Genomic DNA, 144,179 nt, shown 5'->3' on the forward strand with positions numbered 1-144,179 from the left:
GCAGAATTAAGATTACTAACTCAGGACAGAATTATAATTCAAAATTGTAAATTCTTGATTACAGTATTCATAAAAGTTTTTACCCACATCAGTCATATCTGAATTAATGAAGGTTATATATATTCCCATGGCAATTTTATTATGTAATATGTCAGAGCATGTGATGTAGTAGGTTGAGAATAGGTCTTAGAATCCAACAGGCCTGAGACTGAATTTAATACCTACTGCTTATCAGCTCTTTACATTTTAGCTACTTTATCTAAAAGCGAGATTTTTATGAAGATTAGAGGAAAAACTTGGAAAATTCAGACACTCTAAATCTGTTAGGAAAGATAAATTATATGGAGGGTACAACAACATATTCTGAGGTACATTCACTTCAGATTTTTCCCTTCTTAGACCCAGGCCCTCTACTTTCTTAGGAAGTGACTCCTCTTCCAAGAAAATCTCTTACCAATCATGTTCAAGCTTAGGGACTACCTCCTTTATGGGTCAGGAGATCCTCTGGCCTAAATCTCAGAATATTTTGCCTCATTTTTCTCACCTAACAGCACTCCAGGCCTGAGAGTTGTGTTTCTCCCAACATCTCTGCACCCAGATTAGCTTTATGAAAAGGTGTTTTGCTCTCAAAGGACTTTTTGGAAAATTATGCACTGCAGTAGAATAAGTATTACATATTGAATCAAGGGAACTGGAGTCACAAGTGATGTGACATTAGGCAAATCAGTTAGTTTCCCAGGAACTTGGCTCCTTTTCTGTAAAATGTCACATAGAGTTAGATAGAGTTTAAAAATCAGTCTATTAACATCCACTGAAGTCTTGTTAATATCACAGCATTATCAGCAGGGAATGCAGCTATAAAACCTAAACAATGATACCCATCCTCTATAGAATGATGTGTTGCAAAGAACATGGGCTCTTGAGATGTGTTCAACCAACCTTGTTACTAGATACTGGTAAAGAAATCTGAACTGTGGCCAAAGGGTAGGCGTTAAAGTTGTTTGTAAACATAGAGTTGAGGTGCAGTGGTACACACCTGAATTCCCAGAGACTGGGGAGGCTGAGGCAGGAGTATCACAATTTTGAGAACAACCTCAGCAATTTAGGGAGGCCTATGCAACTTAGTGAGACCCTATCTCAAAATAAAAAATAAGAAAAGGGCTGAGAATATATCTCAGTGGTAAAGTGTCGTTGGGTTCAATCCCCAGTACCAAACAAACAAACCAAAAAACCATAGAGTAGATAATACTCCCTCACTGGGTTGTCATGTGTATGGAATCAGATAGTATTTGTGTATTTCAGGGACATATCTGTTTTTATTGAGAAGGCTTTTAAACCTAGCACTAGTGCTCAATCATTACCTTATTTAACACTCAGTAGCATATGATGCAGTTGATCACACTGTCCACTTGAAACACATTCTTGTACTCTCGGAATGATCTTTCTCCTTTTCTTCTACCTCCTGGACTCTCCTTCTTTTTCGGCCAAATCCTCCTCATTTCCTCACCTCAAGCCCTGAATGTATCATCCTACCAACCCTCACTACCAGATCATCTCATTCAGTTCTACAGTTTCCAGTGGCATCATTGAGCTGATTATTCTTCCAGTGAATACATTTTTTTTTTTTTACCAGAGATTGAACCCAGGGGCACTTAACCACTGAGTCACATCCCTAGTCCCTTTTATTTTTTATTTCAAGACAGGATCTAAGTTGCTGAGAGCCTAAGTTGCTAAGTCTGGCTTTGAACTTTCAATCCTCCAGTCTCAACCTCCCAAACCACTGGGATTATAGGCATGAGCCACTGTGTTGGCACAGAAGCACCTTTCTTTCACAATCCAGATTCATTTGGATTTTTCCACTTGACAGCTATATTTGGCTGAATGATAGGCATGTAAAGCCTAACCATATCTCAAACTGCTTTTCATTTTTCTATTATCTATTATCTCTTTCATGGTAAATAACAAGTCTATCATTCAGTTTCTCAGGTCAAAAACTTTGGAGTCATTCATCTAAATCCCCCTTACATTGATCTACTAACAAATCCTTATATATAGACAGTTGTGATTATGATGATTTGATCATGATTTTTGATTTTACAATGTTATAAAAGTAATATTCAATGGAAAACATACTTTGAATTTTTATCTTTTCCTAGGCTAGCAATATGAAGTATGATACTGTCTCATGATGGAGGGCAGAGGTAGTGAGTAAGCTGCGAGCTTCCAGTCAGCCACATCATCACAAGAGTAAACAACCAGTGCTCTACAAGGTGCTGTGTTGCATTAAATGTGTTCAGTAGGTAAGGTGCATGAAATATATTTCCAACTTATATTTCAATTTATGATTAGCTTATTGGGATGTAACTCCATCCTAAGTCCAGTATCTGTGTCTAGAATATACCTACTTCCTGCCTTCTTCTCTGCTGCCATTCTAGCCTAAGTGTCTGTCATCTTCTATCTGGATCATGGCAGTAGCCTCTTAACAAATCTCCCTGCTTCTGTCTTGCCTGCTCTCCTTACAGCAGACAGAAGAAACCCTTTACAGAAAAAGCAGTATCAAATCAGTTGTCATAGATTAAATTTCTTTAGAAGCAAACTGAGGTAGTATTTAGCATGCAGGACTTTTTAAAAGAGTGCCCTTGTGATCAACACTTGTGGAAGAAAACAAGGAAGCAGGATTGGGCAGACAGAGAAGTCAAGTGGTTATGCAGATATGACAGTCTCTTAACACATGTTGGCTCTCAGAGTCACAGTGGTCCTTTAGAGTTGTCCGAAGTTGGGCCAAAGATGGCCACGCCTTCATGCTCCCTATGGATTAGTCATGGGGATGCAGTCTATTTTGTAAAGAACATATCCTCAGAAAACAGCCTTCTGTAGCTGAGGCAGTCCCTAAAGGGACTCTCACCAGTCAGTCAGTAGTTCTCCTGGCTGGGGAGACAAGAGGCATTCTCTCAAGGGGGATTTTGTTAGTGTATCACATCACTGCTCTTCCTAGTTCCCTCCAGGGGCTTCCTGTGTCACTCAGAAAACAATCCAAAGTTATTACCATTTCTCTCTGGACCTCATCTCCTCCAAACTCATTCTAAAGCCACATTAGCTAGCTGGCTGTTTCTTGAACCATCATCTCCTACCCCCACACCTCCCACTAGGGTACTCCTGTCTTAGCACTTGACAAACCACATGAGATAGACACCAGATGTATTAGATTTAAACACTTCCTATTAAATTCTCCTCCAGATATCTACAAGGTTGGCTTTTGTACTTTATTCAGTCTCTGTTCAAAATTCACTTTATCAAAGCACTGTGGCACATGTCTGTAATCCTAGCTACTCAGGAGCTGAGGCAGGAGGATTGGTCAGCCTGTGCAACAGTAAGATCCCATCTAAAAAAAAACAAAAATGAAAACAAAAACAAATCAATATTTTATCAAAGGGGATTTCTAGCAAACAGCACACTACCCTTTCCCTCTGTTCCCTTATTTGAATTGATTTTTCTTTTCAGCATTTAAATGATGACACAACATGGTTTTATACATACACACTTTTGTTTCTTATCTGTTCATTCACTCCCTACATATGAATATAACCTCCATAACAAAGGAAAGACTTTAATTCACTGCTAAACCCCTGTGACTATAACAGTTTAGGACATAGTTGGTGTTAAATAAATATTTGTTAAGTACAATTATTTGGAGGGCAGGGCAGTATTCCATAATAAATAAGAACTAAGGCACAGGACTGAAACAAGCCTAGGTTTTATTTGTGATCCTGAACGTATTAGTTATAAAAGGTAGCATTTGTGATATATGCTTTCTGCATCTGAGTTTTCTCAGTTGTAAAATATAGATGATTGTAAAAGTACATATATAACAGGCGTGTGGTGAAGTCAAATGGGATAATATGTCTAAAGCATTGTTTAGGTGCCTATGCATAACATTAAAAATCTAAAAATTACTTGTAAGCATGGTGCCTCGCATGGAGTAAGTGCTCAATGGTTGATGGTTATTTTTTGATCATTGTTGTGACAAATATATGGGTTGATTTCTGGGTAGAGTTGTATTTGATGAGCCCAAGATTGTTTAAATGATGCAAATGATTTATTCATTTTGGAGTGCCCTATAGATAACCTGGGCTGATAACGTATTCTTTTCAAGAGGAACAATTCGGGTTTATATATCAGTCTGCTCAGACTGTCATAACAAAATACCATAACCTGCGTGGTTTAAGCAACAGAAATTTATTACTCATGATTTGGAAGCTAGAAACACAACATCAAGTTGCTGGCTTATTCAAGGTTTTTGGTAAGGACTCTCTTCCTGGCTTGCAGACAGTGAACTTCTCCCTTCGTCCTTACATGGCCTTTCCCTACCACTCTAGAGGGAGAGGGAGGAGATCTCTTCCAGTTCTCATCAAGTCACTAACCTCATCATGAAGGCCCTACCCTCATGACATAATCTGACTCAAAATACCTCCCAAAGGTCCCATCTCCAAATATCCTCACATCTGGAGTTACAGTTTCATGGTGTGCACTTTGAAGGGACACAAATATTCAGAACATATAAGTGTTGTCAGAAAGTTTAAATAACAAAAAAATTAATGTGTGATGTTTGAGCACAAATCATCAGTGCAATGTCTTCACTTTATACACGTTTGTATATTGTGCCCACATTCATCTAAATTCGAATTTTTTTTGGTACCAGGAATTGAAAACAGGGGTGCTTAACCACGCAGGCTCATCCCTAGCTTCCTTTTTATATTTTATTTAGAGACAGGGTCTCCCTAAGTTGCTCAGGGCCTTGCTAAATTGTTGACGCTGGCTTTGAACCCCATTCTCTTGCCTCAGCTCCCAAACTGCTAGGATTACAGGTGTGTGCCCCACCCCCACCCCCTCGAACTTTATTTTAATAAGGGTCAAGAAAATTCTTACTAAAGAAATCTTGCAGTTTCTTTAGTAAGACAATCATCCTTTTGTAATCAAATCCATCATTCTATCATTTATCCGTCTTATAAATTTGGATGTTTGCACACTTCTCTCAACTATATATAGATGGACTTGCTTTTTATAAATAAAACACATATTTACCACATTAAGCCTTCTGTAGTTCTTCAGCAGGTGAAAACGCAGGCAGAAAGTCAGAAAAATCATAAGTTTTAAGTTTTGCTAATTTACATATAGGAACATAATTTTAAAACTTCAATAACCTTCTTCTTTTATTCTTATTTTTTCTCATTTCGTTTAAGTTGATGCCTCACAAATACACGCAGCAGTTTTGTTTAGTAAACGTTCCTGCATAAAGAAAGGGTGAGAAGGACACAGGAAAAGAGAAATAACCTTTTAACTTTTGCTGTAGCCCACCCCTGCGAGACCTAAAATCAGGAGGGCAGGAAGGCCGGGCGAAGTAGGAGAATTTGCAGCGAGACTTCCAGGGCCTCACTAAAGAGCAGAGACCCGCGGGTCACCTGGAGTCGTTCAGTGGCTAACGTGAATGAAACCAACCGAACATATCCAGAAAGTCACTGCCTTTAAAGAATCAGAAGATAGCATCCCTTTCTCCAATTAGTCTTACATTTTACCATTCTACGTGTGTAGTGAAGCTAGATTTTAGCATTAACAATAAGAAGACTCCCCAGTGGCTTTCCTAATCCTTGCACGGAAAGCGCAGGTTTTCCGCAAACAGGAAGAAGAAGCAGCATCCAATCGGCGCCCGCTTCTCAGTGGCCAATCAAATATCGCCTTACATCGTGGCGCTGGGAAAGACAGTCGGACTTTTCAGTCTCACGAGTGTGGTTCCTACCGTCTCCTCGCCGGTGGGGGCGGGCGCCCTGAGGGTGTATTTATTACCTGAAGCGATAAGGGACGAGCAGTCAGTTTGGCCCTTCTCTGTGCTGGCCGGATTTGCTTGCATTTGTCCCCAGCCACTGCTCATGTAATGCACTCCCTTAGCCAGGAAATTAAAGCATTCTCCCGGAATAATCTCAGGAAGCAATGCACCAGGGTGACAACGCTAACTGGAAAGAAAATTATAGAAACATGGAAAGATGCCAGAATCCATGTTGTGGAAGAAGTAGAGCCGAGCGAGGGGGTTGGTTGTGGTTATGTGCAGGACCTTAGCTCGGACCTGCAAGTTGGCGTTATTAAGCCATGGTTGCTTCTGGGTGAGTACATCGACTTGCCACCGAGTCATTGAGTCCTTTTAACTAGATACTGTTCTCACAAGCCCTCACCCCCTGTTATGTCTGTACTATCAGCTATGCTGTCACAACATTGAAACGTTTCCTTTTTTGGATGTGGAACTTCCATTAACCACAAAGAGAAGTTTCTGTCCCCACATTATGCCCATAAGAAGCATGAATTCTAGTAGCGCTTGGCCCTTGAATTTTAGAAAAACCTTTTTTTTCCCTATTTTTTCTAACTTTTCTGGAGGATAACAGACGGATGTTGTGCTTTCTAGGATTACAAAAGGCTATGACCTTTTAAAAAATCAAATTTAAAACTGTTTTATTAGACAAAAATGAGTAACAAGGGCTAAAGGTATGGAAAAGTTGTTTCAAACCTTAGGGAATGCATGCCTCCTGTGGCCACATCTCTTCATGGTGCCTTGTTGGAGCTTTTAGGAGGAGGGCTTTTACTTTATAGCTGTGAATCTGATGGTTTTATGATTTCTTGTAATATGGAAATGCTGAAACATTATGCACACGTACTCCAAAATACATCTAGGCGCAGTTTTCAATTATTTGTCTTCCATTGTAGCAATAATGGTTTAAAATAAATGTGGTTACTTTTTACTATTTACCAATTCAGAGTCTTCATGAACTTTGCTTATTTTTTAATGTAACTTTATCCAAATATAGTTGATTAAGATGCTGTTCTTGTTTTAGAGTTGGAATCCTCCCCAGGATCCTATGAGAGTTCTGGGAGGTATTTTTGATACTAGTCTCCTCCCTGGACTAGGAAATGGGACACTTACATTCTTTCATTCTGAAAGATAGAGGGACCTTTTTTCTGCCTAATAATAAATGCCTTATTCCTGAGGGACCCATGGATATGTACATCTAAAGTTCTTCCACATGAATGATGCAGGGGTTGTTTCTGGCAGGACTTGGTTTCTATCTGGGAGACTGGGATTGTTTCCAGGTTAGTTTTAAAAGCTTCCTTCACCTCACCAAAGACCCAGAGTTTCTTCTTAGCAAGGCATACCAAACAACTTTTATTTTTGGTGCTATATACAGAAAATGGAGAACTGTAAAAATGTAATCTTATTCTGTTAGTTTGTAGACAGACTCTAATGAATTTTTGCATTTAAAAAAATCTTGGACAGGCCCTTGAACCATCCAACAGATGGATAAAAGATCTTAGTGTTTTTGTCCTAGGTTTTGCAAATTATGTTTTTACAGCAAAAATCATTGGGACTTTTGATAAATCTAATGATTTGAAAAAGTAGAAATTTCCATTTCTTCTGGGTAGTTTAAAGGCACACTAATTATTTCCTATCCATTCTGTTAAGATGTCTAAACTGGTGACATTTAGAGATTTTCTTTTCAATTCCCTGTAAAAAGCATGGGATACTTTATGAGGCTTATATATTTGAGATATAGGAAACTCAGTATTCTTGGGAGGCAGATAATATTTTAAATGTGTATAAATTTGTATAGCTCTTTATTAGGTAAAATCACAAATATTATGTTACCTAATCTTCATAGTAATTTAAGTTGCTATTTTAATCCATTAATGAATGTTTAAGACCACAAATTTTTTCAAATGAAACATTTCTTCAGAATATCATTTATTTTCTCCTGTGGTAATGTAATAACTTTTTTGGCTTCTTTTTTGTGATTATGAAAATAGTGATTTGTAAATTTGATATGTTACATCAGAATATACAGATTTTTTGATATTTTCATTAAAACGATTTCTTCGAAAAATAGAAACAGGACTCTAGAGATCTTGCATAGCCTGTATTTTATGATTCATATACTTTGATTGCCAAACATTTAGCTTATTAGAAACCCCAGTTCCAATATTTCTATAATATATACTTTTTCTAAATTAGTGTGCCATCTGTAACATTTAAATAGTATTCCTTATCTTTGTTAACAAATATTGGAGTGATAGTAAGTGTCAGTGTAAAATATAACTAGCTTTTTACGATTAAGCCTCCTTGTGTAGTTGTATTCCCATTAACTTTTTAAAAAGTCATACAGTAAAATTGGTTTGGTATAGTTCTACGAATTTTTTTTTGAGGTGGTGCTACACACATATGCAGGCAAGCACTCTACCACTGAGCCACATCCTAGCCCAGTTTATAAATCATAACACAAGTATACATATATGTAACCACTGTTAAAATTCTTAAATTCTTAAAATTAGTATTTTTTTATTTCACTTAAAATAATTTGCAAAAGGTGACATTCTGCTTTTCCAAAACAACATTTTAAAAAAATAACTCATTTTCATAATATATGATTTTCAGTATTTATTTTTTTCATTGAAATTTTAACACAAAGCTGGGTGCGGTGGTGCATGACTGTAATCCTAGTGACTCAGGAGGCTGATACAGGAGAATTGCAAGTTCACCACCAGCCTCAGCAACTTAGTGAGGCCCTGTCTCAAAAAAAAAAAAAAAAAAAAAAAAAAAAAATTAATAAAATAAAATAAAAATGGCTAGGGATGTGACTCAGTGGTTATGCACCCCTGGGTTCAGCTACCCTCCCTGTAAAAAAAAAAAAAAAGTTTAACACAAGACTGCAACACAAAGCATCCTTTTAAAGTAGGAGAAAAGCTGATCTAGAATTTAGAGAGAATTAGCTTGCACTGAATATTATCAACTATCAGATGAAAAACACAAACTGATTGCCTGAAGTCATTTCTGCTGACTTAAATGGTTTCCTCATGCTACTAACAGTCATTTAATTTTCTTATTGTTTGAAAAGGCAAAACATACCAAGTTACTTTTTTTTTTTGCCTCAGGAATATTAATTTATATCAGTAGAACCAGCTCTGAAATATAATCCACCTGCTCTGTGTTTGGTTTGTGTGCATGTTTAATTGAAATTATTAAAGCATTCATTATCAAAATCATTTATAATAATGACAGTATAGAGTAAAAAAGGAGAGAATTTCATCTGTCATGTTTAAGTTTGTGCTGTTTTAAGAAATGAAGAATTATTATTTAAAAGATGACATGCATATTAAACTGCCAAATTTAAATTAAACTTAATTGAATTAACTCCCCCTACCCCCAAGGTAATTAGAAAACTAAGAATATTTTTAAATTATGAAATATTTCAAATTTATAGAAAATTACAGAAAATAATATAACAATTAGGTATCTACTATCTAGTTTTAATAAACATTTATATTTTGATAGGCCAACTTTTAAGTAGAATAAAGCTGAATGTTAGCTCAGTAAAGAGCCCATGCGTTTGATTATCAAGAGAATATTGGCTAAATAGTATGCTTGCTGGGCTCTTGGCTACCTAAGATCATTTAATAAAAGCTGACTGATTTCCCAAGCAAGTAAGGTGAGAAAGACACTGTTTATGGAAATAGAACCTAATTCAGGAAAGTAAAATGCTTGATGTTCTTAAATATAATGCCGTATTCTTTGAATATAAAACTTGCTTTATTTATTCTGTATGATTTGCTAATTAACTAGAGCCAGTTTCCAAGTGTGGGAGATCTGGAAGGCCCACTTGGATAGAAAGATTCTATAAAAAGAGCACAGCCCTGGTGGTAGGTGGAGAGTGGGTGGAATCCTATAGATGTCTAAGCTACTGGGTGTTCCCAAACCAGCTGGCACTAAGTCATTTTGTGGTTGTGATTTTCATAACACCTTTTATAAATTATAAAAGAAAGAGCTATCTTGTGAAAAATACAAATGAGCATACGAATGAAAAATATCACCTATAACCACCACTGTTAATATTTTGTTCAATATACTTCCTATTTTCAAAGCATAATTTTTTGGTTTTTATAAAAATGTGTGATGGTATTTCATAGGTTGCTTTCTATTACTTTAAATATTGAGAACTTGCTATGCATGGTGGCATACACCTATAATCCGAGAAGTTTGCGAGGCTGAGGCAGTAGGATCTCAAGTTTGAGGTCAGCCTAGGCAACTTAGCAAGACTTTGCCTCAAAATAAAATAAAGAAATAGATGTAAAGGACTGGGGCTGGGGTGCTGGGGCTGTGGTTCAATGGTAGAGCACTTGCCTTGTATGCGTAAGGCACTGGGTTTGATTCTCAGCACCACATAAAAATAAATAAAGATATTGTGTCCATTGATAAAGATATTATGTCCATCTACAACTAAAAAAAATAATAAAATTAAAAAAGAAAAAAAGTATTGGGGATGTAGCTCTGTGGTAGGGCACCCAGGGTTTAATCTCCAGTACCAAAAAATAATAGTAAAATAAAATAAATATTGAGAACTTGGTTCCATGCTGTAGATGCTCTTCATTTCTTATTTATGTATATTTTACTACATAATTATACATTTTTATTTAACTCAGCCTCTATATTGGACTTTTAGTTATTTTTGTTTTGGTTTGTTTTTTGCATTAAAAACAATACTATGATGAACATCCTTATAGGTAATTATTGTAATGTATTTAACTTTTAGGACAAATTCTTAGAATTGGGGAAGTCTAAAGGTATAAATAAGGTTAATATTTTGTGATGAGTATTAACAAATTGCTATTCAGAAAACTGAAGTCCTCCCAAGTTGTTGTTGTTGAAGAGTTAACTAACAGATTTGTTGTATAAGTTTATGTAAAAGTCAGGATGGTTATGTTCAAGGTGGTATGATTTATTTCTTATAGGGTCACAAGATGCTGCTCATGATCTGGATGTACTGAAAAAGCACAAGGTAAAAAAATGCTTCAATTCTGGAACCACATAATAGGAAGTGTTTTAATTATATTTATTTAGGAAAAATAGTATTGGCCCATTTTTGGTATATTTCAGTTTAATTGTTAACATTTTGGCTGTCATTTTAATAAAGTTGCAAACATAATTGCACCTAATTAAAATATGTGGATCTGTAATCTCTTTGCAGTTTTATATTCTGTCTCCCTCACATATCCTCATGAACTTGACCTTGCCTCTGCTTAAGCAATTCCTCTGTGTGGGATAGACTTGCCTTCATCTCTGCTTGTCAAAGACCTACCCTATTCTTTGAGTCCAACTCACATGCCACCTTTTCCGCCCTCTTTCACACATGTGATGTGATTTATTACTTATTTTTAGTATTTACTTAAAATATTTTAGCCATCTACCACTGTGTCAAGCACTGTCTCAGATCATGGGATTTCTATGGTTTGAGGAGTGCAGGAGATTCCTGCCCAAATGAAGCTTACGCTCTGAGGGACAGAGAGGGGAAAGACGCAAACTGCTGTACCATGTGTTGTGTGCTTTGATGGGGGAAGTGCAGGGTGTCATAGGAGTCCTTAAGAGATGATGCCGTCAACCGATGCTTGTTTTGTTTGGGGATAGGAGAGTCAAGGAGGAAGTAAATTGAAGTTTTGCTTTGCATGGAGGACAGGGACAGGCAGAATGGTATCTTGATAGAAGAATTGGTATGAATGAAGCCCCAGAAGCAGGAGAAAGGCTAATGCTTTCAGGGACAGAAAAGAAGTTCAGTAACAGTGAAATGAAGAGTGTGAGAAAGAAACACACAAGACAGGTAAGCATGAACCAGGTCACAAAAGGTCACGTAAGCCAGAGTAAGTTATTTGGACTTTATTCAAAACATAGTAGAAAGCCAGTGAAGTACCAGCACCCAGGAAAGAAACAGGATCAAATTTGCATCTTAAAAATATTATTTATTGCTGGGCTTGGTGTGTACACCTATAATCCCAGCAACTCCAGAGGCTAAGACTCCTGTGATGTGAGTTCAAAGCCAATCTCAGCAATGGTGAGGCGCTAAGCAACTCAGTGAGATGCTGTCTCTAAATAAAAAAATAGGGCTGGGGATGTGGCTCAGTGGTTGAGTGCCAGAGTTCAATCCCTGGTATCCAGCACATCCCCAAATATTACTTATTAGAAGTCATGTGGAAAATAGATTGGAGGGTTACTTAAGCTGGAGATTAGGAGATCTGTTTTGAGACTATTGTAGTAATCTAAAAAAGATGGTAGAATGACGGATTAGGAGGCAGAGGTATAGAGAGAAGTGGATGGATGTGAGGGTCTTTTTAGAAGGTAAAATTATTACAATTTAGTAATTGATTACTGTTGGGGAAGGAGAGAGTGAGTGTTGAGGGAGAAGGAAGTCAGGTCTGATATCTAGCTTTCTTTTTAACTAAGTAGGGTTATTGCCATTTCATGAGTTAGGGAACAAAGTAAGAGGAAAAACAAATTTTGGAGGAAAAACAATGAGCTCACTTTTAACCATTTCTAATTTCAGGTGTCAAGGATCATCTAGGTACACAGTGGATATATGGAGTATGCAGTGTAGGAGAGAGGTAAAATATAGATTTAGGAATATTCAGCTTATAAATGGTGATGGAATTCATTGGAGTAGGTGAAATCAACTTATGAAAGGTTTAAGGTGAGCAGAGAAGAGGGCCTATCATGGAATCCTATCAGAACTCATTTATAGAAATGATCATAGGAAGAAGAATCAGGAGGGGTAAAGGAAACTCTGAGAGAGGTAATGAGAAGGTCAAGAATGTGATGTCATGGATGCCAAAGGAGAGAGAGGATCAGCTGTATCAGATGCAGCAAAAATTTAAGTACAAACCAGGTGCAATATTGCCAACCTATAATACCAGGGACTCAGGAGTCTGAGTCAGGAGGATTGCAAGTTGAAGGCCAGCCTCAGCAACTTAGCAGGACCTTATCTTAAAATAAAAAATAAATGAACTGGGGATGTAGTTCATTGGTAAAGTGCCCCTGGGTTTAAAAATAAATAAATAAATAAATAAATAAATAAATAAAAGTTTAAGTGCAAATCCGACTAAATTATATCTATTGAACTTGGTGACAGAGATATTTAGTGCCTTAGATGGAAGCAGTTTCATTTGACTTGGAGGCCAAAACCAGATTCCAGAAGATTGAGAACAATGAGGAAATGAGGGAAGCAAAAAAAATAAAAGGAGAGGAACTATAGGCTATGAAAGAGTTTTGAGCATATTTTAAAGCTAATGGTAGAGGAAGGAACATATAAGAAAATAAGAATTATGGCTGGAGGAACGTACCAAGAAGGTAGGAGATGGTGTGACCCCAAACACAGGCACTGGCGTGAGCATTTTAAAGAATGCAAGAGCACATAATTCATTGTAATGAGAATGTGGAAGGAAAGTGTGGGTGCAGGTATAGGTTAAGGTTGTTAGATTTGGTGGGAAGATGTGCAGGTTCCAAGTGGTGTATTCTCTTTTTACTATGAAGTAGTGAGGGGGTAATACTTTGTGGGAATAAGGAAGAGATGATAGAGTTGAACATTTCTTTAGCAGAGTGGGGAAAGTTTGAATGAGGTAATATGGAGAATGAGGGAGAGAGCCTCCTAGGAAACTATTGTCATTAATCATTGCTGAGGTTCAGGAGAAGTTTGCTGTCATGAGTTTATGGTAGACATGAAATGCAATATTGTGTGTGTGTGTGTGTGTGTGTGTGTGTGTGTGTTTCCCATCAATGCTTTGTAGTCTGCATGTAGAATAAACTTTGCCAGATGGGTGGGTGCAGAGGAGGTGAACCATGAAGTATAAACTGAATAGAAAAGGAAATGGTGAATTATGAGGAACAATAAGCTAAATAAGCAAGCAAGTGAAGACAAGATGGGGTGGTAGGTAAGAAGAAAGTAGAAAGATAAGAAATTGATGCTTTTTGTGAGGTTTAGTGGGAGTAACTGAGTGAAAGATCTGGAAAGGTGAAAGTAGAATGCTTAACTTAGTGGTGTAAGAGTTAGCATAGCTCTGAATTGGCCTTGAAGGAGCAAGATTGAAGTGAAGTGATGACGAAGGTCATTGGCAGTAAGGTAGACGGAAGACCATTAAACTCAAATGGACAGTTATGTCACCCAGGATCACAGTAGAAGTTGGGATAGGATTCAGCAAATTGAGAAGTGCCCAGGAGTGGGTAGAAGATGAAATGACCAGTTTGCATGAATCCCAGTGAGCAAGGAGTTTTACTGCAGGGTGGAAAAGAAGTAATTTGGAAGGAGCAGGGAGTTTTCAGAAAGATTGCAACTCTGAGGTAAATGGGGTATGTGAAAATGAGGAGTCTCCACTTGAAGTAATGTGGTAGTATGACATTTTCTATTTCACTTATTTATCTGTTCAGAAAATATCAAGAACCTTCTTTGTGCTAGTTCCCTTTCTAGCTGCAGGAAATATGGAAATGAATAAGCAGTAGGGTGTCTGCTATTAAAATATGATATTTTTAGATATGAACGAGTTCTTTAAAATAACCAAAACAAGGTAATGGGAAGAGTGGCAGCGGGTATATTGGGTTCACCTAGATCTTTCTGTGGGTGAGACATTTCATCTAGGATTTTATGATAGTCAACCATAGCTTCAGTGGGAAATAGCACTTCAGACTGAGAGAAGAGCAAATGTGAAAGATCTTGGGAGCAAGTTCAGTAATCTCTTCTTCCCTTTCACTCTGCAATACTTGATTCTTCTAGCTCATAACACTTTCTGCCTTATTTTATTATCAACAATGAACATGTTTCCTCCTCCTCTATTATTAAGCAAACTTGTCAAGAATAAAGACCTTATTCTGTCTATCTTTTTCACCCACAGCTTGGTGAAAGAAAATTGAATTGAGGATTAAAAAAATATATGTGATGAACACTTGCAATTATTTCTCCAAGGAAAATGATTACTAATCAATTCATTAACTAATCTGATGTTTTCACTTGTCAGCTTACTGACTTGTGTTTAAGCCAGGTTCTCCTTGGTTTGTTATACTTACTACCACCTAACAAAGAGCAATAATGACCTTAAATTATATAAGAATATGAGAATCACTGCATTTCCTAACAGGAACCCTTGTGTAACAATATATTAACAAAGGTAGAACAAGTTTCAAAGTCAGACTTCCACTGACAGATTGTTGAAATGACAAATGGAATATGACAATTTTTGTGTTGGCAAGTGTTTTTGGTCTTTCCCCTCTTATGATATAGTTCAAATTCAGCTTCATCCTGGAGATGTGAAACAAGACTATTTAAAAGATACTGCTATGTCTGTACACTTCAAAAATTTCTATAGGAATTTAATGTTTAGAAATGGTAATATGGTTGCATTATTTTAAAAAAATTATATATATTTTTATATATTTATATATTATTTATATATACATTTTTAGTTTTTGATGGACCTTTATTCATTTATTTATATGCAGTGCTGAGAATTAAACCCAGTGCCTCACACATGCAAGGCAAGTGCTGTACCACTGAGCCACAACGCCAGCCCATGGTTGCTTTATTAATGTGCTCTGTTTGCCCGATGTGTGCCTAATAAAGTACTTTGGAAGATAAAAAGCTAAGTGTAACATATAAAATGTTCTGAATTAAAATTGCAGTATTGATCATAATAGCAAATCATTGAAAAACAACCCTACAGTCCATCAATAGGTAACTGGTTAAATAAACAATAGTACTTTCATGATATAGAATATTATATATCTATAAAAGAGAAGGAAAAAATAATTCTGCAAATTCTGAAATGAACAGATCTCCAGGACACATCTAAGTGGTGGTGTTTGCGGGGTGGGGAAAGGAGGGTCCAAGGATGATACTTTTGTGTAAAAAATAGTCAATAATAAAATATTTGCATAAAGGAACACCAAAAGAATATCCAAGAAACCAGCAATGATTGCTATTGGGATAGGAGAGAATGGAATAGAGATAGAAAGCAAGACCTCTTAATGTGATTTTTGAACCACTTAGAAATAAAATTTTATTAAAAATGGAAATAAGCTGGATACAGTGGTGCATGCCTGCAATTTTGGGAGGCTGAGGCAGGAGGATTGCAATTTCAAAGCCAGTCTCAGCAACTTAAGTGAGGCCCTAAGCAATTTAGTGAGACCCTGTCTCAAAATAAAAAAAATAATAAGGGCTAAGAATGTGACTCAGTGATTAAGCACCCTGGGGTTCCATCCTCAGTATCAAAAAGAAAGAAAGAAAAACCAACCCAGAAATAATGATGTTTAAATGTGAAGATTAACTGAGAGAACCTGTATGCCTGGCACATACAAAGTACTTAACTATCCCTGTTGTGAAAGGCATCCCACCCCAAGGGCAAGCACTGTTAGGAAATCTGTAAGTTTAGAACTATGCTTTCTTACCAGAAGGGTTTTAGGCTGAGTGCCCCATCACCACCATCACTTGTGACTCAGTGCAATTCTTATTAGTACAATGTTAATTGCATTTCTTAACAGCTAAACAACCAGGCTTTGGGTAGTTTAAAAGCCTGTAATATTTGTAATACACTTTTACCTTTCAACATGTTTCCCCAATATTCTCATTTGATCTTCTTTACAATGTTGTGATGTAGAGGGAAGATGTATAGGACAATAATAAATTCTGTAAGTAGTATAACTTCATATCTGGTCTTTTGGGAATGTAGAATATTGTTCTGAAGACAGAGCAGACACACCAATATTATAAAATATTGGAAGTAATTATGTAAGTTAGGGTAGAATCCTATAATCCTGGCTAGGAGTACATTGGGGATAAGAGACTGACTTGTCAGAGAAGACTTCACTGTGGAAAGCAGAAGGCTGGTTCAGACTTAATCTTATAAAACTGCTCTTCCTTCTTTCTAGTTTCTCTTATCTCTTCTCTTTTTAAGTCTCTCCTAAGTAGAGATTTTATCATTGTTGTTGTCTTTCTTTCATGAGGCAGTTTAGGCTAATAAATAACCAATGGCTCTCTTTGCATGTCTCTGTGAATTTTTAGTCCATAATCTTTATGATGAGCCACAAAAACCAATTTGAGTCACTTAAGCAAGGAAAGAATATTTGTAAAACACAGGGGGACCTGTGGGCACAAGGGCAAGGAAAAGTCATGTCTTGCCAGAGACTAAAGCCAGGGAATGGAAGACCATCCAGGATAGCTGCTTTCTCCACGGCCCTCTCTACCTCTACCTCATTCATCTCATTGTACAGCAGAAATTGCTCATTTTCTCTGAACGTATCATAGAAAATCGCTATCCTAAAGCTCTCAAGTTTGTGGATCACACTAGCTGTCTTTTAAACCTATTTCAAAATTTCTACAGATAATCAGATCAGCCTAGCTTAAGTTAGCTGTTCACTGAATCTAGTCTGAGGACAGGAGTAGTACACTGCCACTCCACCATTCCTGTGAAGGGCAAGAGAGGCATGCTGACAGATACTCTGAAATGTACAGGAAATACATGAAAATCCTGAGCTTAGACAACACCTAAGACCCATGCTAAGAAAAGGGAATAAATATGGTGAGAGGCATTGTCATGACCAGAAAGAGTGATTCATTTTTCTGGTCCACCTAGCCTTTGGATTCTCTTAATAGACTTTTTTTCTTCATCTTCCTTTTTTTTTTTTTTTTTTTTTTTTGGTACTGGGGATTTAATCCAGGGGCACTTACTGAGTTATATCCCCAGTCCTTTATTTTTTTTGAGATAGAGTCTTCCTAAGTTTTTGAGAGTCTCACTATGTTGCTGAGACTGGCCTTGAACTTGGGATCATCCTGACTCAGCCTCCAGAATTGCTGGGATTATGGATTTGCTCCATTACAACCTACTTCTTAATGGATTTTCCACATGGCTTCTTGCTCATGCTTAGTGGACTCTAGGAAACTGACTCCATTGATGTAGTAGGAGGAGTATACCATGGGAAAGATACCATGGGAAAGAAAATCTTTCATGACCCTTCCCTCCTCACTTTTTAGCCAGACAAATTCATTAGAATCTGTTGAGTCTGAGACCTTGTGATATTGATATTTGTTAAAAGCTCATCGAATTCTTCTAATGTGCAGGCACATATGAGAACCATTTTACTAGTAAAGAATATGAAAATAATATGGAACTTATTATTGAAAGGGGAGTTGTGTACCACCAACATTCTTCTCTTATGTTTTGTACATGATATTCACTGATTTATGCAATGTATATTTTAAGCACTTTCTGCTAAGCTCATGGTTAACTCAGTGCTTACTTACAGTAAGTTCAACCTGCTGCCTACCCTCATGGAGTTTTCTAGTGAAGAGAGACAAACAATCTCTAAGTGGTAGAAATAAGTAGCAGGATTTAGGAGAATATACACATTTCTGGGGAGGAGTCAGATAGAGAAAACTTCCTGGAGGAAGTATCATTCAAATGAGACTTGTTAAATTTTTTACTATTCTTGTTACTGATATGGACATCCTAATCTCTTTTTAGATAACCTAATTCGTGGACCTTTAAAAAGATCATCTTTTTCTTTCTTTTTAAGGTGACTCATATTCTCAATGTTGCATATGGAGTTGAGAATGCTTTCCTCAGTGAGTTTACATATAAAAGCATTTCTATATTGGATCTGCCTGAAACCAATATCCTGTCTTATTTTCCAGAATGTTTTGAATTCATTGAACAAGCAAAAATGCAGGTAAGTTCTGTTTTGATCCATAGTTATTCAAAAGCAGAAATTTCCAAGTATGGGTCCATTATCCAATCTTTATTCCTTTTTCAATTAATTTGTGAAGAACTCTTGTGAAATTTTCACTCTAACAATATTCACTAATTCCTACAGTTATTCAGTTCTCTAATTGCTCTTCCCTCAATAAGATTTTTACTTTTCACATTGAGTTTCTTATCTTCTTATATGCCTTATTGAGAAAATAGGAATTAGGTAATAAAATTCTCTACTTACTGAATTTTCCTGCAAATATAGATTTAATTCTAAGTATGAAGTTAGATTTCTTTTGATTATTTATTAACCATCTGACTTCTAAGTAATTTACAAAATAACAATTGCTATTGGATAGAGATTAGTCTCGGTGTATTTATAATGATTAATCTGCATTTATTTAAATGACTGAGGTACTGCTTATGTATTGGTATATTTTAACAATGGAATTTTAAGGCAATCTAAGAGGAGTAAATGTGCATTGTTTTACTGAGATGGTATGAAAATGGCAATCAGATGTTCTCTATTTATTTTGTGACTTCAGATCAATAGACAATATAACATATTAATCTTGGTATTGAATCCAGATCAATATTCTGACAGGCTGGACTTCTAGGTTAGCTATTACCCATAATTATACCTTGAGGTGATATCATTTTTAGTCAGTAAATACTTCTTACAAAATTTGTGTAGAAGAAGTGGATGGGAAAGTAGGCACACTTAGAGAAAGAAGCAGCACTTCTGGAGCATCTGGGGTTAGAATCCAGTTTACTTGAATCTGATCTAATGGTTTTCCCACTATCTCCTCTCCTCCCCTTTCCTCTCCCTTTCTCCTTTCCTCTCTTTCATCTAGTGATATTTATTGAGTTCTTTATGTGCCTAGCACTGTTCTAGGTGCCCTACAACTAGACTAGCCAGAAAATGTAAAACTAATCTACTATTCATCAACCTTATTTAACACCAGATATTTAGATGGAAGCAAACAAATAGACTTTCCAATTCAGAGCCTAATATTGTCATTTTGTTCTCTTGTAAAAAAATATTTGTAGATTCTAGATTGTAATATTTCAGTGTACCAGTTAATAGTGTTAAAAATAAAAATGATCCCAGTGACTCAGGAGGTTGAGGCAGGAGAATCTCAAGTTCAAGGCCAGCCTCTGTAACTTAACAAGACTGTCTTAAAGTAAAAAATAGAAAGGGTTGGAGATGTAGCTAAGTGGTACAGTATCCCTGGATTCAGTCCCCAGTACTTCAAAAAAAGAATTAAAAAAATAAAATAAAATAAAAACAGATGAGTTCTCTGTTAGCTGCATCTCAAAGCAGATATAGACTATGTCTTAGATGGACAAGTATATATATCATTAAAATTGCAAGAAATTTACAGGTTGTAAGTAAAAATTGGAGAAGGTAATATTATCTTTAAAAAGCAAGAAATTGAGTCTTCTAAGTTTTGGAATTAAAAAAATTAAATAAAAATGTTTGCTTTAATTTTGGCTAGTAGTTTATTAGAATGGTTTTTAGCTTGAATTTCTTAAAAATAGAGCTTGAGGCAAGTATGATGAGCTGATGCTTAAATTGAGTGGTACCATCCCCTAGGCAGTGAGAGTGAGAGGAAAGGAAAGTGATTCAAGGTAGGATGAGAAGTGATGCAAGATGATGGGTTTACCCTACTGAGCACAATTTCATAATAAGCTGACAGGGAAATGGTTATTCCATAGGTATGGCTTCTCTACCACTCAAGATATCTTCGTATAAGCAATATAAAGAAATGGTACCTTACTAGAGACTTTGGAAAGGAGGAGAGAGCATTTATCCCCCTTGCTTTGTCAGTTCATTTCCCATTGGTCAGAGTTTACCAACTGGAAAGTAACTCTTCAATCCCAGGTTACAGCGTTCCACTCTTTTAGCAGCCACCTCAAAGCCAGATACAGTGCTCTCTGGTGTGACTTTTTATCATAGGCCAGAGGTGGCAAGAGAATCCAGAAATTGGGGTATGCCTATTTATGCCATGGATACCAGTGGGGAACAGCATGGCCTTCCTTCTTAGACAAGCTAAACTGATTGGCACTAAGGGGAGGAGTCAGCCATGGAAGTGGCAACCCAAGGCAGACAGTCCATGAGATGACAGTGCCAAAGGAGTCTTAAGAAGTTGATGTTTCTGATATAAAAATGCTAGAATTCTATAATATGTTCTAATTTCTCAAGCCTTATGTTTTATACTGGGATCCTAACTTTAGTCATTATTTCCTTGCCTTGAATACTCTGTATTTTTTAGTCTAATACATATTTAGTTTTATCAATAGAAATCTCATGGCTTTTTCTCTTATATATTCAAGTATTGTTGAATCTACTTAGTTACTTGTATATTTCAAAACTAACTTTATAGGACCTAGTTTGTTGTTTTCATCTTTTTACATGCAAACCAAATGTCTTCCATTTTCCCATGTCTTTCCTTATTTTCCTCTGTACTGTTTGGTTTCGTTTCCACTATCTCTACCTCATACACAATTTGTCAAGTGTATACCTAAAGGGACAGGAATTCATGTGACAGAGAAGCAGGTATAGTAACCTGTGAAGCCTCAAGAGTTCTGTTAGGAATTAAATATAGTTGGCCCCTCTTTTTATGTGCAAAAGGTTTGACTTGTTAGTATTAAAATGTGTATTTGATATTCCATGTTTACCTAATTATTTATTTTATAGGATTATTTTTAAAACATTGCATAAGTAATCTATGTTGATTACAGAAAAATGGAAAATACAAATAAAATTTAAGATTACCCTACTTCCTTACTTAGACTTAATCACTGATAACATTTTGATATATTTCTTTTACTGTTCATTCATTCATTCATTCCTTTATATCATGTACAACTGTATTTTTAGCAAAACTATTGTATAATTCATACTTTGTATAGCTTACTATTTATACTTAAAATTATCAAATAATTTTTAATTTCTGCATACTATTTTAGTAATTGGTGATTCTATAATTTTCTTACCTAATTTTCTTCTTTGAGATATATGAGCTGTTTCCAATTATTTGTTCAATATAAGTAAAGGCTTATGAGAAAAACATTACAAGTCTAAATAAATACCTAAATTCACTGACGTTTGACATGCATTTTCCAGTTTGCTGCTCATCACCATTTTCTGTTTACTGAGCATGTCAATCCATTTTCTATTACTGTAACAAAATGTTTGAGTTTGAGTCATTTGTAAAGAAGACAGATCTTCTTTACAGTTTTGAAGGTGGGAAGTCCAAACAGCCCTGTTACTGGGCCTGGCAAGAACATTATGGTGGATGGCATCATAGTGGTAGGAACGTGTTAAGAGGGAGAGATCACATCAGCAGACACGTGCACAGGGCGGGTCCCCTGTATAACAATTTGCTCTGACAAGAATGCATCAGTCCTAGGAGAACTACATTAATCCTCTTCAAGGGCACATCCCCAGTGACCTAAACACCTCCCACAAGGCCTTTCCTATTTTTTTTTTTTTTTGTAGTGCTAGGGATTGAACCAAAAGTTGACTTTACCACTGAGCTACATCCCCAGATCTTTTTATTTTATTTTTTTTATTTTGAGACAGGGTTTCCCCAAGTTGCTGAGGCTAGGCCTTGAACTGGTGCTCTTCCTGTCTCAGCCTCCCAAGTCTCTGGTCATCATGCCCAGTTAAGGCCCTACCTCTGAAATGTCCAGTGCCCCATAACATTGCTGCACTGGGGGCCAAGCTTCCAACCCAAAAACCTTGTGGGATACACTCAAACCATATATAAACCAAAGCACTATGTTTTTATTGCCCAGTGCTAGTGTGTATAGCCCTGAGTGCTTTCAAAGTGACTTGACCTGTGGTATTAAATGTATGGTACAGTTTATTACTCAACCTCAGTGAGATAAGAGGGTTGCATCTAAGCTTTGCTTCATTCTTTGACAGATTCTATCAAAATAAAAGAAGGAGGGAGGGATGGGCTGAACTACACACTATACTTAGAAACAGTTGATTTTCATTCTACCACAAAATTCTTAGCTCATCATGGCCTGTTATGAAGCACTTAAGGACCACATTATACCCAAGTTTTATTGGAAATTATATGTAAGGAAAAACTGGTTCAGTTAATCTGTCAACAAATATCAATTATTTATTCTAGGAAGTTATGAGGGATCCAGCAGTGGTTCTCAGGGAGCTTAAAAAGCTATTTGTAGGGACTGGGGAGATAGCTCAGCTGGTAGAATGCTTGCCTCCAAAGCACAAGGCCCTGAGTTTGATCCCCAGTACTGCAAAAAAACAAAAAACAAAAAACAAAAAACTATTTGTAGCCAGGCATGGTGGTGCATGCCTGTAATCCCAGCAACTTGGGGGGCTGAGGCCCAAAGATCGTGAGTTTGAAGCCAGCTTCAGGAAAAGTGAGGCGCTAAACAACTCAGTGAGACCCTGTCTCTGAATAAAATATAAAATAGGACTTGGGATGTGGCTCAGTGCCCAAGTGCACAAGTTCAATCCCCTGTACCAAAAAAGAAAAAGCTATTTGTAGGGCTAGGGTTGTAGCTCAGTGGTAGAGCACTTGCCTAGCATGTGTGAGGCACTGGGTTTGATCCCCAGGACCACATAGAAATAAATAAATAAAATAAAGGTATTGTGTTCATCTACAACTGAAAAGTATTTTTTAAAATAAGCTATTTGTAGAATTATGACAACAAAGAATACTGGAAATGGAAAAAATGGAAATGCTATCACATAATTACTGTTTATCGTAAACTGATAGCTTGAATTTTGAGAGAACCAGATTTTCTCACAGAAATGCAGAATGAATCAATGTATTCACTTAGCATATATTTATGGAATACCTACTATGCACCAAGAACTGCACATAGAACTGGGCATACAAGGATAGAAAGAATATTCCTCATGCCCTCATCTCACTTGGAGAAAGGCAATCTTTTTGGTACAGAAATCAGAGGCAATGGTATCAGGAAGAATAGCGGTCTTTTAGGTAAAGGACAACAGCAATTGCAAAAAAAAAAAAAAAAAAGATTTATAAATTAGTTGTCTTTTTTTTGAGTTCTGGAAAAAGAACATAAAGTCAATAATTTTTCTAGAAATACTTTCCAACACAATATGATACCTAAAGAATAATAAAAAGGTAGAAAATAGGTAAATAAAAACTGCAGAAAAGCAGCTGTTATATAAAGAAAGTGGTAAGAGGGAAGACAACTATACCAACATTTAAAAACAGTAACTAAAATTGGATACACAGAATATAAAACTTCAAATAAATGGTTTCATTTTCAAGACTTGTGAACTCATAAAATAGAGATGACTAAGGAAATACTAAAAATAACATTGAAGGGTATCTTCCTTATTGAGCTTATGATTATAAGCTTCTTTGTACTAATTAATTTGTTTTGAGCCAAGTGATCATTAATAATTTTTAAGTTACTGTAATATAATTTTTAAACCTCAAGTCAAGAAGATGATCTATTGCTACACAGCTAGCTAACTTCAAGATGTATATAATGAATATTTTTGTTTTGTTTTCCATGTGCAGTTACAGTTAAAGTTTGAAAATGAATCATAGTTACTTATAAAACAATTGAAATTGCATTTTTTTATTTTAGAATTTTAAAAATATTATCTAATTTTGTTGCTAATCATTCTTAAAAGAAGGTGCACTTGCAAATGTTTGCAACAGATTATGTAAATAATTTTCGCTGGATATGTGAATGTGAGAAAACAGCCATACAAAAGTAAAATATCCAATGATCCATAATAACAATATTTTTAATGTATGCTTTGAGTAGAGGATTTTCAGTAATATGTTTTTTCCCTCCCACCTTCCTTGTTGTACTAAATGAAGAATTAGGAAATGAAATAACTGAAATGTTGAATTCTTGAGGGTGTACTCACAGTTCACTACATTTCATTTGGATCATTAACTTTTTAAAAGTCTGAGATAGGCCAAGCTGTATCAAAGCTGTTTCATCAGATCTATCACATTCATTATTGATGCACTATTGCCCCCATCAGCATTACTCTTGCACTGTGTCCCTTTTCACCTGGAAAGTATCATTTTCAAGTTACCTGAAACGTTTTCATTTATTGACCTCACACTGGTATCTGATGACATTTTCCACTTTGCATTGTTGTAAGCTCTTTGTGTCATCATTTTATTACCTCATACGTTTAAAAATTTTAACCTACTTTCTTTCACAAGAAAATAATATCCAAGAATAGAAAACAACTTTCCTTGCTGTTCATTTTATACATAGATTTCTAAGCCAATGATATTAGTTTCTATTTGGGAATATGATGATTACCTGGAATGTGTCTGGCTTTCTGTTTTCTTTATGAGTGTGGTTTTATTTATGTTTCCCTGTATAATCTCTGTGATTTTTCTCCTACTTATGTATATATGACTACGAATTTACTACATTATTTAATAAAAGATACTGTTTCAGAAGTGAAGCATACATAGCATTTTTTTTTTTTTTTTTTTTTTTTTTTTGTGGTGCTGGGGATCGAACTCAGGGCCTTGTGCTTGCAAGATAAGCACTGTACCAACTGAGCTATCTCCCCAGCCCCATACATAGCATTTTAATACTGGGGCAGAGAGGTGGGGTACAGGGTGGTTGGAAGTTGGTTGATTGATTACTTGATTGATTTTGATAAATCACCAAAATAGGGTGCTTACTTTATAGTTTTATGTAGCATAAGAATGTGAAATCAATTTAATAAATTTTCTTAAATGAATAATGCATATTTTATCTTATTGCAGGATGGTGTGGTTCTTGTTCATTGTAATGCAGGGGTTTCCCGGGCTGCTGCAATTGTAATAGGCTTCCTGATGAATTCTGAAGAAATTTCATTTACTAGTGCTTTTACTATGGTGAAAAATGCAAGGCCTTCCATATGTCCAAATTCTGGCTTCATGGAGCAACTTCGTACATACCAAGAAAGCAACAAAAGCAATAAGTGTGACAAAATACCACAATTGGAAAGTGGCAACAGTTCATGAGTTGCATTCTAAATGCAGACGATAGACAGATGTAATATCTGAATTGGCCTTTGTAGCTGTCTTTTCCTCTTTAGGAGAATAGACCAGTAACATTTCCTTTTTTCTTGCTTTTTACAAGTGAAAATGGAAATCAATTTTTTTTTTTTGTCCTGAGCTAGTATATGAATAAACTTTTAAATTTTTTTGCTTTTTCTGTTATTATAATGTTTGGTAAGGTTAATTACTAAGGGAAAATAACAGTGAATTATGAATCATTGATTTCTATAGAAGAAAAAACTTCAAATTTAAGATCTATATTATAGCATGGAAAGAATAAATTAATTAATAAAACCTTTAATATATTTCTATTTCATGAGTAAAAAAACTTGAAATGCTACTTGACATACTGTTTTAGGGAAAGGTAAATTTTTGTAAATAATATTTTTAAGATTAAAAATTAATAACTTCAACCTCCCCAAAGAGTTCCAGAATCGAAAGGTTATACAACATTTATGTAGTGGTACCTAGGCTTGCCTGTAATTCCAGGTAGGAAGATTCCAAGTTTAAGGCCAACCTGGCCAACTTAGAGATACCCTGTCTCATAAATAAATACATAAACAAATAAATAAATAAAACAGGACTGGGGATGCAGTTTAGTGGTAAAGAAATGTCCCTGGGTTCAATCCCCAGTACCAAACAACAACAATTATATAGTAGTTACAATATTCACAAAATTTTAAAATCCTCCTATGATATTAATTACCACTTTTTGTTTTTTAATTCTATTACCTGCATTTTTCATTTTGAATGTTCATATAGATGTTTTCTCTTATGATGTTACAATTCTTTAAGTAGATGACATAGTCTCTTATGTTTTGTTTTTTGTTTTAGATACCTAGTATTCCGTTTTTGGGTCTTATGTCATAATTTTTTTGATCTTGGATCTGTGGGAAAATGTTTTGTACTAAAAGTTTATTTTTTAGTTGTGATTTGTACAAGATCTGTTTGATAGCTTAGTATTCTGCAAGAAAAGATGTTTTAAGGAAAGAAAAGTTATGTTTTTTGTAAGAAATTTTAAATACATTCTTAGGAGACCGACAGTTGTATCTCTGGCCAGAGGCTTGAATTGGTTCTTTTTTGTTTTTCTTTAATGTTTCCATATTGACAAGAGTGAACATTATAAATTTGCTTCAAGATTTTGCATTTATTTTCAGCATAAATTATGGTTAAAATTAAAGTTAAGACAATTTAGTAGATTTCAAGTATTCATTTATGACTTAGAAAATATGATTGCCTTGTAGATTTTATTTTAAAAAGTCCTGAGCTTGTCTTAAATACTGTATACCCAAGTTGGAAAGTGCATATCAAACAAATTTGTGCATTTGGAAAGGCCTTTTTATATTGTCACAAGTAAAAACCAGAAGTGATAAATGCAAGTTGTGTCCTGATATTGCTTACAGTCTGACAAGTTGCCATCATATGTAATGCTTTGAACTCTTGCGCCTGTGAAGAAGCAGCTCAAATATAACTAACTTTCCATGAGCTGTTTGAAGCCAACCAAACCAGGAAGAATTACCCTAAGTAGGAGATTGATGTAGAATGCGGTTTCTGGGAACAGTATTGCTGGCTTATCCTTCTCCATTGACATGAAAGCATTCATTTAAATATATTTTCTTTTGCTGGGTGTTGCTGGTTTTAGCCATTGAATCTTGTCAGATGAGGCTTGGGTATAATTTCTTCACAGTGGATAGTATGTCATTTCTGTTGCCTGTAGTGATCTGGTTATACTTCAAACATGTCTCCTCTATATCATCTACTGAAGTTCTTTGAGCATCATTTTTTATCTTAATCTTAAGTGATAGAAGTTTGTTGTATCTGAAATAGATCAGTAGATTGTTTGGTCTTTTAAATTGGGGTGCTATGTCAGGCAATGATGTGTTGCAGATATAGAATGTTTACTATACATGGCAATAAGTTACACTGTGATACTTTGTAAGAAAGAATGTTGTCATTATGATCCTCTATCACATGTATTATAAATTAAAGCAAACATTTATATCATATATGGGTCTATTTTGAGGGAAGTGAAAAAATTTCATGGAGCTTTTAAACTCTATTTGTTTTAAAATAGATTTTCCAACCTTTTTTAAAAAAAAGAAAAAGAAAAAACAAAGTTATAATTTCTTTATTTTTTCATTTACCTGATCTAAATTTATGATTACACAAATGCTATGCCTCTACTTCATGTACAAACAGAGAAACAAGTTGTACCCCATTTGTTTACAAAAAAAAAAGGAAAGAAAATTAGAGGCAACAAAGAACTCTTCTATTGGAGTATTGTAAACAGGAAGAAATGGGAAATAGGAGCATTTTATGGGAGACAGATCCTATGGAGTCTGTAAACCACTAAAGCAGTAAATAATTTAAACTTATTCTTGTTATAATAAAAAGTTTCATTATTTGGATGATGACACATAATGGGGGGTGGGAGCAGTTAGTGTTAGGGTTAGGGTTAGGGTTAGGGAGGGGGCAAGAATGGAGGAAGGAAGGACTGTATAGAGGGAAAAGAGGGGTGGGAGGGGTGGGGGGAAGGGAAAAAATAACAGAATGAATCAAACAACATTACCCGATATAATCTCTTTTTGAACATTGAAAAGCAATCGCTTTCTTAGTAAACTGAAAACATTGAATGGAACAAAGGCATTGGAACATATAATACAATTCTATTCATTTGAGATTAATACTTTAGAAAATGTTTTGTTAACTTTGTTTTGACATGTTTATGATTAAATATTATTGAAATTGAAAACACAGAAAATGTTTAGATTTTTAAATTTGGGGATAAAATTTAAAAATATACTGATTGAAAAATAAAGATTTCAGAGGAAATATAGTGTGTAGCATTTTTATTGCAATCGTACTTCATCTTCCCTTCTTCCCTATTTCCTGATTGAAGTATATGAACACAGTACTTGAATTTGTGTGTGTGCAACCATGTGCACACCCTTTAGAGCCTACCATTATTCTTATTGGTACTTTCAGTGATGGTGGGAAGCTTTTTCAATTTTTCAGCATAACTATTAATAATTGGAATTATTCCAACGTGTATTAAAGGGCTCCTTTAATGTTATTTCTGAAAATACTCTTAAGTGTAACAAACATAAATCAGAGTGCCACCTTATAACTTTAAATGTTAAATCATTGAATTACTACCTGTACACACAAAAGTACTATACATTAAAAGATAACGAATGTAGCATGATGATTTATTTGTTTTTTCAAGGTGATCTAAATTGTTGATTTTCATGCCCAAAGGATTCTGAATGTATTGTTCATCCTTTTGTTATGTAGCTATTTAAACCAGAAGATTTGAAGTTTTATATTCTTGCACTACAGGCAAGAGTATTTAGTCAACAATTTATGGTTTTTTCCATGGGCTTACTTTTGAAAAAAAAAAAAACTTATAAACTTTCCTATTACAAGTAAAGCTTTGACTTATTTTTATATACATTTTTGTAATGTCATCTTTATTGTTTCAAAGTGTTAATATAATTTGATTAAAATAATAAATAATATTTTAATTATTTTTATTATCCCCCTGTTAATAATTTTATTTCTTTGAGGGTATTTATTCAAAAAGACATCACTTATTCATGTTCAGATTCTGGGTTAAAAATTTCATTGGCAGACTGGGTATAGTGGCACACACCTGTAATACCAGCTGCTGGAGAGGAAGAAGGATCCAAATTTGAGACCAGACTGGGCAACTCTGTGAGAACTTGTCTGAAAAAAAATGAAGGCTGTGGTGTAGGTCAGTGGGAGAGCTCTTGCTTCCTATGTGCAAGGCTCTGGGTTCAACCATAGTACCACACACACATGCACACAGGAACAAAAATGTTGAAAAGATACAAAGTATATATTTTAGAGTACAAGTTACTTTATATGTATGGAGATTTGTTTTTCCAGTCACTTCAGTAAATGAAAAACTAAAGTAAGATCTTCTAGGTGGTATAACTGGATAAATTTGTAATGAAAATTCACTAGAACATCTAAGCATTTTAAGTCAAGAGAAGATGTTGATTACTATCAGAATAAACTAATGAATATCTAACTGTGACTATCTGAACATGGTCTGGCACCCACCCCACGTTCACACACCATTACCTCTTTGACTTCATTGTGGACTGCTTTTGCCCTCATTCTCTCTGCCTCAACCACATTGGGCTCTTTGCTATTCTTTGAAAACATAATCAAGGCCACCCTCACCTCGGCTGTTCCCACTGCTTGGAGCACATAGTCCCCCAGTGATATCAGATCTCTGTTCAAATATTATCTTAGTTAAACCTTCTCTGGCAACTTAATTTCAAATTGCACTATATCTAACACTTTCATCTCCTTTTCTTGTTTTATTTGCTGCATAGTTCTAATTTTCATTCTTTATATGCTTCATTTTGCTGTTTTCTTTTCCTGTCAAAACTGAGACTCCTCAAGAGTTTTACTATAGTTGTTTGTGTATAGCAGGCATTAAAAAATGCATGTATCCAAACAGGTATTCAAAAATTGCTTGTTGGAAAGGAGGGTGGGATTTTTTTTCTTTCAGATTTTGGATTTGGATATATGTAATGAGATATCTTGGGGATGAGACCCAAGTCTACACATAAAATTCATTTGTTTCATATACACATAAGCCAGAAGACAATTTTATACAATATTTTTTAGTGTTCCTGAATTTGGCTGTGACTTGTCACATGGGGTTGTGTGTGGAATTTTCCACTTGTGGCATCATGTCAGCACTCAGAAAGTTTATAATATTTGGGGAATTTCAGGATTTTAGAATTGGTATTGGGATACAAATTTAACATATATAAACCTTCAAGAGCACAGGAATAACCTGTGGAATAGAAATTTTGAGCCATTTCTAAAAGATAGCATGTGGGATTAGGGATAAATAAAGTATAACTCATATCATGTAAAATAAGAACTACAGTGGAAGTGGAGTAACTCTAGGATTGCTCAAAGCTCAGATTGGGTTCGGGTTGTGGCCCCACACACTTCCCAGTACCACATATAAATAAATAAATAGATAAATAAATAAATAAATATACAACAAAATAAAAAAAAATTACAAATTTTAAAAACCTCAGATTACAGGTACACAGTGCAGGGAAGAAGCATGGCAGTGAGGGCTGAACATGGAGCACATCACAGAGAGTGTTCAATAAGAACGAATGCTACTGCAAAGCATTCATAATGTAAGCTGAGGACAGAAATCCTCCATGAGGATTCAGTCTCATGGAAGTCATTTTTGAAAGATCTGTTTGATGGATAAATGGGGAAAGAAGTCAAATCACTTTATTAAATACTATGTAATAGGCAAAATTCAGTAATAAGTAGGATATAATGTGTATCACTATGTAAATATACATGTCTGTTATATATAAGGTTTGTATTATTATTCCCATAATTCAGGTGAAACAACTAAGTCTTAGAGTTATTAATGTCACATAACTATTAAGTATTCGAAGTCAAGGTTTGAGCCTGTCTTCAATAAAATACTGGTCTCCAGATGAAGACAATTGTCAAGAGTCCTTTTTTTTTGAACCAGCAATTGAACTCAGGGGCACTTGGCCACTGAGCCACATCCCCAGCCCCATTTTGTATTTTATTTGGAGTCAGGGTTTCACCGAGTTGCTTAGTGCCTCACTTTTGCAGAGGCTGGCTTTGAGCTCTTGATCTCCTGCCTCAACTTCCTGAGCTGCTGGGATTACAGGGGTGTTGCCACCACCACGCCTAACTCAAGAGTCATTTTTAAAGTTAATTTTTCACTCTTTAGTTTTCACATAAGTTGGGACACACCACCACGCCTAACTCAACAGTCATTTTTAAAGTTGATTTTTCACTCTTTAGTTTTCACATAAGTTGGGACAGTATACATGACTTTTGAACACCCTATAATTTAGGATTACTGTTGTTTTGAAAAAAAATTATTTAGGGTAAATGTCAAAGATATACAAAAGTGTAGAGAATAGCATACTTACCAATGACATTAACTCATGGCTTTTCATTTTTAACGTATACCCCCAACCATCCTCTCCCTTCTCCACTTTCTGACCTCCCTCCTTAGCAGTGATTTCAAGGAAGATCCTAGATATAACTCTTTCTAAACTCCATCCCATTTTCCCCACAAAGTTGTCCATCTTGCCTGCTCTAAACTTCTTTGAAGCTTTCAAATATCTGATAGTTCAAATGGAACACTATGAAACAAAATTACAATTGAAAGGTATGTAAGTTGTGAAGTTATTCTTTCACTTCCCAAAGGTGTAAGGATCGATTTTTAATTAAAAGACAACAGATGAATCAGCTAATTATGTTTCTTTTGATGTTTGACTGCCTCTTTTCTGCCAATTGTTTACTATAATGAAATTATCAGAAAAGCCTCATAAGTATTCACATGTAATTATTTGTTTAAAAAAAACTTAGAAGACGTGGTTTTAGTCTTTGTTTATAGTAGTTAGATAATGCAAATAATAGCTAATGGATTTGCATTTTTCTGGAGATGATTCCTACACCTTAAACATCATTAAGATCTTTTGGAAGTCATTTACCCTTGGACCAGTGTCCTATCAAGTCATGATTCCTATGTGTGCTTTCTGTGACATCACAGTGTAAGTGAATAACACTCCATGTCATGCCACCTGCCAAAGGCAGAGATGATGACACCATGAGTGATAAAACACTCCCTCCCCTTGCTCTCTTTCTGAAGTCGACAAGCTCCGTCTTTTCTCTAAAGTCTTACTAAAGGTGCATATCGTTCTTTCTTCATTTTAATTTTAAAAATTTCTTTGCTTTTAATGGAATAGACTGACAGTATTTGAGTGCAACAAGTTGATTTTATATTTATATACAATACTGCACATTAATAGACATTTCTAAATAGGTTGATGAATATTCATATATATATGAGTGATATACAGTCTGGCTGTGAATGTATCAAAGTTATCGAAAATAAATACATTTTGAGATTTTACATATTACTGACTTTTTCAAAATTTGAGTTTAGGAGAAAGTTGAAATATATGCAGCTCAGAATTAATTTTGAGTTTTCTGTAGTTCTAGGTTCTGCACCTAAAGATTTCAGGGGTTACCTTAACGTGTGTTGGTCAGAAGACAGGTTAGAAGGCAAGAATCCTGAGTTGGTGGGGTTTGTACACTTCCTGTTTTTTTTCTGAACCAGAGGAGTTCTATTGTATTTCATAAGCATCTGCACTATATTTTTAAAGAAAGGCTTCCCTATCTACTCTTGAAAATCAATAGTCTGCAAAAATAACACTCTGATGAAATCTTATGTCCTAGGGAGGGGATTCAGGGAAATACTAATTTAGAGTAGAAATAGGAATAGGTTCCACTTTAGGTGATGTTTTATCCACTGTGTCCAGAATAGAAAGGAGAAAAGTCAAGTATTATAATTAAGATAATATTCATGTACACAGGAATATAATGAACATGGAAATATTTTTAAGTACTGTAGCTTAACAAGAAATACAAAAATTGTGTAAGTGTTTCTCATTCAGGATAATTCAAATTTTGAAAATCATAAACTGGATGAGGTGGTGCCCACCTGTAATCCAGCAATTCCGGAGGATCAGGCAGGAGAATTTCAAGTTGGAGGCCAGCCTGGCTACTTTGCAAGACCCTCTCTCAAAATAAAAAATAAAAGAAGGACTGGTGATGTAGCTCAGTAGTAGAGTGCCCCTTGATTTAATCCCCAGTACCAAAAAACGAACAAACAAAACCAAACGATCCCCCAAAACAATTCTCAATTTGTGTCAGATTGTCATTAAAGTAAATTAAAAACAAAAAGTTACAAAATGAAAATCTCATTATACAAAAAACCAATAAATAGAACTATGAACAGGTCTCAGTTTATTATAATAAGCATTTTAATAGACGTAATGCACAAAATTCTGATTTAAAAGTCTGTAAACATGCCAAATTGCACCAAATAGCGATGTCAGATAATTATCCTTTGTTTAATATTTTATGAATTTATAAATTTATTCATTCATTTTTCCCACATGTATTTACTGAAAATGATGAAAATACAAGAAAGAAAGAGTAATGGTCTTCCCGCTCAAGAAAAATCTGTCTAGTAGGGCTGAAGAGAAAATTTAACAAAATAAGTGTATTATAGTTTATAAGCTGCAGAGATAATGCACTGGATATTCTGAAATGGAATGATGATTGAGGGATGAAATTGCTGGGTCAGGTTTCAATTGCAAGGGGGACTTCAGCTTATATTTGAAGGAAGAACAGGACTTTATAGAATGGTGGGAAATGAAGGGATGCTACAGAGCAAGGAATCCAATGTGAAGATCTGTTCACAAGAGGATTATTGGTTGCAAAGGGGAAAAATGGGAGAATTGATTGGAGGAGGTTTGGATGAGAAGGTGAAGGGATTTTTTTTTTTTAAAGCCAGGGTTCTCAATTACCTTAAGGTGAAATTAGGTTGACAATGTGAATTATATACCTTTAGAAGTGCCTATTGAAATATCTGAAAGAGATGTTTCTTCTACTTTCCTACCCTGAGAGATTCTGATTTTTTCCTTTCCTTCCTACCCAAGTGAAAATACATGTAGTATAATGAGGGGTAGCTAGCATGTGCTACACATGTGAGCCTTGTGGAAGGTGAAGAAAAGGAGGCTGCCAGAGGTATGAATAGAAAGTAAGTTAGGGTTTTTATTTTTATTGTTAATTGTTTGTTGGTGCCAGGGCCTGAACCCAGGGCCTCACACATGCTAACCATATGCTGTACCACTGAGCAATACTCCCAGCACCCAATGATGGTTTTGAAAATCCAGGTTAACAAAGAAGGGAGTTTTGATTAAAGGTGTGTTAGGCTCAGTGGAAGAGATTGAAGGCAGGGAGCTGTGAAGTGTTGGCTCTAGTCGTCTAGAAATTGAGGCAGAAAGAATAGTACTTCGTATCTCAATGTCTGATGAAAGGAAAAGTGGACAACAGTAAAAGCAAAGTGGATAAGGCACTGTGCTAAGCATAAGGTATGGTTTCTATTTTACAAAAAGTTGTATCTAGGGATTAAAATCCAAGTTATACGGGGTTTGGGTGGAAGAATTAGGCTCTGAATTTAGGTGCATTTGACTCTCAATTCTGCTTTCTGTCAAAAATACTATGGTTTAATTTGAGGTTTCTATGACACTAACAGAAAAAGTGAGAACTGGGATGGGGCTAGTTTTGAGGTCTAATATACTGAAAGGTTGTACAACAAGCATCTAGAAAAGTGGTATTTTGCTTTAGAGGTTGGGTATATAGTATTGGAAGTTACTGGAATAAATGTGACAATTGATAATGACTTCAAGGGATATGATTGAGAGTTGAAGAAGGAAGGAGATGACAAAGGCGTGACTAAAAATAAGATTTCCAGGTTAGAAAGAAATAGGATTAGTTATTAAAAAGTCAGGGAAGGAATAGAAAGTTATTAGGAGAAATAGGAAATTAGCATCACTAAAAACAATAATTAAGACGGTGAAGATAGAGAAACAGATCATCTGCTAAGATTTGTAGACTATTCTTCTGAGATCTTGAAAAAATTGACAGAAATTAGCACATGGTAGCTAGATGGAGGAACACGATATAGGGGAGTTTTTAAGATAAAGGCAAACTGGACATCACAGTTTGATAAAGAGCCAGTGGAAAGGGTCAAGACTGAAATGCATTTGAAGAAAAGGGAAAATATTTTGTAGAAGAAAAAAGTTCTTAATTTGAAAAATACTGAAAATAGTAATTAACATCCATAATTAACCACAAAAGTTATGTAAAATAAGTCAAAGGCCCTTCTTTTAAATCCTTGAATTTACTAACCTCTTTCCTACCATCTTCTGTTAATAGTTTGGGCAAGTCTTTTTCAACTTTTTCTTAAATTCAACTCTCTCCCATTTTTCCTATTTGTTTTCCCTCATTTTGCATCTGTACTCATATCTTTCTATTAAATAAAAATGAAATGTTACATACATATATGTTTTCAAATTACTTCTTTATATAGTTCATATAACTCTTTCTAGGTCAATAAACATTCCCACCCACATATCGAATATATCATTCTTTTTAACATATATATATAGTTCTTTTGTTTGCCTAGGTCATAATTTTCATAGAAGTTCCTTCATTGAGGAATCTTTCTTGGCATCTTAATTCTAAAAATGTATTACTATGTTTTATGTACTGAATAATGGCCCCCAAATATGTTCACATTTTAAAGTCTGGAAACTGAATGCTGTTTTATGTGGCAAAAAGTACTTTACAGATGTGATTATTAATTTATTCACCTTGACTGGATACTGAAATGGGTAATCCTGGAATATCTGGTGAGCACATGCTTATGTTCTTATAAAAGAAGGGAGAGGAAAGTTTTACTATAGAAGGCAGTGGCCATATAATAATAGAGCTGGGGAAGCAGTGTCAGAGAGACAGAAGATGCTATGCCCCTGGCTTTGAAGAGGTAGGAAGATGACAGAAGCCTAAGGATACAGACAGCTTCTAGAATCTAGTAAAGGCAAGGAAACAGATTCTCCCATGTGTCTCCAGAATAAACTAGTCCTGCTGACCCCTTGATATTAGCTATACAAAACATGTTGAGTTTCTGGCCTTTAAAAATATAAAAAGATAAATTTGTATTATTTCAGGTTACGAAGTTAGTGGTAATCTAGTAAGACCTTGTCTGAATTTAATTATGTCTGCAAAGATACGATTTCCAAAACCGCTCACATTCACAAGTACAGGGTTAGGAGTTGAACCTAACTTTCCATTTTAATTTTTTTTTTTTTTTTTGTACTGGGTATTTAACCCAGCAACTTTACCATTAACTTACATTCCCAGTCCTTTTTATTTTGAGAGGGTCTTGCTAACTTGCTGAGATTGGTCTCAAGCATGCAGTTCTCTGACCTTAGCATTCGGAGTTGCTAGGCTTACGGACATGTTCTCCTGCACCCAGTTAAACATAACTTCTTTGGGGCTACAATTCAATCCACACATTCATTAAAAAGAGCCAATTCAACCTGTGATTTTTAAAATTTGAACACTGAAATTGCTATTGCTTTACTTCAATGAGAAAATTCTAGATTTGGGTTTTAGAAGGCCTCAAAGGAAATAGAAAAAGATGAATGGCTATTTGGGTATAATGAGCTTGATGGGGACCAGACAGCATCCCAGAATACATAACATGCAACACATTATTTTTATGGAGTTTGTAAACAGCAAAACTAAGCAATATACTTCTACACACCCACTTAGGATGTGTTTGTGCGTGCGTGCGCACGGCGATAACAATTCATGAATATACCCTAAACAAAAGCAGAAAAGTGATGGGAGGATATGACAGGTATTGCAACAGGCAGCAGCACACAAGAGTCCACCGAGTAGTGGGTTCCCACGTGTTTTTTATTATCCATTACTTAAGTATTTATACATGCGTTGGTTAGTTATGGGTGTTTTTGTTGTTGTTTTGTTTTGGCGGGTACTGGGGATTGAGCTAAGGGGCACACGACCACTAAGCCACATCCCCAGCCCTATTTTGTATGTTGTTTAGAGACAGGGTCTCAATGAGCTGCTTAGCGCGTCGCTTTTGCTGAGGCTGACTTTGAACTCCCGATCCTCTTGTTTCAGCCTTCGGAGCCTCTGGGATTAGAGGCACGCGCCACCGCACAGCTGTATGCTTTTGTATGTATTCTTATGCAATGAAACAGCGGACTCGAGTTATAAAGTATAATTGTGCGTACATAACACATAGTTAAAAAAATTTATCAGATGTTAGAAAATACGCTTCAAGAAAGGAGTTTCTTGCATTCAGCGTGGAAATTCACACAGGAGAGGCACTATCTCAACAAGCTTATTTTTCCAGGTGTTACTCAGAAAAGCTGACAGTTGACAGAGCGTTGGGAAAACACGCGTTAATTATGAAACACTGAATAAAGGACTCTGTACTCCTATAAGCCTCGCGTACCAAAAATCAGGAGGCTCATAGAGTGACAAAAATCACTTCCAGATTTTCAGGTCCCACACTGTTTCACTACCTTCCCAGCAAAACCCTTTTCATGCAGATTTCCAAACCTGGCAAAGTTTACCCTATTTCAAAATGGCTGCAGTGCGCACGACATAGGTATAGCGCATGTTCGGAAGTGACGCAACCCCATAAGGTAGCGCGCCCCCTGCGCGGGGGGAGGGTTTCCGCCTTTTTTTGAAAATTGTGAAGGTCCCGGGATCAGAGTAATTGCCGCGGTCGCGATGGCAGCCTTTGCGGTGGAATCCCAGGCACCCACGATGGGTGAGTGAAAACCTGCTTTTCCTTTCTGGCACTGCCATCCATACTGTAGGTTAGGAAGCGGGCAAGACTAGAAGGCAGTAGTCAACAGTCTGGTATGCTGGTTTCAATTGCGAAGGAGCAGCCTCTGGGTACCCCGTTCAAGGCGTTGCCCCACTGAACCACTGGGAAGCAGGAGGTACCAGGAGGGTGAGGAAATTGCTTTGACTGAATTGATTTTTTTTTGTCCGCGCACACCGGTTGCGTGGTACTGGCCAGTACCTGACACTCACCCCCAACAACGCCGGAGACTTATGACTGGGCTTTTGGCTTCCGGAATCCCCGGAAGCATCCTGGGGAAGGAACTGACTGGCGTACACGTGGGTGGGCGTTGCCCCCGAGTGTGCGGTTACAGTTCACTGCTAGTTGGTCACTTGTAGTTCGCGTTTTGATTCTTCCCCTCTCGCGGGCTTTACAAAAGGAATCCGTTATTGATGGAAACGTGAATCCTGTGACATAAAATCAACCAGGTGGTGGTAATCATTGTTGGCCTTCATAGTAAGCTAGGAGTTCTTACTTTTTTTCCCGCCTTTATCTTGGGAAAGTGGCTCTGTTTTAGGTTTTTTCCTCTAATTAGTCATGATATGATTTTTAAAGATTCATTCCCATTTCTTTTTATTGTGAAGCTTTGTTAAAATATGTCGTCTTTGGAAAAAAAATGTTTCCTTTTTCCTTATGAGTTTCGCGAGTTGTGAGAACCGTGAAAAATTTTAGAAGGGGGAGGGGAACATATCTACTAGCATATAAACTTACCTTTATATTAGATTATGACTTTCGAATTTGAAAAAGGAAAAGAGAGGAAGCAAGCATGATACATATTGTGTAGAATTAATTTTTTTCTTTTGTAGATTCGAAGGTCAAGTAAAGCTTCTCATGTCTTGTGTAATTTAAGTCCCTTCTAAAAATAGAGTAACTCGAAGTGTTTTGGCATGTCATAAACAATGCATACTGTCAATAATGCAGATACTCTGCTACATTAAGATTTGTGTGCAGATGTTGGTTTAGGTGTTTTGTTTATTTTTTTGTATTTGAGGGATCGGAAATTTTATTTTCAGCTCAGGGTGTTCTGTTCAACAGAGATAGTGTTTTTGTTATTTTTGGAGTTGGGAAATGAACCTAGGCCTTGAGCTTGCTAGGTGAGTGATTCCCCCACTGAGTTACATTTGCAGCCTCAACAAAGACATTCTAGAGTGTATGTTTGTTGGGCTTAGAAATGTGAATAAATCTATTTTTGTTTATTGTCTAGCCAGAAATCTAATACTAACTGATACTAATTGTTCAAATCCACATATTGCAGATATTCCAGGTACCTATTGTTATAACACTTTGCAGTACTGACTGGTATATTAAACCAAGAGTTTACTTAAATTGTTCTGAGCAAGTGCAGTGTTTAATATTTAGAAGTGCAGACTGTGAAACGAAATTTAAGACTTACAAGATCCAATGGTTAAGCTTTTCTCTTTAAGTGAAGTTTAGTCATGAGGTATGATTAGCAACAGATTCTGGATTAAGAGCTTGTTTTATCCTCTTCACTCTGGTGCTTTCTACTGTATCAGTACATATTTAGATATATCAGAACTTTTCTTGATCTAATTCTTATACTTGCCATAATTTTTTTCCCTTTGGGGAATGGGTGAAAGTAGTCTGTGATGTTACCAAAAACTTTGTATTTTGTTATGGCTTTCTAAATATCTGTTGAGAGTGTTTGTTTAGATTTTTTTGTTTGAGCTTAATGTGTTTTCATTGTAGAAGTATGTAGTAGTGCCATGTAACATAATGACTGTACTACAAAGTAATTACAATGTAATTATATTTCTTCACACCTATTTCAGTATTTATTCTTTTCTTGAATTACTTTGCTGTTTTCTTCTGTCTGCACTTGTATCATTAATATCTAGATCTATAATGAGAAATAAGAGGAAGAATTAATAATCGACAACTTTTGGGTAGCAAGAAACAAATTTTTGAAGCTATTTAGAAGTAAAAGTTAATAAAAGCCATGTAAGGAACATATCAAAATTTGAACTTTGAGTGTCATGAATCATGAGTGCCTTGTTGAAAAATTACTTTTCATAAACAAATTATAAATTCTTACTAAGTTAATTAATATGTACCCTGTAAATTGGGAATGATCATTTATTTATTTATTTTTGTGGTGTTGGAGATTGAATCCAGGGCCTTGTGCATGCAAGGCAAGCACTCTACCAACAGAGCTATATCCCCAGCCCAAGGGATGGTTAATTTTTTAAAAAAATTATTTATTTTGATTCTTTGTACACAAATGGGGTACAACTGTTGTTTCTCTGGTTGTACATGAAGTAGAGTCACACCATTTGTGTAATCATAAGGGATGATTAATTTTGAATTGATGATTGTGAGGTATTAGTTCTCTCTTTAAATTGGCTTTATATTAGGGAAACTTTAATTGATCATAGTGGTTCTAACAATGATTTTAAAAAATGACCCAAAAATGAAAATTTACAACTCTCTTCAATATATATATTTTTGAGTTACCATATTTCACTGCATAATCACTGCAGATTTTATGCCAGTTTTTTTTTTCAATTATTGCTAAATCATCTTTGGCTGACCATGGTGGTCTTGCCTGTAATCTCAGTGACTCAGAAGGCTGAGGACGAGGGTCACAAGTTCAAGACCAACCTCAGCAACTTAGCAAGGTCCTAAGCAAATTAATGACAACCTGTCTTAGAAAATAATTAATAAGTGTTTTTGGTGCAAGATTAGTATGCATGGAATGCTTTCGAATGTTAATATGGTGGTGATGATTACTGTGAAATACTGTAGGATGCTAGTTATCAGTTATTGCATAAGTGCTTTTATGTGTGCAGGATTACACTAATCACATGATTTACCATTTTTGTGTGAGGGGAAGAAGAAAAAAACTGAATGCATTTTTCATGATTTACCAAGATTTAGTGTAAAAATGTAATATATTCTTGTTTTTAGTTGTTGAATAGTGGAAACGGACTCAAATTGAAGTTATTCTGTTCATATAGGGATTGATTTAAAAATAAGTTTTGATTTTTAAAACAGTGAATTAATGTAAACAAAAACATCTGTCAAAGATTAATACTGTTGAAACAAGATAATTTTACATTTTTCTAGAAATTTTATTGGCTTTGAAAATAAATTCAATTATGGTTCTGTAATAAAGAATTTTGATTAAATTCTCAAAATGACTTGTGCTTCACTCTTGCATTTGTTTGTTAGATATTGTAATGGAAAGGTCTTTAATTTGTTTTATTTTTATTTTTGATTAATTTAGGATCTGAACCAATGATGCTGGGTTCACCCACGTCTCCAAAGCCAGGAGTTAATGCCCAATTCTTACCTGGATTTTTAATGGGAGATTTGCCAGCTCCAGTGACTCCACAGTCTCGATCAATTAGTGGACCCTCAGTAGGAATAATGGAAATGAGGTCACCTTTACTTGCTGGTAGGTGAATTGCTTAAAATAGTTTTGTAGTATATAAAACATGGTCCAGTATTATTAAAGAGCAGTGGTGCAGCATTCACTTTCATCAACTCATTTATCAATCTAAATGGATTAAACAATACCTCTGTTATAAAGCAGTGCCCTTATCTTAAGGCTTTTGGAATAGAGGTGTAAGTATCATAAGCTATTATAATTTCAAGAGCCAGTCATTAAAAATATGTGTGCTGTATTTCATCTGATCTAAGATGCTGTAGTTTACCATTATTTTAAATAGCAGTAGGAAAGAAAAACAGTAAGCATAACACAATGTTAAGAGGTCACTATTTCAGGGATTTTATAAGAAGTATATGTAGGTATGTAGTGCCTTTTTGAATTGATGAAATATATGTAATTGAATTCAGGTTAAATAAATTTGTATTAATATATAAGGATAATATGTCCAAAGATGTTTAGTTAGAAAATTTATAGAGATGAATTCTAAAATAGTCATTGTATGTTAACTTTCCATTGCTGTGATAAGAATAACTAAGAAAAACAACTTGAGGAAAGATTTATTTTGGATCCTAATTTCTGAGGTTTCATTGTATTATCACTTGGCTGCCTTCATTCTGGGTCTCTAGTGAGACAGAACATAATGGTGGGGAGGGTGTGGCAGAGCAGAACTGCTCACCTCATGGCAGCCAGGAAGCAAATGGAAAGAGGAGAGAGGGAGAGAAAGGGGCTGAGGACAAGTCTCCAAGGGCATACTCCCAAGGATCCACTTCCTTCTACCACGTCCTAATAGTCTAGTCAGCTGTTAATCAATGGATTAATCCACTGATGAAGTTAGAGCCCTCATGCTCCAATCGCTTTCCAAAAACCGCCCACCTCTGAATATTGCTGCATTGGGGACCAAACCTTCTAACACATGAGCCTTTGGCGACATTCTAAAGTACAACCGTGAGTTAAGATTCTCATTTATAGTTCTGTTTTTATGCAAAATTTGCATTGTTGGCACAAAGTATTATTACCCAAATTCAACCCAAATTTATTAGAAGGTTTCTTTAGCAAAGTATATTTTAAAAAGATAACTTTGAAATGCGATATGCGTAGTAAGAATTTGGTGTAGAAATGGTAGAATTCCAACTGTGAGCTAATATTCTTTTAATAGATGTTAAATGGAAACTTTTTTTAGTAGCCTTTTTAAGTATTAATTGTTATAAAGTGGTTAATTACCTATTTTTTTTGGAAAAGTTTGTCCTTTTTCTATGTCTTTATTATCTACTTACATATACTTCTGTGAGAGAAAAGAAAATGAGACCCATTGAATTGTGATAGTTAAATTTCATACTGGGGAATTATAGTCATTCAGGTATACACAGAATGGAGTTGTTTAATGCCTACTTTCTGCTAAGTGACAAATGGGAGCACATTTTGTTTTTAGAAATGGGATCTTGCTATATTGCCCAGGTTGGTTTCTATCTCAAGTGATCTTTCCACCTCAGCCTCCTGAATAGCTGGAACTTCATGCCTGTCTGTGGGCAGTTTGTATTGAAATAGTAAGCATTTTGTAGACAAAGCAAAATTTACATGTTATCTAAAAACTGAAATTCCTTTTAACTACTTTTTCTGGAACCTTTTATTTAAAGTGGTCTGTGGAACACCAATGTTGGCATCACCTGGGAGCTTATTAGAACTGCATAATCTCAGGCTCCACCTACACTTTCTGAATCAGTCTGAGTTTTACCAAGATCCCCAGGTGACTATTATGCATATGAAAATTTGAATAGCCTTAGGAGATAAGAGTTTGTCAGTATGCCAAAACAGCACAAATTTAAAAAGTCTTACTAGAAAGATGAAAGATTCCTTTGCTTTCTCACCTGTTTTTTTGTACATCTTAGGTGGATCACCACCACAACCAGTTGTACCAGCTCATAAGGATAAAAGTGGAGCTCCACCTGTTAGAAGTATATATGATGACATTTCTAGCCCAGGACTTGGATCAACACCTTTAACTTCAAGAAGACAGGTGATGTACATATCCTCATGGTCCAGATTTAATCATTTTATGTTTTCACATGGCTGTACAGTGAGGGCCAGTAATATGAAATTTTTCTCTGTGGTTTGTTCAACTGTAACTATGTTGCACAGAAGAAGAATTAAACACATTTTTCTTAGAATCTACTTAAATTGTGTTTGCCATGAATTGTACTTAAAAATGTAATATAACTCTAGGTTTTTCTCATGTATATAATTCTGTGGTTTTTATAGGTGTGCACTTGGAACAGTGGTCCACTGTATACTCTGAATATAACCCTTTCTGCTCTGCCACTGCAACTGATTTTTAAAATGGACATGTTTCTTTCTCTTCCTCTCTCTCTGCTCCTCCCTAATCTCTTCCCCTCTCTAATTTCAGGGGAAACATGATTACCTGTTTTCCCCATCCTAGGCAGAGTTATCTGTCCCTGAGTACATACCTACAATAGGAATGAAGTAATCCAGACTTTGGGTATGGTGCCAGCAGATCTCAGAAATGATTCTCTCCCAAATTAACAAGTGAATTACAACTCCATCAGAGAACACATGGAATGTAGCCTTTGAGTCACCACTTTAAAAGTTCCCTTTTCCTGCTGATGGGCAGAATCACAGCCTTTGGGACTGAAGTCTCCTATGTCTCTCCTCTGCTAGCAAAGCAATAACTCATAGTCCTTGTTCTCTATCAGGTGGGGCATGTATATTTAAGGACATTAAGCATCAGAGCAATCCAGAGGTCCACAGTGGCAGATGGCAGGTGACTGGACAAGGCATACATAGGGCAGGGATCATGCTAAGACAACAATAAAGACAGCAAAGCATTGCTTTTTTGTAAATAATTAGCACAAAAACAATTACTTTTTCAGCCAGTCTCTGAAAACCATGAGGGCAGTAACTCATAATCTTATCAGTTAAAACAGATCAAGTTCATCAATGTAGGAGGTTAAAAAGATTTGTAGGTCTATGAAATCAAACTCAGATTAACTCAGGACAAATTGTTGACTCTTGTGACCATTATTATTAATGGTCTCACACAAAAACCCTTCCTTTATAGCCTCCAGCTTTAGTTACGGCTGACACAAGTGTACATCTTAAGTTACATTAAAAATACCATTGTTTTTCCTTCTAAAAGTCCATGTAGGACTGTGCTTTTAGGCAGTACTCTCCTGCCAGGTGTTTAAGACCAAGTTGGTCAAAACTGACCTTGTTCCTATCTACTCTTAAGAGTCAGCTGAGATTCCTCAGAGATCTTTCTTGGGGGTGTGTGCGAAGCCTCCTGGCTCCTTTATCTTTCCTCTACCAGTGATGTCACTTGCCAGAATTGGTCAGATTCTGGCTGACCATATGTGGCTTCTCTTGGAAGCATCAGGACAGTTCTGTCTCCAGTGACCCTTCTCTTTGCCGAATGTACACTAGTTCTCTAGGGTCCTCTCCATCTCCCTAATCTCCCTGATCACTAGATTGGGTGACTCCCCAGAGTTGGGTACCCAGATTGGGGTCCCATCGTTCTCTAGGTCCTGGCTGATGGTAGAGGGTGAGGGCCAAAATGTTGACTGCTTTTCCCTTGGCCCTTTTACTTCCTTGACTTTGGTGTCTAAGTTTTTGGTTTTAAACACCTAGCAAGCCAGTTTCACGAGTCTTAAAGATGAGGAACAAGTCATAATTTCAACACCTTTAGTTTTACAGATACCCCTTTCATTTAATTGGGATTAGGATTAGTATTGGAAGTGAGCATTATGTACTATGTGTCCTGTAGGTGATGGCTTATTATCTCAAATTAACCCAGGTTGGTGGTCTCCCCCCCAACCCTCCAACTCCCAGAAGCAGTACCTCTGCAAAACACTAACAGGCAACAGCAATAAAGTTTACAAGGAAAATACAAAGTGAATTTAACAAAGGAAAAACATATTTAGTTTGTGTAATAGCTATGAACCAAGAAAAATGACTTTTATAATTTTGAATCTTTACTTAGTTATATATTATGTTCCCTGTTTGAGATCACAGTAATCTTTACAACAAAAAAATCAATTTTTTGAACACAACCTTAAATGAGTTGAAGTTTAGTCTGTTTTGGAGCCATTTTAATATGGGGTAAGGTGGGAGGCAGAGCCTTATCTCAGGTAAGATGGGACTTTTCACAAACAACACATTATATCTTAAATATGAAACAAAGGCTAAGAGAGCTTTTGACTTTTCACAAACAACACATTACATCTTAAATATGAAACAAAGGCTAAGAGAGCTTTTAACTTTTGTGTGTGAAAAAAGTGGCAGAATGCTTCCTTGTTTTACAGTGTCATCTTTAAACAGATTGGATTCTCCAATCTGTTTATGTTCCAAAATTGCATTTAAATTCAAATTTAAATGCATTTAAATTCAATTTCAGTGTGAAAGTAACACAAAATTGTATCCATAATGTATTGACAGCAGGTTACTTTATTCAGCTATAAAATATCAAATGACATGAATCAATACCAACCAAATTTGTTATTTCTATATAAATCCCAAACTTTGCTACAGATAATTTCAATTTGGATAACACCAACTTGACAAAGTGCTCTCCTAAGCTTTTACATTTATCTAAGTTGAACTTTTAAAGTACAATTTAGAACCGGAGTGTATAGTAACAATAGTCACAAGTCTGCATGGGTTAACAAAAATCAGATCTTATACATTTATAATCTTATACCTTGAATCTTATACCTTAAATCTCTTATACATTTAGGAAACTGTTAATGATCAGGAGTTGACTTAATTGAAGCAAACAGATATAAGACAGGTCTTTAATTGACAGTATGGCCCTTCTATGTCAGGTACAGTATATAAAAGAGAGTACATATTGCTTATCTTGCTGGTAAACTTACATAAACTTTGATTTTATAAATGTTTACATAACACTTAGACAAGGCTTAGAACATAGAGTTCTCAGAGGCATACATCTACCTAGTCACATTTATTTTGGGTGTCAGTGATACTGTTATAACTTAACAGTTGTTTGTTTAACCAGTTACAAAGTGATCAATTAAGATTTTAAAACAGGTACAAACCCAATTCCTTTAAGACTTAGTTTCCCCAAGTAATAAATCCTAACAAATACAAGAAAACTATTTCAATAGATAAGAGCAGATCAATGTTTCAGACTTTTTTCATATCAGTACATTAAACATAACTTTAACTGATTGTGCTAATTATAACCAATTTAATCACAAAAACTTTTTGATATTTACCTTCTACAAACCTTCTGTGATTTAATTAAACATTCATGATTTTACATCCTTAGTTTTGAACTCTTTCATCTTGGACTTTATCCCAAGAATATTACTTTACCAGACAAAATACTTTCTCTTCCAGACATATTTCTTTTACCTTCTCATTTTTTGTACTTAAGTATATTTCCATGCCTATAACTTTCTTTTATCTTTTCTAGTTTTGAACCCTTAAATTCATAATTTGAAACAGTTCTTATGAATGTTATCTGTGCATTTAATTTACACAACAAATCTCATCCCAGGAGAGGGTTGGGTAATCTAGCATATACAAAAACTGCACCTTAATCTTTTTTCTCCCAGGTTGCTTTCAAGGAGTTGGAGCACAGAATATTTTTGAGTCTGACTTACCTCTGTTATCATTATCACAATGCTATCAACTTTGAGTGTTTCCCCTGTCATTTGTACCCAGAGGCTGCTTTTGAGCCTTTTTCTTATATTAGGTGTATTGATGTGCAATGGGGAAGGCCCTTTCCATCCTTTTAGGTTTCCTTAAGATCCCTTTTCAGAGTCCACCTACAAAACACAAGTTAGCCTCAGTTTCTTTCTTTTTCTTTTCTAGGTGTAGTTAGTTATTCTGCTAGTCTCCCAGGCATTTACTTTGATGGGATACTAGTATAGCAAGAATTGCTTTGCTCCAGTGATGAATATCCTTTGGCCAAATGTCGTCTCCTGTCAGATCTTAAAAGGGAGAATTTATTCCTGTCCCTAGGTCATAAACTGGCAGTGCTGGAACTTGCTACTACATCCTTTGTGGCCAGCAGCCTCTACCTGCCATGGACCAAAGGGATGGGAAGGCAGGGCAGAGGTCGGGTTTTCTTTTTTTTATTTTAGTGCTGAGAATTGAACCCAGGGCCTTGTGCCTGTGAGGCAATCACTCTACCAACTGAGCTATATCCCTAGCCCAGAGGCCAGGTTTTCTTTGGCCGTTTTTCTATAGCCCAGACAGCTTTTCTGGGATATCCACCCCTCCGCCTCCTGTCCCCATTTAGTGCTAGTGTCCTTGATCATAACCTCAGTGAGATGATCTGTGGCTGAGAAATAGTACTGGAAGTGCTGGTACAGGGTTTAAATGATTTAAATCTTTTTAACCCTTTCTTCTGGTGTCCTGCTATCCTTGCACACCAGAGGCAGTGCCTTTTGGCACCTTGAACTGAGTTCCTGATGGTTCAGATCCCTTGTCTTGCAATTTCATAAATGCCTGTACATACAAAATCTCTTTCATATACTTTATTCCTGACAGACCAATCAATGTCAAGATTGTATAGTAATCCAGAAAAACTATTTAAAGGCAAGATTGTGTAAAGCTGTCTTTCTTAGATAGGCTTATCCCTATAGGTGGCCCATGCAGCCAAGATCTCTGTTCAAGAGATCAATGCAGCATGATCCATGTCTTAAAAGGCCAGTAACAGCTAAAAAGAAGAGAGGGTCACCAAAACTAGGGTTACCAGATGGGACCTTTAGAACAGACAGACCTGCACTAAATATTTCTTCCGGGCTGGGGAGATAGCTCAGCTGGAAGGCAGAGTTCAATCAAAGTTGTCTTGACTTTCCTGAGTTCATTTTCCTTTTTCTCAAAGTGGACCATGATGGAGCAACCTGTACCATTCAGGGAGAGAAGGCGGGAGTTCCCCAAAGCAGAAGGAGCTTGGACAACTGCTGGGATGGTCCCAAAGTTCCTCCCTTTACTCATAGGAACAACTCATCTGGTTTGACCCAAGGCAAACTCACCGGTCTCTTAACTCTCTTGCATTTGGCTCTCAACAAGTTTGCCAGCACCATGAATCCTCAGCATGGAAATGGGGTTCCTTAGAGAGCCAGGCCTACCCAAGAAGGCTGGAGCGGGGCTGCTTTTGGGTCCCATCTGGGGGTGCCACATTTGTTGCTGAAAGCTCAATCCTTGTCCCCAATGCCAGTACAATAACAAGGACTCTGTTTTGAGGACAATCCTAATTTGAGATATACTTTAGGTATAAAATACACATTGTAGTTTGAAGACTTAGAATGTAAAGTATCTGTTAATTTTTTATATTGATTACATATTCAAATGATATTTAGATGTATTAGGCTAAATTTTACTAAATTAATTTTTCCTGTTTGTGCTTTAAAAAAGTAGGAAATTTCTGTTCTTACTAGAAATTTAAAATTAACATGGCATATGTTATATTCCTAATAGACATTGGTATTCTAGACCTCCTATATCCAGAATATCCAGTTAAGGATGATTCTACAGGTTAAGTAAATCTGAGGTTTAGTTTGGTCTGAGACCCACTTGCTTCTAAATTTATGCTAGTTTTCATTACTCCTCTGATATATATATGTCTGTTAAAAATAAAATTCTTTTACCTTTTTGATTCTCCATGTGACTGGTTATTTCAAGTATCACCATTATCCATTATTTTAAATATTTTACATTAGGAAACTAAAATACCTACCATATCACTTTCTATAGAAAGTTTTTTTTAAACCAAGTATAACATTTTTATTTTAAACAAACAGTGTGCTAAAGCATCTAGCATATTTTGGGTTATTATTGCTCAACTTAGAAAGGAGGTTACTTTTGGGACTGTGAGCTAATTAGAGATAACTCTAGTACTGAAAAGAAATTCAGTTATCTTTGAACCAGACCATCTAATAATTACTCTGTTTATATTATGGTTAGAACTTTGTGTTTTTACTTTAACATTTGTATTATCTTGTAGATGAACATTTCAGTAATGCAGAGTCCTCTGGTTGGAGTTACAACTACTACCCCTGGAACAGGTAAGTAGCTTCTTTTTAACACAAAAGTCCAGTTTGTATTCCTTCATTAAAGATAATATAAGACCTGATAATTGCAAAAAGTTTTTATTTTACATTTCAAACTTGGAGACCTACTCAAATGTCAGTAACTTCCTTTAGGATGGGAATACTTTGTATATATTGATTGTTTACTTAATTTTTTTCCTATTTTTTCATTTTTTATTGGTGCATTATAAGTGTACATAATGATAGAATTTGTTGTTTCATATTTATACATGCACACAATATAATTTCCCAGTATTTGATATGCCAATATCATTCCCCAGTATTTTCCCTTTTCCTTCCCTCCTCTTCCTCCTGATCTACCCTACTATTCAGATCTTCCTTCGTTTTTTATAAGATCTTTTCTTTTTGCTCAGGTTTTACTTTAATTCTTTAGGATAAATACCAAAGAGTGGTATATCTGAGTCATGTGGTGGTTCCATTTCTAGACTTTTGAGGAGCCTTCATACTGATTTCCATAGTGGTTGTACTAATTTGTAGTCCTACCAACTGTATAAAAGTGTTCCTTTTCCTCCACATCCTCTAGGCATTTATTATTGTTTTTATTCTTGTTGACTCCTGTTCTGATTGGTGTGAGATTGGTTTGATTTGCATTTCCCTAATTGCTAGTGATGTCAAACATTTTTTTATATATTTGTTGGCCATTTGTATTTCTCCTTTTGAGAAGTGGGTATTTGTATTTAGTTCATTTGCCCAGTTACTGGTTTTTTTTTTTTTTTTTTTTTTTTTTTTTTTTTTTTTTTTGGTGTTATTTATTTAATTATTTTTTTAGTTGTTGATGGACCTCCTTTTTAATTTTTATTTATTTTTTTATAGTGCTGGGGATTGATCCCAGGACCTTGTACATGTAGGGCAAGTACTCTTATCAACCGAGCAATATCCCCAGCCTGTTTTTAAATTTATAAAAATATGCGGTGCTGAGGATTGTACTCAGTGCCTCACACATGCTAGGCAAGTGCTTTCTACCTCTGAGCTACAGCCCAGCTGTGGTGTTAAGGTTTTTTGAGTTCTTTTTATATTCTGGATATTAATATCTATCAGAGTAGCTGGCAAGGCCTTTCTCCCATTCTTTAGGTTCTCTCTTCACATTGTTGTTTTCTTTGCTATGCAGAAGGTTTTTAATTTGATGCCACCCTGCTTGTTAATTCTTAACATTGTTTCCTGAGCTTTAGGGATCCTACTGAGAAAGTTGTTGCCTATGCCTATATGATAGAATAGGAGTTTTCTAGGAGTTGTGTAGTTCAATATGTATTTTCTATGTCTTTGATCAATCTTGAGTTGACTTTTGTGCAAGATGAGAGAAAAGGACCTAGTTTCTTTCTTCTACATGTGGATAATCAGTTTTCCTAACCATTTGTAAAAGGTTTTTTCTCCAGTGTATGTTTTTGGCACATTTGTGAAGGATCAGATGACTGTATCTGTATTGAGTTTGTCTCTGTCTTCTGTCCTATAACATTGGTCTGTGTATTTGTTTTTATGCTAGTACCATGCAGTTTTTGTTATATCTGTAGGATACTTAGTAGTAAGGTATTGTGATGCCTCCAGCATTGTTTTTTTGGCTCAGAATTGCTTTGGTTATTTGGTGTCTTTTTTAGGTTTGTTTTTCTGGTTCTGTGAAGAATGTCATTGGTATTTTGATGAGGATTGCATTGAATCTGTATATTGCTTTTGGTACTATGACCATTTTAACAATATCATTTCTGCCTGTTCATAAACATGGGAGGTCTTTCCATCTTGTGTCTTCAGTTTCTTTCCTCAGAGTTCTATAGTGTTCATTGTAGAGCTCTTTATGGTTAGATTTATTCATAGGTATTTTATTTATTTATGTTTTTAGTCTATTTTGAAATGAGATTTCTTAGCAGATTCATTATATAGGAAAGCTATTGATTTTTGTATGTTGATTTTATAACCTGCTACTTTGCTGAATTGTTTATTAGCTCTACAGTCATATGGTGGAGCTTTTTGGATCTTCTTAGTATAGGATCATGTCATCTGCAGACAGTGATAATTTGACTTCTTCCTTTCCTCTTCTTATTTCCTTCTTTTGCCTAACTGACTTGACTAGAATTTCTTATACTACGTTGTATAGAAGTGGTGAGAGTGGACATCTTTGTAGTCTTCTGAATTTTAAAGTAAATGCTTTCAGTTTTTCCCTAGTCACTGTTAATGTTGACTTTTGGTTTGTTGTATATAATCTTTATGATGTTGAGGTAGATTTCTTCTGTGCCTAGTTTCTTCAGTGCTTTTATCATGAATAGATGCTGAATTTTATGAAGGTTTTCTCTGCATATGTTGAAATGACTGTGATTTTTGTTCTTAATTCTATTTATGTGAATTACATTTATTGATTTGCATATGTTTAAGCATCCTTGCCATCCCTGGGATAAAACCAACTTGGTCATTCTGTACAATCTTCTTCATATGTTGTTGAATATATTTTGCTAATATTTTATTAAGGGTGTTTGCATCTGAGTTCAGCAGGGGTATGGTCTATAGTTTTCTATCCTTGATGTAATCTTACATGGTTTTGGTATGAGGGTGATACTGGCTTCATAGAATGAATTTGTAAGTCATTCATCCCTTTCTGTTTCATGGGATAATTTCAGTAGTGTTAGCATTAGTTCTTTAAAGGTCTGGTAGAATTCAGCTGAGAATCCACCTGGTCCTGGGCTTTTCTTTGTTGGGAGACTTTATTATTGCTTCTGTTTCATTGATAGTTGCTGATCTGTGTAGGTTTTCTGCTTCCTCTTGCTTCAATGTTGGCGTGTTGTATGTATCAAGAAACGTACACATTTTTTCTAGGTTTTCCAATTTATTGGAGTATAAGATTTCAAGATAGTCCCCAATGATCTGCTGGATTTCTGTGATGTCTGTGGTGGTTTCTCTTTTTTATTACTAATTTTATTAATTTGGGTTTCTCTATTTTTTCTTTGGTTAATTTGGCTAAGGGCTTATCAATCTTACTTATCTTTTCAAGGAACCAACTGTTTCATTGATTCTTTGCATTTTTTTCCCCCCTCAACTTCATTGCTTTGGACTTTGATCTTAGTTGTTTCTTTTCTTTTACTGGTTTTGGAATTGGTTTGTGCTTGTTTTTCAAGAGCCTCGAGATATATCATTAAGTTGTTTATTTGGAATCTTTCAGATTTTCTTGTGTAGGCACTCATGTCTATAAATGTTCCTTTTAGAATTGCCTTCAGAGTGTCCCAGAGGTTCTGATATGTTGTATCACTGTTCTTGTTTGATTCTAAGAATTTTGTAACTTCTTTCCTGATTTCTCCTATCACTCCTTCATAATTCAAAAGTGATTGTTAAATCTTCATGTGTGTATATAGTTTCTGTAGAACTTTTTTGGTTTTAATTTCTAGTTTCATTTCGTTATGACCTGATAAGATGCAAGGAATTTTATCAATTTTTTTGTATTTGCTAAGAATTGTGTTATGGTTTAGATAGATATGAGGTGTCTCCCAAAATCTCATGTGTGTGTCAATGCAAAAGGGTTAAGAAGTGAAGATGGAGTTATGAGAGCCTTACTCCTATTAGTGAATTAACACCCTTATAGGGATTAACTGAGTGGTAACTAACTGTAGGCAAGTAGGGTGTGGCTGGAGGAGGTGGGCCATTGTGGAGGCATGCCTTTGGGGTTTATATTTTGTCCTTGTTGAGCAGAGCTCCCTCTCTGCCTCCTGGTGCCGTGTCCTAGCTGCTTCCTCCACCATACTCTTCCGCCATGATGTTCTGCCTCACCTCGAGCCCCAACGAATGGAGCCAGCTGTCTATGGACTGAGACCTCTGCTGCAACTGTGAGCCCCCCAATAAACTTTTCCTCCTTAAAATTGTTCTTGTCAGGTCTTTTGATCACAGCAGTGAAAAAGCTACTAAAACAAATTGCTTTGTGGCCTAAAATATGGTCTATTTTGGAGAAGGTTTAACGAAGCAGCTGAATTCAGCTGTTGGATAAAATATTCTATAAATTTCTATAAAGTACATTTGCATTACAGTATTTCTTAGGTCTAAAGAGTACTGAATTTATGTGAAGGTGAAGTATCTATTGGTGAGAGAGGTGTGTTGAAATCACCCACTGTTATTGTACTGGGTCTCTGAAACTTTAATTTGAGTTATGTTTGTTTTATGTAATTAGGTGCACCAACATTTGAGGCATAAATATTTATTATTGTTATATCTTCTTGTTGGATTGTTCCCTTACCAGAATGAAGTGATCTTCTTTGTCTTTTCTGATTAATTTTGTCTTGAAGTCTGCTTTACGGGATATCAGAATAGCTACTCCAGTGTGTTTTTAAGTTCTGTTTGCAAGGTATATCAATTTCCATCCTTTCACTTTCAGCCTGTGACTGTTATTGCCTGTAAGGTGAGTCTCTTGCCAGCCTATGTCTTTTAACTGGAAAGTTGAAATCATTTATATTCAGTGTAATTATGAAGAAATGTTTATTCCTGCCATTTTGATTTATTTCTAATGTTTAATTGGAACCTGTTTCTCATTAACTTAGCTACTCTTCAAGTGGAATTTGTCCATTTGTGATTGTGGGGGCTTTAATTTGTTTTGTGTGACATATTTAAGTATATTCTGTAGTACTGACTTAGTAGTATGGATTCTTTTGTTTCTGCTTATTTTGAAAGGTTTTTATTTTACTTTTATTTTGAATTATAGCTTTGTTGGGTATAGCAAATGTTGGTTGACAGTCATTTTCTTTCATGTCTTGGAATACATCATTCAAATACTTTCTTGGCTTTTAGAGTTTGTGCTGAGAAATTGAAATAAGTGTAATTGACTTGCCTCTAAACATGACCTGAACGATGTTTTCTTGTGACTTTTTCAATTGTAACCTTATTCTGTATGTTACGCATTTTAATTATAGTGTGTTGTAGAGAGGTTTTTGAACTTATCTATTTGGAGTTCTGAATGCCTCCTGTATCTTGATGTTCATCTCATTCTTAAAGGTTGGAAATTTTTCTGTTATTTTCCTGAAGAAGTTATTTGGACATAAGCCTGTGTCTCACAATAATTCTTAAAATTGGTTTTTTAATATTGTTCCAGATTCCTTGTATATTTTGGTCATGATTACTTGCTTATTTTCTTTAATACTGTCTGAATGTTCAAAGCCTGACACCTTGGCTTCCAGCTCTGAGGTTCTGTCATCAGCATGGTCTACTTTGTCAGACTTTTCAGCTGAACACTTTTTAAAATTTGTTTTATTGTTCCTTTCATTTCCAAGATTTCTGTTTGGTTCTTTATCAAGATCTCTATCCCCTTATTAAACTTCTTATTCATATCCTGTACTGACTTCATTAATTCATTCAGTTGTTTTTCTGTGTTGTCTTAGAATTAATTGATCAGTTTTTAGTCATTTTTTGATTTCTTTGTCTGATATTTCATCCACTTCAATATCTTAGGAGTTAGTTGCTAGGGTATTACCTTGGTTTTCAAATTTCTTGAGTTCCTGTGTTGGGTGTTATGCATGTTGGAATGAATTTCTCTTCTGCTCTTATGTGGGACCTTTTTAGGACATATTTTGTCTTGCCAATATGTCCTAGAATGATCTTGATTGAGACCCCTGGTAGTGGTATCCACAACCTTTGTGTCAGTTGTCTGTTTTTGCTGTAAAAATGGATGTCCATGTGTGGGACCTGAGCACTCCCCCAGCTCTTCCTACCAGAGACCTGGATTTTGTCTTTTCTGTTCTTTGTATTAAAGATTTGCAGAAGTTTGAACGTGGTTAATTTGTGTGTAGAGCAAGGTGCACTGTCTCTTGGCTGGATTTAGAGTCTGTATTCTGTGAACTTGCAGTGTCCCTGTAGATTCCCAGCACCTCACAGAAAAGGGGACACAAACAATAGCAACACTTGCTTCAAACAATATATAACACTAAAATGAATACCTGGTGCTTACTGTGACAGAACACTGATTACCACAAAAGCAGTAATGGTGTGGTCAGCAGTTGCTAAAAGCATAAATAATAAATAACTGTGAACTAGTTCTGGCATTGAAGTCAATCATGGGAGTCAATTATGTCATCCACTGTACTAATAATCTCAACAGCATGTATGATGGGGCAGGAGTTATATAAATCAAATAATACAATTTATTGAGAGAAAAGAAAATGTGATAGTAAGGTAGAAGAGAGTTCAGAATGTTTAAAATATGAAGACTGCAAGAGATGTAGTAAGTGATGGCTATAAAGGAGGAGAAAAAATAGATAAGAAAGGGCAAGAAAAACAAAGAGAATTTGGGTAATAGGAGAATAAAGGAGAGAAAGAGAAACAAACAAAACAAAAATAAACAAAAACCCTAACCCTAAAAAGAAAAGGTAAAAGAAAATAACTATGGTAAAGAAAAATGCTAAAAATGAGTAAAAAAAAGAATCATGTGTATGTATGTATATATCCACAAACCAAGCAGACAAGAACATCGAAAGAAAAACAATTTTTAAAAATAAAAAACAGTTGCTCACTCAGCTGCTAACTGGAGTGTCCTAAAACTGAAACTGGTTGAAGTAGCTCTTAGTTTCCCTTCTTACCAATATAAAGTAGGACAAAATGGAAAGTACTGTTATTTGCATTTTGTCTGGACAGATCAGACCAATACACCCCAGTGTGGAGCCTGCTGCAGAGTTCTAAGAGGGAGGTTAAGGTGGCTGGGGCTTAGGTCTAATCAGACCCTAGGGACTTTGTTGAACTGTTTCTGCTCTGGAGAGATTAGATCAACACATCCCTACAGCCAGGCGGATTCCCATCTCTGCTGGGAGTGTAGATCTCTGGAACCTCCTAAGAATTCTACTCTTGGTGCAGGGGTATCAACGTTCCACAAGTCTCACACACTTCTCTGCCCACAGATACAACCTTCCTAGACTTGGTCTCTGTATTCTTACTTGCCTGTTCAGTCTCCTGACCCTCTTTAGCTGGTCACATGAGCCACCAGACTCAAAATGAAAATGAGTTGCACTCTTCTTCATATTTCTGTCTTGAATCCCCCTGGGTACAATCTTCTCTGTGTCTGTTTCATTCACATCTGCTAGGCACACCCTGGGTACTTGTAGACTCTTGCCAGGGCTGTATGGCATTGTTTACTATAATCTCCCAGCAGCAAGCTGCAGCTTGGCCTCCTCAACATAGCTCCTTTCCTCAGCTCTCCACTTTCCATGAGGAATACAGAGCACTTTTCAAACACCAGTTCACTGTGCAGTCTCTAGATCAGCCAAGTTTAGGTGGATTTTCTGAACAGGTTTTTCCATGCTAAATTTGTCAGTTGTGTTTCTTTTCCTGTTTGCATTATATTTCCCTTCTGTGGTGAACCAGTGCCATTTCTGCTGCTGCAACCCACTTGGCTTCACTGTACTCTTTCTTGTTCTTTTTTTCAATGCATCTGAATTTCTCAGTCTCAAAGAGACACTCTTGATATTGAATTTCAATGAATTCCCTCTTTTACCTATCTCACTGAGAAGCCGTACTCTTGAGAGCTTGTTTGGAGGTTCTAGCAGGGCAGCGTAGCTACTTGTATACCCTTGACTGAAGAACGGTCCTCCTCTATCGGGGAAGGTCGTCCTCTTCGAACCAGCGCACAGCTTCGGGAGGGATGCACATGGAGCGGTGAGGGAGGAAGGGGACACCCGCCTAGCCAGCCAGATCAGCCGAATCAACCCTGGCGATCAATGGGGTGACAGATGTCGCAGCCAGATCGCCCTCACATCCGAGAAGCCGTACTCTTGCTGCTTGTATCCTGAGCCATGGAGCAACTGGAAATGCAGTCTTCCTCTAATCTGCCATCTTGAATCTCTGCATACTTAATGTTTGAAGTGTCTCCTGTACTAAACATTGGGTAATTAAAAAAAGAGTTATTGCAATTGGGAAGAAAAGGAATACTCACCTTAAACACTAAAAGTGTTATGAAAGACTGTGTTAATGCATAGCTGTGAATCTAAATGACATTGAATACAAATAACCATTGAGTATGTCTGGTTTTTCTTTTAAGATCAATGGCATTTTTATCACCACCAGCATCATTCTTAGCACATACATATTCATTTGTTTATAATCCCATCAAATGTTTTCCAGCTAATATTTGAACTTCTAACCATGTATCGGGCTCCCTAAAATAGTGAACAGAATAGATTATTCCTGTTTTTATGGAGCTTAAATTTATTTACAGGTTTTACATTTATAAACAAAATAAGCAAATTATGAAGCTTATTAGAAGGTAATACATTTTGTGAAGGAAAAAAATTAAGCAGCAAGCGGGAGTGAGGACTTACAGTTTTATTTAGAGTAGTATATTACTTTCTATTGCTGCCTTAATAAATTACATAAATTTAATAATGGCTTCAACAATGCAGTATATTATTTTAAAGTTCTAGAAGTTAGAATTTTGAAATAGGTCTTACTGGGCCTTAATAATCATGGCATTGGTAGTGCTTTGTTAGTGGGAACAAGTCTCTCTCTCTCTCTTTTTCTTTTTTCCTTTTCTGTTTCTAGAGGCTTCTCACATTTCTTGGTGTGATTCTTTTCCTTCATCTTCAAAGTCAGCAATTTCAGATCTCTGACCATTCTTTTGTAGTCACATCTCCCCCTTTCTCTTTTAAGGACCCCTATGAATATTTTGGAACTTCTGGATAATCCAGGATAATTTCCCTTGTCTAAGCCAGTTAGTTAACAGCCCTAATTCCATCTGCAATTGTAATTCCCCTTTGTCTTGTAATTATAACATAGTCATAGGTTCTTGGGATTAGGTTATGGACATCTTTTGGGAACCATTATTCTGTCTGCCACAGATAGGTAGGGGAAAAGTAACATTTGCTCAAAAATGCGAACCAAGTGAGGAAGTTACAGAAAATGTTCTAGATAGAGGGAATAGCTGGTACCTGAGGTTGGAGTGCATTTGGGGTGTTCAAGGAAGAATGAGGCAGGTATGATTGAAATGGAATGAGTGGAGGAGAGGAGTAGAAAATGAGGTGATAGAGGTAATGGGGACAGATGTGTAACAGGTCCTGGTAGGTCATTGAAACATCTGATTTTTTTACCCAGAAAAGCTGGATAACAATTAGAAGGAGATTGCTACTGTGGGAAGAATAGTTTGGGGAGTGAGGGCTAAGGTCAAAACAGAGAAATTATCAGAAACTACTGTAGAAATTTAAGTAAGAGATGATGACGTTAAAAAAAAAAAAAAAGGCAGGACAGGAGAAAACAGTACCATAGAAAAGGTGAAATTTAAGAAACAGTAGGAAGACAGATTTAAAATCAAATCAACAGTTACATGCATATATGCTGCAATTAAATGACAGATTGTCAGAATTGATAACCAAAGCAGTTTCCCACTATAAGTTGGGTCTTTTGATTCTCTAAGTCCAGGTTTCTTTAAGTAGTCTGTGAGCCTTCACTGGCAATGTCCTTAAAGACTAGATTTCTTCTAACAGTGTGTTGAAAGCTGTTTTTTTTTTTTTTTTTTTTTAACATTCCTCTACCCAGTTGCTGATTCTAAAGCCACATTTATATTTTTAGGTCCCTTTTAACAGCAGCACCTGGCATGTAGTGCTAAGAACTGTAGTCATTTTCTATTACTGCCATAACAAGTTACCATGAACCTAGTGGCTTAAACCAACACAACTTTATTCTTTTGCAATTTCTATAGGTCAGATGTCCAGGTATCGTTTGGGTTTTGACTTGGAGCTCAGGTGTCAGCATGGTTGTATTTAATTTTGGAGGGTCTGGGCATGAATCTTATTTCAGCCTCATTGAGGGTGAACTGACAGAAATCAGTTCCATGTGGTGACATTCACCGCAAGATTGTTCATAGTTTTTAGAGGTACTCTCATTCCTTAACTCGTGGTTCTCTCCTTCATCTTCAAAGGCAGCAGTGGCAGATTATAGCTTTTTTTATGCTTCATATTTTTCTGACTTGACTTTTTTGCCTTCTGCTGCTGTTAAGGGCTCATTCGATTACATTGGACCAATGGGATAATCTTGGATAATTCTTTAGTTTAGATCAGCTGATAAATAACCTTAATTCCATCTGTAAAGTCCCATACTAGTGTTTAATTGAATTGCTAGTCAACCAGACCTAGGAATACAATTTTGGAGACATCTTAAGAAATGTGCCTACCGTGTACAGGTGGCCCTCTATATTTGTATGTTCAATCAACCACAGATTGAAAATATTTGGGGAAAAAAATTGCATCTGTACTGAACGTGTATAAATTTTTTTGCTCATTATTCCTTGATCAATACAGCACAATAACAATTTATATTACATTTATATTATTTTATAAGAAATCTAGAGATGATTAAAGTATATGGGAGAATGCGTGTAGGCTTTTTGTAAATACTATGACATTTTATATGAGGGTCTTGGCATTTTGGTATCCTTGGGAGTGACCTGGAACCAATTCCCCTCTGATACTAAAGGATGAGTATATATTGTGGTCAGAATTCTAGAATGTCACCTCAGCCTTTTCAACTACATAATTGAGGTGGAATTAGTTCCAGTATAAATAGCCTTAACTTGATCAAATTCCTGTAACAAGTAGGTAGGTGACTGTGCATTGTTATATACATATATAATGACTGTTCAGTTGTTAAATTGATTCATAAGAAATCCCAGCTCTACTGAAAATGCAAACTTTGTATCAGTCCATTTTTTGTTGCCAGTAACAATAATACAAACTGGAAAACTCATAAAGGAAAGAGGTTGTTTTTGGCTCACAGTTTTGGTCCAGTGTAATACATTTTATTAAACAGACTATCCTGACTGACTGGAAAAGAAATCATAATTTCTTATTCATGTCAAGTAGAGGAGCACAGGTTAAAGTTAAATATCCTTTTGTTATCTTTCTTCCTGATTCTTATGTGAGAGTTCTTATAATTGTAGAAATCATTTAGGAAAGAACAAAAACTATGATAGGAAAAGTATATCTGTCATAAATTGGCCACTGGGAGCCACTGCTGCTTTTACTTTAAGGAATTTGTGTGTAGAAAATCTTAACAGGGCATAATTGAAAAAGAGCATTTTTTAAAAGATCTCACAGATGTGGGACGTGAGCAAGATATAGAAAAGAGGAGTTGACTTGAGAAAATTGAGGGGAAGAAACCTAGTATTCACTTAGAGCTTTTTTAGTTCCTATATTTAGTGTTAAATAAGTGACAGTTTCTTATATGATTTGTAAGTTTTAGCTTTCTGAGATTGGTAGCTTTTATGAAGATAGTCCGTGGGATACAATGGCATGAGTGTTACTTTATGTTTAGTTTTTTTTGTGTCGAATAAGGGTTTTTTTTCCCCCCTTTAGATTTTGTAATTCATGTTAAGCTCTCTTTTAGAATCTTAATTCTGGAAAACTTTTGTCATTTGACCAAATCTGAATTAAAGAATATTAGAGACTGTTTTCACCATGGTCTTTTATTGCCCCTTGTACAGAAGATTGAATATGTTTGCTCCATTTTCTCCATCCTCTCCCTTAATTTTCTTTTGCTGTAATTAAATTTTTCTCTGCTGCCTCCTCCTCCTCCTTTTTTTTTTTTTTTAGTTTTTTTTTTTTCTTGATAAGTTCTTTTCCTTATTTATTAGCTCTCTCAGCTGTCTTCCTAAATGGTAAACTATTTATTAATGAACTTGAATCTTTGTCTTAGCATATTGTTAACAGATTAAATATGAAGTAACTGATACAGTATTTTCTGGCAGCTTTCTTTTTTGCTGGATCTCGACTCCTGATATTGTTCCCAGAAGTGGGGAGAAAGGAACTCTTTTATCTAGTTTAGCTGCCCTATGTTCTATAAAGCTCTCTTTGCTTGGCTTTTACCTTTCTTCATTGCTATTTTATCAATTCCTTCAGAACAGAGAGTCTTTCTCTATCAAGGGATGGACATGAGGGAACCTCAGTAAATGTTCATTGATTGAATATGTTGATGGATGTAGCTTGTAGTGAATTGCATCGTGGCCCCCAAAACAATATGACCATGTCATAATCCCTGGAACCTGTGACTTACTATGTGTGGCCCTCAAAATATGACTAAAGATCTTGAGAGGAGATGTGACAAGGAGAGTTTAAGTGTTGAGATGGCTGTGGCAAGAGGATGGGGTTGGGGGGTGATCATTGATTACTTTGGGTAGTTCCTAAATCCAGACCTTTAAAGAGAGAGGCAGGGAGAAATTTGACACAGAAGAAGGGAAAAAAATACAGAGATGATTTGAAGGCTAAGGCAGAAATTAGAATGTTGTCAAAGCATGCAAGCAGTCACCAGAAACTAGACACAAGCAGTGGATTTTCCCATAGAATCTCCATAAGGTGGCTGGCCCCTTTTGTGTGCCCACAACTGATCTTGAACTTCTGGCCTCCAGAACTGTGAGAGATAAATTAATGTTCTAAACCACCCAGTTTGTGGTAATTTGTTACAGCATTCACAGGAAACTAATATATGTAGTGTTCAGAGGCAATGGTATTCTAATATCAATATGTCCTACTAAATAAGAGGATTAGGATATTTGTGTCCAGTTTGACAAGGCACATTTTTTTTTTAAATAATACCAAGTAAACACTGACTTTATTAGTTTCTTACTGCTTCTAAACCATATTGTCACAAATTTGTGACTTTAAACAACTCACATTTATTTTGTTAACGGTTGTGGAGTCAGATGTCCAAAATAAGTCTTGGTGGGCTAAATTAAGTCATTGGTTGGGCTAAATCAAGTCATCGGTAGGGACTTATTCCTTCCTGGAAGCTCTAGAAGAGAATCTGTGTGTGTGTGTGTGTGTGTGTATGTGTATGTGTGTGTGTGTGTGCATGTACACATGTGCATATACACACACACCTTTTTAACTTTTAGAGACTGCCTGTATTCCTTGCTTAGGACTTCCTGTATCTTCAGAGCCAGCTACAACCAGTGATCTATTTCTCTTTCTTATATCATTCTTCCTCTTTTCCAGTTAAGGACCTTTGTTGGGCCCACTATGATAATCTAGGTTAATCTCATTTTTAATTTATTTATTCTTATGCTGTACTAACCGTGGCATCGCTTAGTGCTCTCCATTTATTGGGGAGGAGATTTTATTTATGTTTTAGTAAAAATGATAGTTTTTAAAAAATCAAATAGTATTTAAATACTTATAATGAAATATAGCACTCTTTTGTTGTTGTTGGTACTGGGATTGTAATGCAAAGCAAGTGCTTTACCACTGAATCACACTTCCAGGAAAACATTGCAGTGTAGCAAGCAGTCTTTTGACTTTTTCCTCAGGGATCTAAATGAGGTGCTCTATTAGTTTCCTGTTGCCTTTGTAACAAATTACTACAAATCTATTGACTTTAAACAACTTAAATTTATTCTCTTAGAGTTCTGAAAGTTAAAAGCTCAAAATCAGTTTCACTGGCTTAAATTAAAGGTGTTAGTAAGATTGGTTTCTTCTAGAAACTCTAGAAGAAATTGGCTTTCTTGGATTTTATCACCTTCCAGCTGTTTTCTTTAGTTTGTGATCCCTTTCTTCCTCTCGAAGGTGTATCATTCCAATCTGTTTCCATCATGACATCACCTTATCTACTTCTCCCTCCCTCTTATAAGGATACTTGTTAAATTTAGAGTCCACCTGAATAATCCTGGGTAGTTTCTCCACCTCAAAATTTGTTGACACATCTGCAAAATTAATTTCTCCATAAAAAGTAGCACTCACAGGTTTCAGAGATTAGAGCATTGTCATCTTAGAGGGCTATTGTTTAGCTAGCTATGTAGGTTACATAGATAATTCTCCATTTTCACTTTTTACATTTGTTAGTTTTTTTTTAAGATAAATAATGATATTCTATTTTATGCCCCCAGTTGATTGCACTATATGTAACTATGTAAATACTGTTCAGTGCTGAACTAATTAGTAAATTATGATTTGTTCTTTTTGTAAAACTTGATTTTCCAATAGTTAATAATTTACTTATTTTTTTCCCCATTAGTCTAATTTTCTGTGTGCCATTTGCTCCCTTGAAGCAAACATTCTGTTGCTATGATACATAACTATTTATAGAAGACTCAGTTTCAAATACATTTTTAAGTTGAGAATTTTTCTCAGCCTCTCTCTTGGCTGTTTCCTCTTTCAATATCCTCTTTCCAACTATCATCCTAGGATATGCCTGGATTTCTAGTATTGAGCTTTTTCCTTGGTAGCATATCTTCTTCTTTCCTTACATACTTGTGAGGAACATATTTGAGTAGCTTTCCCAGAAAGCTTTCATTGGAAGTAAAATTTAAGACCTCATAGTGAAGATGCCTTTTTTTTTTTTGGTCCTTATATGTGGTTGGCTGGGTATAACATTTTAGGTTGGAATTTCAAATGTGGTATTCCATTGTTTTCTATCTCCCAGTGTTTCATGGAAGTCCTCTGTGGTGACAGTTCTTGAGTATTTGTATATGACCTTTTTTTTTTAAATTTTTTATATCTTTAAAAAATATGGAATTCTTCATGGATGTGCATATCATCCTTATGCAGGGGCCATGCTAATCTTCTCTGTATTGCTCCGGTTTTAGTATATGTGCTGCTTAAGTAAGCACATGTGGCCCGTTTTGGGAAAGATTTATGACCTCTCTATGGTTTGTGTTCTCAAATTCATGAATGTTTACTGGTGTGGGACTTTTTCATTTGTTTTGCTAGGGAATTGATGGATCCTTTCAATCAAGACACATTCAGTTCTGGAAACTTTCCTATATTATTTGTTTGATGATTACATTCTCTATTCTTTCTTTCTGGAATTCCTTTTGTTTATTTGTTGGATCACTGCAGGGATTTGTAATTTTCTACTTTTTCTCCCTTACATTGTCCCTTATATCTGTATTTTACTTTCTCAAATTTCTTGAGTTTTTTCTTTTGCCTGTCATTTTAATTCCAACAATCTGTTTTGTTTGTTTGAATACACTTAAAAATGTAGCATCCTGTTCTTTCTGTAAAATGTCTTAGCAGTGAGGTTAATAGTGGACTTTTTATTTCTACTCTTATTATCTATTCCCTTCTAATCCTTGTTTTTTCTATTCCTCTGCCTCTCCTCTATTGTTGGACAGTGCATGTTTGTTGAATGAAGCACAAAAAGCTACTTGGAATTTTGTGTGTGTGTAGGGTTCAACATTGACTGAGGTGGAGGGAGCACTGATAAAAGCTGTTTTCCTTCTTATTTTGCTTCACTGAAAGAGAAATGGATGATAGGCTGATTTTTTTTTTTTAATTGGGAGAACTTAATTCTAGCACGTATAATTTTTTTCCCTATAAATTTTTCCAAAGAATCCTTTAATAGCCTTAAAGCTGATGCTCTGAATACAAACAGGGACAAGTCTCTTATTCCAGTGTAGGTTTTCACTTGATCTCCTTACAGTTGTTCTTTACCTTGTTTTGAGCTGTTGGAGTTCATTTTGTTTGGGAACAAAATCCTTGTTCTCTTGGGGATGGAGTGGAAGAGTGAGAGTTTCCTGGCTGCCTAGGACTTGGAGAGGCCTGCAATCTAATCATTTATTATACATACTTTAATTTTTCTTGATTTTTAAGCAGTCTTTCACAGTTCCTGTGTTCTCCAAAATTTGAGACTTACTTGAGTGATTATCATTAATGTCTGGAGAGACTAGTGGTGAATACAGGTTTTTAATTCACCATGCTTGTTTGTTTGGTGTTGGGGTTTGATTCCAGGGGCACTTTACCAACTGAGCCACATCCCCAGTTCTTTTTATTTTTTATTTTGAGACAGGGTCTTGGTAGGTTGTTGAGGGTCTCTGAGTTGCTGAGGCTGGCCTCAAACTTGCTGTCCTCTTGCCTCAGCCTCCTTCATTGCTGGGATAACAGGTATGCACTTCCACATCTGATTTAAATTCTCCATGCTTAGCTGGATGTTGTATCCAGTTTACTTTTTGGGTTCAATGAAGTGTCAAACTGCAAAGTCTGAAGAAAGAGTCTAGCAACATTATTCTCACTTCAGACATTAGCTGAAAGTTTGGGGCAAGTTCCTCGGGCAACCCTCACTTCAGACTGACTATAAATTTGGGGGTTTCCTAAGATTTGATAATTTACTAGATAGACTCAAAGAATCCATTGAAAGTGCCATTCTGATGATTATAGTTATATTGCAGCAAAAAGATACAAATTACCACAGGAAGACATATAGGGCTTAGAATGGGAGAGTTCCAAATGTAAAGCTTCTCTCCAATTGTCTTCAGGGAAATGTATTTTCCTAGCGTTCATGTATGGCATATATAGAATATAACCAAGGAGTGAAGTTCATTAGTGCTTCTATGTCCAGAGATTTTATTAGCATTTCATTATGTGGGCATGATTAAACCGTTGATCAATTGGTTGAACATAATTTTCAGTTTCTTTCTTATTCCCAGAGGATAGATGCTATGTGACTCAAAGCTCTTTTTGGAGTAATCAGTTTCTATCTAGGTTCACCTCCTGAGCATAAACTAACAGGTCTAGCCTGAATAATAAACCATAAATAACAAAGACCCTCATAATGCTGGGGAAATTCCCAGGGCTTAGAGGTGATTTCTAAGGAACCAGAGGAATACTAGAGCTCACATTGGGCAGAGGCCAAATTCTTTGTTACATATTGTGCTACCTTTTTTTTTCATGATAAGAAGGTAAAATAATTGCCAGGAAGCTCTTTTTTTCCCCCCCAACATTCATTTGCTGTGTCTTTTTAAAATTTACTATTCCTTTTATCTTTTGTTTTCATTTATGTTAGGTCTATTTTGAAATAATTAAATCTGTTTTTTAATTGAAGACATTTTCATAAAGGGTAATAAGGTCTTTTGCCCACCACTTTAATCTGATTTTATGAAGAATGTTTGAATAGTGATTTACCAAGGGAGACAATTAAAGTTCAATCTAATGTGGTTTGATAGGTACACTTTATTTTCATCTTATAAAGCATTGCATGTGGGTACCAGAAGCCTGATTTAAAGGAAGTGAAATCAGTGAAGCAATTAAACATTAACCAGGTGGGGGGCAATTATGCTAAACTTATGTAAATAATTTTAGATTAGGTATAAGTAATTATATTTTTTAGAGTAGTTGACAGGGCAAAAATTAGATTGCTTATTCGTTTGAGACTTAATTTTGATTTGTCTTTTAAAGGTCATAATGGCTGTCTCAGTTTGAGCCTTCATTTAATTTCTTGCTTGAAGGTTATTACATGATGTAGCATAACTAAATTGTACCTTCTGAATGGTAATTCAGGACATTAAAAATTGTATTGGCTTCATATTTTATACCAAAGTGCCTTTTACTATCTTTGGTTTGTTAAAGACATATCTTTATAATAAGAACTGAATTTAGTTAGGGGTATATCTTTTGTATAAATATGTGCTTCTGCTTGGTTCCTAAAGAGATACTTGATTATTAGTTGGTAAACAGATATATTTAATTTTTTTAATTAGAGCATCATAGTTATAGTTAGTAGTTGAGTTTATTTTGACAGAAATCATACATGCATGGAATTTGATTTATTCCATTTCAGTCCCTGTTCCACCTCCTTTCCCTACATTCCTCCCTCCTCCAGTCTCCTTCCTCTACTTGACTGATCTTCCTTTTGCTCATTTATTTATTTTTGGCTGGTGATAAGCAGATAGTGTTAAACCATACAACATTTGTCAAAGTGGGGATGTTTCATTTTAAATCAACCTATTTTAGAAATATGTTGCACCTATTAGAAACATCTGTGGTGACGAGGAAGAATAATTATTAAATGTATTATAGCATGTATATAGTTTAGGATTTCTTCAAATTACTTGAAATTCAATTTTTTTTTTAAATTAAGTATGAACTCATTTGTGAAAGCTTGTTTTGTAAGACCTTCATGTAATAATGCTGGGATTCTATTCTCTTGCATATGTTTTTGTTTTCTCTTGAGTTAGCATTTGCTGCATATCTTCAGTTGCTTGATTGATTTTACAAAATATTTGAATGTCAGCCTTTCAAACTTTCTGATTGAAAGTGTTTTTTTCTTTTTTTCTTTTTAAATTTAAGCGTGGTTACTTGACTATTATTTGAACATGAACATGTGGGTATCTTGAATATCCTTCCTTTTTTCTGTAGCATCTAAACAGTATTCATTATCCACCATGGTCCAAAAACTTTAAATGGAAAATTTTAGAAATAAACAACTGACAAGTTTTAAATTGCATGCCATTCTGAATAGTGTGATGAAGTCTTGCATGTCCTCCTGCATCCTTCCTGGAGTCATCTCTTTGTCTAGCATGTCCATGCTATGTATGCCACCTGTTCATTAGTCACTTGGCAACTTTGTCACTTTTCAGATCTTCTGTCATTGTATTATAGTACTTGTATTCAGGTAATTCTTAGTTCATTTAACCAATGACCCCAAGATGCTGGCAATTTGGATATCCCAAAGAAAAGGGCAGAACATGCTTCCTTTAAGTGAAAAGGTTAAGAAAAGAAAAGGGGGGAAAAAAAAGGTTGGACTGAAGTTGCTAAGATCTACTGTAAGAACAAGTCCTCTATTGAATAGTAACGTGAAGAATATGTGAAATTGAAAGAAGACAAAAGAAAGTTGTGTTAGTTTTGCTTTTACTTCTCAAACTCCAGAAATTACTACCATAGTTCACAATAAGTATTAAGATGGAAAAGGGATTAAAATTGTGGTTTCGCACTATTCTTGGTTTCAGGCATCCTCTGGGGGGGGGCCTTGGAATGTATACTGTGCATTTAAAGGGCAACTATTGTAGATTCTTTAATAAGCCTAATAGAGCACGTTATATTGATAGTTCAGATTAGTTCTGAATTCTAAATTTGAGACCAAAGTCTAGACACTTATTATATAGCATACTTAAAGAGTTAGATTTTCAAAATTCTTAAAAATTTTTTTTTGTAGTTGTCAATGAACAGCATGCCTTTATTTTATTTGTTCATTTTTATGTGGTGCTAAGAATGGATCCCAGTGCCTCACATGTGCTAGGCAAGCACTCTGCCACTGAAATACAGCCCCAGCCTCAGTCCCAGATTTTCAAAATTCTTAAGTGATTGTATTTTTTCTCTTTACTTAGAATCCCATTGTAGTTTTTATTTTGTGACTTTTAAAAAAAATTTTTGATCAGATTATTATTATTTTTTAAACCTTTTTGGAGGCAAGAAATGGACATCATTTCTTTTATATTTACACTTTTTAAGCAAAAGAATAATTTATATTGAGGCCATCTATTATTAAAACAGTTTACTTTCATGAAGTTTTCCTATTTACTATCCTATTTGATTCTGGGAGTAATAGGTAAGTCTTACGTTACAAGTTTGTTATGGCTATAATAACTCAAGGAAAGAAACAGTATATGAACCTTTTTAAAAAGTGTATTTTATATACACTGTGCCTTGTGTTCTGTACATGCAAAGTAGAGATGGTAGTTTCTATTTTATAGAATTTGTTGTTGTAATTAAACATGAGTACAGGTAAATCGACTGAAGTAGCACTTTGTATATAGCTTAAGTGTCCAGTACATGGTGGCATTCTTTATTGTTCATTTTTTTTAATTGTTTTTGTTATGTTGTAATATTTGGGAAATGAGGTCCAGTAACTTGATCTACTTTTGACAGTTAAGTAATAGGATTGCAAGGTGAACTGTACAAAATTTACACATGTGAATCATGTTCTGGCCCTGTAGAATTTGCAGTCTTAAAAGTTGAATACCATAGAGCTTTATTTCCCTCCAGATTATAGTTATTAGTGTTTATTGCATTATAAATTAAAATTGAAGGGGCAGGGTACCTATCACTACCTTGCATACAGACTGAGAGAGATCCCAGAACACCTGATGGTCTGGGAGAAATCCAGCTTCATCCATCAGTACTGTTAACTGTATCTCATGGAAATACACTCTCAACGATTACAAGATTTGTGCTATGCAGTGAAGATAATATGTTGCTCTGCTACCAAATTGTCATTAAATTTTATCACTGGATAAAGACACAAGTTTAACTTCAGGATTGTTTCTTAGTCTTCTGGTGGAAAAATTATGAAATTGTTTTCATGGATTTGGTGGCTTTATCCTTTAACCTAGATTCTGAGGAGTATAAAAGAACATTTTATTCCATCAAAGAAAAGAAGCCATTGAATTTTTTTTTGGGAGGGGGCACTTGTCATCTTATGAATTTCTTACAGTAAAAGGGTCATGTGTTCACTCAGTCATGTTTGATGATGACATTTCTCAGACCAGCATCCTTTAGCATTCTGCTCTGAACTTGCTGGACTTGGGGCCCACCTATGACTACAGCTGGACTTTTCATCTAAGAAATAGCTTATGGTTGATTTCTTTCCATCAATATATAGAATATGGGTTACTACATGGTAGAGTGGGCTGGGATGGCCAGGGACCCCTGGGTAAGATATATGCTGTTATTTAGGCACATGAATGTAACTTTTTCAGGTAATAATAAAAAGTCCTTGTATCATAACAAAACAAAAATTTAAAATGTGTTAATTCACTTAAAAATAATAAACCTGTTTCAAGAAACAAATAACTGGGGCTATGGCTCAGTTGGTAGAGTGCTTGCCTTGCAAGCACAAGGCCCTGGGTTCAATCCCCAGCCCTGGAAAGAAAAAAAAAAAGAAAAAAAAAAAGAAATGAATAACTTTTTTTTCTTTTTAATACTGGGAATTGAACTAAGGGGTGCTTAACAATTGAACCACACCCCTAGCCTTTATTTTTTTATTTTGAGACAGGGTCTCACTAACTTGCTTAAGGACGTTGCTAAGTTGCTGAGGCTGGCCTGGAATTTGCGATCCTCCTGCCTCTGCCTCCTGAGTCACTGGGATTATAGGAGTACACCACCAGAACTGGCTCAAATAATCTTTTTTTGAAGTGAAAAATAACTCTTTCCTAAGATAAATTTTTTTCATTAGAAGACATTGTTTTATGCTTCTAAAATCTTAATGTTTGGCTTAATAAAATATAATTGAGTTCTTATGAATCTGCTTCTGCATTCAACCTAAATCCATTTGTACACATTAATTACCCTCTGGAAAAATCCATTGAATACTCATGAGAGAGCGAGAGTGAAAAAGGCAAAATTATATTATTATGAAAATAATTTTGACTTGGCTGATCTCATGAGAGGGCTTGGGGAAGTCATGGATATCTGTAGTACATTTGTGTAAGTACTGCTGCTGTAATAAATACATGTGTTTTAGATTACTGCCAAAGATTAATCTCATGCTTTGGATTGCCTAGATAGGATATTACTTAATATTACCCCTGTTTTGTTTTCTAATAGCTTAAATAGAACTACTATGACCTACTTTACAGGATTGTTCAAATTAAATACAGTTTTAAAGAATGATATAATAAGGACTTAATAAAATGCTGTTTGCTTACTTAAAAAAATTTAGTCCTGTTATATCACCTTTGTTCAGAATTTTTTATTGATTTCCTTACAGTGACTTGTGAAGGCTTTTTTTTTTCTTTTTTTTTTTTTTTTTTTGTCATGGTCTGGTGTATTGTTACCTCTCTGTTCTTATCTGCTTGCTTCCATCCTAAATACCCCTTGATCTCTATGTAAATAGTGGCTTTTTTCCTGTTTTCATCCGACACAAGTGATGGCCTTTCTCAGGGCCTTTGCACTCGGTATCTTCTCCACCTGATACTCACTTTTTCAGATATTGATATATTTTGTTCCCTATCTCCTTTATCATTTTCCTTTAGTGTCGTCTCTGTGAAGTTTTCTCTGTGTGTGTGTGTGTGTGTGTGTGTGTGTGTGTGTAGCACAGAGTTAATCCCTCTCTCTCTGATGATGATGATGATACCTTTATAAGATTTTATGTTTTCTAACATACTAGGTATTTACTTATCTTTCTTCCTCTAGAATTTAGGCTCTATTAGAGATGCTTTTGTTTTGTTTTGTTTGTATTTGTATAAGTTGTTCACTGCTATATCCTCAATACCTAGAGTGATGCTTGGTATAGATTAAGTGCTAAAACATATTTCTTAAATGAGTGAATTATTGCTGCTATGAAAATGAAAGAAAATATTCTGCTTCTTAGACATGCATAGTTCTAACTGGACAGTACCTCTGAGATAAAATAAACAAAGTATTTGGCATGGCATGTTGGACACATAGAAATAATCATTCAGTGGTAGATGTTACTGACTATTAAGCAACAGATTAAATCTCTTAGAAATACCTAAATAAAAATGCATTCACATTTTAGGGGTTAGGTAAATACTATTGAGGGATATACTAGAAAAATAAACTTGGAGAAATATATTTTGGAGTGTAAGGTATTTGGATTTTGTTCTGTAGGAACTGTTGAATATTTTTAAGGCAGAAGAACAGTAATGAAAGTGGTATGTTTGGAAGGTAAATGGAACAGAAGTCCTTGTGGTTGACTGAGTGATTCTTCTCTTAGTTTTAATTGGAAATTAATATAATATTTAATAAATTTATAAAGCATTTACAAAATCAAAAACTATGCTCAATGATTAATGACTGTCTCATGTGGTAGTATCAAATTACCATTTGCTTACAGTTGTGTTTTGAAGCATTCATATAATTGCTAACTTTTAATATACTTTTTCATTTAAAGTTAAGATCTTTGCTTTAAAATAAAAGAAGGTGTTTATATTGGTAACTGACTTACTAAATATACTAATGTAGGGCAAAGTATGTTTAGTCCAGCAAATATTGGTCAACCACGGAAGACAACACTATCCCCTGCCCAGCTGGATCCTTTTTATACTCAAGGAGATTCTCTGACTTCAGAAGATCACCTCGATGACACTTGGGTGACTGTGTTTGGGTAAGTCTTTTCAACTTTTTTAAAAAAAGTCTCCATCTCAACATTTGACCATGAATATCATCAAATGGTTCAGAAAAATAGAAAGAACTGCATAGGAAATACCCATATACCCACTGTTTAGATTCTGTGGTTGTTAACAGTAGCTTGTTTACTTTATCTATTATCTGTTTATCTGTCAGTCATCTTTTTATGTTGATATATTTCATAGTAAGTTCCAGTTACCAGTAAATATCACCCTGACACTTAACTTGCATATCATTAACTAGCATTCGATGTTCATAGTTTTTAAAAATTATTTATTTGTGTATCTCTTTCCAAATTGTTTTCTGTTAAGCATACTTAATGGCTGTTGGACCAAGGTTGCCCCTTTAGACTTAAAGAGCTCTCTTTCCATTTTTAGTGTCTATTTCTCTGCTTCTAGTGAACCTAAGCAATTTTGAAATAACAATGGAACTTCATGTATATACGTACACAATGTCACAGAGTTGATACTTTCTAGTCATAGAATATTGAATATTAGAGAGGATTATAGTCCTAAATGCATTTCAAATAGATTTTTATAGCCATAAAGAATTTTATATGCTTATATTCTTTTTTTTTTTTTTTTTTTTGGGTGCTGGGTATTGAACCCAGGGCCTTGTGCTTACAAAGCAAGCACTCTAGCGACTGAGCTATCTCCCCAGCCCCCGCCATAAAGTATTTTAAGGAAAGTACTTTTTAGTGATCATAATGTGTAATCCTTTATTTTACACTTTAGGAAACTGAGGTATAGATAGATAAAGTGGTTTGTTCAGAGGTTCTCATCTAGTTAATGGCAAAAATTGGCAAAATTCAAGATCTTCTGATTTTTAAGCTGATATTTGTATTTATTAGGTAAGGTTTATTTCTGAACTTATGATTTGCCATACTTATACCTAACCTTATGATAGATATTTTGGGGGTAAAAAATATAAAATTAACATACAAGATCCTTGAAGGAATAAGAATGCACTGTAAGTGTTGAGTGGATTCTATGTATTTAACTTTAATTTTAAAAATTCAAAAGGTATGCTACTGATAGCTATTTCTGTTTGCAACTATGATAGTTTTCAAATAGAAAAACAGCTTTATTGTTTGGAGTATAAAATGTAATAATATTTTATTGTGGAATATTCAAACCATACATAACTTTATAAAGAAGAAAGTAAAATTCAGTCTTCCCATACAAAGATATGACTTAAATTTTAATTACCATCTTTTTAAATGATTCTATGTCACTCATATAAGTGCTGATATTTTTGTTTGAGGAGAATTTTTAAGTGGTGCTCTGTTCAGAAGATAAGACTCTATAATTTAAAATTATTTCCCTTCTAATAACTGCAGTATACATAAATATTGCATATAAAGACACATGCTACAAAATAAATTGTGCATAGAACTGCAGCTTTATAACAATTTTTGAAGAGTATGATAATGGCTTTGAGAATGGGAATTTTAGAGCCGTCAGAGAGAATCTGGGGATGGGGAGTAGTGGAGTCAAAACTAATATTAAGATGTTTGCTTTTGTATGACTGTTGATGGAGTTGACCTCTGTAGGAGAAAATAGGCTGATTAGGATCTGTTGTTAGTTTTATAGATATTTGGAGTGATAATTTGTCCTGAGACACTTATAAGTTTGTAACTTGCATTTGTATTGATAGAAGTTGACTGTTTTGTCTGGACAACTATTTTTTCAGGTTTCCGCAAGCATCTGCTTCCTATATATTACTACAGTTTGCACAGTATGGAAATATCTTAAAACACGTGGTAAGGCTTACAACTTTTCAATTCAAGAGTTTTGCTAAGGAAAGAGAAACCGTGAATTGAGGGAAATTGCTTCTAAATTTTGTCTAAATTAAAAATAGTTGTTCTTTAAAGTTCTGAAAGAATGTGTCCTTAGGATGTAGAGGGCTCAAAGTTGCATAATGTTTGATAAAAAGGGACAAAGAAAAGATATCCAACCTTCCTTTCTTAGTTCACAGTCTTAAAAAAAGAGGGATTTGGATAGCTATTTTATTACTCTTTCCCAATTCGAGCTTGTATTGGGAATAAAGGAAGAGGAGGAAGTTCCTGAGATACAGAGTTTTCAGAGCTCTTTTATCTTCTAGAGGACTTAAAAACAAAAAGAGATCATACCTTGCACAAGTTATATCAATTCTTTGTTCTGTTACTACAGACTTAAATCCTACACAAAATCATATTGATGAGTACAGTTTTAAAAAAACTCATTATAAGCCTTGATATGACCTTTTTATGAGAAACAGCTATCTCTTGAGAATTACTTTACTTTTAGGGAAAAATTTTGCCACATATTCTTTGGGAGAATTCAGAGCTGGGTAGAGATTATTGAAACCGTTTTCGTATGATTTTTGTTAAATTTTAATATAAAACTTTTTATGGGGCATCAAATAAAACACTAAAGTATACATTTATTCTCAGGTTTTAGTTTTCTAATAGAATTCATTCAACATAGATTTTGTATTTTGTAACTTAAGAGACACCTTCGTTCTTTGTAGATGTCTAATACAGGAAATTGGATGCATATTCGTTATCAATCTAAACTGCAGGCTCGGAAAGCCTTAAGCAAAGATGGGAGAATATTTGGAGAATCCATCATGATTGGTGTAAAACCATGTATAGATAAAGTAAGTTTTTGATAAACTTAGAAATATAGCCTAATTTGTATGAAGAGATTCACATTGGTGATTATGTCACATGACTTTACTCAACCTCTTATCAACCTCTTATTCTGAGTTTTGTAAAATGTGATCTTTATAGTATTTTTTGTAGCAAGCCAAAATTATTTAATCAAAAGACTTAGAGATGATCCATTGTAAATCCTTCATTTTCCAGGTAAGACATCCATAACTGATACAGAGATGTGAGGACTATATTTAAGCTTTTTGTTACTCATTTCTGTTTCAAAATATTTAAAAATATATTCTGAGGTAGAAAACTGTGGGGTTACTGGGTACTAAATAGCTTTGGACTTTGTTTCTCCCTTCCACTTCAAATTATTTTGTTCTGTTCTTGTAGATTTTTTATAGTATTTGTTAGGAGATTCTTATTCTTGTCGTTCATAGTTGTATCGAGGTTATTTGAGGTAACTAGGTTGAGATTCCTGGCTGAGTATTAGATTTCAAATGCTAGCCATAAAATATATCATCTTATGCCTAAAATTATTTGAAATTGAATCAAAGTATGCTTCCTTTTAAAAATCTTTTTTTGAGTGTATTATGTAATATTAGATAATATATGCTATGTTTATAAGCAAGGAATTGTTTCTTTGTTTCTCCAGAGTGTTATGGAAAACAGTGACCGATGTGCTTTGTCATCTCCATCTCTAGCCTTTACACCACCAATCAAAACCTTAGGTACACCATCACAACCGGGAAGCACTCCTAGAATTTCTACTATGAGACCTCTTGCTACAGCATACAAAGCTTCTACTAGTGACTATCAGGTATTTTCAGGATTAGATGATTAGATAAGGGGTACATTTAAAAGCTGAGTGCATAGCATATGTAGCCATTTAATTGGGTTGATATGTATGCCATTAAATATTTGGTGCTGAGGTGATTGCCTTGATGAAATCTTGAAACTTCTTAATTTACTATTTTAAAGTTATGATCTTGGTAACCTAGCTAAGTTATCTTGAATTTTTAAGAAATGTCTTTGTTGGAGTTGGGAATGTACGTAAGTGTTAGAGCACTTGCCTAGCATATGCAAAACCCTGGTTTGACCCCCAGCACCAAAAATAAACAAGCAAAAAACTTAAAACATTTTGAAAGTTTGTTGTTTCACTTTTTCTTCTAAGTTATATTTGCATACATACTAGATATCTGCTGTGTATATCACTGCCATGAGGAAACATTAAAACCCAATTAAATTGATGACTAAAACATGACATGGTGTCAAGTGAAAAAGGTTGGAGTAGATTTGGTTATCAAAAGAAAACAATAGCTAGCTCTTATTATTCAGAATGGAAAAATTTCTCATGCCAAAAGTGTTTAAACAAGTTTGTTGTATTTTTTGAATGGTGGAAGAATTCTAATTCTCATTCAGTATATTATTGTACCTTATTAATTAGCCAAGAGTTTTGAACTTGGCCAGCCGCAACTAGAGGTCTGAAATAGCACGTAAACTACTTGTGCTCTAGTAGGGTGGGTAATGTTCAGTTTTTTGATTTCCCTGAAGATTTGGAGATCATTTTAGAACTGTTTTCTTTAAATCTTTATTTTAAATTCCCCACTTCTTAAAGGTTTTGTACTATTTGTCCAGTTTTCTAATTTTTAAGGAACAGGTTCTGTTCGCTTTGTCAAGAGAATGAGCTTTTGCATTCTTAAAAGTATAAAGATGTGAAAAGTCCATATTTTAGTCTTTAAAGTATATAATTGAGTATTATAAATGCATTTTAGTTTTTCTCTTATAACTTAGCTACTAATTGTAGAATGGACTGTTGCCAGAGAAAACGTAACCTAATGGTTTTTTTTCCTTGTGTGTTTGTGTGTGTATGTGTGTGTATTTTTTTTTAATAGGTTATTTCTGACAGACAAACGCCAAAAAAAGATGAAAGTCTTGTATCCAAAGCAATGGAGTACATGTTCGGCTGGTAGTACAATAAGAGCTAAGAACTCAATTACCAATGAGGTTGCTACACTGAAACCAGAATTAGCAAAGTACTGCCAGTTTCCTTTGGTTAGTTGTATAACCACACTTGGCAGTGTTGGATACCCATCTTACACTTCGTTTAGAAGCCTTTTTCTTTGAGGATACATCCTGTTTGTAGCTCGCACTTTAAAAGATGCTTGAGATACATTTTGAAGAAAACTAAAGATCTCTGTAGATAGATTTTTTGTGCTTTCTGTGATAGTGCATGCTTAAACACAAAATTCTCAGCATTGATTATAATTAAATAATTGAATTTGTGGCAAGGCTTTGTAGTCTTCATGAGAAGGTGGGTGAATTTCTTGAAGGAGAACTACAGCTGCTTCTACCAAGACACAAAGATTATACTTAACAATTTGAATTATGGTTTTTAATTTAGATATTATTTAATATTTTAATTGTGTATGTCTTGTCATGGATTGTCATCTTTAAGTATTCAAAAATCCAAACATTCTTTTAAAAAAACCTACTACTAAAATTTCTTGATAATAAAATTTGTCAATTAAATGTATTGAATATTTTTTGAAGGACTGATTTGTTGAAAAAATTTTTAGGTGTTCACTGAAATAGAGAATATATAATTAACTTTCATATACCTATAATTTATTACCATTAATTTTGTCATGCTTTGTTCTTTTCTTCTTCCCTTATTTTATTTAAAGCACATTTCAAATATGTAATTTTAATCTAAATATATATCAGAAAACATTTCTATAACTAAATACAATATCAGTATTTCATTTAATAGAGTTTATAATTTCTAAATACCTAATAGCAGTTAATTTAAAAATTTCCTAATTGTCTCCAAAATGAAATGTTTATGGTTGGTTTATTCAAATTATGAGCTAAACTGCATATATACAATATATCTTGTTATTTTGTCATTTAAGTGTCTTAAAATCTAAGTTGGTTTTCTATTTGCTCCCCATCATCTAAACATTACAACTTGTTGATGGAGCTCTGTGCGTTTTATAGAGTGTACCACAGTTTGAGTTTAGTCGCTTAACTTTCTTGTTCATTATCATTCCATATCCTAGAAGTTAGATTGAGGGTATATTGATTAGATTCTCATTTCATTTTTCTTGGCAAGAATACTCAATCATAGTGTAATGTACTTTATAGTCAGTTAAGAGGCATTTAATTCTACTTGCGTCACTTTTAATGATGCTTAGCTTGATTATTGGTACGTGGGCAAAAGCCTGACACCTTTATTGCAAAGTTTCCTGTAACTTTACAGTGCTGTTTTAAAAAGCATGCATTGATGATAGTTGCCTAAATAAGTTATTTCATTAATGACTGCTAAATCTATCATTCGATGTTGGGAGTGGCAAATGAATCATTACTTTGAACTCTATAGCCTTGGACAGTGAGAGTGGCTTCTGGGAATAACTTTCAGTTCAGTGGTGCTGAAAGACACACCCATTTGCAGGTGGCCCTTGTTAATGGGGCAGATTCCTTGCCTGGCATGGAATTTATGGGTTGGATCGCTTTGAATTCAGATGCCTTCTGTCCTGAGGTGGAAGAAAAATGGGCATGCTCAATAACCTTGGGGTGCCATCTGTCTGGAACTAGAGAAGGTATTGGATGAGTAGGTAAGCTCCACTTAGCCTGTTCCTGCTCAACTTTGCTTTTTATTTACCTTGAAGAAGTTTTTCTCATAATAAATCCTTTCCATGTTTTTTGCCTATAAATAAACCACACGGACTCTTGATCTTTGTTAGACCCAGATTCCATCAGAGATGGATCATCCCACCAGGCCCCCACTTTTCACTTATTTCCATATCTTTGTCTTTCTTAAATTTTCTCATACCTTTAATATTTCTAATCTCACTCACCACCCTAGTTTGGGGAAACCGAATAAACATCACATAGGCAGTGACAATTCCTGTTGCATTTTTGAGCTGGAATTCTTGTATAGAAGAACCTCATTTCACTAGGGCTATTTGGTTACCATGGTACATTCATACAAAATTGCAGGATAAGTGCTTAATCCTTTTCCTTTTTCATTTTGGAGTAATATCTTGGGTGTCTTGGTGGTAATCCTATGAGTATAAAAAATATGTTTCTCTTTTTTGGTACTGTGAACTTATGCCTCTTTTAAAAAAATCACTCTTGATCAATTGCAGTTTTTTTTATTTTTATTTTAAAGTTTAAGACAGGTTCTTGCTAAGGTTGCTAAGGCTGTCTTTGAATTTGCTTTTCCTCCTCAGCCTCTTGAGTAGCTGGATTAATTCCAGGTGTGAAGCACTGTGCTCCACTGCATTTGCATTTCTGTTCATATTATCCCCCCTGATTAGTAAGAGTCTCATGAAAGTAACTCTTGTTGAAAAAAGGGATTAGCTGTGGCAGAGGGCCTTTGGGTTCATTTCTCAGTGTTACACACAACCTCTTGTCCACATATATGCAAAATCCATTTACAATTACATTTATAGAGTATTTTTATTCATAAAACTTTAAAAGTATTTTTACGACCTTTTATTTTCAAAATAGGATTACATTTTATTTCCTGTCTCATTACATGCAGAACTCAATTATTTAAGGAATAACTGACTACTGATTCCATCAAAAAACCCTTGTATTGGATTATAGATAAATTTTTACAAAGGGCTATTTGTTGTTTTTAATTGGGGGGGCATTTTATTTGCATGGGCTTTCAGAAGCTTGCCTTCTGGCTAAAAATATTTCTTTACTTGGGTTTGCTTTTCCCCCTAATATCATCTTACTTATCATTGTATCAATTACATCATTTATTTAAAAACTCCAGGGAAATCTCAGGAAGCAAAGCTGCTATGTTTTTCAACAATATACAGAAGCTACTAAGGTCCAGAATTAAACTTCCTCTTACAAGTTCAGAAAAACAGATTTCACACAAAAATAACAAAAAAATTATAGTCACTTTTAAGTTATTAAAAATAGAGGATAAGGAGCAAAATAACATACCCATTGACATTAAACACATCAGCAAGGAATACCCATAAAATGGATATAAACCAGTCTCCTGCTTAAATTATGAGATGTTTAGAAAATGATACAAAATCCGAAAGAATAGCAAAATTAGAATTTGAGAAAATATTAGTAATAAAGGAAAAACATCACTCAGACATTAAAGCTAAACTAGAATAAACAAAATCAGAAGAATACAGATAATACCTTAAAGGAAATGGAAAATAAAAATGGAGGTTTGGTGAGTGGAGAGTATAGTTTAATGATATAGCACTTAAAGTAGCATGTATGAGGCCCTGGGTTTGATCCCCAACTCTGCAAAATAAATAATAAATACATACATACATATACATACATAAACATATACATATGTGTATATTAAAAATGGTGGTTTTGGAAAATAGAATGATTAGAGATAAAAGGGACTCATGGAGAAAATGACAAGAGAAAAGGGAAAGATGCATCACATATACAAAATGGAAGCGAAGAATACTTGGCTTAAAAAAAAAGATTTAAAGCTACATACCTTAGAATATTATCCTGCAGAAAACAACAGCAAGGTATAAACTTTGGGTTTGACCATCTAGACAAAACAGCAAGTGACTTGTAAGAGCAAAAATTATGCAACAGTACTATGTCAGGAGGAAAAGATTGAACACATTTAAGATATTTGTGGAAAGGAAATGTGAACAGCACTAATGTAGCAAAACTGATTTTTAGGTGTAAAAATCACTGCTCAGGGTTTAATCTATAGCCAGAATTCAGGGGAAATGTTTTTCTTGAGTGCTTCCTGAGGAATGAATTAGAGAATCCACCTCAAAAAAGCTGAATAATAAGATGTTCAGGGCTGGGGAGATAGCTCAGCTGGTAGAGTGCTTGTCTTGCAAGCACAAGACCCTGAGTTCAATCCCCGGTACCGCAAAAAAAAAAAAAAAAATAAGATGTTCAGTCTGTGGTGAGCATTAATTTGATATCACCTCACTCTACAAAGTGCTGGTCTTGCTTATCGCTCGAAGGTCAACCAACTGAGTAGAATTTCCTTCAACTTTAGAAGGCCTACTTAGAATCCAGTATAACAGTAGTCATATTTTTGTTTGCAGTTAAAATACCATACTGGCTTATATTTGGACCAAGTCTGTGTTTTCTCTCTACTGTCTGCTGATGATAGTGAACCTCTCTGAAGTCACACATTGTGAAGTTAGGGAGAAGTGTTAGTGTGTTAGAGCTAAGTGACATTGAGTTCTGGGCCACATTTTTGTGAAATTTGGAATCTTGGAAACAGCTTGGGTCTCATCCTGAATGTACTGTGAATTGCTACTATGCTGATCTGGTCTCATGGCGTGGTGGGTCTGATAATACCCAGTTAATGGTGGGTAGCTGTTTTCACATAATCTATGTACTGTGGTTAACTGATAGTCAGGTACTAAGTCTCTCAGCTGCTTTTCAAACTGAATAGATACTTGCTACAGAAAGATTATCTTTGCTCTGGAAACCTAGAGGTTTGTTTGGGTTATGAATTCTTCAATCAGGGTTTGCCAGGGATTCCATTTAGCATTCTTGTCTATCATAGATGTCTCTAGCATCATGGAATATGCCAGGTCAGATGACCCAAGGTTTAGTTATTTGTATTGTAAACCTGTACTTGTTCCAGAGCCCTCTTACTCTGGACTCCACTAAAATCTTGTAAGTCACCTGAGAAATGGATTTTTAAGAAATTTTGCCATCTATATTGTATGTGTTTTAAAAAAATTCAGAAGCCTATTAAGTGCGCTCTCACTCTCTTCTCTCCTTCCCTCCCTCCCTCCCTCCCTCCTCTTTCTCTTTTTTAAAGCAGGGGAAACAAGGTACAATTATTTATCTTTTAGGATAAATACCCACCCAGTATGCCCCAGACCTCTGGATCCCTCATAACTTCAGCAGTATGGTAAACCTCTGAATTTTGTGACTTTCCTCTCACTCTTTGGCATGCATGTGACTTACCAAAGTTGTCCATAATACTTGTCATTTATTCCTTTAGAATTTTTTCCTAAGGGGCTAGGACTAACTCAGTGGTAGAGGACTTGCTTAGATTCTGGGTTCAATACCTGACACCAAAAAAAAAGTGAAAATATAAAATATAAAAGTTAAATATATATATCTATACATAACAAAACTTACCATCTTAACTTTTTTTTTTTGTTTTGTTGGTTTTTTGGGTTGGTACCAGGAATTGAACCCAGAGGGGCTTAATATACACTGAGCCACATCCCCAGCCCTTTTTTATTTTATATTTTGAGTCAGGATTTTGCTAAGTTGCTTAGGGCCTTGCTAAGTTGCTGAGACTGACTTTAAACTTGTGATCCTCCTGCTTCAGTCTCCCAAGTTGCTGGGATTACAGGCATGTGCCCCCATTCCTGGCTATTTTGCCAGTTTTTAAGAGTAAAATTGAGTGGTATTAATTACATTTATGATGTACAACCATCACTCTTTATATCCATAATTCTTTTCATCTTGCAAAACAAATTCTACCCATTAAACAACAACTCTCCCATCCACCCAGCTTTTGGCAACCACTTGTAGGATTTTCTACATGTAAGGTGATATTACCTGCAAATAGATAATTTTATTTCTTTCCAGTTTGGATGCCTTAATTTTTTTCTTGCCTAATTGCTCTTGCTACAATTTGTATTACTATGTTAAATAAAAGCATCCAGAGTGGATATCTCTGCCTTCTTCCTGATATTAGAGGAAAAGCTTGTAGCTTTTCACCACAGACTACACTGTTCTCTCTCTCTCTCTCTCTCTCTCTCTCTCTCTCTCTCTCTCTCTCTCTCTCTCTCTCTCTGTGTGTGTGTGTGTGTGTGTTTCAGTGCTGTGGATCGAATCCAGGGCCTGGCTCTGTTGTGGGTTTTTCATATATGACTGTTAATTATTCTCAATAATTAAAATTATTTTATTATTCCTAACTTGTTGAATGTTTTTATCATGAAAAATTGTTGAATTTTGTCAAATACTTTTTCTGTATCAACTGAGATGATAATCATCTTTTTTCTCATTCATTGACTGATTTTTCCTTTACTGAAGTGTTCTTCCATTCCAGGAATAAATCCCATTTGACCATGTTATATAGTGATCAGGATAATGGGCTGTAGTTTTCTTGTGTCTTTCTGGTTTTGATAATCGGGATAATGCAACTTCATACAGTGAGTTTGGAGGTGTTCTTTCTTTACTTTTTGGGAAAAGTTTGAGAAGATTGGTGTTAGTTCTTTAAAAATGGTATAGTTCACCAGTGACACCATCAACTATAGGACTTTTCTTTGTCAGGAAATTTATGAGTAATGACACAATCTTACTAGTTGTAGGTCTGTTCACATTTTCTGTTCCTTTATGATTAGTTTTGGTTTGTAGAAATTTATTCATTTTATTTAGGTTAGCCAATTTGTTTCATGTACAAATTACTTATGATAGTCCCATAATCCTTTTAATTTCTATAGAATTGATAGTAATACCCATCTTTGTGATTTTAAGTAATTTTGATATTCTCTTTTTTAAATTGGGTATCTGGCTAAAGATATGTAAATTCTGTTGGTCTTGTTTAGAAACCAACTTTTGGTTTTATTGTTTTGCTCTGTTGTGTTTCTATTCTCTCTTCACTCATCTCTGCTGAATCTGTATTATTTATCTTCTGTTAACTTTGCTTTTTCCCTGCCATAGGGACTTGGGTTTTTGTTTTTTTTTCCTCTTTAAGTTATAAAGCTAGATTGTTGGTTTGCGAGCTCATTTTCTAATGTTAAGCATTTGTATTTATAAAAGTTGCTCTTAGCATTGCTTTTTGCTACATCTCATATAAGTTTTGGTTATGTTTTTGTTTTCATTTGTTTCTAATTTCCCTGGTGACTTATTATTTGATCCACTGGTTTTTCAAAGAATGTGTTTAATCTCTACAACTTCATGAATAATTTTCTAATTTATTTCTGTATTTTATGTCTAACTTCATATGTGGTTGGAGAAGATACTTTGTATGATGTCTTTTTAAATCCATTGAGACTACTTGTGGCCTAACATAAAACTCTCTTGGGATGTATCCAATGTGCACAGGAGAAGAATGTGCATACTGTCATTTGGCAGAGTGTTCTGTATGTCTCTTGCATATAGTTGATTTATTGTGTTGTTTAAATTCTATGTTTTCTTTGGCTAGTAGTTTTGTCCAGTATTGAGAATAGGATATTGATGTTATCTATTGGATTATTTTTTTCCCCCAATTCTGTCATATAGTTTGATTCATGTACAGAGATGTTTATAATTGTTCTAACTTCTATGTTGAACTTTTTATTAATACATAATGTTCTATTTTTTTTTTTAACTCTTATAACCTTTTTTGATTAAAATATATTTTTGTCTGACTGGGCATGGTAGCACATGCTTGTAATCCCAGAGACTAGGGAAGTTGAGGCAGGAAGATCACAAGTTCAAGGCCAGTTTCAGCAATTTAGTGAGACCCTTCTCAAAATTAAAAAAAATAAAAAGAACTGGGGGTATATAGTTTAATGGTAATGTACCCCTGGGTTCAATCTCCAGTATCAAACAAACAAATGAAAAACACCAAATATTATTTTTGTCTATTAGTATAGCTATCCCTGCTCTTTTGGTTTCTGCTTAAATACCCCACCCCCCAGTTTTTTCACTTCTGGTCTGTTTTTATCTTTGGGTCTAAATTGAGTAGTATGTAATTGAATAATGTGTTTTCAACTATTTTGCCTATCTGTTTTTTGGCTGAACAGTTTAAATTCATTTACAGTTGAAGTAATTATAAGGAAGGACTTTTTTTTCATTTGCTAATTGTTTTCTCTACGCCATATAACTTTTTTGCTCTCATGTCCTGCATTACTGTCTTTTGTTTACTTGATTTAAAAAAAAAATTAAACTCCTTTTACATTTCCTTTTGTGTACATTCTATAGCTTTTTTTTTTTTTTTAGTAACCATGGGATTACATTTAATATCCTAAAGTAATTGTCTAATATGTGCCAGCTTAACTTTAATAACATATAGATACTCTACTCCTTCACAGCTCTGTCCTCACCTTTCAGTTGTTATCACTAAATTACATGTTTTTTTATCATGAGCCCCAAAATATAGACTGACACTTCTTTTAAATATATTGTTCTTGAATTATGTCAAGAACAAAATTTTGAAATTATAAAGTTAACACGATTTTAGAATAAAATTTTTCAAAAATATAGTAGTTTCTTAAATCATGTAGAAAACAAAAAGTGGAATTACAAACCATTGTTACAGTAATGCTAGGTTTTATAACTGCCTATGTACTTACCTTTATTAAGATTTTTAATTCTTCTAATGACCTTGAGTAATTGCCTTTTATTCTTTCATTTTACCTTGCAGAAGTTTCTTGAGTGTTTATTTCTTACAGAGTAGGTCTAGCAGTAAAGAATGCCCTCATTTTTGTGTTATCTGCCAATGTCTTAATTTCTCCCTTACTCTTAAGGACAGTATTGTCATAGGGTTCTTGTGTTTTTTTGGTTTATGTTTTTTCCTTTGAGCACTTGAAACATACCAGTCCACTTCCTTCTGTCCTCCAAAGTTTCTGGTGAAATATCTGCTGATAATTTCATTGAGGATCCCTTATAAAAAAATGAATTGCTTCTTTTTGTGCACTTTCAAGATTCTTTATCTTTAGAAAGTTGATTGTAATGTGTCCTGATGTTTCTCTTATTTGGAATTTGTTGAGCTGGTCCTCAGCTTATCATGGGTTTACGTCTTTATAAACCCATCATAAATTGAAAGTATTATGTTAAAAATATTGTTTAATATACTTTACCTACCAAACATCCAAGCTTAGCAATACAGTACACTGTAGAATAAGTTGTTTACTTTCATGATTACATAACCAGCTGACTGGGAGCTGGTTCTACTGCTGTTGCCCAACATTACAAGAATATCATACCTGGGGCTGGAGTTGTGACTCAGTGGTAGAGCACTTGCCCAGTATGTGTGGGGCACTGGGTTCAGTACTTTGCACCTCATATTAAAAAAAAATAAAAATTCATTGAGAACTAAAGACATATATACAAAAAAATTAAGAAAAAATACTGTACCTGGGAGAAAAATTCAACATTTAAAATGAGTTTTCTATTGAATATGTACTGTTTTCACACCATTGTAAAGTTGAAAAATTGTGAGTTAAATCATTATAAATTGTGGACCATCTATATTCATGTTGTTTGTGAAAGTTGGGAAGTTTTTAGCCATTATTTCTTCATACAGTTTTTCTGCCTCTTTTTCACTGTTTTTTTTTTTTTTTTTGGGGGGGGGGGACTTCCACACTGCACATGTTTCCTTTGATACCGCTTCACAGATTCCTTAGGCTCTATTCACATTTCTTTAGTAATTTTTTTTTTTTTCTCCTGAGAAAATTACCTAGAAATTTTCTACCTACCCTGGGGTAATTTTCTGTTGTCTGTAGTTAAGATCACTAAATCTTCTGCTTGCTTTCAAATACCTCTAGTGAATTTTTTAAGTTGTGCCTTTTTTTTTTTTAAGATTTTGTCTCTTGATAGTTCCATTTTTTATATATCATCTTCCACATCTTCTGCTAACTTTTTGATTATCTTTAAGACAGTTGTTTTTAAAGTCTAGTGGACATGCCATCTACCAGTTAGGTCTTCATCAGGATGTTTCCTTTGATTTATTTTCTTTGAATGGGTCACTCTTTCCTGTTTCTTTGCATGATTTGTGATTTTTTGTTGTTGTTGAAAACTAGAATTTGAATCTAATAATGCATTAACTATAGAAATTAGTTTTTTCACCTTCATCAGGCCTTGCTGCTCCCTGCCTCTCCTGCCGCTGAGGTTATAAACTTAACAACTTCTCAGGGCTTTTTTGAGTTTGTGCTGTTTCCTGGGCATGTGTGTTTACTTGCTAATTTGCCTTGTATTTGCAGGTTGCTTTTTTTTTTTTTTTTTTTATGTCCTACTTTTTAGTGTTTACCTCTCAAAAGAGGAGAGAGGAAGAGATAGAGGAAGCAGGAAAGGGTGCCAACCTTTATTCCCCTTCTGCTGGAGTTCTTTTTATCTGGAGAAGAGGGAGGCCTTCAGCCATTGGAGGAGGCACCAGCAGTGGCTGTGGCCTCTTTGAACCTCTGTGATCAGAAGTAGCAATTAGTAGTCAGAACACAGATAGATCCTTGATATTGAAGGACAGCATCATTTTTGCCCACCTTGGCTCCCACAAGCTGTACAGGTGCTTCAGAAGGAACCATATGCACAGTTGCAGGACATAGAACAAGGGTGGGGAATGGGAGGTTTATTTTACTAAGAACTGAAATTGACAAAAATTAACTGTGATTTTCTTTGCAACCTTTCCCCTGGAATTTGCAAGCCTTCAGTGGACTTCAGAGTTCCAAAATAGTTGTATTGTAGGTTCACCCTTATCTGTGGTTTTGATTTCCATGGTTTCAGTTAACTGTGGTTAAAGATGGTCTGAAAAACATTAAATGGAGAATCTCAAAAATAGTTCACAAGTTTTAAAGAATTTTATTTTAGTATATTGTTATTGTTCTGTTTGATTACTGTTCATCTTGCTCTGCCAAATTTGTAAATTAAGCATTATTATAGTTACATATGTATAGGAAAAACATGGTGTGTAGTGTATGTATGTATTATATATATGTATGTATAAAACATGTATGTGTAGGGTTTCTTACAGTCTGTTTCAGGTATCCACTAGGGGTCTTAGAACAAAATCTTCATATATAAAGAGAACTACTATATCAGATTTTGGTAGCAAAATTGTTGCCTGTTTGGAGAGAGAGATTTCTGCTGCTTCCTATTCTACTGTCTTCCCAGTTATTTCTTGTGTATTCAGTTGAATATGTTGTAGCTGATATAGTGGGCCAGTTCATTGTCCTGGGTAATACCAAAATGATAAAGATTTCTTTGACTGTGGTCACTGTGAGACAGACACAAGCCAAGTAGGGCTTCCTTGTAGCCCTACTTTGGACACATGAACCACAAGAACATCTAATACCTGAGAATTGAAATGCCTGGTATTCATCTTCTGCAGTATTTAATTACTCTGAAAATTGAAGAAGACAGAAAATTGCTACTGTATCTTCAGCTAAAACTGACTTTCCATTTTAGTCTGAGTCCTAGAATTGACTCATTTCTGGAAATTGGGCAAATTAGTATGATTTTCTGTGTGGTCTCTAACATTAATCTTTTATATTTTTGCTCTTGATCTTTTAAAATCATATCAAGCAATACCTTTTTTGGATGCCTTTCCTACTTCAAAAAAGACATTCCAGTTGCAAAATAAACAAACAAAATTAAAACATAGCTTGATAAACTATCAAGTGAACAACTTTACAACTACTTACCCAGTTAAGAAATGGGATTTTATGAACTGTATGTAACCCCATTCTAATCTTAGTTCTTTTCCTTCCTCACAAAATTAAATACTATTCAAACGTGCATTCTTAGTTACTATAGTTTGCCTCCTTAAAAAAAAAAAGATGGATCTTGCCGGGCACTGGGTACACACTTGTATCCCAGCAACTCAGGAAGTTGAGGCAGGAGGATTGCAAGTTTGAGACCAACCTTAGCGCTTAATGAGTCCCTAAGGACTTAGTGAGATCCTGTCTCAAAATAAAATGTTAAGGAGGGGAAAAAACGAAGGAATGGGGATGTGGCTCATGGTTAAACCACTGTGAGAGTTCAACCCCTGAACTCATTTGAAATGATTTTATCCTTGACTCTTTTCTGGATTCTGTACCTTATTTCTTAGTTTTTAAAATTCTGCTTATGCTTTTATTATTTTCTTGATGTCTGTTATCTCCACTTGAAATAGAAGGTTACAGTTTTGTTCTTTTCTGTGGCTTGTTTCTGCATGCTTTCATTCTTTATACAGATGATATTTTTCTCTTTATTATACTAATGCATGCCATTTGACCTCCATACTGTGCTGTTGCTCTTTTTTATGTGAAATTGGTAGTTTGTTTTCTTGAACTCTTAAGAAGAGGTAAATTCAAGGGAAACCTTTCTAACTACACAGCAGTTCTTTTTCTGTTGTTTTCTTTAGTGTCCAAAAATTTGGCAGGTGTTTTTTTTTTTGGTATTTTCTGACTCTGTTTCATCCCCCCCCCCCCCCTTAAAGAGTTCTTTATTTCCATTGTCATAATCCTGCTCAATTTTGATTCATTCCCAGCCGCATCAGAAACAGATCTTTGGTCAAAACAAAACAAAACAGTTCTTCCTTATCACGTTTTCAGTGCTCCTTCTGCATCCTCTATTGGAAGAGCCCAATATCAAACTAGCTGAAATGGAGAAGTGGACTCTGCAGAACCCAGTTCCAGTTACACAAAGCAAGAAAAGAAGGGTGGATTTTGAGCTGAGAGAAAATAAGCAGTGTGAATAATAATAATAATAGTGAAGTGTGGCTTCTATTTTGGCTGAGATCAGTTCATTTGTACACTCTACCTTTGTATGTGTGTATGCCCTTCCATATGCTTGCTGTCTTTATAGAAATGTGTTGAAATTCTTTGGGGCTGATTCCTCTTCCTTTTGTCTTTGATATTGTGTGTTTATTTTGATATTTCCTACCATTATTTAGGTTGAATATCAGGAAAGAGATGAGGCACAACTGTTTTGGGATGATTGCCTTGAACTATGGTTTCTTTCAGTTTTAAAGATGCATCCACCTCCACTTGTATCCCTATTCAAAAGTTGTTACAAAATAGACCATATGTTATGCCACAAAGCAACCCTTAGGAAATGCAAAAAAATAGAGATACTGCCTTGTGTTCTATCAGATCATAATGGACTGAGAATAGAAATCAATGACAAAATAAAAATCAAATTACTCCAACACCTGGAGACTAAATAATATGCTATTGAATGAAACATGGATAACAAAAAACATCAGGGAGGAGATAAAAAAATTCTTAGAGGTCAATGAGAACGATGATACAACATATAAAAATCTCTGGGACACTGTGAAAGCAGTACTAAGAGGAAAATTCATTGCATGGAGCTCATTCCAGAAAAGAATGAAAAGTCAACAACTAAATGACCTAACATTACAGCTCAAAGCCCTAGAAAAAGAAGAACAGAATAACAGCAAAAGTATTAGAAGACAGGAAATAATTAAAATCAGAGCTGAAATCAATGAAATTGAAACAAAAGAAACAATTCAAAAATTGACAAAACAAGAAGTTGGTTCTTTGAGAAAGTGAACAAAATAGACAAACCCTTAGCCACACTAACAAAGAGAAGGAGAGAAAAAACTCAAATTACTAAAATTCATGATGAAAAAGGAAATATCATGACAGACACCACTGAGATACAGCACATAATGAGAAGCTACTTTGAAAATCTGTATTCCAACAAAATAGAAACTACCGAAGACATTGACAAATTTCTAGAGACATATGCTCCTCCCAAACTGAACCAGGAGGACATACACAGAGTTTTTGAGTTCTTTATAGATTCTGGAAATTAGCGCTCTATCTGAGGTATGGTTGGCAAAGATATTCTCCCACTCTGTAGGCTATCTCTTCACATTGCTGATAGTTTCCTTTGCTGAGAGAAAGCTTTTTAGTTTGAATCTATCCCAGTTATTGATTCTTCTTTTATTTCTTGTGCTATGGGAGTCCTGTTGAGGAAGTCTGATCCTAAGCCAACAAGTTGAAGATTTGGACCTACTTTTTCTTCTATAAGATGCAGGGTCTCTGGTCTGATTCCAAGGTCCTTGATCCATTGTGAGTTGATTTTTGTGCAGGGTGAGAGATAGGGGTTTAGTTTCATTCTGTTGCATATGGATTTCCAATTCTCCCAGCACCATTTGTTGAAGAGGCTATCTTTTCTCCATTGCATATTTTTGGCATCTTTGTCTAGTATGAGAAAACTGTTTTTGGGTTTGTGTCTGTGTCCTCTATTCTGTACCATTGATCTACCTGTTTATTTTGGTGCCAATACCTTGCTGTTTTTGTTACTATTGCTTTGTAGTATAGTTGAAGTTCTGGTATTGTGATGTCCTCTTTCACCACTAATATTCAACATTGTCCTCGAAACTCTAGCCAGAGCAATTAGACAGACTAAAGAAATTAAAGGGATACGAATAGGAAAAGAGGAACTTAAGCTGTCACTATTTGCTGATGACATGATTCTATATTTAGAGGATCCAAAAACCTCCTCCAGAAAACTTCTAGACCTCATCAATGAATTCAGCAAAATAGCAGGCTATAAAATCAACATGCACAAATCTAAAGCATTTTTATACACAAGTGATGAAACAGCTGAAAGGGAAATGAGGAAAACAACTCCATTTGCAATAGCCTCAAAAAAAAAAAAAAAAAAAAAAAAAAAAAACTTGGGAATCAATCTAACCAAAGAGGTAAAAGATCTCTACAATGAAAACTACAGAACATTGAAGAAAGAAATTGAGGAAGACCTTAGAAGATGGAAAGATCTCCCATGTTCTTGGATAGGCAGAATTAATATTGTCAAAATGGCATACTACGAAAAGTGCTAAACAGATTCAATGCAATTCCAATTAAAATCCCAATAATGTACCTTACAGAAATAGAGCAAGCAATCATGAAATTCATCTGGAAGAGTAAGAAACCCTTAGCTAAAGCAATCCTTAGCAGGAAGAATGAAACGGGGTATCGCAATACCAGAACTTCAACTATACTACAAAGCAATAGTAACAAAAACGGCATGGTATTGGCACCAAAATAGAAAGGTGGATCAATGGTACAGAATAGAGGACACGGACACAAACCCAAATAAATACAATTTTCTCATACTAGACAAAGATGCCAAAAATATGCAATGGAGAAAAGATAGCCTCTTCAACAAATGGTGCTGAGAAAACTGGAAATTCATATGCAACAGAATGAAACAAAACCCCTATCTCTCATCCTGCACAAAAATCAACTCACAATGGATCAAGGACCTTGGAATCAGACCAGAGACTCTGCATCTTATAGAAGAAAAAGTAGGTCCAAATCTTCAACTTGTTGGCTTAGGATCAGACTTCCTCAACAGGACTCCCATAGCACAAGAAATAAAAGAAGAATCAATAACTGGGATAGATTCAAACTAAAAAGCTTTCTCTCAGCAAAGGAAACTATCAGCAATGTGAAGAGATAGCCTACAGAGTGGGAGAATATCTTTGCCAACCATACCTCAGATAGAGCGCTAATTTCCAGAATCTATAAAGAACTCAAAAACTCTACACGAAGAATACAAATAATCCAATCAACAAATGGTCTAAGGAAATGAACAATCACAGAAGAAGATCTACAAGCAATCAACAATATATGAAAAAATGTTCACCATCTTTAGTAATAATAGAAATGCAAATCAAAACTAAGATTCCATCTCACCCCAATTAGAATGGCAATTATCAAGAATACAAGCAACAATAGGTGTTGGAGAGGATGTGGGGAAAAAGGTACACTCATACATTGCTGGTGGGGCTGCAAATTAGTGCAGCCACTCTGGAAAGCAGTGTGGAGACTCCTTAGAAAACTTGGAATGGACCCACCATTTGACCCAGCTATCCCACTCCTTGGCCTATACCCAAAGGACTTAAAATCAGTATACTACAGAGTTACAGCCACATCAACGTTCATAGCTGCTCAATTCACAATAGCCAGATTGTGGAACCAACCTAGATGCCCTTCAATTGATGAATGGATAAAGAAACTGTGAGATATATATATATATATATATATATATATATATATATATACAATGGAATATTACTCAGCCATAAAGAATGATAAAATTATGGCATTTGCAGGCAAATGGATGAAATTGGAGAATATCATGCTAAGTGAGATAAGCCAATCTCAAAAAACCAAAGGACGAATAATCTCACTGATAAGCAGATGATGACACATAATGGGGCGTGGGAGGGGGGAAGAATGGAGGAAGGAGGGACTGTACAGAGGGAAAAGAGGGGTGGGAGGGGTGGGGGGGAAGGAATCAATAACAGAATGAATCAAAATTACCCTATGTGAATGTATGATTACGCAAATGGTATGCTGTTACTCCTTGTACAAACAAACAACATGTATCCCATTTGTTTACAATAAAAATAAATTTTAAAAAACGTTGTTAGGATTCAGGAGGGATGGAGTTTGAATACAAATTTAATTGGCAACATCACATTGTACTCAGAATTGCTTTTGGTAGTAGACCAAATTTACTTGATCTAATATTTCTTTAGTATAACATTTCTCAGGAGATTGATATTTGAATATTGTATATACATATAAGAATATTTTATTGGCTAGCATTTGTAGCTGTAATAGATTCTTAAGGGGAGGCTATGTACTGAACCTTTGGTCTTAGGGCCCTGTGTCCACTCCCTTATGGTTCACCATGAGAGAGGGCACCATAAGTGAGTGCGTATGTTTCTTGTTTCATCTGTGTGCAGAGTTGTATATTTTTGCAGACAGAGAACTATAAAGTTTTGTTCCCAACTGTATTTTTAAGTGACTAGAATAAGCAAATGTGGGGATCATATTTTGGAGCTTAAGTTCTGCAAAGAACTGTTCTTGGTTGAAAATACAGTAATTTGTAGCTTGAGTTTTAAATCCCCTCATTTTCTGAAATATTGTTTTGCCTTTCCTACAAAATAATCAGGTCTTTATTAAGTTTTGTCAATTTAAAGAGCCCTTTCTTGTCCATCCTTCCTTTTGTTATTTTCTTTTGTTAAAATTCTTGATGACTCATTCGTCAAATGTTTATTGAGCATTTATTATGTCTTACTTGTTTGCTAGGTGCTGAAGAGTGAGCAGAAATAAGATATAGAGCTTTGATCTTTTTTTCTGAGACCTAACAGGATTCCTTTACTCAGAGTCTACAGTGTTTTTTTTTTTTTTTTTAACCCAGAGTTCACCAGATTCTTTGTTTAGTCTCACAACCCTTTATGATTCTCAGTTCTTATTGTATTTCACAGTTGGAACAAATAATAGTACAAAAAAGAACAATGACCTTAAAAAGTGTTTCCTACAATTGTTTTTGTTTTTATTTTCTATTTTTTTTTTCATAATTTTATTAAGGTAAAATTGAAGTACAATAAAATGCACGTATTTGAAATATACAATTTGATCACTTTTGACATGTATGTAACAAATAAATCAATATAAAAAGCATTTCCATTGCTTTTTTAAAAATTTGAAACCATGCAGACTGTTTCTTGCAGGATTTATTACATTAGAAATCAATCTCCTTAAGATAGATAGAACCTCACTCCCACAGGTCAACTACTTCAAAATTAAATGGCACACTTATAAGTATCTCACAGGTCAAGGAAGAAAGCACAAGTAAATTAAAAAGTGCTTTGAACTAACTGACAATAAAAGCTTAAAATGTCAGGAACTCTGGGATGAAATAGTACTCAGATGAACATTTATAACAATGTACTTAGAAAGAAACTAGAATAACAAATTATTTTCAAATTATGTAGTAGGAAGGAAAAATAAAGAGTACGAGTGGAAATATATGAAATAGAGAAGAAATAATACTGCTAAAATTTGATAAAAATCAAGTCTAATAAAAAAAGACACAAAAATTAATATCAATGGAAAGGTTGCTATCAAAATAACCCTACAGATGCTAAAAACATATTAAGGTAGTATTACAATTGTATGCCAACCTGTGTGATAGTTTGGAAATCATGGTCAGTAATAGAGAAGGATCTGTGTGTTGCTGAGAAGTGTATTTAGTCATTGGTGAATGAAATATATATATTTCCATTAAGTCTAAATTATCAGCCATTATTTTTTAATTCTATAGCGTCTTTATTTAGTTTTTGTTTGGGAGTTCTATCCAGTAGTAAGAGTTAATGTCACTCAGTATTATTATGTTGTGGTCTGTTTGATTCTTGAAATTGAGAAGGGTTTGTTTGATGTACCATAGATGTTCTGTTGTTTGGGCACAGATATTTATAATTGTTTTGTCTTGATGTATATAATTCCCTTAATCAGTATGAAATAACCTTCTTTGTCCTTTCTGATTAACTTTGGCTTAGAATCCACTTTATCTGATATAAAGAAAGAAACCCCTGTTCATTTATGCAATCCATGTGAGTGATATGTTTTTCCCATCCTTTCACTTTCACTCTGTGGATGCCTTTTCCTATGAGATGGGTCTCTTGAAGGCAGAATATTTGGGGAAGGGGTCTTGTATTTTAATCCAATCTGCCAGTCTGTATCTTTTGATTGATAAGTTTAGGCCATTAATGTTCAAGGTTATTATTGAGATACGATCTGTATTCCTGGTCATTTGTGTTTATTTCTAGTTTTTAGTTTGAATTAGTTTCTCCTTTGATTGACCGTTCCTTCACTGGTTTTCACTTTTTATTTTATCATTTCATCTTCATGGAATATTTTGTTGAGTATATTCTGAAGTGCAGGATTTCTGGTCGAGAATTCTTTTAATTTTTGTTTATCATGGAAGGCTTTTATTTCATCTTCAACTCTGAAGCTTAATTTTGCTGGCTATAGCATTCTTATTTGGTATCTACTTTCTTTCAGAGCTTGGTATATGTTATTCCAGGACCCTCCTACCTTTGAGGGTCTGGGTTGAGAAATAGCTGAGATCTGTATTGGTTTACCCCTGTATGTAATCTGATATTTTTCTCTCACAGCATCTAAAATTTTGTCCTTATTCTGTATGCAGGCAGTTTCATTGTAATGTGCCTTGGTGTGAGTCTGTTGTAATTTTGCACATTTGGGGTCCTGTATAAGCCTCTTGTATTTGATTTTCGATTTTATTCTTTAGGTTTGAGAAATTTTCTGATATTTCACTGAAAAGATTGTGTTTTCCTTTGGTTTGTATCTTCATGCCTTCATCTGTCCTGATAAATCTTAAATTTGATCTTTTCATGTTATCCCATAATGCTTGGAGGTTCTGTTCATGGTTTCTTAACATCTCTCCATGGTCAGCTCTATTTTCAAAATTGCACATTTTGTCTTTATTGCCTGAGATTTGGTCTTCCAAGTAGTCTAGTCTGTTGGTGATGGTTTCTATTGAATTTTTAATTTGGTTTATTGTTTCCTTCAATTCAAGGATTTCTAGCTCCCCCTCTCCCAGAATCTCTGTTTCTTTATTGAAGTGATCTTTTGCTCCCTGCATTTGCTCTCTTACATCATCCTTTACTTCCAGATCAGTTTAACTATGTATATTCTAAACTCCTTCTCTGACATTTCTTCCACTATGGTGTCAATGGATTTTGTTAATCGGAGTATCTTGGTTTGCTTGGGGAGATTTTTACCCTTACTTTTTCATGTTGTTTGTATATCTAGCCATCTAACAGTATAGATCTGCGGCAGTTCCTACCTTGTGGACTTAGAATGTCCCGGAAGTTTTCCAGTACCTCACTGTTTAGGTAGAGTCAAATAATAACAACAACCAATGTAAACAATATACAGAATTAAACCAAATAGTTCCTACTGTGACATCTACAATGTTAATTATCACAATAAACAGAAATGATATGATCAGGTATTGCCTATAATAAAAACAGCAAGTTTGCAAAATGGTTTACATTTTTAAATGGTTGACAGGGAAAGAAGTGATATGGGATATGATGATTATGAGGGAGGAGGAGAGTAGACATGTAAAATATTAAAGTAAGAATGAAGGAGAGAAAATAGAGATTGACTGTTAGCAAAAAAAGAAGAGAAACGGGAGAAAAATATATATAAAGGAAAAATAAAAAAAAAAACAACTAAAATACACCAGTGAAACATCTTAGTTCACAAGAAACTAATCCATGTAAAATAACTGACTTCAAAAATGCTAGAAATGAGAAGAAAAAAAAATAGGAAACTGTATAAATATGCAGGTACCATTAAGGTCACAAAGAGTGAAAAAGAATTTAAACAAAAGAAAAGAAACAAAAATCTTAATGAAAAGTTAATTCTTTTCATTGGAGTTCAAAATATTCTCAGCTTCTCTTGGCAGTTTTAGGAGTCTTCTGGAGTGTGATGCTCATCCTCTGGATTGCTAGAGTGCTTTGTATCCCATCGGTGAGTTTCTGGAGGCAGGGTTTAGGCTTAGGTGGGCTCTAGGCTCTGTGCTGAATGCTAAATGGACTGGAGATTTTAAATCATCGCACCTCCACCGCCCAGTACTTGCTGGTCCATACTTGGAAGACTTTACCCCAGGGATCTTCCATGAGTTCCACTCGTGTGGTGAGGGAGCCAATTCTTAGTACCCTACATCATCTGCAGACCCCCACGTTTCCTGGTCTTGGGTGCAATCTGCAAACAATTTCTCCTACCCCGCCTTTCCTAGTTACCAACCAGATACGTCTCTTCCAGCCCGTCCTGCAAGCAGTCATATTGATGGGGGAGGGTTTCTGCCACCAGTTGTCCCCTATGTAAACCTCTCTCCACATTTGATTTTCTTATGGTCACTTAGGCATGTTTTTTTTTTTTTTTTTTTTTTTTTTTGAAGAGCAAGAACTGGCTCTTGTGGGAAAGCCAGTCCAGTTTGTTATCTATTCCAGGGTCATATCAAGTTATACTATGTTATGTAGTACAGTTATCTTTGTTCATGTCCAGATCACATAACTTGCTCACTTCTCAGAACCCACTAGGACCAAAGGTTATTATAATAAGATAATGTCTCCAGACCTCAAGGACCAAGGAGTTTCAGAGCATTTGTAAGTCATTCAGAGCACCTGTTGTGTCCAGAGGCATTTGCTCATCTGAAAGAACTTTTTTGTCCCTCTGTATATTGACTGATCTGAAATCCCTACAACTCCCCTTTTTTGTTTTATATGGTCTTTAGAATAGACATAACTTGTCTTCTGTTCAAGGAAGATAGAGGGAGAAAGCGAGGCAAACATTTGCAAAAACAAGCATAGTATAATAAGGCAAATATCAATAAACATTCTACAATGAAAATTCTTTGACCTATGTAAAATTAGCCATGAGGTTAGCCAATCTAAAAAATCCCATCTTCCATTCTCTTGTTGCAGCTTCTTTACAATGTTCTTAAGATGACCCAATTTCCTTTAAATGGGGTTACTATTATTAGTTAAATGGAAACAACACATATTATTAAATTCTGGCATCCCTTATGATGTAACTTCAAAAAATAATCAATGGCTGCCATATTATCAATTATAGATTGATGATACAAATTTCAAAAGAATTAATTTTTGTTGAGTACTTGGGCACTACCATGGATACAATAACAGAGAAATAGCACAATAATAGTCAGCATAATTGTGGAATTCTGGGTAAATTTGGCAAACAGAACTGTAACCAAATTTTCTGGGTTATATTCTAAATCCATCTGGGCTAGCAGTTGTTGAGCAGATGTTGATAAAACCTTTATATTTCCCCAAGTTGCTAGATGATTAGAAGACTGATGGTTTCTTGGGCCTCTTGTTCTTATTGGATGTTCCTGCTTTGAATTAGGGTCCTCTTCATCCAGGGTCAAATATAATTTGGGAATCAGATTTTAGGCACACTCTTGTATAGCATGTGTTTACTGGGCCTGTATTTCGGGTTCGCCAAGAATCGGCTTCCTCAGTTGGCAGCCCCTGCACTATAGCTGCAAACTGCTTCCTTCCTGCAGTGAGTCCTTTAGGTTTGTTGGGCAATGTCCTTGGTCTCTAAATGCTCTATACCTAGATATGATGGCTTCCTTGAATTCCCTTGTCCCTCTACTATGCTTAGGGAGGGACCCTTCTGGCTGGATGGAGCTTCGGTCCTCACTGTAGCAGTGGCTGTGCTACTGAGGATTTTTTCCTTACTATATCCAACCTCCTATGTCCCAGGTCTGCTTTGAATGTCCAGGTTTAGGTTCCAGTAAAATCCCTCCCCGCTTTATTTTTATTCATCCATCTCGTGGAGAAGCTGCCTGTCTGTTTTCTTGGTTTCAAGCCATGGAGCAGCCAGGAACATGACCTTCTCTATTCCACCATCTTGGATCTCTCTGTTACCTATATCCCCCCACCTCCCAGACAAATGGCATTCTTTATTGTCTGATGCTTTTATTGCATAATTCACAAGAATCAATTCATCATTTTATTTTAGGCTTTCCCCTATTTAGAATAGGTAAATAAATCATGTTTACCTACAATTTTTAAAACAAAGTTTAACTTTTGAAATATACCTTTCTTCACCTCCTGATTTGCAAAAGGGAAAGTTGATGGTCATAAATTTTGAGCTAGATGACACTATATTTTCATTGTTTATTTCCCCCAGCTTTGTGTTTTCTAGCTCATCTATATCTTAAACTTCCACTGGAAGTTAAATGGCAAGCACTTTGAATACTTCTTTTTCTTCCATTCATAATACTGTTAAATACTTTCACGTTCTGATATTATGAGAAATGGTGAATCTCTCTCTCATTTCCTGTGAAATGACTGGGAATATCTCTGCTATTTAGTGTAGGATGACATGCCCATGATATAAAAAATTAGCTTTAAGTTTGAATGTCCTTTTAAGTATTTCCCAAAAATGCCCTTTTAAGTACTTTTCTATCCCTACAATAATCTATTCAAGTAAAATATAGTAGGCATATGTCACCCAGAGGTCAAAGGTTCAGGTAGTCTTTAATATGGTTGGGATTTCTACTTGTAGAAAGTTGATTAAAATTCTTAATGAGTTTATCAGACTTTCGAACATTATTGAAGTAAAGCTGTGGCTATCATAAATTGGAGATTTAGTTTTGGAGATTAATTTCAGGAAGGAAAATAAGTTGAATCCAACTTATTTCAACTTATGATTTTTAAGGTAGGTCATTAAAAGACAATGATTTGAAGTAAAAATAATTCCTTTGAGGTAGTTTTAAATAGCTTACCAAAGTGTATATCTTACTGTAATGTTGATATTCGTAGATGAAATTTAGTATTCAGATAGTACACATAACTGTAATGTTGACTGATTAAATAGTGTAGTGGTCATAGTTACTGGATGTTAAAATTGTCCTTTTACAAGATTAAGAGCATGAATTTTAGAGTCATACTTCGCTTCTAAATTCTACTAACTATTAACTTTGGGCAAGATAATCTTTTTGTACCTCAGTTCTATCATCTGTAGAATGATGATAATATTATCTTTTTAGGAGTGCTAGGATCAAAATAATTAGTACATGTAATTCATTTAGAGCCATAACTTGCATGTACCAAGCAACTATCACTAGAAAGTAGTTAGTAGGGTTCTGACCTAATTAATAGTCTAATTTTAAAAAATGAGTATGTGATAGACTAAGGTGTCTTCAAATTTTTAACATTCCTCCCCTCGAGAGGCAAGATTTGTTTCTCTTCTGTGATTTTTTTTTTTTAAGTGATGCCATGCCAGAGGTAGACTGGCAAATTTCACCTTACCTCTTAACACCGTGCTTTGTCATGTGAGAAAACCCATTACTCTGTGATAGAGTTAACACAGAAAGGGCCTGGGACTTCATGGAGTGGGAGATTTGTTCATTTAAACCCAGCCCAGTTGACAAAGACACCAGTCTGTGAATGAGTCTTTCAAATCCTTCAACACAGCCCAGCTACTAGCTGGGTATCTTCAAGAACACACTCTATAGCCTATGGAACAAGAGAATTGCCTAGCCAAGTCTTGTCTGAATTCTTCATTCTTAAGATGATGAGATATAATGAAATGACTGTTAAACTACTAAATTTTAGGGTATATAAGTTACATAGCAACTGGGAAGAGTGTAAGAACACGGAACACATAAATGTTAAAATCTTATATAACAGCAGTAAGACAGAAACCTACAGTCTTCAGAATGCAGTGATGTGAAACTGTAGGATATTTTCTTTGACATTTAGGCTGATTTAAAAAAATTTTAGTACATTGTAGTTATTCATAATATTGGGCTTCATTTTGACATAATCATGCATGCATGGACTATATGACTTACTTCATTTCAGTTTCCAGTACTTTCCCATCCTCACCTTATTCTATCCTTCTACTCTACTGTCTTCCTAATATTTATTTATTTATTAAAATGATGCTTTATACTTACAAACATTTTGTGGTATATTCATATATGTACATAGAATAATTGATCAGTTTCATTCTACAGTTCCTCTCTTCCTGTCCTTCCTCTATCCCCTTCTTCTATTCCACATATCTCCCTGTGTTTTCATAGGATCACCCCATCTCCTTGCCCCTTATTTTGTCCTTGCTTCCATCTGTGGAAGAAAACATTGATCCTTGACTTTCTGAGTCTGGCTTATTTCACTTAGCATGATGTTCTCCATTTAGGCAAATGCTATAACTTCATTCTTCTTTATGGAAGAGTAAATTTCTGTTGTGTATATATGCTGTGTTTTCTTTATTCATCTGTTGACAGGCACCTGGGTTGGTCCCATAACTTGGCTATTGTGAATTGCTCTACTACAAACATAGATGTTGCCTGTATCACTATCACTACAGTATGCTGATTTTAATTCTTTTGGATAAACATCAAGGAGTAGAATAGCTTTTGAGGAATTTCCATACTGACTTTCATAATGGTTATACTAATTTACAGTTGTCCATCAACAGTGTAAAAGTGGTCCTTTTTCTGTACATCCTCAACAGCATTATTATTTGTATTCTTTTTCTTTTATTGTAAACAAATGGGATTTGTTTCTCTGTTTGTACATGAAGTAGAGGCATACCATTTGTGTAATCATACATTTACATAGGGTAATGGTATTTGATTCATTCTGTTATTTTGCCCTCCCCCCACCCTTCCCACCCCTCTTTTTCCCTCTATACAGTCCCTCCTTCCTCCATTCTTGCCTCCCTCCCACCCCCCCATTATGTATCATCATCCGCTTCTCAGTGTAATCATTCGTCCTTTGGTTTTTTGGCTTATCTCACTTAGCATGATATTCTCCAATTTCATCCATTTGCCTGCAAATGCCATAATTTTATCATTCTTTATGGCTGAGTAATATTCCATTGTGTGTGTGTGTGTGTGTGTGTGTGTGTGTGTGTGTATATCACAGTTTCTTTATCCATTCATCAATTGAAGGGCATCTAGGTTGGTTCCACAATCTGGCTATTGTGAATTGAGCAGCTATGAACGTTGATGTGGCTGCATCACTGTAGTATGCTGATTTTAAGTCCTTTGGGTATAGGCCAAGGAGTGGGATAGCTGAGTCAAATGGTGGTCCCATTCCAAGTTTTCTAAGGAATCTCCACACTGCTTTCCAGAGTGGCTGCACTAATTTGCAGCCCCACCAGCAATGTATGAGTGTACCTTTTCCCCCACATCCTCTCCAACACCTATTGTTGCTTGTATTCTTGATAATTGCCATTCTAATTGGGGTGAGATGGAATCTTAGGGTAATTTTGATTTGCATTTCTATTATTACTAGAGATGTTGAACATTTTTTCATATATTGTTGATTGCATGTAGATTTTCTTCTGTGATTGTTCATTTCCTTAGCCCAGCTTTTGATTGGGTTATTTGTATTCTTGGTGTAGAGTTTTTTGAGTTCTTTATTGATTCTGGAAATTAGTGCTCTATCTGAAGTATGAGTGGCAAAGATTTTCTCCCACTCTGTAGGCTCTCTCTTCACATTGCTGATAGTTTCCTTTGCTGAGAGAAAGCCATTTAGTTTGAATCTATCCCAGTTATTGATTCTTCTTTTATTTCTTGTGCTATGGGAGTCATGTTAAGGAAGTCTGATCCTAAGCCAACAAGTTGAAGATTTGGACCTACTTTTTCTTCTATAAGATGCAGGGTCTCTGGTCTGATTTCAAGGTCCTTGATCCATTGTGAGTTGATTTTTGTGCAGGGTGAGAGATAGGGGTTTAGTTTCATTCTGTTGCATATGGATTTCCAATTCTCCCAGCACCATTTGTTGAAGAGGCTATCTTTTCTCCATTGCATATTTTTGGCATCTTTGTCTAGTATGAGAAAACTGTTTTTGGGTTTGTGTCTGTGTCCTCTATTCTGTACCATTGATCTACCTGTATATTTTGGTGCCAATACCTTGCTGTTTTTTGTTACTATTGCTTTGTAGTATAGTTGAAGTTCTGGTATTGTGATACCTCCTGCTTCACTCTACCTGCTAAGGATTACTTTGGCTATTCTGGGTTTCTTATTCTTCCAGATGAATTTCATAATTGCTTGCTCTATTTCTGTAAGGTACATCATTGGGATTTTAATTGGAATTGCATTGAATCTGTTTAGCACTTTTGGTAGTATGTCATTTTGAGAATATTCTGCCTATCCAAGAACACGGGAGATCTTTCCATTTCCTAAGGTTTTCTTTAATTTTTTTCTTTAGTGTTCTGTAGTTCTCGTTGTAGAGGTCTTTCACCTCTTTTGTTAGATTGATTCCCAAGCATTTTATTTTATTATATTTTATTTTATTTTTTTTGAGGCTATTGTGAATGGGTAGTTTTCCTAACTTCTCTTTCTGAAGATTCATCACTTACGTATAAAAATGTATTAGATTTATGAGCATTGATCTTATATCCTGCTACTTTTCTGAATTCACTTATGAGTTCTAAAAGTTTTCTGGTGGAACTTCCCAGTTCCTCTAAATATATAAGCATGACATCAACAAATAGGGATAGTTTGAGTTCTTCTTTTCCTATTCATATCCCTTTAATTTCTTTGGTCTCTCTGATTTCTCTGCCTAGAGTTTCAAGGACAATGTTGAATAGAAGTGGTGAAAGAGGGCACCCCTGCCTTGTTCCAGTTTTTAGGGGGAATGCTTTCAGTTTTTCACCATTTAGAATGATATTGGCCATAGGCTTAGCGTAGATGGCCTTTACAATGTTAAGGAATGTTCCCACTATCCCTATTTTTTCTAGTGTTTTGAGCATAAAGGGGTGCTGTATTTTATCAAATGCTTTTTCTGCATCTATCAAAACAATCATGTGATTCATGAATTTAAGTCTGTGGAGACGGTGAATTACATTTATTGATTTTCGGATTTTGAACCAACCTTGTATCCCTGGGATAAAACCCACTTGATCATGGTGCACTGTCTTTTTAATTTATTTTTGTATGCAATTTGCTCAAATTTTTTTGAGAATTTTTGCGTCGATGTTCATTAAGGATATTGGTCTGAAATTTTCTTTCCTTGATGTGTCTCTGTCTGGTTTAGGTAACAGGGTGATGTTGGATTCATAGATTGAGTTTGGAAGGGTTCCCTCCTCTTCTATTTTATGGAATACTTTGAGGAGTATTGGAATGAGCTCTTCTTTAAAGGTTTTATAGAACTCGGCTGAGAACCCATCTGGTTCAGGACTTTTCTTTGTTGGTAGACTTTTGATGACTTCTATTTTATTACTTGAAATTTATCTACTTAAATTGTGTATATCCTCCTGGCTCAGTTTAGGTAATTCATATGTGTCTAGAATTCTGTTGATGTCTTTGAGATTTTCTATTTTGTTGGAGTATAGATTTTCAAAATAGCTTCTAATTATGTTTTGTATTTCTAATTATGTTTTCTGTATTTCTAATTCTGTCATGATATTTCCTTGTTCATTCCAAATTTTAGTAATTTGAATTTTCTCCCTCCTTCTCTTTGTTAGTGTGGCTAAGGGTTTATCAATTTTGTTTATTTTTTTAAAGAACCAACTATTTATTTTGTCAATTTTTTCTGTTGTTCTTTTGTTTCAATTTCATTGATTTCAACTCTGATTTAAAATATTTCCTGTCTTCTACTACTTTTGGTGTTGTTCTGTTCTTTTTATTCTAGGGATTTGAGCTGTAGTGTTAGATTATTTATTTGTTGAGTTTTTCTTCTTTTATTGAATGCACTCCATGAAATAAATTTTCCTCTAAGTACTCCTTTCATAGCGTCCCAGATATTTTGATATGATGTATTTTTGTTCTCGTTTACCCCTAAGAATTTTTTAATTTCCCTCCTGATGTCTTCTGTAATCCATTCATCATACAATGGCATATTATTTAATCTCCAGGTATTGGAGTAATTTCTATTTTTTTACTCTGTCATTTATTTCTAATTTCAATCCATTATGATCTGATAGAATACAAGGTAGTTCTCTATCTTCTTCTATTTGCTAACATTATCTTTGTGGCATAAAATATGGTCTATTTTAGAGAAGGATCCATGTGCTGCTGAGAAGAAAGTGTATTCACTCTTTGTTGGATGGTATATTTTATATATGTCCGTTAAGTCTAAATCGTTGATTGTGTTACTGAGATCTATGGTTTCTTTGTTGAATTTTTGTTTAGAGGATCTGTCCAGTGGTGAGAGAGGTGTGTTAAAATCACCTAGTATTACTGTGTTGTGGTCTGTTTGATTTGTGGAATTGAGAAGGATTTGTTTGATGTATATAGATGAGCCACTTTTTAGGGCATAGATATTTATGATTATTATGTCTTGATGATTTATGCTTCCCTTAAGCAGTATGAAATGTCCTTCTTTATCCCTTCTGACTACTTTTGACTTGAAGTCCACATTATCTGGTATGAGGATGGATACTCTGGCTTTTTTGCTGTGTCCATGTGCATGGTATGTTTTTCCCCATCCTTTCACCTTTAGTCTATGGGTATCTCTTTCTATGAGATGGGTCTCTTGTAGGCAGCAAATTGTTGGATCTTTCTTTTTAATCCAATCTGCCAGTCTGTGTCTTTTGATTGATACGTTCAGGCCAGTAACATTCTGGGTTATTATTGAGATATGATTTGTATTCCTGGTCATTTTTTTTTTTTTGACACAACTTGGTTTCTCTTTTATTTGGCTATTCTTTAGGGTAGTTCCTCCCTTTGCTGTTTTTCATCTCTTCTTCATGGAGTATTTTGCTGAGAATGTTCTGTAGTGCCAGCTTTCTTTTTGTAAATTCTTTTAGTTTTTGTTTACCATGGAAGGATTTTATTTTGTCTTCAAATCTGAAAGTAAGTTTTGCTGGGTATAAGATTCTTGGTTGGCATCCATTTTCTTTCAGAGCTTGAAAAATGTTGTTCTAGGCCCTTATAGCTTTTAGGGTCTGGGTTGAAAAATCTGCTTATATCCGTATTGGTTTCCCCCTGATTATAATTTGATTTTTTTCTCTCGCAGCCTTTAAAATTTGGTATTTATTTTGTATGTTAGGTATTTTCATAATCATGTGCCTTGGTGTGGGTCTGTTGTAATTTTGTATATTTGGGGTCCTATAAGCCTCTTGTACTTGATTTCCCATTTCATTCTTCATGATATCCCATAATTCTTGTAGATTCTGTTCATGATTTCTTACCATCTTCTCTGTTTGGTCAACTTTATTTTCAAGATTAAACATTTTGTCTTCAATGTCTGAGGTTCTGTCTTCCGGGTGTTCTATCCTATTGGTTATGCTTTCTATGGAGTTTTTAATTTGGTTTATTGTTTCCTTCATTTCAAGGATTTCTGTTTGGTTTTTTTTTTTCAGTACCTCTAACTCTTTATTGAAATGATCTTTTGCTTCCCGCATTTGCTCTTCTGACTGTTGAGTGGTGCGATCATTCAAAGGCTGCATTTGCTCTTTCATCTCATCCTTTTTTTTCTCTGATCATTTTAATGATATACATTCTGAACTCCCTTTCTGACATTTCTTCTGTCACACTGTCATTGGATTTTATTGATGTAGCATCTAGGTTTGTTTGGGACATTTTCTTCCCTTGTTTTCTCATATTGCTCAGGTATCTACCCTTCTAGTAGTGACCGAGGTCAGCCAAAGGGGGACTAGACTGCGGGCTGGGGCATGGCTGGTCTGGGCCTGTGTCTCTGGTTCTACCGTCCTGGTGGGAAAACCTCACCCCGTGGGGAAGACTTGCCTGGTGGGGATGTCTAGCTGGGCCACTCTCCTCCAAGAATTTCCCTTCTGTCCAGAACTACCACCTGGGCTGGGCAGCCCTCCTCTGTGACCCAGGGGTCTAGACCTACCTCCTGAACCAGGGAGCCTCGCCCTGTGAGTGAGTCTTTCACTGGGCAGCCCTCCTCTGCGACAAAACTAACTGGGGTCCGAAACTACCACCTGGGCTGGGGAGCCTGGACCTGCGAGGGACTCTCTCGCTGTGCAACCCTCCTCTGCGACATTCTCTGGGGTTCGGACCTACTGCCTGGGCTGGGGAGCCTCATCCTACAAGTACATCTCTTGCTGGGCAGTCCTCCTCTGAGAAGCTGCCAGTGGTTCGATCTGGTCCTGCCACCCCGGCCTGGGAGCCTTGCTGGACAACTCCACCCCATAAAGTTTCCTCCGTTCTGGGACCACCGCCCTGGCCAGGGAGCCTTGCCCAGTGGGAGAGACCCACCCGGCAACTCTGAGTTGGTCCCAAGTCTCTAAATACCTCCTCTTCGTGAATCCTGAGTCCTTATTATCTGCAGGTTAGAAGTGCAGGTATCACTAGTTAAAAATGAAGGAGTTGAGCAAGACTACATTCCTTCTGCATTAATTCCCTCTTACCACATCCTAACATAGTCACAGGTTTAGAAGATAAGCATCTTTGGGTGTCAATTATGACCAGAAGCTGGATAGTCCACAAGGCCGTCTGCAGCTGGAGAGCTGGAAGAACCAGTAACAGCGCAGTCCAAGAGGCAGAAGCTCCAGAACAAGAGGGATCAACAGTGCTACCCTGGTCTGAGACCAAGACTTCTGGAAACTACCTGAAGAATCACTGGCAGAGTCTGCTTTGGAAGACTGAAGAAGCAAGAGTCCAATATCCTCAGACCATCTAAGCAGCAATCCTATTATTTGTATTCTTGATGATTGCCATTCTAATTGTAGTGAAAGGAAATCTCAGTGTAGTTTCTATTTGCATTTCCCTATTGCTAGGGATGTTGAACATTTTTCATATATTTTTTGTCCATTTGTATTCCTTTGAGAAATGTCTGTGTAGTTCTTTTCCCCATTTATTGATTGGGTTTTTTGTTGTTGTTGTTGTTGTTGCTGATTTTTAAAACTCTATTCTGTGTATTAATTTCCTTTTGGAGGAGTAGCTGGCAAGGATTCTTTCCCATTCTGTAGGCTCTCTTCAGTTCTTAAGTGTGTTTAGAAGCTTTTTAATTTGATAGTTTCCCTCTTATGTATTCTTGGTTTTATTGTTGGAGCTTTAGGTGTCTTGTTAAGGAAGTTGGTACCTATGACAATGTGTTGAAATGTTGTGTCTGTGTTTTCATCTAACAGTTGCATAGTTTCTGGTCTAAATCCTAGGTCTTTTAAGCACTTTGAGTTGAATCTTGTATAGGGTTAGAGATAGGGATCTAATTTCATTCTTCTACATATAGATACCCAGTTTCCCGAGCACCATTTGTTAAAAAGCCTATCTTTTCTCCAACATATAATTTTGGCACCTTTGTCAAGTGTCAGAATACTGTAACTATGTGGGTTGGTCTTAATATGCCAATTCTGTGCCATTTTTATTACTGTAGCTTTGTAGTATAAATTGAGATCAGGTATTCTGATGACTCCAGCATCAGTCTTCTTGATCAGGATTGCTTTGGCTATTTTCGGTCTTTTATTCTTCCACTCATTTTTTCACTCATTTTTTTCTAGTGCTCTCAAGAATTAATGGTATTTTGATGGGAATTGCATTGAATCTGTATAATGCTTTTATTAGTATGGCCATTTTGACAATATTAATTCTGCCTATCCAAGAACATGGAAGGTTTTCATTTTCTAATGTCTTCAATTTGTTTCTTCAGTGTTCTTTATTTTTCATTGCAGAGGTCATTCACTTTGATGGTTAGATTCGTTTCCAAGTATTTTTTTTTTTTTTTTGTGGGCATGGTTCTTATAAATGGCATAGTTTCCCTGATTTCTTTCTCAGCAGATTCATTATTGGAATATAGGAAAATGGTTGACTTATTTATGTATGTTGATCTTTTATCCTACAAGTTTGCAGATTTTGTTTACCAGCTTTAGAAGTCTTCTGGTGGAGTTTTTGGGGTCTCTAGATGTAGGATCATGCCACCAGTAAACTGATGTGTTTGACTTTTTTCCTATTTGAATCTCTTTAATTTCCTTTACTTGTCTGATTGTTCTGACTAGAGTTTCAAGAACTACGTTTAATAGGAGTGGTGAGAGTAGACATCCTTGTCTTATTTCTATTTTAGAGGAAATGCTTTTAGTTTTTCTCATTCATAGTGACATTAGCCTTGGGTTTGCAATGTGGAGGTGGGGATCTTCTATCCCTGTTTTCTCCAGTGCTTTTAAGATGAATGGGTGCTAGATTTTGTTGACACTGTTTCTTCTTCTCTTGAGATGATCATGTTATTCTTGTCCTTAATTCTATTTATTGTGAGTTGTGCTGAATTTTTCATAAATCATCTTTGTGTTAGCAGCATTAATGTCCAGGGTGACGCATAGGGACATTCTTGGGACAAAAATCTTTCTGTCTCTCAGAAGACACATGTGGGTTCTCCAGCTTCAAGTTTCTGCAAACTAGGAAACCCACCATGGCAGAATATTCTGGGGACAGGCAGTGATGCTAGGAAGGAGAACCAAATGTTTTTCTAAGAGACAGTTCAGTGCAACAGGTTTCTTGGAGTCTTAGGGTCAAATCTTAAATAATCAGATTATTTCTTGGTTAATTAGTGAAAGATGTTTTAGAAATTTGAATTATCAATTTCTTCCTAGTTGATTATTATAAGTAGTTCTTAAGTCTTGCAACAGCGGGTTTTGAAGCATAATTTTATGTGCAATTTAAATTGTTATGTTACTAAAAACAGCCTTCATGTTCCTAATACTTCAGAAACATACCTTTCAAACTACAGAAGTACCTCCACCTTGTGGTGACTTGTCAGAAGTGTCCAAAGTGAAAAGGTTTTAGAGTATACTAAAAGCAGAAGCTAGAAAATCTGTGATAAAAAATTAATTGCTGTATTTAAATTTTTAGAAGTGTGGACACCTTTTTAATACCTTTCTTCCTTTCTTTCCCTAGCTTGATTTTAGTCTTATTGTATATATATTACTTTAAAGGATCCAAAATGTTTTTGGGGGAAGAATGAATAGATATATATATGGGAATTTTTTTCCAAAGTTTTCTTTTAAATGAGAATATCAGAGTTTGATGAACTGAAATATAAACCATTGATATGTCATTCATTTAAAAAGTAGAAATGAGTAGGTATCAAAGAAATATAATTCATTGTTTCATGTGGCTCTACATGATCTGCCAAAAGAAGATAGTTTAGTATACCTGTAACTCCATCAGTCAGTCTTTGGAAAACTTTGTTCAACAACCAAGTCAAGTAGTATTTAATGAGTTCCTAAAATGTTCTAAGGTGTTGTGATATGTCATAGAAATAAAGATAGTTTCTATTCCTGTGGAGCTAACAGTCTAACAGGAAGAAACAGCAGGAAATAATCATAGTAAAATAGTAGTGAATAAAGTAAGTTAAAGAGTAATGGGTTCTGTGAGGGAAAAAAGTGATCAGAAATGCTGAAGTATTCAAGATGCTTATAGTAAACCTCACTGAGGAACTGAGGGTTGAATACAGGCTTGCAGGGTGATGAAGTGGTTAGCAGACTGTAACTGGGGAAGAACATTCCAGACAGGGAATATCAAGGGACAAAGGCAGAGGATTTTTCTTATACATTCAGGGAACTACATGTGGAATACTGGAGTTGAATGAACAAGGGGAATAATAGTAAGAAAAGAGATGAGAGGTAGTACAAACTCAGATAACATAGGATCTTCTAATCCTGTGTTATCAGGATTTTGGCTTTTACTCTTTGTGGTAGACAGAATAATGATCTCAAATATGTCAGTGAATCAAACCCCAGAACCTATAAATTGGTTACGTGGGCAAGGGAGAATTATGCAGATGTGATTAATGGTATGGACCTTCAGATGGGGAAATGATCATAGATTATTCAGGTGAGCCTCATTTAATCATATTGGCCCTAAACATGGAGTATCCCCACCATATCCCCTTATTTGGTCAGAGATGGAGCCTTTAGAATGAGAATGGCCCTCAACTGAGACATCAGTCATATGACTGCAAGAAACTATATTCTAATTACCTAAATGAACAAGGAAACAGAATCATTGGACTCGTGAGACTCTAAATAGAGACTCAGCTAAATTCATCTGACTTCTTACCTGTGGGAAGGGTAAGATAAAAGATGTGCATTTTTTTAGCCATTAAATTTGTGGTAATTTTTAATGGCAATATAGAGAACTAATAGAAAAACAAAGCCTTTGGATACTTTTGAGAAGAGTATTATGATCATGTAAATCTCTGTAACCTTAACAGTGGTTTTCATAATCTTTCATAAGAATAAACAACTTTCAGCTTTGGTAGAAAAAAGCAGAACAATTTGTATCTTTGATATCACGGACTACATTTTAAAAGCTTGAAAACCTTTTTATAATTTCTGGATCATAGCATTACTGTATATTTTTTTCCCAGGAAATTCAGATGCATATGATGTGGAGCAATTAGATGAATTTGGAGTTATTAGATTAATTTAGGGGAAAATAACGTCTACTGTTGGTAACAAAGCCAAGCCTAATCCCCAGTTGCCATTTTTTTTTCATTTTCCCCATAAGCTTATTTTCTTTTTTATTGTAAACAAATGGGATACATGTTGTTTCTCTGCCTTACATGGCGTAAAGGCATACTACCATTTGTGTAATCATAAATTTACATAGGGTAATGTTGTTTGATTCATTCTGCCATTTTTTTCCCTTCTCCCCCACCCCTCCCACTCCTTCTTCCCTCTATACAGTCCTTCCTTCCTCCATTCCTGCCCCCTCCCTAAACCCAACTCCAACCCCAACACTAACCCCTCTCACCCCCATTATGTGTCATCATCCGCTTATTAGCTATATCATTCTTCCTTTGGTTTTTTGAGATTGGCTTATCTCACTTAGCATGATATTCTCCAGTTTCATCCATTTGCCTGCAAATGCCATAATTTTATTATTCTTTATGGCTGAGTAATATTCCATTGTATATATATACCACATTTTCTTTATCCATTCATCAATTGAAGGACATCTAGGTTGGTTCCACAATCTGGCTATTGTGAACTGAGCAGCTATGAACATTGATGTGGCTGTGTCTCTGTAGTATGCTGATTTTAAGTCCTTTGGGTATAGGCCAAGGAGTGGGATAGCTGGGTCAAATGGTGGTTCCATTCCAAGTTTTCTAAGGAGTCTCCATACTGCTTTCCAGAGTGGCTGCACTAATTTGCAGCCCCACCAGCAATGTATGAGTGTACCTTTCTCCCCACATCCTCGCCAACACCTGTTGTTGCTTGTATTCTTGATAATTGCCATTCTAATTGGGGTGAGATGGAATCTTAGGGTGGTTTTGATTTGCATTTCTCTTATTACTAGAGATGTTGAACATTTTTCCATCTGTTTGTTGATTGCTTGTAGATCTTCTTCTGTGAAGTGTCTATTCATTTCCTTAGCCCATTTGTCGATTGGATTATTTGCATTCTTGGTGTAGAGTTTTTTGAGTTCTTTATAGATTCTGGAGATTAGCGCTCTATCTGAAGTATGATTGGCAAAGATTTTCTCCCACTCTGTAGGCTCTTTCTTTGCATTGCTGATAGTTTCCTTTGCTGAGAGAAAACTTTTTAGTTTGAATCTATCCCAGTTATTAATTCTTGCTTTTATTTCTTGTGCTATGGGAGTCCTGTTGAGGAAGTCTGGTCCTAAGCCGACATGTTGAAGCTCTGGACCTACTTTTTCTTCTATAAGATGCAAGGTCTCTGGTCTAATTCCGAGATCCTTAATCCATTTTGAGTTTAGTTTCGTGCATGGTGAGAGATATGGGTTTAGTTTCATTCTGTTGCATATGGATTTCCAATTCTCCCAGCACCATTTGTTGAAGAGGCTATCTTTTCTCTATTGCATATTTTTGGCCCCTTTGTCTAGTATGAGAAAATTGTATTTATTTGGGTTTGTGTCCGTGTCCTCTATTCTGTACCATTGATCCACCTTTCTATTTTGGTACCAATACCATGCCGTTTTTGTTACTATTGCTTTGTAGTAGAGTTGAAGATCTGGTATTGCGATACCCCCTGTTTCACTCTTTCTGCCAAGGATTGCTTTAGCTATTCTGGGTTTTTTATTCTTCCAGATGAATTTCATAATTGCTTGCTCTATTTCTGTAAGGTACATCATTGGGATTTTAATTGGAATTGCATTGAATCTGTATAGCACTTTTGGTAGTATGGCCATTTTGAAAATATTAATTCTGCCTATCCAAGAACATGGGAGATCTTTCCATCTTCTAAGGTTTTCTTTAATTTCTTTCTTTAGTATTCTGTAGTTCTTATTGTAGAGGTCTTTCACCTCTTTTGTGAGATTGATTCCCAAGTATTTTTTTTTTTCGATGCTATTGTGAATGGGGTAGTTTTCCTAATTTCTCTTTCTGAAGATTCATCGCTTATGTATAAAAATGCCTTAGATTTATGTGCATTGATCTTATATCCCGCTACTTTACTGAATTCACTTATGAGATCTAAGAGTTTTCTGGTGGAATTTCCTGGTTCCTCTAAGTATACAATCATATCATCAGCAAATAGGGATAGTTTGAGTTCTTCTTTTCCTATTCGTATCCCTTTAATTTCTTTGGTCTGTCTAATTGCTCTGCCTAGAGTTTCAAGGACGATATTGAATAGAAGTGGTGAAAGAGGGCATCCCTACCTTGTTCCAGTTTTTAGAGGGAATGCTTTCAGTTTTTCACCATTTAGAATGATATTAGCCATGGGCTTAGCGTAGATGGCCTTTACAATGTTAAGGAATGTTCCCACTATCCCTATTTTTTCTAGTGTTTTGAGCATGAAGGGGTGCTGTATTTTATCAAATGCTTTTTCTGCATCTATTGAAATAATCATGTGATTCTTGACTTTAAGTCTATTGATATGGTGAATGATATTTATTGATTTCCTGATGTTGAACCAACCTTGCATCCCTGGGATGAAACCCACTTGATCATGGTGCACTATCTTTTTAATATGTTTTTGTATGCGATTTGCTAAAATTTTGTTGAGAATTTTTGCGTCGATGTTCATTAAGGATATTGGTCTGAAATTTTCTTTCCTTGATGTGTCTCTGTCTGGTTTAGGTATCAGGGTGATATTGGCTTCATAGAATGAGTTTGGGAGGGTTCCCTCCTCTTCTATTTTATGGAATACTTTGAGAAGTATTGGAATGAGCTCTTCTTTAAAGGTTTTGTAGAACTTGGCTGAGAACCCATCTGGTCCTGCACTTTTCTTTGTTGGTAGGCTTTTGATGACTTCTTCTATTTCATTACTTGAAATTGGTCTATTTAAATTGTGTATGTCCTCCTTGTTCAGTTTAGGCAATTCATATGTCTCTAGAAACCTGTTGATGTCTTCGAAATTTTCTATTTTGTTGGAGTATAGGTTTTCAAAATAGCTTCTAATTATGTTTTGTATTTCAGTCGTGTCTGTTGTGATATTTCCTTGTTCATTCCGAATTTTAGTAATTTGGGTATTCTCTCGTCTTCTCTTTGTTAGTGTGGCTAAAGGTTTATCAATTTTGTTTATTTTTTCGAAGAACCAACTATTTATTTTGTCAACTTTTTGTATTGTTTCTTTTGTTTCAATTTCGTTGATTTCAGCTCTCAGTTTAACTATTTCCTGTCTTCTACTACTTTTGGTGTTGGTCTGTTCTTCTTTTTCTAGAGCTTTGAGCTGTGGTGTTAGGTCATTTATTTTTTGAGTTTTACTTCTTTTATTAAATGCACTCCATGAAATAAATCTTCCTCTAAGTACTGCTTTCAAAGTGTCCCAGAGATTTTGATATGATGTTTCTTTGTTCTCGTTTACCTCTAAGAATTTTTTAATTTCCTTCCTAATATCTTCTGTTATCCATTCATCATATAATAGCATATTGTTTAATCTCCAGGTGTTGGAGTAGTTTCTGTTTTTTACTCTTTCATTTATTTCTAACTTCAATCCATTATGATCTGATAGAATACAAGGTAGTGTCTCTATCTTCTTGTATTTGCTGACATTAGCTTTGTGGCATAATATATGGTCTATTTTAGAGAAGGATCCATGTGGTGCTGAGAAGAAAGTGTATTCGCTCTTGGTTTGATGGTATATTCTATAAATGTCTGTTAAGTCTAAATTATTGATTATGTTATTGAGATCTATGGTTTCTTTATTCAATTTTTGTTTGGAAGATCTGTCCAATGGCGAGAGAGGTGTGTTAAAATCACCTAGTATTATTGTGTTTTGGTCTATTTGGTTTCTAAAATTGAGAAGGATTTGTTTAACATACATGGATGAGCCACTGTTTGGGGCATAGATGTTTATGATTGTTATATCTTGCTGATTTATGCTTCCCTTAAGCAGTATGAAATGTCCTTCTTTATCCCTTCTGACTGACATTGGTTTGAAGCCCACATTATCTGAAATGAGGATGGATACTCCAGCTTTTTTGCTGAGTCCATGTGCATGGTATTTTTTTCCCCATCCTTTCACCTTTAGTCTGTGGGTATCTCTTTCTATGAGGTGAGTCTCTTGCAGGCAACATATTGTTGGATCTTTCTTTTTAATCCAATCTGCCAGTCTATGTCTTTTGATTGATGAATTCAGGCCATTAACATTCAGGGTTATTATTGAGATATGATTTGTATTCCCAGTCATTTGGTTCATATTTAAAATTTTTGACACATCTTGGTTCCTCCTTTATTTGACAGTTCCTTTAGGATAATTCCTCCCTTTGCTGATTGGCTTCTTTGTTTTTTATCTCTTCCTCATGAAATATTTTGCTGAGAATGTTCTGTAATGCTGGCTTTCTTTTTGTAAATTCTTTTAGCTTTTGTTTATCATGGAAGGATCTTATTTCATCATCAAATTTGAAGGTAAGTTTTGCTGGGTATAAGATTCTTGGTTGGCATCCATTTTCTTTCAGAGCTTGAAAAATGTTGTTCCAGGCCCTTCTAGCTTTTAGGGTCTGAATTGAAAAATCTGCTGATATCCGTATTGGTTCCCCCCTGAATGTAATTTGGTTCTTTTCTCTTACAGCCTTTAAAATTCTGTCTTTATTTTGTATGTTAGTTATTTTCATTATAATGTGCCTTGGTGTGGGTCTGTTGTAATTTTGTGTATTTGGAGTCCTATAAGCCTCTTGGACTTGATTTTCCATTTCATTCTTCAGATTTGGGAAATTTTCTGATATTATTTCATTGAATAGATTGTTTATTCCTTTGATTTGTTTCTCTAAGCCTTCCTCAATCCCAATAATTCTCAAATTTGGCCTTTTCTTGATATCCCATAGTTCTTGGAGATTCTGTTCATGATTTCTTACCATCTTCTCTGTTTGTTCAACTTTGTTTTCAAGGTTAAATATTTTGTCTTCAATATCTGAAGTTTTGTCTTCCAGGTATTCTATCCTATTGGTTATGCTTTCTATGGAGTTCTTAATTTGGTTTATTGTTTCCTTCATTTCAAGGATTTCTGTTTGTTTTTTTTTCAGTATCTCTAACTCTTTATTGAAATGATCTTTTGCTTCCTGAATTTGTTCTGTTAAGTGTCGATTGGTGCGATCATTCAATGCCTGCATTTGCTCTTTCATCTCATCATTCAATGCCTGCATTTGCTCTTTCATCTCATCGTTTGCTTCCCTAATCATTTTAATTATGTACATTCTGAACTCCCTTTCTGTCATTTCTTCTGCCATGCTGTCGTTGGATTTTATTGATGTAACATCTAGATTTGTTTGGGGCATTTTTTTCCCTTGTTTTCTCATATTGTTCAGGAATCAGTGGGTCATTAAGATATTGCAGATTTCCTCTATCGACTTATAATGTCCCCGAAGATTGCTTGTATATCCCCTCTTATCCTTCAGTAGCCTGAAGTCTTGGAGGAAGTTGATAATGCGGAGGTCCACGAAGAAGCTGCCTCTCTAGGGGTGGTGACCCTCAGGTGGTGTATATTCCCTCTAGTGGGCAGAGGTGCCTCCACTTGTTGACCAATGGTCATCCAATGGGGAACTAGGCTGTGGACTGAGGCAAGTCCTGTTTGTGCCTGTGTCTCTGGTTTTACCGTCCCTGTGGGAAAACTTCCCCCGGCAGGGAAGACTTACTCGGTGGGGACGTCTCGCTGGTCAGTTCCCCTCCTAGAGGTTCCCCTCAATCTACAACTACCGCCTGGGCTCGGCTGTCTTCCTCTGCAACGTTCCCAGGGGCCCGGACCTACCTCCTGGGCCTGGGAGCCTCACCCTTTGCAGGCGAGTCTCCTTAGGCTGCCTCTCCCAGAGAATCTGCCTGCAGTCCTGGAAACTTCACTCTGCCCCTAGGCGTGTCTCCGTGCGGCTCTTCCAGCAAGAAGCCACCTAGCTCCTGGGACCCTGCTCTGCACCTAATCGCCTGGCTATGCAGCCCCTCCTCTGAGCCGCCACCTGGAGCCCCGTACAATAGCTCCAATACCCAGAGACCCACCACACACCTCCTCCTCCGGACAGCGGCCCGGTTTCCGACGCAGTCACTAAGAGTCCAAGCAACTCACTTCGTGTCTCCTCCTCCCGCCAACCACCCGTAGCCCTAGGCAGTCACTGCAAGTCCAAGTGACCCGCCCTGTTCCTCCTCCTCCTCCTCGGGGTAGCCCCCCGGGTGTTCAGGAGTGGTGGCTCCGAGACCAAGTGACCCACCACGTTCCTCCTCCAGGCAGGCCACCGGTGTTCAGGAACGGTCGCTTTTAGTCCAATCAACTCACCACTCGCCTCCTCCTCTGGCAACCGCCTGTGGCTCTGATGCAGTCACTTCTAGAGCAAGCGACCCACCGTGCTCCTCCTCCAGGTAGGCCACCAGTGTTCTGGAGCGGTCGTTCTGAGTTCAAACAGCTCGCAATGCAGCTCCTCCTCTGGCAACCGCCTGTGGCTCTGATGCAGTCACTCCTAGACCAAGCAACCCGCCGTGCTCCTCCTCTTCCTCCGGGCAACCTCCCGGTGTTCAGGAGCGCTCGCTCTGAGTTCAAACAGCTCGCCACGCAGCTCCTCCTCAGGCAGCCGCCCGGAGCCCCAGTGGTTGCTCCGAGTCCAAGCGCTGTGCTGAGCCGCCGCCTCTACAATGATCCCAGTTGTCCGTGTTTACCGCTCCTGTGGGGGAAGGAGCGTCTCGCCGAGCAACTCTACTTCACAAAGTTCCCTGTGTTCCGGGGCTACCGCCCCATCCGGAACACCTCCCCAAAGGGAGAGACTCACCCGGCAGCTTTGAGTTGGTCCCAAGCCTCTCACTATCTCCTCTTTTGAATCTTGCGTCCTGGAGCAACGTGAAATGCAGCCGCCCTCTAGTCTGCCATCTTGAAAACCTCCAGCTTATTTCTTATTGAAAAACAAGTTGCTGAAAATTAAATGAGGGATAAAAAGATATTGTCTTTACACTTATGTTCCAGTGTTTCTCAACATGGTGATATGTTTTCCATAGTATTCAATTTTGACTGCCTGAAGTAGCAGCACTTTAGTTTTATTAATCAATCATCAGTAAATAACTGTCTTCCAAATTTATATGGTATAGTAGTTCAATCAAATGTAGCTCCATTCATGGTGATGAATTGCAACCTTGGTTTGCAGAACTTCTCCATGCAATTACAGTTAAGAAATTATAACTAAGGAGCATGTGACAAAGGAAAACTTCTGCCAATATTCAAAAAGACCTAAAAGTGGGACTTAACATTACTAATAGAATGTTCTTAAATTTCCTCAAGATCATCTGTAGTGAGTATAGTATACATATGGATGACAGCTAAATTTCTATTGTTCTTTGTATATCAAACTAAATTGACCAAACTCAGTAAATTATGTCATCCAAAGAGATTCTGACAATCTGTGATGCAAAAAAATGAATTGATATAGGGTCTTAGAATTGCAAAATGCATTCTACTATCATGTATAACTAATTAGAACAATTAAATAAAAAGAAAAAAAAGAAGAATTACAGTTCAGGGAGATAGATTGCAGCCAAAATCATACTGTGTCCCATTAGGGAATGCTTTAGAGGGTCCTTTTAAGGGTAAAAAAGGGGAAGTTTGGGTGTATTAAAAATGTGTCAGCTTCTCTGAATTTTTTATTTTATTTTTTATTTTTGTAGACTGCATTTTGATTCATTGTACACAAATGGGGTACAACTTTTTACTTCTATCGTTGTACACAATGTAGATTCACACCATTTGTGTAATCATACATGTACATAGAGTAATACTATCTGTCTCAGTCTACACCTTTCCTTCCCCCATCACCCCCCACCCCATTTCTCTCTACTCAATCCAAAGTTCCTCCATTCTTCTCTTACCATGCCCCCATCAACACTCCTTATTATGTATCGTCATCCACTTATCAGAGAAAACATTCGGCCTTTGTTTTTTTGGGCTTGGCTTATTTCTAGCATAATATTTTCCACCTCCATCCATTTACCATCAAATGCCATAATTTGTTTCTTCTTTGTGATGGAGTAATATTCCATTGTGTATATATACCACAGTTTATTTATCCATTCATCAATTGAGGGGCATCTAGGTTGGTTCCATAATATAACCATTGTGAATTGAGCAGTTATGAACATTGATGTGGCTGCACCACTGTAGTATGCTGATTTTAAGTCCTTTGGATTTAAACCGAGGAGTGGGATAGCTGGGTCAAAAGGTGGGTTCATTTCAGGTTTTCTGAGGAATCTCCATACTGCTTTCCAGAGTGGCTACACCAATTTGCAACTCCACCAGCAATATATGAGTGTGCCTTTTCCCCCACATCCATGTCAACATTTCTTATTGTTTGTATTCTTGATAATAGCCATTCTAATTGGAGTTAGATGAAATCTTAGGGTGGTTTTGATTTGCATTTCTCATTACTAGAGATGATGAGCACTTTTTCATATATTTGTTGATTCTTCTTTGAAGTGTCTGCCCAGTTCCTTAGCCCACTTATTGATTGGGTCCTTTGTATTTTTGGTGTAAAGTTTTTTAAGTCTTTATAAATTTTAGAGACTAAGGCTCTGTCTGAAGTGTGTGCGGAAAAGATTTTCTCCTACTCTGTAGGCTCTCTTTTCACATTATTGTTTCCTTTGCTGCGAAAAACTTTTTAGTTTGAATCCATCCTATTTCTTGATTCTTGCTTTTATTTCTTGTGCTCTGCGGGCCTTGTTAAGAAAGTATGGTCCTAAGCCAACATGATGAAGCTTCGGGCCTACTTTTTCTTCTATTTGGTGAAGGGTCTCAGGTCTAATTCCTAGATCCTCGATCCATTTTGAGTTGAGCTTTGTACGGGTGAGAGATAGTGGTTTAATTTCATTTTACTGCATATGGATTTCCAGTTTTGCCAGCATCATTTGTTGAAGAGGCTATCTTTTCTCCATTGTATGTTTTTGGCACCTTTGTCTAGTATGAGGTAACTGTACTTATATGGTTTTGTCTCTGTGTCCTCTATTCTGTACCATTGGTCTACCTGTGTATTTTGGTGCCAATACTATGCCGTTTTTGTTATTATTGCTCCATAGTAGAGTTTAATGTCTGGTATTGTGATACCTCCTGCATCACTCTTCCTGCCCAGGATTGCTTTGGGTATTCTGGGTCTTTTGTTCTTCCGAATGAATTTCCTGATTGTATTATCTATTTCTATGAAGAATGTCATTGGGATATTAATTGGAATTGTGTTAAATCTGTATAGCACCTTTGGAAGTATGACCATTTTGACAATATTAATTCTGCCTATCCAAAAACATGGGAGATCTTTCCATTTTCTAAGGTTTTAATTTCTTTAATGTTCTGTATTTTCATTGTAGAGGTCTTTCACCTCTTTTGAAGGTTGATTCCCAAGCATTTTATTTTTTTGAGACCATTATGAATGAAGTAGTTATTCTACTCCATTCTCTTTCAGAAGATTCATCAGTTACGAGTAGAAATGCATTAGATTTATAGGTGTTGATTTTATATCCTGCTAATTTGCTGAATTCAGTTATTAATTTTAGAAGTTGTCTGGTTGAGGTTTTTGGATCCTCTAAATATAGAATCATGTCATTGGCAGATAGTGATAGCTTGAGTTCTTTTCCTATTTGTATTCCTTTAATTTCTTTTGTCTAATTGCTCTGGCTAGTATTTCAAGGATAATGTTGAATAGAAGTAGTGAAAGAGGGCATCTCTGTCTTGTTCCAATTTTTAGGGGGAATGCTTTCAGTTTTTCTTCCATTAAGAATGATGTTGACTGTGGGCTTAGCATAGAAAACCTTTACAGTGTTGAGGTATGTTCCTACTATCCCTATTTTTTCTATTTTGAACATGAAGGGGTGCTATATTTTATCAAATGCTTTCTCTGCATCTGTTGAAATAGTCATATGATTCTTACCCTTAAGTCTATTGCTGTCAATTACGTTTATTGATTTCCAGATGTTGAACTAACCTTGCATCCTTGGGATGAACCCCACTTGATCATGGTGCACTATCTTTTTAATATATTTTTGTATGTGATTTGCCAGAATTTTGTTAAGGAAATTTGCATGTATGTTCATCAGAGATATTGGTCTAACATTTTCTTTCCTTGATATATTTTTGGCTTTGGTATCATAGTGATACTAGCTTCGTAGAGTGAGATTGGAAGGGTTCCATCCTTTTCTATTTTATGGAATACTTTGAGGACTATTGGTATAAGTTCTTCTTTGAAGGTCTTGTAGAACTCAGATGAGAATTCATCTGGTCTTGGGCTTTTCTTTTTTGGTAGACTTTTGATGGCTTCTTCTGTTTTATTGCTTGAAATCAATGTGTTTAAATTGTGTATATCCTCCTGATTCAGTTTGGGAGGATCATATGTCTCTAGAAATTTGTTGATGTCTTTGAGATTTTCTATTTTGTTATAGTAAAGATTTTCAAAGTAGCTTCTAATTATGTTATGTATTTCAGTGGTGTCTGTTGTGATATTTCCCTTTTTCCTCACTAATTTTAGTAATTTGAGTTTTCTCTCTCCTTTTTGTTAGTGTGGCTAAGGGTTTATCTATTTTGTTTTCTTTTTCAAGGAACCAATTTTTGTTTCATCCATTTTTCAAATTGTTTCTTTTGTTTCAATTTCATTGATTTCAGCTCAGATTTTAATTATTTCCTATCTTCTAGTACTTTTGCTGTTTTTTGTTCTTCTTTTCTAGGACTTTGAGGTGCAATGTTAGGTCATTTAATTGTTGATTTTTTTATTCTTTTCTTGAATGCACTCTATCTACGCAATGAATTTTCCTTTTAGTACTGCTTTCATAGTGTCCCAGAGATTTTTATATGTTGTATTATCAATCTCATTTACCTCTAAGAATTTTTTAATCTCCTTCCTGATGTCTTCTGTTACCCATGCTTCATTTAATAGCATATTATTTAGTCTCCTGGTGTTGGAGTAGTTTCTGTTTTTTATTTTATCATTGATTTCTAATTTCATTCCATTATGATCTGATAGAATACAAGGTAGTATCTCTAATTTTTTGTATTTCCTAATGGTTTCTTTGTGGCATAACATATGGTCTATTTTAGAGAAGGATCCATGTGCTGCTGAGAAGAAAGCGTAGTCACTCATTGATAGATGGAATATTCTATATATGTCTCTTATGTCTAAGTTATTGATTGTGTTATTGAATTCTATGGTTTCTTTGTTTAGTTTTTGTTTGGAAGATCTATCCAGCGTGACAACTTGGAAGATCTATCCAGTGCGTTAAAGTTACTCAGAATTATTGTGTTGTGGTTTATTTGGTACCTGGAATTGAGAAGGATTTGTTTGATGCACATAGATGCACCATTGTTTGTGGCATAAATATTTACGATCATTATGTCTTCCTGATTTATGTTTCCCTTAAGCTGTATAAAATGTCCTTCTTTATCCCTTCTAATTTTGGCTTGAAGTCCACTTTATCTGATATAAGGATGGAAACTCCCGCTTTTTTACTAAGTCCATGTGCGTGGTATGTTTTTTCCCATCCTTTCACCTTTAGTCTGTGGGCACCTTTTTCTATGAGATGAGTCTCTTGAAGGCAGCATATTTTTGGGTCTTTCTTTTAATCCAATATTCCAGTCTATGTCTTTTGATTGATGAGTTTAGATCATTCACTTTCAGGATTATTATTGAGATATGATTTGTAGTCCCAGTCATTTTGGCTTTTTTTTTTGTTTTTGACTTGGTTTCTTATTTCATTGACTTTTCCAATGATGGTTAGTTCCTCCCTTTGCTGACTTACATTATTGTTTTTCTTTTCTTCCTCATGGTGTATTTTGCTGAGAATGTCTGTAATGCAGGCTTTCTATTTGTAAATTCTTTTAACTTGTGTTTATCATGGAAGGATTTTATTTCATCTTCAAATCTGAAGGTTAGTTTTGCTGGGTATAAGATTCTTGGTTGGCAACCATGTTCTTTCAGAGCTTGAAATATGATTTCTAGGTGCTTCTAGCTCTTATGTTCTGGGCTGAGAAATCTGCTGATATTCATATTGGTTTCCCCCAATACATAATCTGTTGCTTTTCTTTCACCGTCTTTAAGATTCTATCTTTATTTTTTGGGTTAGGCATTTTCATTATAATGTGAGTTGTTGTTGATCTGTTGTAATTTTGTGCTTTTGGTGTTCTGTAAGCATCTTGTTTTGATTTTCCATTTCATTCTTCAAGTTTGGGAAAACTGATATTATTTCATTGAATAATTTGTTCATTCCTTTGGTTTGTACCTCTGAGCCTTCCTCAATCCCGACAGTTCTTAAATTTGGTCTTTTCATGGTATTCCATAGTTTTTGGAGGTTCTGTTCATGATTTCTTACTATCTTCTACAGTTCTTCTACAAGGGCACTATTCTTATCTCTAATTCTTAGCCGAGTTAATTTGTAAAGACAATAGTTGGTTCACAGACAGGGGCAGAACTAAAAGTCAAAAGAACTGTAATCTGGGACAGTGTGAAAAAACTGTTGTGGGGACAGTTTATAGAGACATTTCTAGGGAATCTAAGAACACTGTTGGTTTATATAGATATAAAATAAAAATTGAGAGCACTAACACAGAGACCTATACTATCTTTATTCTTCCTAGATTATATTTATAGTAAACTTGTTTATTGTCCTGTTATAGGAGCAAATGAACGTTCCAAAGAAGTCTTATGCTCTATTTTATTAGTGGTGCCATGCTCTATCTAGGTATTAGGGCATAGGTGATACAGTTATCCCTTGGTGTCTGTTGGGGATTCATTCAGGATCCCATATGGATACTAAAATCTGCAGATCGCCAGGACCTTATATGAAATGGTAAAGTGTTTGCATATGACCTATGTATATTCTCTTGAGTACTTTAGATCCCTAGATTAATTATAATACTGAATACAATGTAACATAACACTATGTAAATGGTTGTTATGCTGTGTGGTTTAGGGCATAATGACAAAAATTTGTTAAGTTCAGTACAGAGAAAAATATTTTCAATTTAAAGTTGGTTGAATATATGGATATGAAATTTGGATACTGAGAGGGTTGACTGTATTTCTGCACACTAACAGTAAACTATCCAAATAAGAAATCAAGAGAATAATTAACTTATAACAGCATCAAAAGTAGTTAGAAATGAATTTAAAGAAGTAAAAACTCTCTACAATGAAGACTATAATAGTTTTAAAACACTGATGAGAAATTGAAGAAGACATAAATAAATGGAAAGATATTCCATGTTCATGGACCAGAAGTCTTAATATTATTAACATGTCCTTACTTCTCAAAATGATCTGTGGATTCAGTGCAATCCCTATCAAAAGCCCAATGACACTTTTCACAGAGATAGGAAAACATTTTCTAAAATTCATGTGGGCCATACTAATCCTGAATAGCCAAATCAATCCTGAAAAAAAAGAACAAAGCTGGAGGCATCACATCAAAAGTATGATACTGACACATAGACAAATGGAAGAGAATACAGAGTTGAGAAATAAACCCGTTGACAGTCAACTAATTTTTGATGAGAATGAGGGAACAATAAGACAGCTTTGAGAAAGCCTGGTTTTTTTCAATAGATGGCACTGATGAAAACTGGGTATACATATGCACAAGAAAGAAATTGGACCCTTACCCCATATACAAAAATCAACTCAATTAGATCAAAGACCTAAATGTAATACCTGAACTTTAAAAGTCCTAGAATTCCTTGGCATTGGTTTTAGCAATAATTTTGGGGGATAGAACACAAAAGCACTGGCAAAAATAAGTGAGTCTACATCGTACTAAAAAAGCTTCTGCACAGCAAAGGAAACTGTCAACAAAATGAAAATGCAGCCTATGGATTGGGAGAAAATTGTGAATCACATATAGGCTTAATTTCTTACTTAAACAAGGAACTCCTATACTCAATTGTAAAAAGTGAATAAACTGATTAGAAAATGGGCAAAAGACCTGAGTAGACAATTTAAAAAAAACAGATTTAAATATGGCCCAGCATGCATGGTGGTGCATGCCTGTAATCCCATCGACTTGGGAGGCTGAGGCAGGAGGATCGTTTGTTCAAAGCCAGCCTTAGCAACTTTGAAGTGCAAAGCAACTCAGTGAGACCTTGTCTCTAAATAAAATACAAAATAGATGTGACTCAGTGGTTGAGTGCCTGAGTTCAATCCCTGGTAATCCCCCTCAAAGAAATAAACAATGGCCTAGCATATGACAAGGTATTCAACAATACTAATTGTTGGGAGTGGTGATTTGAATCATAGTCTCTGATTGTCCTGTGACAGGAGTGCACCTGCACTGGGGACATCCTGTGCAAATGTGCAGGTTAAGACTGTCCAGTTGCTATGATGATGCCCTACTTAAAGGAGGTTCTGTGCTAGTCATGGCAGTATCGGTTTTGACCCTGAGTTTAGACACCAGCTGCCTAGGGTAGAGACTTAGGAATGCAAAAAGATAATTATAATTGTGCTTCATCCTTCAGCCTGCTTGCTTTGAAGAAACTTTCTCACTGAAAATCCTTTTGATGATAAAACCTATGTAATAAGTGTGCTGAACCAGCTCTGGGTCATTCATCATCCATCAGGGGGTGATGTCCCATCTGTTCTCAGCTTTCTCTCTATGTGTCTGTCTGTCTTTTCTAATCCCCCATCATCCCTCACTGGTATCTGAATTAACAGCCATGCAGGTCACCAGCAACTAATCAGGAAGTACAAATCAAAAGTACAGTTGGTTGTCACCTCCTGTCTTTTAGGATGGCTGTTACCAAGAACAAAGAATAATGAGTGTTGGTGAAGGTGTGAAAGAAAGTGAACCATTGTACACTGTTGCTGGGAATGTAGATTGGTGCAGCCACTGTGAAAAACAGTATGGAAGCCCCTCAAAAAATTAAAAGTAGCTTTTTTGTTACTGTGATTAAAACACCCAAAAAGAACACCTTAGGAGAAGAAAAATTTATTTGGGGCTCACATGTTCAGAGGTCTCAGTTCATAGATGTCTTACTCCATTGCTCTGGGCCCAAGATGAGGCAGCACACTACTGGCAAAGAACCCAATGGAGAAAAGCTGTTCAACTCATGGTGGGGTCAAGAAGAAGGTGGGGAGAGGAGAGGCCACAGGGCAGTTGTACCCTTCCAGGACATGCTCCCAGTGACTAACCTCCAGTTACATCCCTCCTGCCTACACACTTAACACCCAGTCAGTCCATTCAAAATAGGATGGGCTGACTAGGTTGCAGCTCTTGTAATTAATTATTTCACTTCTGAAGATTCCTACATTAACATAGGAGCTTTTGGGTGGACATCTCACATCTAAACCATAATGACAGGACTACCATATGAACCAGCAATACCACTTCTGGTTATATACCCAAAGGAAATGAAATTTATACTGCCAGTTATCAGTTCTGCTTCCTCAAATGTTGAAATTTGAACATTAGAGAAGCACACTGAGGTAAGCATATAAAGCAGGTTTTATTTAAAAGTAGTCGACACAATTTTCTCCTGGGAGGGAGAAGGGAGCTATAGCTGGTAACCTGGTATTCCAAGAAGTGAGAGCATCCTACCCCTTTTATACGTTTTAGATTTTTGTTCTACCCTCTTCCCCCTTATCTCTCTCCTTCCTGCATAAGTCACTAGGCCCAAGAGATGCCTGTGGGATGGCCAAAAGGTGAGAAGCAGATGGGCAGAAGCAGAAGGGCCAAATGGAGTAATCTAGGTAGGAAGCTGTCCAGGGGGCATTAATTAACAACTCCCTGTCTGCAACATTTTGGGAGGGGTAGTATAGGCAGATAATCTTGTAATCAAAGGACTCTGGAGACATTAACTTTTCAGTCTCCCAGGGCGGTCTCCAACTTCCTGGATCCAAACCAGTCTCCATTTTCTCCATCTGACTTGATCATCTATCTACACTAACTGCCTATCTTTAATTCTGGCTTCAGAATCACCACTTTGTAAAGCTATCTACTCTTCAATATTCATTAAAGCATTATTCATAACAGAAATGAAATGGAGACAAATGTCCATTAGTGGATGAATTGGTAAGAAATTGTGATACACACACAGGACTATTAGTCTTAAAAAAAAATAAAAAAAGATCGTGGCTATTTGCAAGAACATGGATGGACCTGGAGGACCTTATGTTAAGTGAAATAAGCCAGATGTAGAATGATGATCACTGCATGATCTCATATGAAATTTAAAAAGATCAAATATGTAGAAACAGGTTAGAACATTGGATACCAGGAGCTTGAGTAGGAGGGTGGGGGTACAGAAATGGGAAGATGCATGTCAGAGGATACAAAATTGGAAGTTATATAGTATGAATAAGTTCAGATTTCAGGAATACCAATGACCAAAAAAAGAAGAGTTTACTATATGAGGTAATAATTTGCTAGAATGTAATTGGCTTACTATATATATGTATATTAAAATGTTACAATCCTCAACTATATGCAATAAAATTTTTTAAAACCCTGTGTTCTTTTTATTCTTCCTGGGCTAATAAAGTTTATATTTATTGCAAATTTAAGTTTATTGTCGTGTTCTAGGACCAGGTGAAGGATACCAAGAAGTCCTATGCTCCATTTTATTAGTGATACCATACTCTATCTAGACCATAGCTTAGAAGGCAGTGAGGCATCTAAGACTTAGGAATTTCAGAGGTTCTCAAAATCTTAGTGTGAGTGAGAATCACTTGGAACAGGCTAAGTAGGTAAGAGAAGCTTGTAAAAACTGCACATTTCCTGTTTTTACCGTAAGGCATTCTGAACCAATAGGTTTTGGGGTGGATAATCTATAGTTTTAACATGCTCCTCTGGTGATACTGAGGCAGGTGTTTCATTTTGCTTCTGTGAAAAACTGCCTCAATGATTATTGTCTGGTTGAGTTACATAAAAAATCTGGAAGAAATTTCAAGAGAATTTCATTTTTTTGGTAGAACATTGAAGGATTTAGGGGTCCAAATAATGTTCTGATTTCTTATTTTTGGTGAAGATTATTGTTTATAAGAAATTCAAATAGCAGGAGACACGGTGATGTCAGAAAGGTGGATTTCACTTTCACTATAATTGTTTATAAAATCAAAATGATGGAATTCTAGTAAGGGACTATGTTTATTCTACAATAAAACACCAAAAGAATGTGTTTGATTGGAAACTAGTACTGATCAAAGAAAATACTGAGATGGGGAGAGACAGATTTCCTATGACTGCAAAACTGGATATTATATAATTTAAGAGAGTGAAACTGCACAATGGGGCATATTTGTGAAATAAAATTTAGGGTTTTTGTTTGAATAACTTACAACATACAATACTTTTGTAAGTAAAATATTTAAGCAAATAACTAAGAAAGTAAGCACAGGCCTTTTCATAATCTTGTAATTATTTGAAAAAGACTATTAGTGCTTAACAAATATTCGTTTTATTATGTAAACCAAATACTTTGATATTAAATTTTAAAATATTGATAAAGTTTTTATCAATGTTTTTACTGAAAGCTGTATTATTGACTTGACCATTATATTGCTTTATGAGTCCAGTCTTAACTCACATTTGGTTCTGAGGGATAAATAACATATGATCCTCCTGAATTGAATTCAGATTGAATCCAGAATTTAAAAAATAAAAATAACATAAACAAACTACATTACCTTTTAAAAAACAAACTTTTGGAACAATTTTAGATTTCCAGAAATGTTGCAAAGATAACAGAATCTTATTTTATTCCTTGTTAGTTTCTTTAATTGATAATTGAATATATTTATGGACTACAAAATGATGTTTTATATATATATGTGTATGTATATACACACATATTACAAAATTACCCCTTTATATTCCTCACTAGTTTCCCCTAATGTTCACATCTTATAATGTCATAGTACATTTTCTAAAACTAAGAAACCAGTATGGGTACGTTATTATTAGCTAAGTTCCAGTCTTTATTTGGGTATCATTTGTTTTGCCACTAATGTCCTTACGGTCTTCCAGTTTCCAATACAGAATTCCACATAGTATTTACTACATTGAATTTATATCCACATAAAGGGATTCCATAGGCTGTATGCTGCACAACTCGGGGTGCCATTTACATTGCTGCGCCAGGCATTGTTCATAGTGCTTTACATCTGTTAACCTATTTGATCATCACAGCAGTCCTAGGAGGTAGGCAATAATTCTTATTTTGCCAATGCAAGCACTAAGGACAAAGATATTAAGTAACCTCTTAAAATCAAATCACATGACTAACAAGTGGAGGAATTGAGATGCTAGTTAGAAAGCCTGTGCTTTTAGAAACATTTCAAATCTGGAAGCTTCCTATCCCATCTAACCAGCTATGGAAAGCACACTTCTTATTTCAGTGAACCAGCTGATTGACCTTAATCAAGCCAATCTCTCTGAACCATTGTATGCCCATCCATGAATCATAGAAGTAGATTATATAATCTATACAAGGTTCCCACCTTGAGAACAAATTTATGGAGCTAAGTGGGGTGGTACATACCTGCAGTCCCAGTTACTCTGAGAAGCTAACACAGGATGGTCCCTTAAACCTAGGAGTTCAAGATCAGCAAGATCCTATGCCAAACAAACCAAAGAAACAACAACAATAACAACAACAACAAAACAAGCAACAACAAAAAACAAATCTCTGAAATTGAAATATACATCTTTAACTTCTAGCTCAGAGACGTAGCCTATATCTGTTTTCTTGTCAATCAATTTCTTAAAAATAAAGTGTTCATTAAAATGAGACTAGTGGACATCAAAATTCCAATTTTACTTTTAAGGAGAATCTATATATTGAGATAATTTTTTTCTTTGCCTCAGGTTGTTGGCTTGTTGATTTTGAATTTTCTATTATGTTTTTGAATACTACTCATTTCTGCCCATTATATTACAATAAAATTAAATAAAATGAATGCCACTTCTCATGTAGGAATGTTTAAACAAGTAAACAGTATATAGGCACATATTTCAGTAGATTAAACTGAGCTGAAATTATCCCTCATGCTGGCACTGTAATAGGCTATTGATCTCAGATTGCATTTTCTGTTTCATTATAATTGAATTTTGTTCCCAAATAAAAGAGCATGTTCATTTCAGGTTGCATTTAGTGAAATAATAAGTGCATCTGGGATCAGTTTTATCACGTGCTCAATAGAGGACTATGCTCTTCATAGAAATAACTCTGGAATACTGTGACTATTTAAAAGAAAAGAGGAAGCATATCATCTCTTGGAAAGTATTTTTTTCAAAAGTGCTAAATTTTAGATTTTAACAATTATAAAAATTCTGATGATTATATCTACTAATCAGAATATGTATAAAACGATAGAATTTCCCTGTGAATAGAAGATATTCTGCATTTACATTTACATTTCTAGGGATGAAAAGAAATCATGATTAAAGCATATAGGACAGGTGCTTAAATAAAAATGTCCTTAAATAGATAATGGTCTGCCAAAACTAGAGGTGATTTCCCTTTTCCTTTTTTTATATTATTATTTTTTATTTTTACAGACTGCATTTTGATTCATTGTACACAAATGGAGTACTGCTTTGATTCATGTCAATAAGATAGAAATTTGAGGATACTAAGAGAGACAAATCACTCTAAGGCTTTTGCATGCTGTTTATTGTTTATCAAACATGATGATCCTAATACTACTCAGATTTTAATCACATTGCTTTCAGTCCTCTACCTGAAGGTGACAGTCTTTAGTTGTCAAGAAGGTCTTGAGTTCCAATGCTCTACTCATTGGTGATTGGAAACAGGTAAGAGGGTCTGTTTTTTATCCAACAGCCTTAGTGGGGTATAGGGTTACTGTTGGAACAAAGCAGTGCATAACTTAATATTTTTATTACTCTCTCTTGAGAGGAGAGAGGAAAGAGGAGAGATAAAAGTGCTTACAGTGAAACTCAGTTTCAATACAGTGACTCTCATGATCTATTTTCAGACCTCAGGGAAGACTTCCCTTTATCTTCTCCCATTTTCTTGCCCCTTGCCATTTTCTTGCCCCTAACTTCTTCACATCAGCAATCTGGCTCCTGATCTTACCAATCACTTCCTTCTTGTTTCCCTGCTCATTTTGAATTTAAGAATCTCCTTATTCTTAACTTCCTACTCTTTCCTCCTTCTTGCTTCAGTGACTTGCCTTTAGATTCCACCATATCTTCCTCCAGTCTTTCTCAGTGGAACTTAAAAGAGAAGCATAGAATTGCCATTCACCCTTCTTTACCACTTATTCACTCCTTAGCCTACTACAAATTGACTTTTGAATTCATCAATCTACCAAAATTTTTTTTTAAAAAGCACATATAATTAGTTTGTAAAACTTTATAAGTTTATTTAATTTTTATTTTATGATGCAATGCACAATTATTTGTTGAGTCTTTCATTTTGTATTAGCCAAAAAGAAATTTGAAACTGTCAGTCAAACTGGATAAATAAGAAATAATAGTTTTATTATTAGTGAATAGGAACTTGCACAGTAAAAATATTTTCATGTCACTTGAAATGTTACTATTGGTTGCAAGTGTTGAAGATAAACAACATGTTTTTCTCTCATTTTTTTAGTAGGGATTTTGATTGCAGACAGGCATCTTGTCTATTTTTTCTTCTTCTCCCCCTCCTGCTTTTTTTTTTCTTTTTGGCTCATAATTACCAATGCTTGAGCGCAAATTTAATGAAGCCTTTGTTCAATTTGAGACTTTCCAATAGCAATAATATTACAAAGACTTTTTTTAATAGACATTTTCTCATTTAATCTTCAAATAATTTTTGAAGGGTATTTAATTTTCCTCCTATTTACATATAAAGGAATTGAAATTTAAAGAGGAAGATTAAATTACCACATTCACCTTGACACAGGTGTGGGTGTGTATATGCTCAAATTTGGGCTTTCTGACTCCAACTTTAGAGCTGTTTCTACTGTGCACAGTTACATAGATGTAGTATATATATATATACAAGTAGCAACATATATGGAGTAGCTTCTCACAGTGAATTTCCTTTTCTAGTAGACATTTTTTGTTCAAACATTATAAGATCATTTATTTCCAACAGTTTTAAGATATTTTGATGCCTTGTCACAATGTTATATATTGAGTGAGCTTTGGTATTAAATGGATTTACGTTAGTAAGGAAGAGTCATTATATACTTTATAAGTATTTTTTCACATCTCTCTGCTCTGAAAAGACAGATATGCATTGTCTTTAACCTAGATATGGTGTTAATGCTCTTGCAAAGAGAAGAGGTAAAAGGTGTTTGAGTTAAATTGTGAGAAAAATAATTGGATATAATTGTTAACTTAAAAAAAGACACACACACATGCACGTGACCAGACACACACAGGCCCCCCCTGCAACACACAAACATAACAGACTGTTGATTGAAACTTTAGCCTTAAAATATTCATAACAGAATTTCATGGGCATCCTTGAGATTGAGAATTTGATCAGTTGACTGATTCACCAAGAAAATGAGTTCAGGGAATTTGGTTCTTGAAGGTAACTACAACAAGCAAATAGGGTGAGCAGCTTTCTATTGGAATAAATATAATTTTTAATGTAAGGTTTCTTTAAATCTGACAGTGATTTAAATTTTTTTTTTATTTTTATATTTTACAGATGGCATTTTGATTCATTGTACACAAATGGGTCACATCGTTTTGTTTCTATGGTTGTACACGATGTAGATTCATACCATTTGTGTAATCATACATGTACATAGGGTAATGATGTCTGTCTCAATCCACCATTTTTCACACCCCACCCATTTCCCTCTATGTAATTTAAAGTTCCTCCATTTTTTTCCTCTGAGATAAATGCATGATCAAAAGTCTGGAACAGAGAGGCTAGGGTTGTGGCTCAGTGGTAGAATGCTCGCCTAGCATGCGTGAGGCACTGGGTTCAATTCTCAGCATGACATATAAATAAATAAATAAATAATAAAGGTTAAAAAAAAAGTTGGGAGTTGAAAGAATAGTACAGGTGAAAAAGTGAGGCCACTTACCTGACTAGAGAGGGTAGACTGACAAAATGAGGCCAGATTATAGGTGTCAGAACACATGTTGAAAGCAATAAAGAGTTATTGAAGGTTCTTGAGCCATAGATTTGCCTGATCCTGGCTTTTAGGCATAGCACCCTACAACTTTAACAAATGGTGACCATGGAAGGAAGTAACCAGACTCAGATAGATCAGCTATACTATTTTGCAGAATTTTGGATTTTATGATCCAATAAAGTTCTCCCCCAAATTTTTGAAAACTAAAATGTAGTTGCCAACTATTTAATTTGTTCAGGGTGGATATTAAAAAACAACAAAGAAAAAAAATAAAAAATAAATTATTATATTCTATTCATAAAGGAAAGGAATTTTAACATCAAATTTTTAGGAAAGGACCTAGTCCCAGAGTGAAGGACAGACTATTAAGAAATAAACTGGATGTCATTAAAGAATCACAGTATTGTCCTTTATTTTCATTTTCTCCTCTAATCAGACTGCCACACATCTGTGTAGGTCTTCAGATTGGTATCTGAGATTTACTGAGCTAAGAGAATATCATGATTATTGAGGCATAAGATAATGAGAACCTGGGACAGGAGAAGAAAAAATGAGAAAGGAAGATGATGATGGAAGAGTGACAGCACTTAGCTTGAACACAGAAGAGAAGGAGCGACAGATGCCTACAAAGTTTACATTGTGGCCCGGAAGAGTTTTTAATAATATTGCACACAAGATCACCCTAAGTCATCTCTGAATAGAGTCTATGGGATGCCATGCCAATGGATTGATGTCTTGCTGTCTTCTTTGATAGGATCAGAAACAAGAAATGCAATTGACCAAACATGAAAGATGATGTTTTTATTAGTGATGGAAGGGTTAATATATTTCTCCGTCTAAAGCTGAATGATCTTGAGGAAGATTTTAATGGAGGTAAAAAAGTTTGCTTTTACAAACTGATATCATATAGTCATATCAAGCTTTCATAGATTTTTTTTTTCTAAAAAAATCTTAGAATTTAATATTCTTTTTATTATATTTTTTATTTTCTTGGGTACCAAGGATTGAACTCGGGGGCACTCAACCACTGAGCCTTATTTTGTATTTTATTTAGAGACACGGTCTCACTGAGTTGCTTAGCGCCTCACTTTTGATGAGTCTGGCTCTGAACTCAGAATCCTCCTGCCTCAGCCCCACAAGTTGCTGGGACTATAGTTGTGTGCCACAGCTGCCAGCAGAATTTAATATTCTGGACAATTGTCACTTACCAATTGAAAGGCTTTGCTGTTGTGGTGTAGAGTTTCTGATTTGTTTTTTCTCTTTCATTAGAATGATAAAAATAGAGGTATAAAAGTTCTATGTGTCAAGAAAGGCAAATATTCTTTTTAACTTTAGAAATTGTATTTCCAGGTTATATAATAAAAAATATCTTGCTTAGGAAAGTTTTTTTTTCATTTAAAACAGATATTTATTCAAAATTAGTTCATGGCAAATCTGTTCTTTGCTGAATATTAATCAGTAGCATCATCTAAAGGAACCACCATTTGACCTGGCTATCCCACTCCTTGGTCTATACCCAAAGGACTTAAAATCAGCATACTATAGTGACACAGCTACATCAATGTTTATAGCAACTCAGTTAACAATAGCTAGATTGTGGAACCAACCTAGATGCCCTTCAATAGATGAATGGATAAAGAAACTGTGATATATATATATATATATATATATATATATATATATATATATTATTAAGCCATGAAGAATAAAATATGGCATTTGCAGGTAAATGGATGGAGGTGGAGAATATCATGCTAAGTGAGATAAGCCAACCCAAAAAAACCAAAGGTTGAATGATTTCTCTGATAAGTGAATGATGATACATAATGGGGGGTGAGGGGGAGGCAAGAATGGAGGAAGGATGGATTGTATAGAGGAAAATGAGGGGTGAGGAGGGGATGAGGGAAGGAAAAATAATAGAAGGAGACAAACATCATTACCCTATATGCTTGTATGATTATGCAAATGGTGTGACTCTACTTCGTGTACAACCAGAGAAACCAAAGTTGTACCCCATTTGTGTACAATGAATCAGAATTATATAAAAAGAAAATACTCGCAAAAAGATATTCATAATATAAATCTTTAACTTTTAAATGTCAAACTCTACAAAGGATAAACTGGTCCACCCTGTTCTAGGTAATAGCTAGTATTATCTTTGCTATAGGGCATTTAAAATGAAATTTTGAGGTACACGGAAAAAACTTACAGTTCACTTCTGTGCAATAGCTTTGAATATGAATGTCTTAAAGAAGAAAAATTCAATAAATGACTGGAGTTATTTGGTGGAATTTACAACATAATAACAAGAAAAGGTTTTCAGCTTTGATCACAAAGGAAATGAGTCATTTAATTTTACCCTTAGTCCTGATACACAGTTTCAGTATTTTCTAAGAGTTTCACATACATTTATGACTTAAGCAATTATTAAAAGCAAGTTGCAAGAAATTAATGGCATTTTCATAAAAAGCATACTGTGCTCAGACTGCTAGTGCTTTAGCATTTCCATGAGAGCAAATACAAGTGAAGAACAGGGTTTAGGATTTAGTAACAAAGAGTTTTCAATCCCTTAATCCCTTTGTAATAACTATATTCATCATTTAATCATTTTAAAAAGAAAGGAATAAGAATGTTAATATTGATTCCTAACAGCACTGTGATTGAAAGATTAATTATATATAGTGAATTAATTAAGTCTCCAAATAGCTACTTGATTTATAATTTAGGTATTGAAGTGTAATGAAATAGTTTTTACTGTGTTAGTAATCACTGGAAGGGCAATATGAATCATACTTTAAATAAAAATGCTTCCTTTTTTGAACTTTTCCAAATGATATTTCAAAATACACAGATGCCTTTTCCTTTTGTCTCCTGTCTGTAGGCTTTTACCCATCATCTCATTATGATTTTCTAACTTGATCCTAACCTTGCAAAGGAGCTATACCAAGAGTTAATTGTGTTATTAAGTAAGAAAACAAATGTCAAGTTATCCATATTGCTTTACCTAGAGTTATTACATTATTAAGAGTAAATATCTTATTAGACTCAATAGGGAGCCACAAAATGAATAAACAAGATTTTTCTAAAGGTGGCAATTGAGAGTATATAAAATAACTAATAAAAAATAAAAGGTAATAAAATTGGGAGCCTATATCATATAAATCAACCAAACTTATATTGAAAAGATTTGAATATTAACTTCAATTTTCCTAGATTGCCGTAATGAGTTTCTATTATTTAAAGACAAAACAAAACATGAGTATCTAACATTTTACTTACATTTATATAGATAAGTTTCATGTATGTTCTGACCTAGCTACATTATTTTAAGCACTATTCCAAGTGTTCATATTTATTCTCTCACCTCTCACAAGTGACAAGGTGGAAATTCTTCGTTTCTTAGCATTTTGTAGATGAGGGAACTCAGGCAAGTACAATGTAGAGCTCCAAACAGACAAATACTGCTGAGCAGCTCTGTGGGCTTGGGTCTGGGTCCTGACAACATTGGTGACTTAAACTTCATGATTCCTTCTCATATCCTGTAGTCCTTCTGCCACTGAGTGCTATTATTTCATCATTTCCTTGTATTCTTCTTTCCTCTTTTCTCTTATGTACTTGAATAACAGTATAGTTCCTACTCTCTTAGTTCAGTGCATCTCAGGCATCAATCTGGGGTCTTGAGTTGATCTGTGATGAAATTTCAGCATCTGTCCTGTTATCGATTTATTTTCTGGGTTTCAAAAAATCGTTCATATCCAATGGCTATTATTGTTAGACTGTGCAAGAACCACTACTGGCAGCCATTTATTAGCACTTATCAGGCCACTTTCTAATCTTTGGAATATTTTCCCTGTGTGTACTCCACATAAATACAGTTATCTCATACTAGACAAAGGTGCCAAAAACATACAATGGAGAAAAGATAGCCTCTTCAACAAATGGTGCTGGCAAAACTGGAAAGCCATATGAAACAAGATGAAACTAAACCCCTATCTCTCACCCTGTACAAAACTCAACTCAAAATTGATCAAGGATCTAGGAATTTGGCCCGAGACCCTTCACCAAATAGAAGAAAAAGTAGGCTCTTATCTCCATCATGTTGGCTTAGGACCAGACTTCCTTAACCAGACCCCTGTAGCTCAAGAAATAAATGTAAGAATCAATAACTGGGATAGATTCAAACTAAAAAGCTTTTTCTCAGCACAGGAAGTCCTATTTTAGAATGTAAATTGGATCATGTCACTTCCGTTCTAAAATTCTTTGAAGACTTTCTAGTGTGTTTTGAATAAAATTCCAACTCCTAGTTAGGTCTACAAGATTAAAAGTAACTGCATTCCTGTCTACCCCTTTGGCTCCCTATTTTGTATGTCTGTCCTCTTGTTTCTTTTACTGTGTCTACACTGTTATTCCTCTTTATTCTTTTTTCATGTTTAATTCCTGAGCTCCTTTGCAGAGTTCATGTCTCAATTCTCCAGAAAGGCATTCCCTCTTGTCTAACACACTTCCTCCTGCTGTTCTATTATGGCACTCGGTTCTTTTCCTTCCTAGTTTTCACTCCAGTTCATGATACTATGTTTATTCATTTGTTTGCTTTTTTTAAAATTCATTTTTATTGTAAACAAATGGGATACATCTTGTTTCTCTGTACATGAAGTAGAGGCATACCATTTGTGTAATCATACATTTACCTAGGGTAATAGTTTTTGATTCATTCTGTTATCCCCCCCTACCCCTCTTATCCCTCTATAGAGTCCCTCCTTCCTCCATTCTTACCCCCTTCCCACCCCTTATATGTGTCACATCTGCTTATCAGTGACATCATTCGTCCTTTGATTTGTTCGCTTTTAATGTATTTTTCTTCTCTGTAAAACTGTGGCTCATTCGGGTCAGGGGCTCTTCTTTTTTCTTTTTAACTTTTAGTTGTAGATGGAACAATACCTTTATTTTATTTACTTTTGTGGTGTTGAGGATCCAACCCAGTGCCTCATGCATGGGAGGCAAGTGCTGTACCACTGAGCTACAACCCCAGCCTTGGCTTTTCTTTATTTGCAAGGTATTTTCATCACAGTTTCATTTACCTAGTGGAGTCTCAGTAGATATTTTCAATATGGTTACTTCTTAATGTAGGAAACACATTCCTAATGTGTTTCAATGATCATAGCCAGGGCATAAACCTAAATAAAGATTTATGGAGTTCAACGTTGAGGTGATTTAGAGACAGAGAATGAAAATTTAAAAATGGTACTTTAAGAGGTTGAACTTTATATTTCTTCCCCATTTTATTTCTATAAAAACTCCTTTAAATGGGAAACAAATTGAAAAGAAAATTGCAACAGAAGACAAGTGATTTCTGCTTATACAAAGATCACTATAGCAATAGTGAAAGGGATTACAATATACCATTCCCAAATATACCACTTTTGTATAAGTCTTTTGTGCTAAAGGCAATTAAGAAACAGCAAATACAGAAAGAACTTTCTGCCTTCCCCATTGATGCATAAAATGCAGGCCATAAATTTCCCTTCATGAAGGTTTTTACGCCCCCTCTATTCTCTCATACTAGGAAAAGGAAAACAACTGCTAACATTGAAGAAAGTCAGCACTGAGATGGAGCTGCACAAACAAGCCTTACTAAAATAACACTTCGTTATTAGTTTTCTAATCTGTTTACCTCTGCACAGTCTATACAATCTACTCAGGGTAGAAGCCCAAAACCTTTTTTCCTTTTCATGTCACTTCTATATAAATTTATTGCCCTATGTTAAAATAGTATATAATTGCTGGGTCTAACTGCCTCTTTGGGTTCCTGTTTATTATTATTTTTTGAAGGCCTAAGTGCATGTAAAAATTAAAATATTTACTTCAAGTAAAAATTTGTCTTTTCTTCTATTAATCTCTTTTTTACCTCAGTTTAATTTGTAGACCCCTGCTAGTGAACCTGAGATGGTAGAGGAAAAGTTGGGTTTTTTTTCCCTTTCCCTTTTCTTTATTTATACATTTCAGATGAGGTCCTCTGTATGAAAACTCAGAGTTGAGCCTCTTATTTATTGGTAAGGATATGAGTGTTTGTGATGGCTATAACTTTGAGGCTTCTGTTTGCATTGTGTAAAGACCATTCTTTGCTGTGCTGCCTGGGCTTATTTGCTAGGACCTCCCAAGTTTTTACCTTTTGCCTTCTACCTTAGCTGCTGCTGCTGCTACTGCTTCTTCCTTTTTTTTTTTTTTAAATTTTCAATTGTAGATGGACACAATATCTTTATAGTATTTATTTATTTTTATGTGGTGCCAAGGATTGAGCCCAGTGCCTCATACGTGCTAGGCAAGCACTCTGCCACTGAACTACAACTGCAGCCCCTGCTTCTTGTCCTATTTATTTATTTACTTATTTATGGCTACTGGAGATTGAACCCAGGAGCTTTATTACTGACCTATATCACTGATACCGCCGTTTACCGGTGACGAGTTCTGCTTCTTCTAATGTTGAAGATTAAGCACTAGAGAAGCACGCCAAGGCAAGCATATTAAGCAGGTTTATTTAAAGGGAATAATACAGACTTCTCCCGGCAGGGAGAAGGGGGCCATGGCTGATGTTCTAAAGTCCCAAGAAGTGAGCACACCCTGCATCTTTTATAGGTTAAAGTCTCTTTTGTTCTCCAGTTCTTTCCCCCCTTATCTCTCTCTCCTTCCTGCCTACATGACTAGGCCCGGTTTTGCATAAGTGAGAAGCCAAGGGCAGGGGGAGGGCCAAGGTGATTCAGGCGGGTAAGGGCCAGGGGGCATTAATTAGCAGCTCCTTGTTTGCAGTCCTTGATAAAGGCAGGTAAATTTGGTAATCAATGGGCTCCGGAGATCTTTGATATTCCATTCTTCCAGGGGCAGTCTCCAACTTCCAAAGGCAGATGGCTTCATGGCTTCATTTCCTTGAATTGACCCGATTTCCTATTTCTACACTAACTACCTGTCCTTAATTCTGGCTTCATTCCCCCCTCTAATCTTAGGAACTCCATGCTGCTGGGGAAGGGGGTCGATGACTGCTCTGACTTCTTCGAGCTGAAAGTGGACGGCGAGGGGCAAGCAGTTTGGAGTTCCTTCTTAGAAATCGGGTTGATCAAGGGGTCCACGGTAAAAGTCTGGTTGAAGAGTAATAGGCTGGAGGGTCATTTGAGAGATGGGCGGTCTATAAGAGAAACAAGAAGTTATGAGTACCGGGATCTTGAAATATGCTTCCCTTAAAATCTTCCACTGGGAGTTAGCAGGGAAGTAGAGTTTGTTATCTTCCATTTGAATCCACCCAGAGGGCAAGAGGTTACCTCCTCTAGATAAAGCCTGCTGTGTTTCCTCCTGGGTGTATTGGGGCCTTATCTCTGGGGGAGGGCCTGTCCATATCAAAGGGGCTAAAGTCGCTATTTGTTGCAAAGTTCCCTTAGCAGCCTCTTTGGCTTGCTGATCTGCTCGTCTATTGCCTTCTGCTATTTCATCTATTCCTTTTTGATGTCCAGGGCAGTGGATTACTGCTACCTCTTTGGGTAAATGGACAGCTTCTAATAGTTTTAAGATCTGTTTATAGTTTTTTATAGCTGTTCCTTCAGTTGTTTGAAATCCTCTTTCTTTCCAAATTGCTGCATGTGCATGCAGGATTAGGTAGGCATATTTAGAGTCAGTATAAATATTAATTCTCTGTTGTTTCCCTAGTTCCAGGGCTCTTGTTAGGGCTATTAATTCTGCAAGTTGTGCGCTTGTGCCTGGGGGCAAAGATTGCGCTTCTAAAGTGTCATGTAAAGTCACCACAGCATATCCAGCTTTGCGTTCTCCTTGTTCCACAAAGGAACTTCCATCAGTGAACATGGTGAGGTCTGGATTAGACAGGGGAAGGTTTTGAAGGTCTTCTCGGGCTGAGTAATTCATGGCTAGGACCTGTTGGCAGTCATGTTCAGGACTTTCCTCTAATGTTTCTGGTAGGAAAGTAGCTGGATTTAAAGTCGAACAAGTCCTTATTTGAGTTATGGGTCCTTCCAGAAGTAAAGCCTGATATTTTAGAAGGCGACTATCTGAAAGCCATAGTCCTCCTTTTGAGTTTAAAATTCCTGAGAGATCATGGGAAGTGTAGACAATAAGGTTTCTTCCCAGGGTGATTTTGATTGCCTCAGGGACTAGTAGAGCTACAGCTGCAATTACTCGTAAACAGTGGGGCCATCCCCGAGATACCATATCAAGTTCCTTGCTGAGATAGGCTACTGGTTGTTGAATAGGCCCATTCTTTTGGGTTACCACTCCTAGGGCTATTCCTCCTCTTTCAGTGACAAACAGGTTAAATTTCTCTTCAGTAGGTAAACTAAGAGCAGGGGCTTGGAGTAAGGCCCTTTTTAATGTCTCAAAGGCTTTAATATGTTCTGGTTCCCATATTAGGTTAGTTGTTCCTTGTTGCAAAGTTTCTTTTATAAGACTGTAAAGAGGCTTAGCTAATTCTCCATACCCAGGAATCCAAAGTCTGCAGTATCCAGTTATTCCTAGGAAGCCTCTGAGTTGCCTTAGGGTCTGAGGCAGAGGATATTGTCCTATGGGAGCTATTCTTTCCTGTCCTAATTTGCGGACTCCTTGGGATAGTTGTAATCCTAAATATTGGACCTGTTGCTGACATAATTGAGCTTTCTTTTTTGAGACTTTATAACCCTGATTGGCTAAGAAGTTTAAGAGTTCTGTAGTAGCTTTTTGACATTCCTCCTGGGTGGAGGCGCATAACAGGATGTCATCCACATATTGGAGAACAATTGCAGTTGTCTTATCTTTGAATTCTGCTAAGTCCTTAGCTAGAGTTTGTCCAAATAGGTGGGGGCTATCTCTAAATCCTTGGGGGAGTACTGACCAGGTTAGTTGAGATCCACTATCTGGTTCCTCAAAGGCAAACAGATACTGAGACTGAGAATCCAGAGGTATGCAAAAGAAGGCATCTTTTAAATCTAACACAGTAAACCAAGCGGCAGTTGCTGGAATCTCAGATAGCAGAGTATATGGATTAGGAACTACTGGGTGGAGGGGAACAACTGCTTCATTAATTATTCTGAGGTCTTGGACTAAACGCCATTCCCCATTTGATTTTTGAACTCCCAAAATTGGTGTATTGCATGGGCTGTTACAAGGTACTAAAAGTTTCTGCTGTTTGAGGTTCTGGATGATTTTTAATAAGCCCTTTTTTGCTTCTGGGCGTAGCGGGTATTGTCTCTGATGTGGAAAGACAGAGGGATCCTTTAAGACTATTTTAACTGGGATTGCTCTTTTTGCCCGTCCAATTTTGCCCATACCTCAGGGTTTATATCACATTCTAGTAGAGGTAAACATAATGATCCTTGTGGTCCCAAATTCATTGTAATGGAAGTCTGAAGTTTTGAAAGTAAATCCCTTCCCAATAAAGGGGTAGGACATTCTGGCACTATCAGGAATGCATGAGAAAACATCATCCCATCCCACTCACAACTCAGTGGGGGAGTAAACTTTCTGGTAATAGGCCGTCCAGACACCCCTTGCACCGTTATAGTATTAGAGGAAAGAGGTCCAGGATAAGAGGTGAGCACTGAAAAACTAGCGCCAGTATCTAAGAGGAAGTTGACCTCTTGGCTCCCTACGGAGAAGCATACCCGGGGCTCATGCGTAGTGATAGGAGTTACGGGAGCCATTAGAATTGGCCCCGGGCCCCGTCAGGCCTGTGTGGAAGAGTCTGGCCTCGAGGACCTACGCCCCTGAGGACAGTCACTTTTCCAATGGTTGCCTTGACACTTGGGGCAGGGCTTTGGTGGTGGCCGTTTGGCTTGGGGACATTCCTGTCTGAAATGTCCCTCCTTTCCACAACGGAAACAAATCCCTTTTGTGGCCTGAGGTACATTCCGTTTTCTTTCTTCATCACCCGGGAAGCTAACTCCTCTTAGGGCTAAGACCAGCGCTTCAGTTTTTCTTCTGTCTCTACACTCTTTTTCCTTCTTTTCCTCTACATCTCGATTATAAAAAACGGAAGTTGCAAGTCGGAGGATATCATCTAAGGATTGATCAGGGCTATATGCCAATTTTTGTAATTTCCTCCGAATGTCTGGGGCCGACTGAATGATAAATTTGTCCTTTAAAAGTAAATGGCCCTCTGTGGATTCAGGATCCACGGTGGTGTGTTTTCTCATTGCCTCCCTGAGTTTCTCCATGAAAATAGCCGGGCTTTCTTCGGGACCTTGTGTAATTTCAGAAACCTTAGAATAGTTAATAGGCTTCTGTTTGATTCTCCTAAGGGCCTCAAGGACTAACATCTGGAAGTGTCTGATTTTCCAAGCATCCTGTTCATCGTTTGGGTCCCAGTCGGGGTCATTTCTTGGAACTGCCTGTGCTCCCGATGGATAGTTGGGTTTAGATATAGTTTGGGCTCCTGGGGCATGAGCAAGGTGTAGGTCATCCCCAAATTGTTCAGCTGCTTTCAGGGTGGCTTCCTTCTCATTGGAGGTTAAACTCTGGTTAAGTAACAGGATAATATCTTTCCAGGTGAGGTCAAACACCTGGCATAGGTTTTGAAACACCTCAATATATTTATCTGGATCTTCTGAAAATTTCCCTAGGTCTGTTTTTATCTGTCTTAGGTCTTGGAGGGAGAAGGGGTTGTATACTTTAATTGGTCCAAATTCTCCTCCCGGCATCTCCTGGAGAGGTAGTACATTTGATCTGTCCATTGGGGCAGATGGAGAAGGACCAGGGTATGGAGGACAGGAGGCCTGCTGATGGACTTTAGCAGAAAATTCCTTTCCCTCAGTAGGTGACTCTTTAAGGCTTTCTTCCTTTAGAGTAGTGGTTCTGGCTGAATCTATTTCACATTGTTGGCATAATTTGGGGTCTTCCCTTAGAATAAAGAAGATCTGAACATAAGGTAC

At 35.7% G+C, this 144,179-nt stretch overlaps 2 protein-coding genes, 1 long non-coding RNA gene and 1 other non-coding gene across 6 annotated transcripts; 2 read left to right on the forward strand and 2 right to left on the reverse strand.

The window, feature by feature from the left end:
* Nucleotides 1–3,251: 3,251 nt before the first annotated feature.
* On the reverse strand, nucleotides 3,252–5,644 carry LOC124979052 (uncharacterized). The gene is made up of 3 exons (XR_007107620.1): nucleotides 5,567–5,644; nucleotides 5,083–5,286; nucleotides 3,252–3,382 (listed from the first exon to the last, which is right to left on the reverse strand). It is a non-coding gene; the product is annotated as an uncharacterized LOC124979052 (long non-coding RNA).
* A 134-nt stretch (nucleotides 5,645–5,778) lies between these two features.
* Nucleotides 5,779–27,938, forward strand: Dusp19 (dual specificity phosphatase 19). The gene is made up of 4 exons (XM_047545510.1): nucleotides 5,779–6,155; nucleotides 10,822–10,868; nucleotides 18,413–18,565; nucleotides 25,359–27,938. Exons 1-4 carry the CDS (start codon nucleotides 5,930–5,932, stop codon nucleotides 25,596–25,598), a joined length of 666 nt encoding a protein of 221 aa, XP_047401466.1. The 5' UTR covers nucleotides 5,779–5,929; the 3' UTR covers nucleotides 25,599–27,938.
* A 9,866-nt stretch (nucleotides 27,939–37,804) lies between these two features.
* Nucleotides 37,805–77,447, forward strand: Nup35 (nucleoporin 35). Of its 3 annotated transcripts, none has more exons than XM_047545359.1 (9): nucleotides 37,805–37,911; nucleotides 41,234–41,404; nucleotides 43,285–43,412; nucleotides 49,386–49,446; nucleotides 72,114–72,255; nucleotides 73,971–74,040; nucleotides 74,790–74,918; nucleotides 75,572–75,736; nucleotides 76,812–77,447. In XM_047545359.1, exons 1-9 carry the CDS (start codon nucleotides 37,872–37,874, stop codon nucleotides 76,887–76,889), a joined length of 984 nt encoding a protein of 327 aa, XP_047401315.1. In that variant the 5' UTR covers nucleotides 37,805–37,871; the 3' UTR covers nucleotides 76,890–77,447. The 3 variants fall into 3 exon arrangements, with proteins under 3 accessions (XP_047401315.1, XP_047401316.1, XP_047401317.1); XM_047545360.1 differs by lacking the exon at nucleotides 37,805–37,911 and adding an exon at nucleotides 38,296–38,417; XM_047545361.1 differs by lacking the exon at nucleotides 37,805–37,911 and adding an exon at nucleotides 38,320–38,420.
* LOC124981449 (U6 spliceosomal RNA) lies at nucleotides 63,918–64,024 on the reverse strand. Its single transcript, XR_007107975.1, has one exon. It is a non-coding gene; the product is annotated as a U6 spliceosomal RNA (small nuclear RNA).
* Nucleotides 77,448–144,179: the final 66,732 nt, after the last annotated feature.

The sequence above is a fragment of the Sciurus carolinensis genome, chromosome 3 (genome assembly GCF_902686445.1).
Source record: "Sciurus carolinensis chromosome 3, mSciCar1.2, whole genome shotgun sequence".
In the NCBI taxonomy this organism is placed as follows: Eukaryota; Metazoa; Chordata; class Mammalia; order Rodentia; family Sciuridae; genus Sciurus; species Sciurus carolinensis.

Bases quoted from the DNA above. Each gene is read 5' to 3' on its own strand.
- Dusp19 (XM_047545510.1), top strand. From the start codon at position 5,930: ATGCACTCCCTTAGCCAGGAAATTAAAGCATTCTCCCGGAATAATCTC. The intron at 6,156-10,821 runs GTGAGTACATCG...TATTTCTTATAG, and splicing joins TAAGCCATGGTTGCTTCTGG to GGTCACAAGATGCTGCTCAT. The intron at 18,566-25,358 runs GTAAGTTCTGTT...ATCTTATTGCAG, and splicing joins TTGAACAAGCAAAAATGCAG to GATGGTGTGGTTCTTGTTCA.
- Nup35 (XM_047545359.1), top strand. From the start codon at position 37,872: ATGGCAGCCTTTGCGGTGGAATCCCAGGCACCCACGATGG. The intron at 43,413-49,385 runs GTGATGTACATA...ATTATCTTGTAG, and splicing joins CTTTAACTTCAAGAAGACAG to ATGAACATTTCAGTAATGCA. The intron at 49,447-72,113 runs GTAAGTAGCTTC...ATACTAATGTAG, and splicing joins AACTACTACCCCTGGAACAG to GGCAAAGTATGTTTAGTCCA.